Below are 138,539 nucleotides of genomic sequence, written 5' to 3'. Positions count from 1 at the left end.
GTGGCTCTGGGGTCACACACGTGTCCTTTGGGCACCCTGTGAGTGACACGCGTGTCCCTCGGTCACCTCCAGGTCACATGAGTGTCCCCTGGGTCACACACATGTCCCTGGGTCAGCTCCAGGTCACACACACGTGTCCTTGGGTCACCTCTGGGTCACCCATGTGTCACATTCCGAGTCACACGTGTGTCTTTGGGGTGCCCCAGAGGGTCACACGTGTCCCCTGGGTCACCTCTGGGTCACACATGTGTCCCTGGGTCACCCCTGGAGGGTCACACCCAGGTCCTTGGGTCACACAGATGTCACTGGCTCAACCCAGAGGTCACACATGTGTCACTGGGTCACCTCTGGGGTGTCACACCCAGGTCCCTGGGTCACACAGGTGTCACTGGGTCACCCTTGAGGGGGTCACACACATGTCCTGGGTCACCCTGCAGGTCACACAGGTGTCACTGGGTCACCCCTAGGGTATCACAGCTGTGTCCCTGGGTCGCACCCAGGTCCCTGTGTCACACATGTGGCCCTGGCTCACCCCTGGAGGGTCACACACGTGTCCCTGGCTGTCCCCGCCATGTCCCCAATAACACGCATGCCTTTGCCTTTGCCTGTGTGTCTCTGCCCCCGGACGCAGCCAAGCAGAAGCAGAAGTCGGTGAGTAGCGCCGGGGAGGGGGCATGGAGGGAGGCTCCCCCCGCTTGCAGCCCCCCCAGAACACCCCAGAGCCACGGCCGGGGGTGCCCCGTGTCCCCTCCTGGCCCGGTGACCCCCGGCTGTGTCCCCAGACCGAGCACGTGCCCCCGTACGACGTGGTGCCCTCCATGCGCCCCATCATCCTCGTGGGGCCCTCCCTGAAGGGCTACGAGGTGAGCAGGGGGTGGGGGGCACTCAGGGGGCTCGGGGGGACCCCAGGCCTGCATTGTCCCTCTGTCCCTGCTGTCCCTGTGTCCCTCCCCAGGTGACAGACATGATGCAGAAGGCGCTGTTCGACTTCCTGAAGCATCGCTTCGATGGCCGGTGAGGGGGGCACGGGACCCCTGAACCCCTGAGGGGACCCCAAAATCCATTCCTGAACCCATAGAGGGACCCCTGAACCCATAGAGGGACCCTGAACCCCTGAGGGGACCCCTAAATCCATTCCTGAACCCATCGAGGGACCCCTGAACCCGTACAGGGACCCCTGAGGGGACCCCTAAACCCACAGAGGGACCCCAAAATTCCTGAGGCGATCCCTAAATCCACCCCTGAACCCATAGAGGGACCCCTAAACCCATAGAGGGACCCCTTAATCCACCCCTGAGCCCATAGAGGGACCCCTGAAGGGACCCCTAAACCCATAGAGGGACCCCTGAGCCCCTGAGGGGAACCCTGAATCTGTGTGGGGGCACCTAAACCCATAGAGGGACCCCTAAACCCATAGAGGGACCCCTAAATCCATGTGGATGTCCCTAAATCCATAGAGGAACCCCTAAACCCATAGAGGGACCTCTAATCCCATAAAGGAACCCCTAAATCCATGTGGGGAACTCTAAACCCATAGTGGAACCCCTAAATCCACAAGGGGACCCCTAAACCCATAGAGAAGCCGGGTGTGGGGTGACAGCAGGGGGTGACAGTGGGGTCTGGGGGTGACACTGGGATCCCAGGGGTGGCTGTGGGGTGTCCATGGGATCCCAGGGGTGGCTGTGGGGTGTCATTGGTGTCCTGGGGGTGGCTGTGGGGTGTCAATGGGATCCCAGGGCTGGTCGTGGGGTGTCACTGGGATCCCAGGAGTGGCTGTGGGGTGACCGTGGCTGCGGGGTGTCCCCTCTGTGTCCCCAGGATCTCCATCACGCGGGTCACAGCCGACATCTCCCTGGCCAAGCGCTCCGTGCTCAACAACCCCAGCAAGCACACCATCATCGAGCGCTCCAGCACCCGCTCCAGCCTGGGTACCGCCCCCCCGGGACCCCAAAACACTTTGGACACCCTGAAACAGCCCCCGGACACCCTGAAACAGCCCCCGGACACCCCAAACACCTCCCGGGCCCCCAAAGTCCCCACAGGACCCCCCCCAAGCCTCCATCTGTATCACCCCAACCCAGCCCTGGGGGCTCATCCCACTCCTGGGGTGGGGGTGACTGACCCTGTGCTCCTCCTCATCATCATCATCATCATCCTCCTCTGCATCCTCATCTCCTCCTCCCCATCCTCCTCCCCATCCTCCTCCCCATCCTCCTCCCCATCCTCCTCCCCATCCTCCTCCCCATCCTCCTCCTCTTCCTCCTCTTCCTCCTCTTCCTCCTCTTCCTCCTCTTCCTCCTCTTCCTCCTCTTCCTCCTCTTCCTCCTCTTCCTCCTCTTCCTCCTCTTCCTCCTCTTCCTCCTCTTCCTCCTCTTCCTCCTCCTCCCCATCCTCCCCATCCTCCCCATCCTCCTCCTCACTCCTCCTCCTCCTCCTTTTTCCTCCTCATCTTCTTCCTCCTCCACATCCTCCTCCTCATCCTCATCACTCCTCCCTCCTCCTCCTCCTTCTTCCTCCTCATCTTCCTCCTCCCCCTTCCTCCTCCTCCTCCTCCATCATCTCTGTTGTGTTTTCTGTTCCCGTTTCTCTTTTCTCTGGGTTCCTCCTCCCCTCCGCGCTGCCTCCTTCCTCCCCTGCTCCTGATACAGATGTCTTGGGTACGTACAGGGACACCCCCCCGTCCCCCACCCCGGTGGCCTCAGGGACACAACCTGGGCATTGGGGACACCTTGGTGGCACCTGTGTCACCCCCTCTGGGTGTGTGTGTGTGGTTTGGGCTGGGGGCTGTGTTGGTGCCACCTCCCTGCTGTGGTGGCCCCGTGGTGACACCGAGGTGGCCGAGCCTCAGGACAGGCCCTGTCCTGCTGCTGTCCCCATCCTGTGGCACCTGGGAGGTGGCCTGGCAAAAAAATTAGATTCTGCAGAGAAATATTAATATATATATCTGTATTGAGTATATATATAGATATGTGTATATATATATAGAGATGTGTATTTATATATATATTTATATGTATATTTTTATATATTTATATATTGGATATATAGATATTAATATATATCTATTAGTATATATAAAAATATGCATATATATGTACATATATATTTATGTTTATTTATATATTGTATCTATTTATAGGTTTATATATACTGGATATATAGATGTCAATATATAGATATATATAGACATATATATAGGTTTTATCTATATATAGGTTTTATCTATATATAGATCTATATTGAATATCTATCTATATATATATTGAATATAGATATATAGAGATTATATAGATATATCTATCTATAATTAATATATAGATATATATATAGATAGATTTTATCTATATAAAGATCTATACTGAATATATCCATGTATATATATTGAATATATGTCAGTATATTGTCAGTATCTAATATATAAATAGATTGCTATTGATATGTAGATATATATCTGTATGTATTTTTAGTGAATATAAATATATATCTATATTGAATTGTATATATCTATATTGAATTATTTATCAACACATAGATATATATGGATATATAGATAGATATTTTATATATAGGTATATGTAGATATATAATTAATATATTAATATATATGAATATATATCTATATATATTGATATATACTGATAGATATATATCTATATATAGATATATATTGAATATTTATGAATATATGGTGTATATATATCAATATACACCAATATATAAATATATAGTTATATATTTGTATATATATTCTTATATATATTTTATATGAATATACATCTATATGAATATATATAGGTATAAATATGAATATATGTATATATATTCTATATACCTTTAAAGATAGATAGAATATATATATTTTAATGAAAGATTCCTTATATTAGAACCCACGAGGGGTAATTCTAATTTATTACCTTTAAGGCTTTTGCAGCAAAAACTGATAGGCCAAGAAACAGTTATAGCGTATTGTAATTAAGAAATTGTTAAGAAATTAGGAAACAGTTAATAAATTTCCTCAATATTAGGAAATACTTAATGAATTTCCTAAATATTAGGAAATACTTAATGAACAGCTAATTAAATTAGCTTCTAAATGTGCTAACCTGACTTATAATGCCTTTATTGTCCTGCCCTTCACACGAGACTGAAAATAAAAGTTTTAAAACGCCTCTAAGTCAGAACAAACCTTAACCCAGCACCTCCCCACGTGTCCCTGCCCTCCCTCACTGTCCCTTGTCCCCTCCCAGCCGAGGTGCAGAGTGAGACCGAGCGGATTTTCGAGCTGGCCCGGACGCTGCAGTTGGTGGCCCTGGACGCCGACACCATCAACCACCCTGCCCAGCTGGCCAAGACCTCGCTGGCCCCCATCATCGTCTACATCAAAATCACCTCCCCCAAGGTGGGTGTGGGCCCTGGGGGGGCACTGCCAGCCCCTCCCTGGGGACACCGGGCACTGCCAGCCCCTCCCTGCCACGCTGGGGACGCCTGGCAGTGTCCCCACGGCCACCCCGTGCTGTCCCCTCCTGCCAGGTGCTGCAGAGGCTGGTGAAGTCCAGGGGGAAGTCCCAGGCCAAGCACCTCAACGTGCAGATGGTGGCCTCGGACAAGCTGGCACAGTGCCCACCTGTGAGTGTGCCCTGCTCACCGTGGTGCCACTCAGACTGACCCCACCCTGCCCTGCCCTGCCCACCCCCTGCCCGACACCTGCCCACCTTGTCCCATTGTCCCTGCCCTGTCCCATTGTCCTCACTCTGTCCCATTGTGCCCTCCCCCGTCCCATTGTCCTCACCCTGCCCCATAAGGCTCCACCCTGTCCCACAGGTTCTGCCCCATATCCAGGTACCCTTCCCTGTCCCATTGTCCCCACCCTGTCCCATTGTCCCCACTCTGTCCCATAAGGCTCCACCCTGTCCCATTGTCCCCTCCCTGTCCCATTGGCTCTGTCCCATTGTCCCCACCGTGTCCCATTGTCCCTGCCCCGTCCCATAGGCTCTGCCCCACATCCAGCTGCTCCTCCCTGTCCCATTGTCCCCATCCTGTCCCATAAGGCTCCATCCACCCTGTCCCATTATTCCCACCCCATATCCACCTGTCCCTCCCTGTCCCATAGGCTCTGCCCCATGTCCAAGTACCCCTCCTTGTCCCACTGTCCCCACCCTGTCCCATAGGCACATCCAACTGCTCCTCCCCTTCCTATTGTCCCCTCCCTGTCCCATTGTCCCCACCCTGTCCCATAAGGCTCCACCCTGTCCCATAAATTCTGCCCCACATCCAGGTACCCCTCCCAATCCCATTGTCCCCTCTCTGTCCCATTGTCCCCACCTTGTCCCACAGGTTCTGCCCCATGTCCAGCTACCCCACCCTGCCCCATTGTCCCTACCCTGCCCCACAGGCTCTGCCTCATTGTCCCCGCCCTGTCCCATAGGCTCTACCCCATATCCAGCTGCACCTCCCTCTCTCATTGTCCCCACCCTGTCCCATAAGGCTCCACCCTGTCCCATGGGTTCTGCCCCACATCCAGGTACCCCTCCCTATCCCACTGTCCCTGCCCTGTCCCATAGGCTCTGCCCCATGTCCAAGTACCCCTCCTTGTCCCACTGTCCCCTCCCTATCCCACTGTCCCCTCCCTGTCCCACTGTCCCTGCCCTGTCCCATAGGCTCTGTCCCATTGTCCCCACCCTGTCCCATATCCAGCTGCCCCTCCCTGTCTCATTCTCCCCACCCTGTCCCATAAGGCTCCACCCTGTCACATAGGTTCTGCCCCACATCCAGGTACCCCTTCCTATCCCACTGTCCCCTCCCTGTCCCACTGTCCCCTCCCTGTCCCATAGGCTCTGCCCCATGTCCAAGTACCCCTCCCTATCCCACTGTCCCCTCCCTGTCCCACTGTCCCCGCCCTGCCCCATAGGCTCTGTCCCATTGTCCCCGCCCCGCCCCATGTCCCCGCCCCGCCCCAGCTCGCACGGCTCCCTCCCGCAGGAGATGTTCGACATCGTTCTGGACGAGAACCAGCTGGAGGAGGCGTGCGAGCACCTGGCCGAGTACCTGGAGGCCTATTGGAAAGCCACGCACCCGCCCAGCAGCAACCCCCCGAACCCGCTGCTGAGCCGCACCATGGCCACGGCCGCGCTGGCCGCCAGCCCCGCGCCCGTCTCCAACCTCCAGGTACAGGTGCTCACCTCCCTGCGCAGGAACCTCAACCTCTGGGGCCGCCAGGCCACCCCCAGCCCCCCCGGAGCCCCCCTGGAGGAGCACGCGCTGTGAGGTGGCGGCGGGGACATCGGGGACGTTGGGGACGTCGGGGCGCGGGACAGCGGGGACAGCCCACAGGCATCGGGAGATCCCTGGGGTTGGGGACAGCCTGGGGAGAGACGGCCCCCCACACAGGTGTGGGGTTGTCCCTGAGGTCACCTGGGATCAGGGTGACTCCATGGGACTATGGTCCTCCCCAGGTGTGGGATTGTCCCTGGTCCTGGGATCAGGGTCACCTCAGGGGAATGTGGCCCCCCACAACTGTGGGACCGTCCCTGGGGTCACCTGTCCTGGGATCAGGGGAATGTGGCCCCCCACAACTGTGGGATTGTCCCTGGGGTCACCTGTCCTAGGATCAGGCTCTGCACTCTGGGATTGGGGCCATCCCTGGGTTTAGGGTCATCCCATGGGACTGCGATCCCAAAGTGTGGGGTCACCCGCCCTGGGGACCCTGGGATCAGGGCAGCCCATGGGTTTGGGGTCGCCATGGGGAGGCAGAGCCCCCCAGGAGTGGGACCAGCCCTGGGATTGTTCCTTTGGGAACCTGTGCCCCCCCCCCCCAGGGGTACTGCAGGGACTGTTCTGGGATCGGGGTCACCCCAGGGAGCTGCTCCCGTTCCTGGATTGGAGCCATCCTGGGGATCTCTCCCTGCCTGGGATTGCTGCCAGCCCCACATTTGGGGTCTCCTGGGAATCTGTGCCTCCTCCTGGAGCTGCCCTGGAGATTGGGAATCCCCAGGACCTGCCCCCTTCAAGACCCACCCTGTGCCTTCCTGGGGCTGCCAGGACCCCATTCCCACACCTCTGGGGAAGCCGTGGTGGGGGTGCGAGTTTGGGGGTGTCCTGGGTGGGTTGGGTGGGGGGCACAGCCCCATCCCACTGTGCTGAGCCCCCCCTGGGGCTGGGACAGAGAGGGGACACGTGTCCTGTGTTGTGTGTCGCTAAATCTCCCAGCCAGCCTGACTTGCTGGTGCTCCATCCCCCTCCCCCGTGCTGCTCCCCCTCCCCATTCCCGGCCCCGCTGCCACCGTGTCACCCCCCAGAGGCTGCCAGGAGCGTGTGTCCCCCACTAACCCCCACTAACAGCCCCCGGAGTGTCCCCAGCCCGTCCATCCCCGCATGGTGTGCTCGCTTCTCGCACCCAGGCTCCGCACCCGGAGGGGGAGCACGGCCGCCCCCGGCAGGGCCCGGGGGACTCGGGGGGCCGCGGCCAGGGCAGGGTCCCCCCGCCGCCCTCCCGCCCGGGCCCCCGCAGCCTGGCCCGCCAGGACACCTTCGACACGGAGGCTCCGGGCAGCCGGGACTCGGAGCCCGGCGATTCCTGCTGCATGGACATCGAGATGGATCCCGTCGAGGAGGAGCCGCCGGGCATCCCCGGGGCCGGCCCGCAGCCCCCGCCCGGCTCCTGGGACGGGGCCGAGCCCGGGCTGCGGGGCCGAGCCAAGGGCCAGGAGCCCCTGGGCCAGAGCGATGGAGAGGGCTGGGGCCGGGACGTTTACATGCGTTAGGATGAGGGGGTGCGGGCAGCGCTGGTTTTGGGGTGCGGGCCAGCCCCGCTGGTTGCCTTTGTGCCCCCCCTTTGTGCCCGGCCAGCCGTGCCCTGGGGGTCTCCCCCTGCCGCAGCCCCCCAGCATCTCCGGCAGGGACAGCAAGTGACCAAAGGGGACCCGGCGTGTCCCCGTGCCCCGGGGTGGGGGCCGTGCCCCCCTCCCCAGCCCTGCCCCCCGCTTCTCCATGGTGCTCTCGGCTGCGGGGTCCCCGGAGCTGGCCGTGGCCGTGGGGGGGTCCCCGCCAGCTGCCCCCCAGCCCGGCCGTGCCTGGCACTGCCCCCCAGCCCCCTGCCCTGCCGGGGGGTGCATGCGTGTGTGTGCAGGGCTCTGGGGGCTCCCCCGCTGCGCCCCCCGAGATGGGGGGCAGGGGGGGGGCGGTCTCTGCATGTGTTTGCCTTGGAGGGGCTCTGCCTGAATTGGGGGGTGGGGGGTGAATCTGAGCCAGTTTTGGGGGTCTAACCTGTGCTAACAGCTGCCCAGCCCTGGCCTGCCAGGGGGGGGTCCCGCTGTCCTGGCACTGCCAGGCTCCGGCCCCCCCCCCCCCTTTCCCCAGCCCCCCCCTGCCTTCCCGTCCCACCACGCTCGCCCTGTCCAGCCGTGTCCGTCTGTCCGTCTGTCTGTGAGCCTCTGTCCGTCCCCGCACCCCGGGGCATTGCCTTGTCCTGTGCCCGCCCCGGGGCGTCCCCTGTGCCCCCCCCAGCTCTGCGGGGTGACCACACCAGGGTGGCCTGGGGACACCCCCAGGTCCAGCCCTCACCGCGGGACGGGGCTTGTCCCACTTCTGGGGCAGCCCCTTGCCCCCCCCCCCCATTCCTGGGGGTCCCCGGGGTCACTGCCTTACCCAGACCACCAGCCCGGGTCGGGGGGCTTGGGGGCACCCAGCTCTGCCGCTGCCAAGCCGCCACCCACGTGTGCCTCAGTTTCCCCCTTTTTTTCGGGGGGGGGACTCGGTGTCACTGCCTGCCAAGTGCTTTGAGCCCCCCCTGCCCCAAAAACCCGGGCGGTGGGGCCTCCCCGGCCCCCCTCCCCCGCGGGGCAGAGGGACGTCCCGTAATTTATGTCACTCCACAAACTTTTAATTTAAAAGACCCGACAAAAAATTGTATTTTATTTATTTATTCTCGTTGGCGTGTGCGTGTGTGTGTGTGTGTGTGTGTGTGTGTGTGTGTGTTGGGGGTCTCCCCCGCTCGCTTGGTTCTTTGTAATAAACATTTCGGTGAGACCTGCCCCCCCTGCCTGAGCCTGCTGGGGCCTGGGGGGACGCGAGGGGACATGAGGGGACACAGGGGGACACGGGGGGGCCGCGGTCACCGCGGCTGGACCGGGCACAGCTCAGCTCTGCGGTGATCCCCGCACTGAGGATGGAGCCGGGACCTGCCCGGCTCTGAGGAAGAGGAAGGGGCGAGGATCCAACGCGGGGGTCGGGGGGCTCCAGTCCCCCCCCTCCCCACCGGGGATGGGTTTATCGGCGCTGGGCCGGCTCGGGACACGCTGTGGTCGCGATATTTACAGGTAATAAATTACACGGCGGGCGCTCAGGGCTGCCGGCACCGCCACTCGCTCTTCTCCGGCCGGTACTCGAACGCTCTCCTGCGGACAGAGCACACGGCGACATCGGTGACACCTCAGCCCTGGCTGTACCCAGGTGTCCCCCACGCCCCCCGCCCGGCCCGGCACGCCCCGTACTCACTCTCTGGAGGGCACCGAGGGTCGGCACACCAGCCCGGCTTGGCAGGGGCACACCTGGTTGATGCTGAAGGCGAGACCCCCGGGCGGGACGTGGCAGCTCTGAGCCAGTGCCAGGCGCCGCTGGCACACCCGCTCCCCGTGCTGGCGGGCGCAGCAGCCGCCGGGCCCGCACTCCTCGTCCCGCTGGCACCGCGCTCCTGGTGGCACAGAAAGCGACATTAGGGGCACCCGCAGCACCCCCTGGTTTATTGGCACCGCTCCAGCACCGCATCCCCCCCAGGCTCGCAGAGCGTGTGCCCCCCATGCCAGCCCCCACTCACCGTCCTGCCCGGGGGGCGCGGGCTGCTGGCACTTGCCGAACATGCAGACGAGCCCGGGGGCGCAGTGAGGGTCGTGGCGGCAGTAGTGGCCCTCGGGCCGCGTGGGCAGGCACAGCCCGAAGTGCTCGTCACAGAAGTGCCCGTGGGCGCAGGGGGTGGCGGGGCTGCACGGGTTCACCTGCGGAGGGGGGGACACGGCACATCAGGGGGGGGGTCACGCCTCATCCCTGACCCCGAAACAGGCTGGGAACGGCGCAAAACCCCGTCTGTTCAAGGTGTGGGGTGATTTTGGGACGCCGAGGGCTCTGCCAGCCTGGGGGGCTCCATCCGCAGCGCTTCCAGGATTTTTATCTCGGGAAAAGAAAACCCGGCGGCCGGGCACGGGGGCAATACGGGGCGCGAACCCCTACAAAAGTCCTGCTCCAGGTGAGGCTCGAACTCACAACCTCGGCATCGCTCGTGTACCGCCCTATAAGTACCGCGCGCTGACCGATTGCGCCACTGGAGCGCCCCACGCCGCTCGCTGCCACCGCGCCCCCTGGCGGCCCCCGCGCCGCACCCCCGGGTGCCCCCCGGATGGAGATGGACACCCCCGGACGGAGATGGACCCCCCTGTGTGACCCCCCGGATGGAGATGGACACCCCTGTGTGCCCCCCGGATGGAGATGGACACCCCCGTGTGACCCCTGGATGGAGATGGACACCCCCGGATGGAGATGGACACCCCCCGGGTGCCCCCCAGATGGAGATGGACACCCCCGTGTGACCCCTGGATGGAGATGGACACCCCCGTGTGACCCCTGGATGGAGATGGACACCCCCCGTGTGCCCCCCGGATGGAGACGGACATCCCCGGATGGAGATGGACCCCATCGGGTGACCCCTGGATGGACATAGACCCCCCGTGTCCACTCCTGGCTTCAAGCAGACCCCCCGTGTGCCCCCCCGGATGGAGATGGACACCCCGTGTCCACTCCTGACTGAACATGGGCACCCCGTGTCCACTCCTGGCTGGACATGGACCCCCCCGTGTCCCCCCCTGGTTGCCCACGGCCGCCGTGTCCCCGTCCCCGGCAGAACCCTGTGGGGTCACCGCGGGTGACACTCGCTGCAGACCCGTCCCCTGCTCCCACCCCGGCTGCAAATTCCGCACCTGCCCCGTGCCCCCTCTGTGCCCACCCTGCTGCAAATTCTGGCTCCGAACCACCCTGAGCCCAGCCTGGCTGTAAATTCTGCCCTCACCCACCCCTGTGCCCATCCTGCTGCCACCCCGGCTACAAACCCAGCTCTGCGCCCACCCTGGCTACAAACCCACTCCTGTGCCCACCCTGCTGCCACCCCGGGTACAAACCCAGCTCTGTGCCCACCCTAAGCCCACCCTGCTGCAAATTCTGGCTCCAAAGCACCCTCGTACTCCTGAGCCCACCCTGAGCCCAGCCTGGCTGTAAATTCTGCCCTCACCCACCCCTGTGCCCATCCTGCTCCCAACCCGGCTGCAAACCCAGCCCTGTGCCCACCCTGGCTGCAAACCCAGCCCTGTGCCCACCCTGGCTGTCCCCTGCTGTCCCCTGCTGTCCCCAGGACCCCTCCCCCGGCTGTCCCCCCCCATTCCTCACCTCCTCCAGCTCCGTCCCGGGGTTCCTGCCCAGGGCGGCAGCATCGGGCGGGTTTTGGGGCAGGGAGAACATCCATGCCCAGAGGTGCCCGGCGGCGGGTGGCAGGAGCCAGGCGACGAGGCAGAGGACGGCCGGGGATGTCACCATGGTGCTGGCGGTGGCGGTGCCAGCCGGGCCGGCCCGCGGGGTTTTTGTAGCCACGGGCGAGCTGGCACCCCGCTGCTAAAAGTGTTTGCCCAGCTAATGGGGTGGGAGGAGGCAATCAGGGGTTAAGGGATTTCCATAATTGCCAGCCTTCCCCTCGGGGGGGGCACCGGCCCCACAGCAAACAGCCCCCCCCGGGGCAGTCTGGCTCCGGCGCCAGCCCTGGGCACAGCCTGGGGTGCCCTGTGTGCCCCCATAGCGCCGGGGGGGCAGTTTGGGGCGCAGTTTGGGGTGCCCTGTGTGTCCTCATAGCTCGGGGTGGGGGCAATTTGGGGCGCAGTTTGGGTTTCCCTGTGTGCCCCCATAGCTCGGGGGGGCAGTTTGGGGCGCAGTTTGGGGTGCCCTGTGTGCCCCCATAGCTCGGGGTGGGGGCAATTTGGGGCGCAGTTTGGGTTTCCCTGTGTGCCCCCATAGCTCGGGGGGGCAGTTTGGGGCGCAGTTTGGGGTGCCCTGTGTGCCCCCATAGCCCCGGGGGCAATTTGGGGCGCTGTTTGGGGTGCCCTGTGTGCCCCCATAGCCCCGGGGGCAATTTGGGGGGCTGTTTGGGGTGCCCTGTGTGTCCCCATAGCTCGGGGTGGGGGCAATTTGGGGCGCAGTTTGGGGTTCCCTGTGTGCCCCCGCAGCGCGGGGTTATGATTTCAGGTACATTTTGGGGTGCCCTGTGTGCCCCCCACAATCGGGGTGGTGATTTTGGGGTGCAGTTTGGGGCATCCCGTGTGCCCCCCCCCCACCTCGCAATGAGGATTTTGGGGGCCATTTGTGGTGTCCTGTGTGCTCCCACAGCTCGGGGTGGTGATTTTGGGGTGTCCCGTGTGCCCCCACGGCTCTCAATGATGATTTTGGGGACAGTTTGGGGTGTCCTTTGTCCCCACACCTCGGGGTGATGATTTCGGGTGCATTTTGGGGTGCCTTGTGTGCCCCCATAGCTCGGAATAAAGATTTGGGGCACAGTTTGGGGTGCCCTATGTGTCCCCACAGTCGGGGTGATGATTTGGGGTGCCCCGTGTGCCCCCACAATCGGGGTGGTGATTTTGGGTGTTATTTGGGGTTCTCTGTGTGCCCCCACAGTCGGGGTGATGATTTGGGGCACAGTTTGGGATTCCCTATGTCCCCCCACACCTCGGGATGGTGATTTTGGGGGCAGTTTGGGGTGTCCCGTGTCCCCCCATAGCTCAGAATGATTTGGGGTGCAGTTTGGGGCGCCCCCCACATCTCAGGAGGGGGGTGAGTGCCCTCTGGGGTGCTTTGCGTCCCCTCCAGCCCCTCAGATCCCCCACCCCATATCTCGGGGATCCCCCCGCAGCTCGGGGGGCTGACTGGTACATTTTGGGGTACCCCCTGCCCCTAACCCCACAATTCCCTGGTTTTTTTCCCCCTTTCCCAGCACGGGCACAGCAGGAACGAGAGGGAAAATCGGAGTGCAAAGCCTGAGACCCCCAAAACGGGCAGAGAGGCGGGCACAGGGCTGGCACCAGCCCCGTGTTTGGGTGTCCCCTGCGGACACGGGGGTGACGGGATTGGCACCTTCGCCGACGCCGCCGCGAATGGGCCGCGAGCCCGGCCCTTATCGCCCGGCCCTTATCGCAGCCGGGGCCACCCCCGAGCCCCCGAGCGCGCCCCCCAGGCGGTGTCACCTCCGTGTCCCCCAGGCGGTGTCACCTCCGTGTCCCCACACACGCGGGGGGCTCAGCGCCCGCGCTCCCCCAGAGCCCTGCAATGCGCTCCGGGTGCCCCCAGGGGCAGTTTGGGGTGCCCTGGGTGCCCCCACACCTCGGGGTGATGATTTTGGGGTGTCCTGTGTGCCCCCACACCTCGGGGTGATGATTTTGGGGTGTCCTGTGTGCCCCCACACCTCGGGGTGATGATTTTGGGGTGCCCTGTGTGCCCCCACAGCTCGGGGTGATGATTTTGGGGTCCCCTGTGTGCTCCCACACCGTGGAATGATGATTTTGGGGTGCCCTGTGTGCCCCCACAGCTCGGGGTGATGATTTTGGGGTGTCCTGGGTGCCCCCACACCTCGGGGTGATGATTTTGGGGTGTCCTGTGTGCCCCCACACCTCGGGGTGATGATTTTGGGGTGTCCTGTGTGCCCCCACACCTCGGGGTGATGATTTTGGGGTGCCCTGTGTGCCCCCACAGCTCGGGGTGATGATTTTGGGGTCCCCTGTGTGCTCCCACACCGTGGAATGATGATTTTGGGGTGCCCTGTGTGCCCCCACAGCTCGGGGTGATGATTTTGGGGTGTCCTGGGTGCCCCCACACCGTGGAATGATGATTTTGGGGTGTCCTGTGTGCCCCCACACCTCGGGGTGATGATTTTGGGGTGTCCTGTGTGCCCCCACACCGTGGAATGATGATTTTGGGGTGCCCTGTGTGCCCCCACACCATGGAATGATGATTTTGGGGTGTCCTGTGTGCCCCCACACCTCGGGGTGATGATTTTGGGGTGTCCTGTGTGCCCCCACAGCTCGGAATGATGATTTTGGGGTCCCCTGGGTGCCCCCACACCGTGGGGTGATGATTTTGGGGTGTCCTGTGTGCCCCCACACCATAGAATGATGATTTTGGGGTGTCCTGTGTGCCCCCACACCATGGAATGATGATTTTGGGGTGCCCTGTGTGCCCCAACAGCTCGGGGTGATGATTTTGGGGTGTCCTGTGTGCTCCCACACCATGGAATGATGATTTTGGGGTGCCCTGTGTGCCCCCACACCTCGGGGTGATGATTTTGGGGTGTCCTGTGTGCCCCCACACCTCGGGGTGATGATTTTGGGGTGTCCTGTGTGCCCCCACACCTCGGGGTGATGATTTTGGGGTGCCCTGTGTGCCCCCACAGCTCGGGGTGATGATTTTGGGGTCCCCTGTGTGCTCCCACACCGTGGAATGATGATTTTGGGGTGCCCTGTGTGCCCCCACAGCTCGGGGTGATGATTTTGGGGTGTCCTGGGTGCCCCCACACCGTGGAATGATGATTTTGGGGTGTCCTGTGTGCCCCCACACCTCGGGGTGATGATTTTGGGGTGTCCTGTGTGCCCCCACACCGTGGAATGATGATTTTGGGGTGCCCTGTGTGCCCCCACACCATGGAATGATGATTTTGGGGTGTCCTGTGTGCCCCCACACCTCGGGGTGATGATTTTGGGGTGTCCTGTGTGCCCCCACAGCTCGGAATGATGATTTTGGGGTCCCCTGGGTGCCCCCACACCGTGGGGTGATGATTTTGGGGTGTCCTGTGTGCCCCCACACCATAGAATGATGATTTTGGGGTGTCCTGTGTGCCCCCACACCATGGAATGATGATTTTGGGGTGCCCTGTGTGCCCCAACAGCTCGGGGTGATGATTTTGGGGTGTCCTGTGTGCTCCCACACCATGGAATGATGATTTTGGGGTGCCCTGTGTGCCCCCACACCTTGGGGTGATGATTTTGGGGTGTCCTGTGTGCCCCCACAGCTCGGAATGATGATTTTGGGGTGCCCTGGGTGCCCCCACACCGTGGGGTGATGATTTTGGGGTGTCCTGTGTGCCCCCACACCTCGGGGTGATGATTTTGGGGTGTCCTGTGTGCCCCCACAGCTCGGAATGATGATTTTGGGGACGGTTTGGGTTTCTCTGTGCCCCCATAGGTCGGAATGATGATTTTGGGGTGCAGTTTGGGGTTCTCTGTGTGCCCCCACAGCTCAGGGTGACAATTTGGGGTGTCCTTTGCGCCCCCACACAACGGAATGATGATTTTGGGTGCGATTTGGGGTTCTCTGTGCCCCCACAGCTTGGAATGATGATTTTGGGGTTCTCTGTGTGCCCCCACAGCTCAGGGTGGGAGTTTGGGGTTCTGTGTGTGCCCCAAGACTCAGGGTGGTGATTTGGGGTTCTGTGTGTGCCCCCAAGACTCAGGGTGGGAGTTTGGGGTTCTCTGTGTGCCCCAAGACTCAGGGTGGCGATTTGGGGTTCTCTGTGTGTCCCCACAGCTCAGGGTGGTGATTTGGGGTGCCCTGTGTGCCCCCACAGCTCAGGGTGGTGATTTGGGGTGCCCTGTGTCCCCTCGCACCCCGAGGTGCCGATTTGCAGACCCCCCCCCCCCATGTTCACCCTTCCCGAGCCATTCCCGCTCTCTCCGTGCCTCAGTTTCCCCTCCTGTGCATCGGGACACTCTGGGGGTGACACATCCACAATGGGGTGACCCCAAATTTTCCTCCCGGTGCTCGGGGACCGGCGGGGCAGCCCGCACCCCCCCCCCCCCCCCCCACAATCCTCCCCGCGTGTTTGCCCAGCGGATTTGGGAGCAAATATTGACCCCGCTCCGGGACACCATTACTGTCCCCATCCGTCCCCCGCTGCGCGACATGTCGCGATAATCCCCCCCCAGCGCCACCACGGGGGTCCCGGACGGCGGCTCTGCCCCCCCAAAACACCCGTCTGGCAGTTCGGGGGGTCCCACGCACCCCCAGATTCCTGGAGGGGCTGGAGGTGCCGGGTGAGCGCTCGGGGGTGCCCCGGGGGTTTTGGGGTTTTGGGGTTTGGGGGTTGGGGTTTTGGGATTTTGGGTTTTGGGGGTTTGGGGGTTTGGAGGTTTGGGGTTTTGGGGTTTTGGGTTTGAGGGTTTGGGGGTTGGGGGTTTGGGGGTTTGGGATTGAGGTTTTGGGAGTTTGGGGTGTTTGGGGTTTTGGGGTCTTGGGTTTGAGGGTTTGGGGTTTTGGGGTTTTGGGGTTTTGGGGTTTGAGGGTTGGGGTTTTGGGGGTTTGGGGTTTTGGGGGTATGGGGTTTTGGGGTTTTGGGGTGTTTGGGGTTTTGGGGTTTTGGGTTTGAGGGTTTGGGGGTTGGGGGTTTGGAGTTTTGGGGTTTGGGGTTTTGGGGTTTTTGGGGTTTGGGGTTTGGGTTTTTGGGGTTTTGCGGTTTTGGGTTTTTGGGGTTTGGGGTTTGGGGGGTGTAGGGGGCTGTGTCCGGGGCAGGACGTGGGGGTGTGGGGCCAGTAGGGTGGGGGTGTCAGTGTGGGGGTGTCAGTGTGGAGGTGTCAGTGTGGGGGTGTCAGTGTGGGGGTGTCAGTGTGGGGGTGTCCCTGAGTGGGGGGCTCAGCCCAGAGCCCCCCCGCAGCCCAAAGCGGGGTCACCCCAGCGCTGCTCGCAGTGGGGACAGTCCAGGGCACCCCAAATTTCTCTTCAGTGTCCCAAATCGGCCCTCAAACCCCCAAAAGCGTCCGTGAGTGGGGGTGTCCCTGGGGGATGCCCGTGGGGGGACTCTGGAGGTGGGGGGTGTATCTGTGGGTGGGAGGGGGTGTCCGTGTTTGGGGGGTGTCAGGGATTGGGGGTGTCAGGGATTGGGGGTGCCCGTGTTTTGGGGGGTGTTCGGGGGTGGAGGTGTCTGAGGTTGGGGCTGTCGAGGATTTGGGGTGTCGGGGATTGAGGGGTGTCTGGAAATGGGAGTGTCTGGGATTAGGGGTGTCGGGGATTGAGGGGTGGTCGTGTTTGTGGGGTGGGGGTTTCTTTGGGAGGGGTGTGTCTGTGACTGGGGGGTGTCCGTGTTTGTGGGGTATCTTATTTTGGGGGTGTCAGGGATTGAGGGGTGTCCATTACTGAGGGGTGCCCGTGGGTGGGGGTGTCCATCCTTGTGGGGTGTCTTGGATTGGGGCCGTCCATGATTGAGGGGTGTCCGTGGTTGAGGGGTGTGAGTGGTTAAAGGGTGTGGTGTTTGTGGGGTGTCCGTGATTCGGGGGTGTCAGCGGGTGTGTGTTTGTGTGGCTGGGGGTGTCCGTGACCAGGGGGTATCCATGGCTGAGGGATGTCCATGTTTGTGGGGTGCCTTGTTTTGGGGGTGTCCATGGGTGTGGGGTGTCTTGGATTCAGGGGTGTCCGTGTTTGTGGGGTATCTGTGGGTGGGGGATACCCCTGTTTTGGGGGTGTCTTGGGTCGGTGACAGCGCCGGTTTTGGGGGTGTCTTGGGTCGGTGACAGCCCTGTTTTTGGGGGTACCTTGGCTTAGTGACAGTGCTATGGCCGGCGGCGGGCCAGGTTCCGCAGCGGGGGTATAGCTCAGTGGTAGAGCATTTGACTGCAGATCAAGAGGTCCCCGGTTCAAATCCGGGTGCCCCCTTGTTTTCCTCACTTTATTGAGGGTTCCCCACTCTGCTTTTCTCACCCCTTTTATTTGCCCCCCAAACACCCCAGCAGCGAGGGGATGGAGGAACATTCCCGAAGCGCCTGAGCGCACGAGGGTCCTGCTGCCGGTTCTGGCACCATCCCTTCCTTTCCTTTCCCTTTTCCCTTCCCATCCCAGCCCTTCCCAATTCCATCCCCACCCCCGGGCCCGCCCCCGGCCCCGCCCGGCTCCGGCTCCGGCTCCGGCTCCGCTCGGTGCGCGGCTCCCGGGGGTCCCGGCCCATGGCGGGGCGCTGAGCCCCCCGACCCCCACCATGCTCTGGGGGGGCTTCCTCCTGCTCTGCCTGCTCCAAGGGGCGCTGGGCGCAGGTACGGGGGCTTGGGGGGGCTGGGGGTGCAGGGGGGTCCCGGCCGTGCCCTGGGGGTCTCTCCGGGGGTCTGTGTGTCCTCCCTCTGCTGTGCTTTGGGGGTGTCTCCGTGCCCGCGGGTGGGGGTCCCGCTCCCCTCCCGCCCCAAATGGAGGTGCCCGGACCCCCCATCTGTGCTGGGCAGCGCTGGGATAGAGCGGGGAGGGGGCTGTCCCCGCTGCTGGGGGGGTCCCCACGCAGGATTCCCCCCTCCCCTCCCCGCCGTGGCACGGCTGGCGCTGTCCTGGCTGGGGCTGAGATTTTGGGGAGCCTTCGGGGGTGGGGGGGGGGGGTCTCTGCTCTCTGGGACACCCCACCCCTGCCCGCACTGTCCCCCCTGTGCCGCCCAGGGATGGCCAATGTGACCCCCCGGCACAGAACCCCCCTCTGCCCCTACGGCCAGCCCAGCCCCGCTCCCCCCGTGCCTCAGTTTCCCCTCCCGGAGACCTGGCAGCAGAACCCAGCCCCGGGAGCTCATTAGGCAGCAATTAGCAATTAATTCCCATGGGGTGGCGGTGGGACCCCGCTCCCCCGGGCTGGGGGGGCTGTGCCGTGTCCCCGTTTGGGGACAGACGTCCCGGCTGTGTCCCCGCCGTGGGCAAGCTGCTGTCCCCACCGCCCCCGCCCGCGCCGCGCTGCCAGAACCCTCCTGATTGTCGGCAGATTTGGTCCCAAATGCCTTTTTTATCCTCCCCCCCCCCACTCCCCAGCCGTGTTTCCGGCCTCCGCGGGGCTGGGGAGATGCGTGCAGGGCGGGATGGAGGCGGATTTTGGCTCCTTGGGACCTGCCCTGACACCCGGCGCCCGTCCCAGCCTGGGATGCTTGGGGACATCGAGGGCACGGCCACGCTGGTGCCACACTAGTGTCGCACTGGTGTCGCACTGGTGTCACACTGGTGCCACACTGGTGCCACACTGGTGTCACACTACCCTCGCTGAGGTCGCGCTGGTGCCTGGGGAGCTGCCACTGCCATTTGCGGGTGCTGTCCCCTCCTGGCCGCCGTCGCTGTCACCTGTCCCTGTCCCTGCCGCCACCCCGGCCCCTTCCCCGCCTCTCCATCCCTTCTCACGGAGGCTCAGCCCCCTCAAACTCGTGTCACAGCCTTGCTGGGGGACCCGACTGCCCCCGGGGGTGCCACTGACCCCTCCCCGTGTGTCCCCAGGACGCCCCCCCGGCAGCGAGGGACGGAGCGCCCGGGACGCGGCCGAGGGGACCCGCATCAGCCAGGACCTGGGGGGCGGCAGCCTGGCCATCGACACCCTGCCCGCCAACGAGACCCGCATCGTGGTGAGTGTCCCCGCGTCCATGCCCGGACCCCCGCCCGGATCCCTGCCCCGGATCCCGCCCGGATCCGCTCCAGAGCTGTCCCCAGTGCGGCTCCGGTTCCACTGTGGGGATGCATCGCACATCCCACAGGGGATAATTACACCCCAGAGAGGATAATTACACCCAGAGTGGGTAATTACAGCCTCGGGATCGCCCGGACCCGCTCCCGATCCCGACCCGGACCCGCTCCCGATCCCCTCCCACCCCCAGAGCTGTCCCCAGTCTGGTCCCAGTTCCGTGTGGGGCTGGATCCCACATCCCACAGGGGATAATTACACTCCAGAGAGGATAATTACACCCATAGGGGATTATTACAGCCCCGGGATCGTCCCGACCCCCGCCCGGATCTGTGCCCCGACCCCCGACCCGGACCTGCTCCGGACCCCAGAGCTGTCCCCAGTCCGGCTCCAGTTCCGTGTGGGGCTGGACCCCACATCCCACACACAGGGGATAATTACACCCCAGAGTGGATAATTACACCCACAGGGGATTATTACAGCCCCGGGATCGCCCCGACCCCCGCCCGGATCCCTGCCCCGGCCCCGGCCCGGATCTGTGCTCCGGACCCGCTCTCGTCCCCAGAGCTGTCCCCAGTCCAGTTCCAGTTTTGCTGTGGGGCTGGATCCCACATCCCACAGGGGCTAATTACACCCCAGGGTGGCTAATTACACCCCAGGGTGGCTAATTACAGCGCCGGGATCCCTCCCAGCCCTGCCCGTGCTTCGCGGTGCGGGTGACACGCGGGGACAGCGCCGCTGTCCCCTGGTGTCGAGGGGGGTCCTCTGTTCAGTGTCACCTTGTGGGACACCTCCCCCGGCTCTCCCGGCCTAATTAGCCGCCCTCAATTAGCTCCGGGTTATTTGTGGCAGCCGCGGGAGTTCCCTGTGCTCTCAGAGGGGGGTGGGAGGGGTTTTTGGAGGACGGTGACACGTCCCGCTGGTTTTGGTGGCGCTCAGGGGACAAAGTGGCTTCTTTCACTCTGCTCCAGCTCATCCTTCAGGGATGGAGAGCAACCATGAAAAATCCCAGTGTGGAAATGTTCAAAAATACCCCCAAACCACCAGTGACGTTTTGGAGATGCTGGGGAACCACAGGGAGGGTGTGATGGTGCTTGAGGAGGGAAAAGCAGCAATTTCCTGGGAAATTTTTGGGATCTGCCCATGGATTGGGGCCACGGACAAGGTCACAGGTGCATCTCGCACTGTGCAAGGCCTGGAAGGGTTTTTCTCCTGTCTCCTCCCAAAATACCCCAAGTTTGGGGGTATTTGAATAATATTGAGTGATAAAATAAATAATAAAATCCCACCAAACTTGGGGCATTTTATTATTTATTCCATTATTTAATATTATTGAAATTTTATTATTTAATAAACAATTTTTTCCACTTTTCTCCAAAAAACATTTTCTCCCAAACCAATTAAAAAAACACCAAACAATTAAACCTACTTTCTAGAAAAACCCTCCAAAAATTCTCTTCCACATTTACCCTAAACCAAACCAAATACATTATCCCGGATTTTCCCTGGGTTTTTCATGGGTCTATCCCAGATTTTTTTTTTGGGTTTGTCCTGGATTTATCCTAGGTTTTTCCTGGGTTTATCCCGGATTTTTCCAGGATTTTTCCCAGATTTTTTCTTTATTTATCCCAGTTTTTCCCTGGATTTATCCCAGGTTTTTCCCTGGATTTATCCCAGATTTTTTCTGTATTTATCCCAAATTTTCCCTGGATTTATCCCAGGTTTTTCCCTGGATTTATCCCTCATTTTTTTCTGGATTTATCCCAGATTTTTTCTGTATTTATCCTGGATTTTTCCTGGATTTATCCCAGATTTTTCCTGGATTTATCCCAGGTTTTCCCCTGGATTTTCCCTGGGTTTTTCATGGGTTTCTCCCAGATTTTTCCTGGATTTATCCCTACTTTTCCACACTGGATTTATCCTGAATTTATCCCAGATTTATCCATGCTATCCTGGATTTTTCCCGGATTTTTCCCGGATTTTCCCTGGATTTACCCCTGCTTGGTGTCGGGCGCCCTCCCACCCCAGGGGTCACCCGGTGCCACCCTGTCCCCGTGTCCCCTGTCCCCGCAGGAGGACAACCACAGCTATTACGTGTCGCGCTTCTACGGCCCGGGGGACGCGCGGCGCCGCGGGCTCTGGGTGGACCTGGCGGCCGCCAACGGGAGCCACGTCAGGGTGCACGGGATCCTCTCCAACACGCACCGGCAGGCCTCGGTGAGCCCCGGGTGCCCCTGGGTGTCCCCTGGGTGTCCCCGTGAGCCCCCCACCGTCCCCGTGTCCCCTGGGTGAGCCCCGGGTGTCCCTGTGTCCCCTGGGTAAGCCCCGGGTGTCCCCTGTCCCCTGGGTGAGCCCCCCACTGTCCTCGTGTCCCCTCAGTGAGCCCCAGGTGTCCCCGTGTCCCCTCCGTCAGCCCCAGGTGCCCCCTGTCCCCTGGGTGAGCCCTGCGCTGTCCCCAAGTCCCCACACCCAGCGGGGGTGGCCCAGGGAGCCCCATGCTGTCCCCGTGTCCCCTGGGTGAGCCTTGGCTGTCCCTGTGTCCCCTCGGTCAGCCCTGGGTGTCCCTGTGTCCCCTGGGTGAGCCCTGCACTGTCCCCGTGTCCCCACACCCAGCAGGGTTGGCCCAGGGAGCTCCAGGTGTCCCCTGGGTGAGCCCTGGGTGTCCCTGTGTCCCCACACCCAGCAGGGTTGGCCCAGGGAGCCCCGGGTGTCCCCGTGTCCCCTGGGTAAGCCCCGGGTGTCCCCGTGTCCCCAGGGGCACTGGGGGGCCCTGTGACAGGTTTGGGAAGTTTCAGAGTTTAGGAAATGTTTGGGGCCTCCTGCTCATCCCAGGGACGAAGGAACCTGCAGGGTCCCTCTCTCTCCCCATCCCTCTCTCCTGTTCCTCCTCTCCCATCCCTCTCTCTCCCTCCCCTCTCTCCCCGTTCCCAGAGTTTTCCCAAGGGATGATTGTGTCTCTCCCTGGCTCCATCCCACAGAGGATTGTCCTGTCCTTTGACTTCCCCTTCTACGGCCACCTCCTGCGGCAGGTCACCATCGCCACCGGCGGTGAGCGGGGCCAGACACGGGACCCATGGGATGGGATCCATGGGATGGACAGGATGGGATCCACGGGATGGGATCCATGGGATGGGATGGTCAGGATGGGATCCATGGGATCAATGGGATGGTATTCATGGGATGGACAGGATAGGATGGGTGGGATCCACAGAATGGGATGGGATGGGATCCATGGGATGGGTTCCATGGGATGGAATCCATGGGATGGGATCTATGGGATCCATGGGATGGGATGGGATGGGATCCATGGGACAGGATCCATGGGATGGGATGGACAGGATGGGATGGGATCAATGGGATCCATGGGATGGGATCCACGGGACAGGATCCATGGGATGGACAGGATTGGATAGGAAGGGATGGGACAGGATGGGATGGACAGGATGGGATGGGATCCGAGGAATCCATGGGATGGGATCCACGGGATGGGATGGGATCCACGGGACGGGATCGATGGGATGGGATGGGGTCCATGGGATTGGATGGGATCCATGGGACGGGATCGATGGGATGGGATGGGGTCCATGGGATTGGATGGACGGGACTGGACAGGATGGGCTGCAATGTGATGCCCACAGTGGGGCCTGGACATGGCTCTGGTGCTGGCTCTACCCTCATGCCCCATCCCTGAGCCCCAGGGAGCTCAGAGATCGGGGTCCAGGCCTTCCAACCCCTCCCTGCACCCCAAATCTCCTCGGGGAGTCAGCAGCTGCTGCTCCTGGAGGACACAGCAGGGTCAGAGGGGAAATCCAGAGGGGCATAAAAAGGGATGGGTGAGGCAGGAAGGAGGGAGGTGAGCTTCATCCTCTGCCCGCTCAGGTTTTATCTTCACGGGGGACGTCATCCACCGCATGCTCACGGCCACCCAGTACATCGCGCCCCTCATGGCCAACTTCAACCCCAGCTACTCCCGAAATTCCACCGTGCAGTACCTGGACAACGGTGAGAGCAGCTCCCCCTGCTCCTCCCTCAGCCAGGTGGGCTGGAGACCCTCCTGTGTCAGCTCTGCTCAGCCCAGCTCTGTCACCTGTGACCGTGTTCACAGGGGTCTGAGGATGAGGGAAGAGACGAGGACCTGACTCCATGTTTCAGAAGGCTTGATTTATTATTTTATGTTATATATTCTATTAAAACTATACTAAAAGAATAGAAGAAAAGATTTCATCAGAAGGCTGGCTAAGAATAGCATAGGAAAGAATGATAACAAAGGTTTGTGGCTTAGACACTCTGTCTGAGCCAGCTGGGCTGTGATTGGCCATTAATTAGAAACAACCAACATGGGCCAATCCCAGATGCACCTGTTGCATTCCACAGCAGCAGATAACCATGGTTTACATTATGTTCTTGAGGCCTCTCGGCTTCTCAAGAGGAAAAATCTTGAAGAAAAGATTTTTCATAAAAGATGTCTGTGACAATCACCCCTGAGGCAGGAACGGATCAGGAGATCCCTCTCTCCCCATCCCTCTCTCTCCCCATCCCTCTCTCTCCCCATCCCGTTTTGCTCTGCTCCCAGTGGTTGCTGCAGGTTGGGTGGTGGAGGTTGGACGGAGCAGGGGCAGAGGGAAGGACTGAGCAGCTGTGGTCGCCCCCAGGGACGGTGTTTGTGGTGCAGTGGGACAAGGTTTACCTGCAGGGCAAGGAGGACGTGGGCAGCTTCACCTTCCAGGCCGCCCTGCACAGCAGCGGGAGGATCGTCTTCGGCTACAAGGAGGTGAGGGGACGGGGCAGGAGGGTCCCTGTGGGGCTGGGAGTGGGCTTGGACATCCCTGGGACGTGTCCCACCCTGTGTCCCACCCTGTGTCCCACCCTGTGTCCCACCCTGTGTCCCGGGCAGATCCCGGTGCCAGTCCTGCAGATCAGCGCCAGCCAGCACCCGGTGAAGGCCGGGCTCTCCGACGCCTTCATGGTGCTCAACCCTTCTCCTGACGTGCCTGGTGAGTCCCTGGGGCAGCTGATCCCACAGGGAGAGGGCTGGGGCCCTCATCTTGGGGGATCTCGGGGTGGGAGGATGCCCTGCTTGGATTCCCAGCGAGTGTGAGGAGGGCTGTGGGGTTTGCCTGCCCCTCGTGTTCCCTGTGACCCTTTTTGGGGTCTCTTTTTGGGGTCTCTTTTTGGGGTCTCTTTTAGGGATCTCTTTTTGGGATCCCCTTTTGGGATCCCCTTTTGGGATCCCCCTTTGGGACCTCTCCTGGGATCTCTTTTTTGGGATCTCTTTTTGGCATCCCCTTCTGGGATCCCTTTCTGCGATCCCTTTATGGGATCCCTTTTTGGAATCCCTTTCTGGGATCCCTTTCTGGATCCCCTTTTTGGGGTGCATCTCCCCATGGCTTCATGCTTAGGCTGGAGCTTTGCCCAGTCCACAACCTCCAGGAGCTTTTCCCTGATTCCCAGCGGATGAGGAAGAGGAGGGAAATCCAATCCTTCCTCAATTCCAAAGGGGTGAGGCAGGAGGAGATTTCTGGGGGGAAGCGGCTGCAGGAGCCCTGGGAGCTCGGGGTGGTGCCTTGAGAAGGCTGAGCTGGAACTGAGGCCAGAATTACAGAATAAAGCAGGGATTCATTCAAAGCATCTCCTCCATGGATCCACCTTGGGCAGCACAAGAGCCCAGCCAGGGCTGCACCCAAAATGAACCAAAACGGTCACAAAACGAACCCAAAATGAACCAAAACAGTCACAAAACGAACCCAAATGGTCCCAAAATGCACGACCACTCACGAGGTCTCACTTTTATAAGCTCTGCTCCATTTGCATCTTGCAGTTCATTGTCCCATTCCAGCTCCAGCCCCTGCAGTCCCATCCTTGTTTTTCTCTCTCCAGCCCACGGTGTTTGTGCTCTTGGGCTGAGATTTGGATCATTTGTCCTTGGTGCCCAGCTGGAGCAGGAATTGTTTTGTCTCCCTGCTCTGTGCACAGAGCTCACCATCCCCTAATAGAAGCCCAGAGCCACCCACTAAAGCAGCACAGAACCTAAAAATTATAAAAACTAAAACCTGAGGCATCAGGGGGAGTGAGTCAGAGCCCAGTGATGTTTGTTTGGAGCTGTTTGGGAGCAGCTCAGGGCTGGAGCCCGGCCTGGGCTGGGATGGGATGGGATGGGATGGGATGGGATGGGCAGGGCGGGCTCCGAGCCCCTCCTGTGCCCTGGCACCTCCCAGCCTGTTGGATGAAGTTTTTTTCTGACCCAGAGATGGGACAACTGAGAGGGATTTAAAAAACTTTTATTCTGTTTTCACTCTGGTGTGAAGGGTGAGACAATACAGATGTCATCATTAACTCCATCACAATCCTAATTATAACACGTTATAAGTGGCTTTTTGGCTTTTTTTCAGTTTTCCCCTTAATGGACAGGTGACACAAACCCCAACCCATCCTCACTCCTGGCAGCTTTTGAGAATTTCCTACAAATTCCTACAAATCCCAGCCCAGCCCTCCTACAAGGGCACAACCCCACACCTGGGGCCCCCTTTGCCTTTCAGCAGCTTCCCCAGAGCCCGGCCCAGCCCTGGGCAGGGGGGTTTAAGCCTTGCAGGGGTTTTAAGCCCGGTTTAAAGCCCAGGCTCTGTCGCAGAGTCCCGGCGCCGCACGATCTATGAGTACCACCGTGTGGAGCTGGACACCAGCAGGATCAGCAGCCTGTCCGCTGTGGAGTTCACCCCGCTGCCCAGTGAGTGCCCCAAACGCCACCCACAAACCCCAGCAGCCTCTGAACTCCAGCCTGAGGAGGCGGCCCAGGCAGGGCTGGGGGTGCTTCGGGGTGATGTCGCCCATCTCCCGGGGTTTGGGGTCCGGGGGGTCGTGGAGGGAGGGGGTGATGGCAGCAGGGAGCAGCTCAGCACCACCCTGGGGTTCCTGGGGAGGTGCTCACCCCATCCTGGGGTCTCCAGCCCATCCTGGGGTCCCTGGGGAGCAGCTCAGCCCCATCCTGGAGTCCCCAGCTCAGCCTGTCCTGGGGTCTCCAGCCCATCCTGGGGTTCCTGGGGAGGTGCTCAGCCCATCCTGGGGTCTCCAGCCCATCCTAAGGTCCCCAGGCATCAGCTCACCCCATCCTAGGGTCCCCGGGGAGGAGCTCAGCCCCACCCTGGGGTCTCCAGCTCAGCCTGTCCTGGGGTCTCCAGCCCATCCTGGGGTTCCTGGGTGCAGCTCAGCCCATCCTGGGGTCCCCAGCTCAGCCTGGGGTTCCTGGGGTGCAGCTCAGCCCATCCTGGGGTCCCTGGAGTCCCCAGCTCCACCCATCCTGGGGTCTCCAGCCCATCCTAAGGTCCCCAGGCATCAGCTCACCCCATCCTGGGGTCCCTGAGGTGCAGCTCAGCCCCACCCTGGGGTCTCCAGCCCATCCTGGGGTCCCTGGGGAGGAGCTCACCCCATTCTGGAGTCCCCAGCTCAGCCTGTCCTGGGGTCTCCAGCCCATCCTGTCCTGGGGTCTCCAGCCCATCCTGGGGCCCCCAGGGAGCAGCTGGCCCTGTCCTGAGCGATTCTTGGGAAATTTGTGTTTCTCTTTGTGGCCAGGGAGCTGCCCCAGCCTGGCTGGAGCCTCTCCCCTCTCTCCTCTCTCTGTTTTTTGCAGCCTGCCTGCAGCACCAGAGCTGTGAAACGTGCCTGAGCTCAGAACTGACCTTCAACTGCAGCTGGTGCCACGTCCTGCAGAGGTGCTGCCGCCATCCCCTCCCCTGCCTGCTGCCCCGTGCCCTTTCCATCCTTTTTTGGGGGATAATTTCTCCTTTTTTTTGTTGTTTTTCGGGTGCTGAGGTGCTGCTCTTGGCCCCACAGTTGTGCTTCAGCCGTGACCTGATCTCCAATTCCAAGCCACTCCAAGGCTGCATTTCCTGGGGTTTTTTTTACTCCTGGAACAAGCTGGGACCTGAGGCAGGGACTCAGATTTTTGTCAGGGAGCTTAAAAATGAGGGAAATTTGTCCTGACTTGGGCTGGGATCAGTGGGAGTGCAGGGCAGGGAGCGTTGGGGACACTCCTCAGTTGTGGGCCAGCCCCTGCCCGTCAGGAATGGGGCCAGCAAAGCCCCATTTGTGTGGGGGTGGAATTTTCTGATTTTTTGGGGTTGGCTGGAGGACGTGGAGCCGTCCCTGCTCTCCTCCAGCTCGGGCAGGGCTGTGCAGAGCGGATTTAATGAGATTGAGCCGCGGGCTTTATTGAGAGCTGGTGGCAGGGGAGGGGACCCAGTAACACAGATCCTGTGCCGTGCAAACCCCGCTCTGCTGAGGGCACCTGCCACCCCCTGCCTGTCCCCTGAGCCACCCCAAAGCAGCTCTGGGCTCCCTGTGACACCCCCGAGCAGGGTGGTGGCACTTGGCAGCCACGGTGGCTCCGTGGCAAGGGGACATTCTTGTCCTGGTGTGGCTTTGGTGACAAAACTGGAGCCTGGGTTCGCTTTGGGCTGAGCTTTGCTCAAACCTTTCCTTGTCCCCGGTTCCAGGCTTTGGCAAAGGGGATTTTGCCAGATCCCGGAATGGTTTGGGCTGGAAGAGACCCCAGAGTCCCTCCAGGGCCACCAGGGCCACCAGGGCCACCTCCCCCTGTGCCAGGGTGCGCCAGGGGCCCTGCCAGGGACCCAGGGGCAGCCGCGGCCGCTCCGGGAACCCCATCCCAGCCCTTTCCCTCTTCCTTTAACCCTTTCCCACCTCCTTTAACCCTTTCCACCCTCTTTAACCCTTTCCACAATCTTTAACCCTTTCCACCCTCTTTAACCCTTTCTCACCATCCTTTAACCCTTTCTCACCATCCTTTAACCCTTTCCCTCTTCCTTTAACCCTTTCCACCCTCTTTAACCCTTTCCCACTTCCTTTAACACTTTCTCACCCTCCTCTAACCCTTTTTCATCCTGTTTAACCCTTTTTCACCCCTTTAACCCTTTCTCACCCTCCTTTGACTCTTTCTCACCCTCTTTAACCCTTTTCCATCCTCTTTAACCCTTTCTCACCCTCTTTAACCCCTTTTCACCCTCATGTAACCCTTTCTCACCCTCTTTAACCCTATTTCACCCTCTTTGATCCTTTTCCACCCTCCTTTAACCCCTTTTCACCCTTTAAAACCCTTTTCCACCCCCTTTAACCCCTATTTCAGCCCCTTTAACCCCTTTTCACCCTCTTTAACCCTTTCTCACCCTCTTTAACCATTTTCCACCCTCTTTAACCCCTTTTCACCCTCTTTAACCCCTTTTCCACCCCTTTTAACCCCTATTTCACCCCCTTTAACCCCCTTTCACCTCCTTTAACCCTTTCTCACCCTCTTTAACCCTTTCTCACCCTTTTAAACCCTTTTCCACCTCCTTTAACCCCTATTTCACCCCCTTTAAGCCCTTTCCACCCTCCTTTAACCCCTTTTCACCCTCTTTAACCCTTTTTCATCCTTTTAACCCCTATTTCACCCCCTTTAACCCCTTTCCACCCTCCTTTAACCCTTTCTCACCCAGCTGCTGTTGCTGGGGTTCACTCCTGTCCCCCCTGGCTGCCAGCCCCACATCCCCGGGGACAGCTCAGCTTCCCAGTGGGAATCCCAGGGGGCAGGAATGTTCTGGAAATGCAGAGCTGGAGCAGGAGGGTCACCCCTGTCACGCCTGGCTTCCAGAAAATGAGAGGAAAATGGTTCTGTTTCTCCAAAGCATCCAGATCTGGTCCTGCAGATCCCCCCCAAAGAGCTCCAGCCTTGGAGCTGAGATCCCAACCTCGTGATTCCAACCCCAGCTCCCTCCTAAATAGCAAAATCTATATTTTTATTTATTTATTTATTTTTTTTAACCTCTTCTGAGCCCATAATTGTGACAGGAACTGGACCCGAAGCAAAGATCTCAGACGTTTCTTTGTGCTTTCTCCTTTCCCTGGTGGTGGGCAAATGGATTTTTGCAGGGATTTGTTTGGGGTTTGAGCCTTTCCAAAGGTCAGAGCTGGGCTCCATCCCCTGTTCCTGCAGGGAATTCTCGGGCTGGTGTTTGCCTGATGTCATCTGGAGCTCCTGCAGTGTTTTTCCTGTGCAGATGTTGCTGGAAGGAGCCCAGGGAACCTCGTGGGTCTCACAGCCTTGCCCTGGCACCGAGTCCGGGGAGTGGAAACTCAAACTCAGCCCAGGCCTCTCTCCTCATTTCCCCTCTCCTTTTCTCCTCATTTCCCCTCTTCTTTTCTCCTCATTTCCCCTCTCCTTTTCTCCTCATTTCCCTCTCCTTTTCTCCTCATTTCCCTCTCCTTTTCTCCTCATTTCCCTCTCCTTTTCTCCTCATTTCCCTCTCCTTTTCTCCTCATTTCCCTCTCCTTTTCTCCTCATTTTCCCTCTCCTTTTCTCCTCATTTTCCCTCTCCTTTCCCCTGATTTTCCCTCTCCTTTTCTCCTCATTTCCCCTCTCATTTTCTCCCCATTTCCCTCTCCTTTCTTCTCATTTCTCTCTCCTTCTCTTCCAACTTCCCCTCTCCTTTTCTCCTTATTTCCCCTCTCCTTTTCTCCTCATTTCCCTCTTCTTTTCTCCTGGTTTCCCCTCTAATTTTTCCTGATTTTTCCCTCTCCTTTTCTCCCCATTTCCTCTCTCCTTTCCCCTGATTTTCCCCCTCTTTTCTCCTCATTTCCCCACTCCCTTTCCCTGTTTTTCCTCTCCTTTTCTCCTCATTTCCCTCTCCTTTTCTCCCAATTTCCCCTCTCCTTTTCTCCTGATTTTTCCCTCTCATTTTCCCCTTATTTCCTTCTCCTTTTCCCCTGATTTTCCCTCTCTTTTCTCCTCATTCCCCCCTCCCTTTCCCTGTTTTTCCTCTCCTTTTCTCCTCATTTCCCCTCTCCTTTTCTCCTGAATTTCCTCTCCTTTCCCCCTCATTTTCCTCTCATTTTCTCCTGTTTCCCCCTCTCTTTTCTCCCCATTTCCCTCTCCTTTCTCCTCATTTCTCTCTCCTTATCTTTCAATTTCCCCTCTCCTTTTTTCCTGATTTTCCTCTCCTTTTGGCTATCAGTTTTAGCCACACCATGCTGTAAATGCCTTCAAGATAATAATCTAAAATTACCCCTTGTGGCTCCTACTACAATGCAACTAATAATATAATATAATATAATATAATATAATATAATATAATATAATATAATATAATATAATATAATATAATATAATATAATATAATATAATATAATATAATATAATATAATATAATATAATATAATATAATATAATATATTTTTATACTTTATTTATATATATATAATATTTTATGATATAAAATTGTTCTATTTCTCCAAAGTATCCAGTTTTCCTTTCCAGGCCACCTTTCAAAACTTGTTTCTAATTTCATTTTTCTCTCAACAATGTCTGCCCTATTCAATATAATTTCTAAATCAACATTTCTCATCTCAAAGTTTATATATAAATGTACATTCTGGGAACCTTTTGTTGAGTTTTAAACATTTCCCATTTCCCATTTCCCACGACCTGGCCCTGGATAATCCTGATTTTCCCCACAGGTGCTCCAGTGGCTTCGACCGGTACCGGGAGGAGTGGCTGAGCTACGGCTGCGGCCAGGTGGGCACAGAGAGTCCCAGTCCCAGTAAATCCCAGTCCCAGTAAATCCCAATCCCAGTAAATCCCAGTCCCAGTCCCAAAAAATTCCAGTCCCAATCCCAAAAAATCCCAATAAATCCCAGTCCCAGTCCCAATAAATCCCAATAAATCCCAGTCCCAATCCTAACCCAAATCCCAAAAAATCCCAGTCCCAAAAAATCCCAGTCCCAAAAAATTCCAGTCCCAATAAATCCCAATCCCAATCCCAAAAAATCCCAATAAATCCCAGTCCCAATCCTAGTCCCAGTCCCAAAAAATCCCCGTCCCAATAAATCCCAATAAATCCCAGTCCCAAAAAATCCCAGTCCAAATAAATCCCAATAAATCCCAGTCCCAGTCCCAATAAATCCCAATAAATCCCAGTCCCAAAAAATCCCAGTCCAAATAAATCCCAATAAATCCCAGTCCCAGTCCCAATAAATCCCAATAAATTCCAGTCCCAAAAAATCCCAGTCCAAATAAATCCCAATAAATCCCAGTCCCAGTCCCAATAAATCCCAATAAGTCCCAGTCCCAATAAATCCCAATAAATCCCAGTCCCAGTCCCAGCCCCAATCCCAATAAATCCCAGTCCCAGTCCCAATAAATCCCAGTCCCAAAAAATCCCAGTCCCAATCCCAGTCCCAGTCCCAAAAAATCCCAGTCCCAATCCCAATAAATCCGAATAAATCCCAGTCCCAATAAATCCCAATGAATCCCAGTCCCAATCCTAGCCCCAATCCTAGCCCCAATCCCAATAAATCCCAGTCACAGTCCCAATGAATCCCAGTCCCAATCCCAGTCCCAGTCCCAATCCCAGTCCCAATCCCAATCAATCCAAATAAATCCAAATCCCAGTCCCAGTCCCAATCAATCCCAATCCCAATCAATCCCAATCCCAATCAATCTCATTCCCAGTCCCTTCCTGAGGGCAGGGAATGGGGTTGAGCCACATGAAATCCATGGCCCAGCTCAATAAATGGCTGTGTGACCCACGGTGCTCTGGATTGGGCTGAGCATCCCTCAGGGTTTCCCTTTATTCCTTTAAGACATCCCTTGGGATTTCCCCTTCTTCCCTTTAGATATCCCTTGGGACTTCCCTTTGGATTTCCCTTTTTCCCCTTTAGATAACCCTGTATTCCCTTCAGATACCCCTTTATTCCCTTTGGATATCCCTTTGGATATCCCTTTATTCCCTTTAGATATTCCCCTGTAGCTCATTCTTTATTATCCTTAAATATCCCTTTATTCCCTTTACATCCCTTTATTCCCTTTACATCCCTTTATTTTTCCTTTATTCCCATTTTCCCCTTTATTCCTATTATTCTCTTTATTGCCCTTTCCCTCCATTATTCCCTTTATTCCCGTTATTCCCAAATTTCCCATTATTCCCATTTTTAATTTTAATCCCATTTTTTCCTTTATTCCAATTTTCCCCCATTTTCCCCCATTTTCCCCCATTTTCCCCCATTTTCCCCCATTTTCCCCTTATTCCCATTTTTCCTTTTAGTCCTGTTATTCCCAATTTTCCTTTATTCCCATTTTTCTCTTTTCCCACATTTTCCCCTTATTCCCATTATTCCCATTTTTCCTTTTAGTCCCGTTACTCCCATTTTCCCTTTATTCCCATTTTTCCCTTATTCCCATTATTCCCATTTTCCCTTTATTCCCGTTATTCCCCCTCCTCCTGGAGCGTGACTCTTACTCACTGCAGGCAGGAAGGAACGAGCCCTGTTTGTGTCCCTGGGAGCAAAAAATCACAAGGATCAGCTCTGACCAAACATCTGCTTCTGCTTTGGCCTTTTCTCTTTTTTTTCCCCCCTTTCTTCTTTTTTTTTTTTAATTTATTTTGTTCCTTATTTTTGTTTGCTTTTTGTGGCTTTTGTTTGCTTCCTTCGATTTTGATGGGGGTTTTTTATTTGGGTTTTTTTGTATTGTTTTTCTCTGGTTTGGTTTGGGGGTTTTTTTGGTGGGTTGGTTTTTTGTTTTGGTTTTTTTTTTTTTTTTTTTTTGGTGGGTTTTTTTTGGGGTGATTTTTTAGTGATTTTATTCGACTTTTCTACTGAAAATTCAGCTTTATTTCACCAGACCCTTTGAGGTCACTGGACCCACATGGAGTCACCCCGAGGTGCATGAAGGATTTATCCCAGGACTTGTCCCCAGGACCTGTCCCAGGATTTGTCCCAGGATTTGTCCCAGGATTTGTCACTTGTCCTGCTGAAATCCTTCCCAAATTTTCCTCCCCTTCTCCTCCCTCTGGGTCACTTCTGTGTTTTAACTTCAGTGTTTGACCCCCCAGAGCCCTCCTGGAATTCCCGCTGGGCAAAACCAGCTCCAAATTCTCCTTTTAACCCAAATTCTCCTTTTTTCCCCCCCCAGTCGGATGAAAGGACCTGTGAGGATCTGGCGGAGGGCGGCCGCTACTCGGCGCCCCCGGGCAGCTCCGTGTCCGTGTCACCCGGCGCTGTCACCTCCCCCACGGCCTCGCTCTTCCTCGACAGCCTCACCACCGAAGGTGGGTCCTGGACAGGTGACCCCGGCCCTGGACAGGTGACCCCAGCCCTGAGAGTGTCCCTGGAGAGGTGACCCTGGCCCTGGGGATGTCCCTAGATGGGTGACCCTGCACAACTGAGCCCTAGGAAGGGGATCCCTGAACCCTGGGGTGTCCCTGGACAGGTGACCCCAGCCCTGGGAAGGGGATCCCCATCCTTGATCCCAATCCCTGGACAGGTGACCCCGGCTCTGGGGGTGTCCCTGGACAGGTGACCCTGGCCCTGAGAGTGTCCCTGGATGGGTGACCCCAGCCCTGAGGGTGTCCCTGGACAGGTGACCCTGGACCTGGGGGTGTCCCTGGACAGGTGACCCCACCCCTGGAAGTGTCCCTGGACAGGTGACCCTGCACAACTGAGCCCTGGGAAGGGGATCCCTGAACCCTGAGAGTGTCCCTGGACAGGTGACCCTGGCCCTGAGAGTGTCCCTGGATGGGTGACCCCAGCCCTGAGCCCTGGGAAGGGGATCCCTGAACCCTGGGGGTGTCCCTGGATGGGTGACCCCACCCCTGAGAGTGTCCCTGGACAGGTGACCCTGCACAACTGAGCCCTGGACAGGTGATCCCCATCCTTGATCCCAATCCCTGGAGAGGTGACCCCGGCCTTGGGGGTGTTTCTGGACAGGTGACCCCACATCCCTGAGCCCTGGGAAGGGGATCCCTGAGCTCTGGACAGGTGATCCCCCATCCCTGATCCCAGTCCCTGAATGGATGATCCCCCATCCATGATCCTATTCCCTGTGACAGGTAATCCCATACTTGATCCTGACCCCTGGACAGGTGCCCACCCATCCCTACTCCCTGGGACAAGTGATCCCCACGGCCCTGAACCCAATCCCCAGACAGGTGACTCCCTGATCCTGACCCCTGGACAGGTCTTTCACCTCCTCAAAAAGCAAATCCAAATGCCAGTAAACACCAGATGGGTTTTGGAGCAGAATCCTGGAACGGTTTGGGTGGGAAGAGACCTTAAATCCCATCCAGTCCCACGGGCAGGGACACCTCCCACCATCCCAGGTGCTCCAAACCCCAATGTCCAGCCTGGCCTTGGACAGGGATCCAGGAGCAGCCACAGCTGCTCTGGGAATTCCACCCCAGCCCCTCCCCACCCAAAATCTTCCCCAAATCCCCAAATCCCAAGTCCATTTCTCCTCCTGGATCTGTGAAGTTCTGCAGTCCCAGGAGGATTTGGGTTGGAAGGGACCTCACAGCTCATCCCATCCCCAGGGCAGGGACCCCTCCCACCATCCCAGGGCGCCCAAACCCCGTCCTTGGGGAGGGATGAGAACAGGAGATGATGGCAAGGGCAGCCAAGAGGTGACACCCGGGGCAGTGAGGCACGCTGGGAAGAGTTTGGGGGTTTTTCCAGCTTTTTTTACTCATTTTGTGAAGGTCAGCGAGCAACCAAGCCCTGGTGGGGAGAATCCTTGGGATCCTAAAGGGGTCAATCCCAGAGAGAGGGGTTGGGATTTCACTGGTGCCAGGAGTCTCAGCCTGGAATTCCCGCGGTGATCGCTCATTTCTCGGGATTGCTGCTCCACAAAAAGCCCCGATCTCCCCTGGAGACCCCCGGGATCCAAAGCTCCATAATCCCATTAACGCGGGGCCGGCTCCGCCGATCCTGGCGCAGGTAGCGCCGCAGTTTGGCTGCTTAATAGTCCCTAACGCAAAGTGCTAATTAGGATAAATAGAAAGGAGCGCTGGTAATTGTCCTTCAGCGCCGGGAAGGAGCTGGGTGGGGGAACGAGCTCCTGCCTGGCAGGGCTGACTTTGAAAGGAGCAATTAAAGGCAGGGAGGGAGGGAGGGGAGGGTTGGAACTCCGCCACGAGATTGTTTTCCAGCCCATCGCTGGTTCTTGGAAAAAAGGAGCAAGAGGCTCTGTGTGACACAGAGCATGAAGTTAATTTGTGATCTTGGAAGGGAGCAAACGGCAGCTGCAGCGGGAGGAGAGTGGGGAAGAGCAGAGGAGCAGCTCCACCAGAGAGGGGAGCTGGCCCTCGGCGTCCTGTCCAACCAGCCCGGATGCCTGGATCTGTGTCTTCTCCAACCAGCCCTGTTCCCTGGATCCGTGTCCTGTCCAACCAGCCCAGATCCCTGGATCTGTGTCTTCTCCAACCAGCCCTGTTCCCTGGATCTGTGTCTTCTCCAACCAGCCCTGTTCCCTGGATCTGTGTCTTCTCCCACCAGCCCTGTTCCCTGGATCCGTGTCCTGTCCAACCAGCCCAGATCCCTGGATCTGTGTCTTCTCCCACCAGCCCTGTTCCCTGGATCTGTGTCCTGTCCAACCAGCCCTGTTCCCTGGATCTGTGTCTTCTCCAACCAGCCCTGTTCCCTGGATCCGTGTCCTGTCCAACCAGCCCAGATCCCTGGATCTGTGTCTTCTCCCACCAGCCCTGTTCCCTGGATCTGTGTCCTGTCCAACCAGCCCTGTTCCCTGGATCTGTGTCTTCTCCCACCAGCCCTGTTCCCTGGATCCGTGTCCTGTCCAACCAGCCCCGTTCCCTGGATCCGTGTCCTGTCCAACCAGCCCTGTTCCCTGGATCTGCGTCTTCTCCCACCAGCCCTGTTCCCTGGATCTGTGTCCTGTCCAACCAGCCCAGATCCCTGGATCTGTTTCTTCTCCAACCAGCCCTGTTCCCTGGATCCGTGTCTTCTCTCACCAGCCCTGTTCCCTGGATCCGTGTCCTGTCCAACCAGGCAGGATCCCCGGATCCACATCCTTTCCCAGATCCCTGGATCCACCTCCTCACTATCCCAGATCCCTGGATCTGTGTCTTCTCCAACCAGTCCAGATCGCTGGATCCGTGTCCTCCCCACCGTCCTGCTCTCCTGGATCTGTGTCCTTCCCAGCCTGTCAGGTTCTGTGGATCCACATCCTTCACCAGCCCAGATCCCAGATCCCTGTGTCCTTCCAGTCAGCCCAGATTGGTGGATCTGCATCTGTCCCACCATCCCAGATCCCTGGATCCGTGTCCTCCCCAGCCAGCCCCGTTTTTTTTGGATCCACATCCTCCCCAGCCCTTCCAGCCCCCTGGTTCTGCTCCTGGATCAGGGTTTGGAATCCAAGCCAAGCCCTGGGAATTCTGGATCAGGGTTTGGAATCCAAGCCAAGCCCTGGGAATTCTGGATCAGGGTTTGGAGGCCAAGCCAAACCTTGGGAATTCTGGATCAGGGTTTGGAATCCAAGCCAAGCCCTGGGAATTCTGGATCAGGATTTGGAGGCCAAGCCCTGGGAATTCTGTATCAGGATTTGGAAGCCAAGCCAAACCTTGGGAATTCTGGATCAGGGTTTGGAATCCAAGCCAAGCCCTGGGAATTCTGGATTGGGATTTGGAGGCCAAGCCCTGGGAATTCTGGATCGGGGTTTGGAATCCAAGCCAAGCCCTGGGAATTCTGGATCGGGGTTTCTGGTGAGAGCGATCATGTGGAGCCTGTTGAGGGACAAAGCCTTGTCTGGTGGATCCTGGTCCTTCCAGAATGAGCCAAGGAATGGAAGGGGGTTTTGAGCATCCTGTGTGTTTATATGGGATTTGGGAAGTGGATTTTGAGCATCCTGTGTGTTTATTTGGGATTTGGGAAGTGGATTTTGAGCACCCTGTGGGTTTTTTTGGGATTTGGGAAGTGGATTTTGAGCATCCTGTGGGTTTATTTGGGATTTGGGAAGTGGATTTGAGCATCCTGTGGGTTTATTTGGGATTTGGGAAGTGGATTTTGAGCATCCTGTGGGTTTATTTGGGATTTGGGAAGTGGATTTTGAGCATCCTGTGGGTTTTTTTGGGTGCAGATTCCACAGGCTGAGCAGGGACAGCCAGTGTTGGATCAAAGCTCCCACGGGGAGCAGAACAACCCCTCGACCCCTTCCTGGGGACATTTGTGCCCCAGGTGCCACCTCAGAGAAGGAAACCCACACCCTGCTCAGCCCCCAGCCTTTTCCTGGTGCTTCCCTTTCCCACAGAGATTTAAAACTGCCCAGGAATCCCATCCTGGGGGGAGGAATTGGGTGGCAAACACGAGGATATCACTGAAAGCTGATTTTCTGTTTTGCTGTGTTTTCTCCTTTCAGATGACACCAAACTCAACCAGTTTGCAGGAGGAGAGGGTAAGGAAGGCCTTTATCCCTCTCCCTGCTCCAGGGGAACTCAGAATTCCCTGGGTTTGGGTACACGGGGCTGTGGGGAGCACAGGGACCCCAGAGTGATCAATTCCTGTTGTCCTCACCCCAAATAGTGCAGGTCGAGCCAGTGAAAAAAGCTGGGAATGCTGTTTTATCCCAATGAGAGTTTTTTTAATTGTCTGAATTATTTTATTATTTTTTGGTTTAATTATATTTTTATTATATTTTATTGTTATTGATTTATGTGGTTTTGATTTAGGGGGTTTTGTTACTAATTATTATATTATTATTATATTATATAACATATAATATATATTATTATAGTAATTATTATATTATTATTTTATTATTTATTATTTTTATTACTATGGGTTTTTTATTTATTAGTGAAAATAGTTATAGCATTTAAAGGGTTTTTTTTACTTAGTATAGGGCTTTTTTTAAAACTTATTTTTTTGGTAATATTTTGTGATTTGGATAAGGAATAGAACAAATACTTGAATAAATTTAATAGTGTATTTTTTAATTTGTAAATTTTAAAAATTTGTCATTTTAAATTTTTAATTTTGTAAATGTTAGTAAATTTTAATTTTGTAAATTTTACTAATTTTTAATTTTAAATTTTATAAATATTTTTAAATTTTAAATTTTATACATTTTAAGAAATTTTTAATTTTAAGATTTATACATAATTTTGTATTTTAAATTTTGAATTTTATAAACGTTAAGGATTTTTAAATTTTAAATGTTGTACATAGTTTTAGATTTTAAATTTTGTAAATATTTTTAAATTTTAATTTTTGTAAATATTTTTATATTTTAAATTTTAAATTTTGTAAATTAAAACAAAATTAATGTAACAATTTTCTGAAAGCCTCCTGACCTTTGCTATTTCCCCCCAGGGAGCAGCCTGCCCTCTCGGGGCGCGGGTGCCCCGATCCCCACGGGCACCGTGGTGGGCATCGTGGTGGCCGTGCTGGTGCTGGCTGGGGCCATCCTGGCCGGGATCTACATCAGCGGCCACCCCACGTCCAGCGCCGCCCTCTTCTTCATCGAGGTGAGCCAGCAGCTCAGCCCTGCCCGGGGAGTCATCCCATCCTCCTCATCCTCCCCCTCTCCTGGGTCTGGGTCCTCCTCAGCCAGTGCAGATCCCTCAGTCTGTGATCCTGGATCTGTGTCCTCTCCACCACCTCAGATCCCTGGATCTGTGTCCTCTCCACCATCTCAGATCCCTGGATTTGCATCCTCTCCACCACCCCAGATCCCTGGATCTGTGTCCTTCCCCTGTCTCAGATCCCGTGATCCTGGATCTGTGTCCTCTCCACTGTCTCAGATCCCTGGATCCACATCCTCCCCACCCAAGATCCCTGGATCTGTGTCTTTCCCCCATCCCAGATCCCTGGATCCGTGATCTTGGATCTGTGTCCTCTCCACCACCCCAGATCCCTCGATCTGTGCCCTTTCCCTATCTCAGATCCCTGGATCCACATCCTCCCCATCTCAGATCCCGTGATCCATGTCCCTCCCACCATCTCAGATCCCTGGATCTGTGATCCTGGATCCTGGATCTGTGTCCTTCCCCATCTCAGATCCCTGGATGCACATCCTCCCCACCATCTCAGATCCCTGGATCTGTGTCCTTCCCCTGTCTCAAATCCCTGGATCTGTGATCGTGGATCCTGGATCTGTGTCCTCTCCACCGTCTCAGATCCCTGGATCCATGATCCTGGATCTGTGTCCTTCCCCATCTCAGATCTCTGGATCTGTGTCCTCTCCACCACCTCAGATCCCTGGATCTGTATCTTTTCCCCCATCTCAGATCCCTGGATCCATTTCCTTCCCATCCAGTGAGATCCATGCATTCCTAAGAATCCTTTTGAAGCATGAAACAACATTTTAAAATTCACTTTTATCACTGAAAATGCTCACACTGACAGTGCCCTTTGTGCCCAGGACTCTTTCCCCCCCATTATTTTCCCCCCCATTATTTTTCCCCCCATTATTTTTCCCCCCATTATTTTTCCCCCCATTATTTTTCCCCCCATTATTTTCCCCCCTCATTTTTCCCCCCTCATTTTCCCCCCATCATTTTCCCCCCATCATTTTCCCCCCATCATTCTCCCCCCATCATTCTCCCCCATCTTTCTCCCCCATTATTTTCCCCCATTTTCCCTCCATTTCCCCCCATTTTTGCCATTTCCCCCCATTATTTTTGCCATCATTTTTGCCATCATTTTCCCCATCATTTTCCCCATCATTTTCCCCCATCATTTTCCCCCATCATTTTCCCCCATCATTTTCCCCCATCATTTTCCCCCATCATTTTCCCCCATTATTTTCCCCCATTATTTTCCCCATTTCCCCCATTTTCCCAGCAGGAATTGGGGCTCGGGGCCCTGTCCCAGCTGCTCACCTGTCCCTGTTTCTGTCCCCAGCGGCGGCCGCACCGCTGGCCCGCCATGAAATTCCGGAACCACGGCAACCACGGCTCGTACGCCGAGGTGGAGGCGGCCAGCCAGGAAAAGGAGGGGTTTGTGGAGGCCGAGCAGTGCTGAGCGCTTCTCCGGGGGAATCCATCCCGAGGGATCTTGAGGGATCCATCCCAAGGAATCCATACCAAGGAATCCTGACAAATCCTGAGGGATCCATCCTGAGGAATCCCAAGGAATTCATCCTGACGAATCCCAAGGAATCCATCCTGAGGAATCCTGACAAATCCTGAGGGATCCATCCTGAGGAATCCCAAGGAATTCATCCTGACGAATCCTGACAAATCCCAAGGAATCCATCCCGAGGAATCCTGACAAATGCTGAGGAATCCATCGCAAGGAACCCTGACAAATCCTGAGGAATCCATCCCGAGGAATCCTGAGGAATCCATCCAGGGGAATCCATCCCAAGGAATCCTGAGGAATCCCAAGGAATCCATCCTGAAGAATCCTGAGGAATCCATCCTAAGGAATGCCGAGGGATCCATCTCGAGGAATCCTGACAAATCCTGAGGAATCCATCCTGAGGAATCCCAGGGAATCCATCCCAAGGCATCCTGACAAATCCAGAGGAATCCACCCTGAGGAACCCCAAGGAATCCATCCCAAGAAAACTCAAGGAATCCTGAGGAATCCATCCCGAGGAATGCCAAGGAATCCATCCCAAGGAATCTTGACAAATCCCAAGGAATCCATCCCAATGAATCCCAAGAAATCCATCCAGAGGAATCCATCCCAAAGAATCCTGAGGAATCCACCCCAAGGAATTCTGAGGAATCCTTCTCAAGGAATCCTGAGGAATCCATCCCAAGGAATCCCGAGCCTCCCGTGTCCCAAAGTGCTGGAATCACTTAATTATTTTGCTAAATTGTTAATTGTGGCCCTTGGCCCTGAAGGAGACAGAGATAAGGGGAAATAAATCTGAAATTCTGCCAAAATTCATCTTCTGATGGCCAGTGGGAACAGAGAGGGATTTAGGGACAAAACTCTGGGATAAATCCTGGGCTAAATCCAGGATCCAGATCCGTGAGGAGTGCCTGGACATCACAGGAAACCTCAGAATCACCCCCTTAACCACACCACTTTTAGGTTTTTTCTAATTTTGCTTCCATTTCCCCCTGTCTGGGCCGAGCCCCTGGCTTTGGATGGATATTGGGACCCCCTGACCCCAAGGGAGGCTTTGACTCGGGACCTCTCAGCGTTTTCTCCTCCTCCTGTGCCACCAAAATTCAGCATTCACCTGCAAAATAATCCCTAAACTGAAGGACAAAACAAAACCAGAATCCCAAATCCAGCAGGAGGTAAATTTTCATTCCCCCACCACAAAATGCTGTTGCATTATGGATTTTTTTCCCCCCCTTAATTTTTAATTTTCTCCTGCTCCTCAGCTATTTATTCTGATAATCAAATTTTGGGTGTATTTTATCCCCTGGCTGGCTCAGCTGTCACTGCTGGTGATTAGTGCCACAGGCAGGGTCTGTCTAATTAATATTTTCCTTCTCATCTGCTGAATTTATGGAACAATTACAGATAAATATGGATGTTTGGTGGCACTCAGACCCCAAATTCGACTTTCTTGCAGCCCCTGGGGAGTTTTTTTGCTGCATTTTATGATATAAAACCACCAAAATGCTCAAGCTGAGTCGTGATCATGCCCCAGACTTGGAAGTTTTATTCCCAAATCAACAATTTCCCTAAAAATTGGTTCTTTCCCCAGAGTGGGGAGGAAAAGGGAATTTATCACCCATTTTTTTACTCCAAATCTGATCTCCTTTGTCACGGTGATGAGTTAATGTGGGTTTTTCTTGGAATTTCACTTTTTTCCGATGGTTAGATTTTGAATTATTAATTCCCATAGTTTTAGGCCTGGTTTTCCCTGTTTTTCTGCACATGGGAACAGCAAGATTTTGGGTTCTTCTCTTCCCCCGCAGCCCCTGGAACTGCTGGGAAACATCCAAGAGTTCTGAAATGCCACAGATTTAAAGAAAAACAGATTTTTAAAGAGCAAGAATTGTACTCGTCCCTGGGGTTTGTGCTGCAGTTGGGATTTTGGGAGAAAATCCGGATTTAGGGAAGGATTCAGGTGAGAAATCCTTCAAATATTAAAAAAAAAACCACTTCAAGGTCATTCATAACCTGAGACCTCTGGGCATAATTTCTCATCCAGGGATCCTTTTTTTTTTTTAAATATGTTTATTCCCATTAGAAAAATAAATAATGAATCTATTTTTTCCCATTTTCCCTTTCACCCTGTTCATCCCTCTTTTCCTTCAGGCTGGGAGAAGCTGTGCTAACAGTGCAAACAGGTAGGAGTTAATTTAATTTAATCAGGATTAAAGAATTCTCCCATCCTGGTGCCTTTTTCTATTTCTCTTGAGCGGAGAAGCAGCAGATCTGCAATCAGAGATAGAAATATTCCACTTTTATATCAATATTCCAATTTGTTTACAATAAAATCCATTCATATACACACACATAAACCACCGATTTTAATAGAAGGTAAAGAACAGTTTTAAAATCTGTCAAAAAAAAAAGATTTCCTCACCAAACAACACCCCCCAAAATAGGGGAAAAATCACCTCAGCCATGCAAATAAACACAGATTTTTACCCTGGAAATGCAACCCCAGGTCCAAAGCAGCATCTTGAGCCATAATTAACAGCCCTGACAGCAAGGAGGGAGCAGATTGCTCCAGCAGGGCCCGTGGGTGGAGGAATAAAACCTCAAATAGATGCTCTGAATCTGCATTTTCCAGGCAGAGCTCAGCTCTGGGTGCGAGTGGGAGCAGGGAATTTGGGTATTAAATGGATTTATTGTGCCTCACTCAGCAGGGAGGGATGGGAATGGTTCCATTTCTTGCAAAGAACCTGGGAATTTGCTGGGGTTTTTGGGGGGGGGTATTTGCAGGGAAAAGGTGTTTTTAAGGCAGGGTGGAATCACCTGGAGCTGCTTTTTCCCCTGCCAAAAGGCAGGAATGGGATGAGGAGAGGGCAGAATCCCAGGGTGGGATAATTACCACCACAATCCCCCCAAAAAATAGATTTAAAGGAGCAGGAAACTCCTGCACATTTCCCTTCAGCTGCCACCAGAGTATCCTGAAATCACATTTGTCTCCCCGCACAATTTTCCTGATGAGGAAAAACCAAATTCTGAACATTTTTCATTTATTTTTCCTCCATTTCCCCTTTATTTTTCTCCCCTTTCCTCTTTTTTCACCCAGCAAATCCCATTGTGTAGCAAGTGGGTCAGGCCAGGCTGGAATTTTTCCCCATTTCCAGGAAAACTCAGCCTAAATTTTTCCCTCCTCGATTTCAGCCATCAAACATTGACAGGAGCTTTTGCTAAATTTTTAAAAAAGCTGACAAAACCTCCAGCATGTGCTGGCAGAACTCATGTAAACCCTTTTTGGTTTTTTTTTTTTTCCCTGCAAAGAGATGACATCACTGAGGAAAAAGGAGGAAAAAAACCTTTGAAATTTGCTTTTTTTAAGGGCTGCAAGGAGCAGGTTTGGAAGGATAATTGTGGGTTTGGTGCTCTGTGAGGAGCTGCAGGCAGGTTCCTTCCTGGTGCTGCCCTTGAGGGTTTTTTCCATGGTTCCTCCTGCTTGATGGAGGATTTTTAACTCCTCCAACTGAGGAGGGGACTTCCAGAATAAAGAGAAAACTCAGAATAAAGAGAAAACCCCAGAATTCCAGAATAATGAGAAACCCCAGAATTCCAAAATAATGGGAAAACACAGAATTCCAGAATAATAAGAAAAACCAGAATTCCAGAGTAAAGAGAAAATCCAGAATAAAGAGAAAACCCAGAATTCCAGAATAAAGAGAAAACCCCAGAATTCCAGAATAATGATAAACCCCAGAATTCCAGAATAATGAGAAAACCCCAGAATCCCAGAATAATGAGAAAACCCCAGAATTCCAGAATAATAAGAAAAAACAGAATTCCAGAATTAAGAGAAAACCCAGAATTCCAGAATAATGAGAAAACAGAGAATTCCAGGATAATGAGAAAACCCAGAATTCCAGAATAATGAGAAAACAGAGAATTCCAGAATAATAAGAAAAAACAGAATTCCAGAATTAAGAGAAAAATCCAGAATTCCAGAATGATGAGAAAACAGAGAATTCCAGAATAATGAGAAAACAGAGAATTCCAGAATAATAAGAAAAACCAGAATTCCAGAATAATAAGAAAAACCAGAATTCCAGAGTAAAGAGAAAACCCAGAATAAAGAGAAAATCCAGAATTCCAGAATAATGAGAAAACCCTGAATTCCAGAATAATGAGAAAAAACAGAATTCCAGAATAAAGAGAAAACCCAGAATTAAGAGAAAATCCAGAATTCCAGAATAATGAGAAAAAACCAGAATTCCAGAATAATTTCCAAAAAGTGAGGATTTCTGAGCTCCTTCACCTTTCCCAGCTGGAGCAGGTGGGGAAAACTCAGAACATCCATGAGAAAATGAGGATCTGAGGTGGCTCCTGGAAGGGTCCGACAGGAAAAGAGGCACAAGTTTGGGTGGCATCCATGAAAAACAGAGAATTTGGCACTGGGAATTTGGGATTTCTCGGCAAGGGAGCAGCAGGAGTGGAACCTTCATGACCTGGAAGGGTTTGGAGCAGTGGGAATGGAGCTGGGAAGGGTTTGGAGCACTGGGAATGGAGCTGGGAAGGGTTTGGGGCACCTGGAATGGATCTGGGGAGGGTTTGGAGGAGCAGGAATGGATCTGGGAAGGGTTTGGAGCAGTGGGAATGGAGCTGGGGAGGATTTGGAGGAGCAGGAATGGATCTGGGAAGGGTTTGGAGGAGCAGGAATGGAGCTGGGAAGGGTTTGGGGCAGTGGGAATGGAGCTGGGAAGGGTTTGGAGGAGCAGGAATGGATCTGGGAAGGGTTTGGAGGAGCAGCAGGAATGAGGCCATCAGTGAGTGCTGGACATCAGCGCTGGTTTGACCCGGATTTGTTGATTTAAAGCTCTTTTCCAGCCTGAACAATTGCATGATTCAACAATTCCACGATTCCAACCCAAAAGCTTGAAGCAATTATCACATTAATTCAGATATTTTTTTGCTTTTTTGACATTTCCATAGCACAGACCTGGCTGTTTTCCCTCCTTCACCAGCAAGCAACTTTTGGAAGAATTTAATCCCTACCAAAACCAGGATTTCCTGGGTGTTTTTTCCAAGGAAAAACCTTTTCCAGGGAAGCTGAGAAGATCATCAAGCAGAGCTTCCCGTGGCTCCAGTGGGTGATTATCCTGTGCTGTGCTGACAGCTTCCCATCTGTTTGGGGCTGGATGCTGCATCTTAAAAAGCGGGAGAAAGGAAAAGCAGCGATTCCAGCAGGAGGAGACGGGCTTGGGATGCTCATGGATTATCAGGAATAAACTGGTTTTGTGGGGTTGGTTTCTGTTTGTGTGCAGAGCTGGAATTTCCAGGAATACACTGATTTTTGGGGGGGCTGAGCTCAGTTTATGTGCAGAGCTGGAATTCTCAGGAACTCATGGATTTCTTTTGGAGCGCTGGTCTCTGGGCAGAGTTGAAATTCTGAGGAATACATTGATTTTTTGGGGTTGGCCTCTCTGTGCAGGGCTCAAATTGTCAGGAACCCTCTGATTTTTTGGGACTGATCTCTGGGTAGAGCTGGAATTGTCAGGAACCCTCTGATTTTTGGGACTGATCTCTTTGTAGAGGTGGATTTGTCAGGAATACACTGATTTTTGGGACTGATCTCTTTGTAGAGCTGGAATGGTCAGGAATGCACTGATTTTTGGGACTGATCTCTTTGTAGAGCTGGAATGGTCAGGAATACACTGATTTTTGGGACTGATCTCTGGGTAGAGCTGGAATTGTCAGGAATACACTGATTTTTGGGACTGATCTCTGGGTAGAGCTGGAATTGTCAGGAATACACTGATTTTTGGGACTGATCTCTTTGTAGAGCTGGAAGTGTCCAAGGCCACGTTGGACACTGGGGCTTGGAGCCACCTGGGGTGGTGGGAGGTGTCCAGTGAAATCCCAACCCCTCTCTCTGGGATTGATCCCTTTAGGATCCCAAGGATTCTCCCCACCAGGGCTTGGTTGCTCGCTGAGCTTCACAAATGAAGCTGGAAAAACCCCAAAAAAAGCTGGAAAAACCCCCCAAAAAAAGCTGGAAAACCCCCAAAACTCTTCCCAGCGTGCCTCACTGCCCCGGGTGTCACCTCTTGGCTGCCCTTGCCATCATCTCCTGTTCTCATCCCTCCCCAAGGACGGGGTTTGGGCGCCCTGGGATGGTGGGAGGGGTCCCTGCCCTGGGGATGGGATGAGCTGTGAGGTCCCTTCCAACCCAAATCCTCCTGGGACTGCAGAACTTCACAGATCCAGGAGGAGAAATGGACTTGGGATTTGGGGATTTGGGGAAGATTTTGGGTGGGGAGGGGCTGGGGTGGAATTCCCAGAGCAGCTGTGGCTGCTCCTGGATCCCTGTCCAAGGCCAGGCTGGACATTGGGGTTTGGAGCACCTGGGATGGTGGGAGGTGTCCCTGCCCGTGGGAATGGATGGGATTTAAGGTCCCTTCCAACCCAAATCCTTCTGAAATTCCAGAACTTTACAGATCCGGGGATTGCAGATGGAGAAATGGACTCGGGAGGGGATTTTGGGAAGATTTTGGGTGGGATGGAATTCCCAGAGCAGCTGTGGCTGCCCCTGGATCCCTGGAAGTGGCCAAGGCCAGGCTGGATGGGGTTTGGGGTGGTGGGAGCTGTCCCTGCCCGTGGCACTGGATGGGATTTGGGATCCTTTCCAACCCAAACCATTCCAGGATTTTAGGATTTAACCCCTCTCACCCCTCCCAGCAGTGGCAGCTGCACCAAAAATGGGAATTTCCAGCAGAATTCCAGCAGAATTCTGAGCTGCTCCCGGGGATGGATGACACCAAGGAGGCTCCAAACCTCAGAGTTTGGGACAATTTGGTTTTGTGCCTTTTCCCCTCAGCCCAGCTCGCAAACCCTGACTGGATTAAAAAGGAGCAAACCAAACACCAGGTAATGCTGTCACCCTATTAATGCAATTAACCCCTCCTGTTAATTACCCCAATCACTGCAGTGCTTGTGTAGGTCCAGCTCTGGGTGTTAAACACGGGGTGAAAACTCAGGAAATCCTTAAAATTCTCTCAGGATACTCCAGGGCAATAAATAAATAAACAAATAATAAAAAGAAATACAATAATAACAATAAATATATAATAATAAAAATGCCAAAAAGATATAATAATAAAATAAATAATAATAAATATAGAACAATGAAACAAATAGATATAATAATAAAATAAAATAAAATAAAAATAAAATAAAATAAAATAAAATAAAAAATAAAATAAAATTTAAAAAAAAATAAAATAAAATAAAATAGCAACCCAAATAATTAAATAAACATCTCTGTTTATTTGATTTCCCCCCCCAATGGAATTTCGGGTAATTTCTAGAAATTGCAGAATTTCTAGAGATTTCTATCATTGTAAATAAGGAATCTGGAATTTTCTGGGGTTTTTTTTGGGGTGGAATGTAAGGGTGCAATGAACCCAATAGGATTTATGGACGTGGGATGCAATTCCAGGGAAATATTCAGGCCAATCCAAGATTAAATCCAATTTCAGGGAAATATGAAGTCAAATTTCCTCCTCCCAGGAGGGAAAAAACCCCAGGAACAGCCTCACTTGAGGCTCTGCTGCTCTGCTCCAAAGCACATTATTTTTGTACATTTATCTAATTTAACTTTTCAGCACAAATGTTGCAGTCATGGTGATGTCATCATCTTGTTAATTTAAGGAGCTGTTCTCAGACTGTGCCATTTGAGGCTGATTTTTGCTTTGTTTCTATTTCAGCTTCTCTGGAGAGAGTTCTTTTAATAAAATTACAAGGGGGAAAACAAAGGAAAATTAAAAAAAAAACAAGCCAAGAAGGAGAACAAACCTTGGAGAACAAAATAAAAATACTTTGGGCAAAAAAAAAAAAAATACTGGGGAAAAAAATAAAAATACTGGGGAAAAATTAAAATACTGGAGAGAAAATTAAAAATACTGAGGAAAAAATAAAAATACTGGGGAAAAATTAAAATACTGGAGAGAAAATTAAAAATACTGAGGAAAAATTAAAAATACTGGGGAAAAATAAAGATACTGGGGGAAAAATAAAGATACTGGGGGAAAAATAAAAAATACTGGGGAAAAAATAAAAAATACTGGGCAGAAATTCCTTCAGAGCAGCTGCAGGCCTCTGCTGCCATCGTATGGGAGCTGCCTTTGGAGCAGCTAGAAAGGAAAATTCTCCCAGGAGCTCCAGCTGCTGTCCTGGGAGAGCTCTGCAGTTACTCTGAGTCAGCTGCTCCTGAAGCAGAATCGATAAAAAAAATTGATAAAAAATGAAATTTTAGAGTTGTTTTAAACGCAGTCTGAGGCAGGAATGATCTGGCAGAGGAACCTCAAGGTGGATTTCCTGAGATGATGTGGCTGCACAGGGTAACCAAGCTGTGCAGGGACCAGGGCTCCTTCTAAGGGGACAATTCCACAGTCCTGGAACAGTTTGGGTGGAAGGGACCTTAAAGGTCCTTCCATTCCAGCCCTGCCACCATCCCAGGCTGCTCCAAACCCTGTCCAAGGTGGCCTTGGGCACTGCCAGGGATCCAGGGGCAGCCACAGCTGCTCTGGGAAGGGCGAGAATTGGACATGAGGGTTGGACATGAAGGCTGAAGATGAAGGTTGAAGATGAAGGTTGGAGATGAAGGATGGAGATGAAGGCTGGAAATGAAAGTTGGATATGAGGGATGGAGATGAAGGTTGGAGATGAATGTTGGAGATGAAGGTTGAAGATGAGGGATGGAGATGAAAGTTGAAGATGAGGGATGGAGATGAAGGTTGAAGATGAAGGTTGAAGATGAAGGATGGAGATGAAGGTTGAAAATGAAGGTTGGAGATGAAGGTTGAAGATGAAGGTTGAAGATGAGGGATGGAGATGAAGGTTGAAAATGAAGGTTGGAGATGAAGGTTGAAGATGAAGGTTGAAGATGAAGGTTGAAGATGAAGGTTGGAGATGAAGGTTGAAGATGAAGGTTGGAGATGAGGGATGGAGATGAAGGTTGGAGATGGGTTTGATGGCCTTGGGCTCAGGCAGAACCACTGTTCTGCAAGGTGCGGGGTTTTAGGTGACAGGCTGGGTTCCAGGTACCTACAGAGAAACCCAGAGCCCTGCAGGTGCCTTGGGCTCCCATCCCAGAGTGACACTGCTGTGGGATCACACCTGAGATACCCCAAGACCCAGTGACACCCCAGAACCCAGTGATACCCCAAAACCCGGTGACACCCAACACACCTGTGAAACCCCAAAACCCAGTGACACATAACACACCTGTGATACCCCAAAACCCAGTGACACCCAACACACCTGTGGAACCCCAAAACCCAGTGACACCCAACACACCTGTGATACCCCAAAACCCAGTCACACCCAACACACCTGTGGGACCCCATCCCTGTGGAACCCCACATCCATGGTACCCCACACCTGTGCACCCCACCCCTGCTGTACCCCACATCCAAGGTACCCCACACCTGTGCGACCCCCTCCCTGTGGAACTCCACGTCCAAGGTACCCCATCCCTGCCGTACCCCACATCCAAGGTACCCCACACCTGTGGAATTCCACGTCCAAGGTACCCCATCCCTGCCATACCCCACAACCAAGGTACCCCACACCTGTGACACCTCTTCCCTGCCCTACCCCACACCTGTGGCACCCCACACACCTGAGCCTCCCCGCCCCGGGACACGCCCACACCTACCCCACCCCACCCCACCCCACCCCACCCCACCCCACCCCGTGAGGCCGGGCCAGCCCCGAGGCCACCAGGTCACCCCTGGAACCCCCGATGTCCCCGCGCTCGGCCGGGCCCTCCCGCCAAAGCACATCAGCTCCCTCATTGATTATTCATTAAGGGGGCGTGGCCGAACAGGCGACGCATTCTTCCCGTTATGGTGAGGCGGGGGCGTGGTTATATTTAAATATTCATTAGGAGGGCGGGGACAGCGCGGGCGGGAAAAGCCACGCGCGAGCCGCTCTCGCCCCGCCCCCTTCCCCCCCACTCCCCCGCGCGCCGAGAGGGGCCGCGGGCAAAAAGGCGGGAAAAATCGTTATTAGCCAAAATTCGCATAAATTCACCCAAAAAAGGGCAAAAAGTTGCCAATAACACGAACGAAGCACCGCTGGAGAGGCGCGCTGTTGTTGTTCGTGATCGTTTCCTCCTTCCAACGTCTCTGTGGCCACGTTGGCAGCTATCAAATCGAAACTTGCCGTGTTGGTTTTTAAATATTTGCCAACATTTCTTCCCAAACACAGCTGTGCTGCCTGTACACACCCGCCTCTGCTCCTAGGACCATAACCCCTTTTAACCCCAATAGGTTGCAACATTTGACTGAAATAAGGCTTTGAAGAGTTGAATTTAAATAATAATAATTTAAAAAATGGAGGTTTAAGGTTTCTTTCCCCCTCGGGGACACGGGGTTCGGTGACCCCCACACCCCCATCCCCTGCTGCTCCCTCAGAGCTTGCTGTGGGCGCCCGGCCGGGGGTGTTTGTGGAGAGGGGGTTTCCGTGAGGTAAAAAAACAGCTGATAAAGTGTTTTGTGTGAGTATCATCAACTGTGAGACATCCTCTGTTAATTTTCTGTAGGTTTTGGGGTGCAGATTCCCCATTTCAGCCCTTTAGCCACAAAGTTTGGTAGCTTGGGGGAGAGGGGTCATGGCAGAGGACACAGCCTGGCCCATCCTTTGGCCTAAAGGTCATAGCCCATCCAAATCTGACCCAAAACCACAGGCAAAAAGCCAAAAATAATCCAAAATAACAAAATTCATCAAATATTGAAGCTTGAGGAGCAAATCCAGGCTGAAGTGAGGGAAAAAGGGACCATTCTTAGTGTTTTCCTCCTCTGTTGGGAGCCAGTCCCCTCACACCACAACCTGGCCACCATCAACAAGGCCAGGAACCCTCAGCTCTGCTTTATACTCACATTATTCTCCAGTTTAGGAGGTTTTGGGACCAATTTACACCATCAGTCTTACACAGAGCCTTTATTGTAAATAAAACCACTCTTTTCAAACAAAAATTTTCAGTGTAGGTTAAGGGTAACAAGGTAACTCCATGGGTGCACTCAGTGCTCTAAGGTTTGTCATCCCCCATTTCAGCTTCTACTTGAAAATTATTATTTTATTTACTTTTATTTTCTTCCACTCTATTTTATTTCTTTTTTATACCACAAAAGACAGGAGAAAATCAGGAAAAACAAATGAAAACCCCCATGGGGTTAATATTCAAAGCCATTGGTTTTATGCTCCTGGTGATCAGGAAGGGAAAGGGAAACATCCCAAACCAATCTCCAGAGTAAACACCTTTTTTGCAATAAATGTTTGCCAAATGCTAACACAGGGCTCCGAGAAATATCAGGGCTAAATTGCATCCATTAGCAGGAGTTTAGCAACTGCTTAAGGAGCAACATGGGTGGAAGTTGATGCTTTCTGCCTTGTAAACAAATTAGTTTATAGCCACAAATAAGATGACCCTTCTTAGCTAATATTATGAGTTTAGCTTGTTAAATATTTAACGTTTACCTTTCAATTTCCAGTGTGGATTAAGCAGTTCTCCAAACACTGGTGTCCCAGCAGCAGATGGAGATGCACAGCCCATTGCCCCGCTCTGGCTCAACTCCCTAAGAAATAAAAAAAACTCACATTCAGTCAAAGAGGAAGCAAACGGGAGCTTTCAGAAAAGGCTTTAAAAGTGGCTGTTTGCACTCGTTTTTATTTACACTAATTTTATCTAGCTCTGTTCCGCATTAAAACAGTGATAATCGATTTAACTTTGACCAGATTGGACAGAAACAGACAAATATTAGACAAATCCTTGCCAAATACCTCGCTGGTGGCAAAATTTTTTCCTTCCACAACTGGAGAGCCAAGGTAAGATTAAAAAAAAAAAAATCACTGAAAGATCCCACAAATCCCCCCAGCTCCGGGCAGAAAGGAGAGTGGGAAGAGAAGAAAGTATTTTAGGATTGCAACTTTATTTCTAAAGCCTGGATCAGAAATCTGCACCAGATTTGGCCAAGTTTAGTGGTGCCTGGTCATAAAGAGGGAATGGGTTGATTTTTATGTGGCACACAAGGAATTTATATGGAATCCACAATTCTGTGTGAAAAAAATCCTTGCATTTAAAATATAAGATTTTTTTAATATCATTTTATTTATGGATGATTTTTCTTCAAGGTGTTTTATCAACTTTCCCTCCTAAAATCCTAGACCCACTAATTTTAGCAGCAGTCACATTTCCTCCCAAGCTCTGTGAAAGTTTTCTGCCGCTTTAGCAAGCCAGAAATATCCCACAGCTAAATTAAAAACGTTCCAAATGACATTAAAAATCCCTTAAATATCCAATTCCCAGTCTCCCCAGATCCAAAATTCCCAAAATTCCCCCATTTCTCTGCACAAACAGAGCCCCCATTGTGGTCATTTCCCCTCCGTGGGATATCAGAGTCTGGCTGGAGCTGTTTGATAATAAACAGGGAGGATGTTTGGAGTTTGTTGTCTGGCATTTTGTACATTTTTAATCCCGGGAACAATGGGGGCCGTTCTCAGGGAGAATTTTTCCTGGAATCACCCCCAGCACTTGGCAGTGCCCACAGAGCCTCAGCTGCTGGAATCAGGGACCAGGGTGAAAAATCTCTGCTAGAACAGAAATTCAAGGCACAGCAATGCCCAGTGTTGCCTGAATTGTGAAGTGTGGCTGTTCTAGACACTCAAAACCCAGGAGGTGAAGCAAATAATCTGATTTATTGATGCTTTCCGAGCTCATTGCAGCTCCTCATGATTTTGGAAAAACACTGACATTTTCTCGGGGCAACGCTGCATAATTTATTTTTGTATCATATTGTATCATAATTTATTTTTGTATCATTATTTTTGTCCATAATTCTTTTTACATTATATATTTTTATACATGAGATTAAATTAAGCCTTGCACCAACTCGGTGCTGCAGGAAACGAAGGGTTTGAAGCATCATTTTGGTGCTTTTAATCTTTGCTTTGGCCCTGCACAATCAGGAATTATCACTCTAAAGGAACAGGGATGATCCTTTCAATAACAGCCCTGGAATTTTGGGGTTCTGTTGAATAATTAGTGTGACAAATCAAAGTGATGTTGTTAATTACTGTAGCTTGTAGCCTCACATGGAATTCCCCAAAAATTCCCTTCCAGAGCTGTTTCCTTCACTTTCTGTGCCCTCAGTGCTTTTGTCTCTTCCTCACCCCAAAATCAGCTGAACCCTCCATTTCCCCAGAAAATATTTACATTTCAGCACAATAAATTTTTATTATAAATGATTATGAAGCATGATGATATATTTAATATTAGTTATAATCTTAAATGTAAATTTACTTATTATTCATATACTAAATATTATATTAAATATTATTATACTATTCTATACTGTAGTATACTATAGAATAGTATAATGATATATATAATATAATATATTTTTATATATATTATATAATATATATTTTATATACATTATATAATATATATTATAAATATATATTATATTGTAAACAATATATATTATATAATATATATTTTATATACATTATATAATATATAGTCTATTATAAACATATATTATATTGTAAACAATATTCCATAATAATTATATTATAGAATATATAAAATTATTTATTTATTTTATATATTTATTATTCTTATTATATATTATAATAACTATAAATTATTATTAATAATAAAATTAATTAATGATAACGATAACGATAACGATAATAATAATAATAGTAGTAATAATAATAGTAGTAATAATAATAATAATAATAATTATTATTATTATTATTATTATTATTATTATTATTATTACGATTACTATTACTATTATTATATTATATTTATATATATTATTATATATAATAGTAATAGTAATAGTAATAGTAATAATTATTATATTATATTTATATATATTTTTATATATTATATTATATTATATTATATTATATTATATTATATTATATTATATTATATTATATTATATTATATTATATTATATTATATTATATTATATTATATTATATTATATTATATATATTATTATATATAATAGTAATAGTAATAATTAGTAATAATTATTATATTATATTTATATATATTTTATAGATATTATATTATATTATATAATAATAATAATAATAATAATAATAATAATAATAATAATAATAATAATAATAATAATAATAATAATAATAATAATAATAATAATAATTATTATTATTATTATTATTATTATTATTATTATTATTATTATTATTATTATTATTATTATTATTATTATTTAGAACACATTCTTTATGTACTCAAAGTTATTTAGCAAATTGCTTTCACTGAATCCAAGCAGTTTATCCCACACACACGCACACTCCAAGGGAGTCATTTCCTCCTTCTGGGAGCCTTTTCCTCCTCAGAAAATCAGACTTGGATCTATTTTTGGTTGTTTTTCTCCAGGTTCGGTGCATGGGAGCGCGGGGACAATGACCTCGAGCGCGGGGAGCGGCAGCGCCTCGGTGCCCAGGCAGAGGCAGAGGCGGAGCCGCCGCCGCTCCGGCCCCAGCCCGGGCAGGGATTCCCCAGCTCTGTCAGCGCTGGGGGATTTCCAAAGCCTTCCCTTGGAGATCTTCCAAATGGTGCTGAATTATCTCTCAGGTGAGGGCCTGAGCAGAAACAGCAATATCTGCAAATTGCCGTGTATATATTTGATTTATTATTTTAAATATTGTCACTTTTAAGTAGTTAAAATAATTTTATAGGACTTCAACTCTGAATTTTCACCTTTTTAAGGATTGAAAAAGAACAACTGACCAAAACTGCAATGAGATTTGACCAATATATATTTAACAACCTATTTGAACTTAGTGACAATCTTACCAGGTATTTTAGGTCCAGCAGCTGTTGCCCAGTGCTAAGCACCACTCTTCAAGAAAGAAGTGGGACAAGTGAGGAGGCTGTGGACAGAACACCAAATAGAAACATAAGAAAATATATTATATAGGAAAAAACTGAAGAAAATGGTGTTGCTCACCTAATAGAAAAAACCCAACCCAAACCTACAGGATTACTTTTTTAATGGCTCAGATTTATAGGTTTGAATGACAGTGAGAAAGAATATTGTGAAAAATCAGGAAGTAGCATATAACTCTGTGTTGGTCTTCCCATCTCTGGAGATCTTTAAAGAACAAGTTAGATAATCTTGAGATGAGATGAAAAAACAGATGAGAATTTTTGCAGTCCATCAAGTTATTTAGTTCCCTCTGCTTAAAGAAATTTTGTAGTGTATAATAGAATTATCTGTACTATGAGGAGCAGGGGTGGTGGAATAAGGTCAGCACAAGGTTTTATCCCCAACCCCTTAGATTCTACTCCCTAAACTTGTGACTAAGGGCTTTTCTTTCCTTTAAGAGTTGTTTGGAGCTGACAGCAAATATGAAAATTTGCCTATCAAATATGAAAATTACTCCTTAGATCTGGCAGTTTCTAATTACTCCACTTTGCTGGCCAAGCAGACCAACATGAATCAATTTAATTTATAAACCTCATCCCTTGCCCTTGCAGAAGGAGACACTGACTGCTTTTTTGCAGCCAGAAGGAGCCATTGACCGGCGAGCAGCATTTTTCCCGTGCTGAGGGGATTTAGGAGCGTCCTGGGCTTTGTTTTTGCAGTGAAGGACATCAGCATGCTGAGCATGGTGTCCAAAACCATCAGCGGCCGCCTCATTCATTACATCTCCACCTCCTCCGGGAGCCGCCGGCTGCTGCTGCAGGATTTCCACCAGGAGCTCCCTGCCAGGAGAGAGGGAGCCTCCATCCTGGAGCACTACAGAGCTCTAGGTGAGAGCAAAACTGCTCCCAACAGTGTGGGTTAATAGGAGAATGCTGAGGGTGTGGTCAAAAAAAAAATAAAAATAATAAAGGAGCAAAAGGATCCCTTCCAGCACTGAGGAATTGCCTGGAATTCTTCCAGAATTTCTGAGTTACGGAAAAAATTCCTGGGTGTTCCTGCCTCTTCTGGGTGTCCCAAAATTACTGATTTAGGAAAAAAAAATTCTGTGTGTCCTGCCTCTTCTGGGTGTCCCAAAATTACTGATTTAGGGAAAAAAAATCCTGTGTTTCCTGCCTCTTCTGGGTGTCCCAAAATTACTGATTTAGGAAAAAAAATTCCTATGTTTCCTGCCTCTTCTGGGTGTCCCCAAATTTTTGTTTTATGGAAAAAAATATCCTGTGTGTTCTGCCTCTTCTGGGTGTCCCAACATTTCTGATTTGTGGAAAAAAAAAATCCTGTGTTTCCTGCCTCTTCTGGGTGTCCCAAAATTACTGATTTAGGAAAAAAAAATCCTGTGTTTCCTGCCTCTTCTGGGTGTCCCAAATTTTTGTTTTATGGAAAAAAAAATCCTGTGTTTCCTGCCTCTCCTGGGCATCCCAAAGTTTCTGATTTATGGGAAAAAACCCTGTGTGTCCCCACTTCTCGGGGTGTCCCAAAATTTCTGACTTATGGAAAAAAATTCCTGTTTCCTGCCTCTTCTGGGTGTCTCAAAATTTCTGATTTATGGGAAAAAAATCCTGTGTTTTCCTGTCTCTTCTGGGCATCCCAAAGTTTCTGATTTATGGGAAAAAGCCTGTGTGTCCCCCCTTCTCTGGGTGTCCCAAAATGACTGATTTTTGGATAAAATTCTGTGTGTCCTGCCTCTTCTGGGTGTCCCAAAATTTCTGGTTTATGGAAAAAAATGTGCATGTCCCCTCTTCTCTGGGTGTCCCAACATTTCTGATTTATGGAAAAAAAATCCTGTTTTTCCTGCCTCTTCTGGGCATCCCAAAGCCTCTGAGTTCGGGAAAAAACCCTGCTTGTCCTGCCTTCTCTGGGTGTCCCAAAATTTGTGAGTTATGGGAAAAAAATCCTGGTTTTCCTGCCTCTTCTGGGCATCCCAAAGTTTCTGATTTATGGGAAAAAACCTGTGTGTCCCCCCTTCTCTGGGTGTCCCAAAATGACTGATTTTTGGATAAAATTCTGTGTGTCCTGCCTCTTCTGGGTGTCCCAAAATTACTGATTTAGGGAAAAAAAATTCCTGTGTTTCCTGCCTCTTCTGGGTGTCCCAAAATTTCTGATTTATGGGAAAAAAATCCTGGTTTTCCTGTCTCTTCTGGGCATCCCAAAGTTTCTGATTTATGGAAAAAAGCCTGTGTGTCCCCCCTCTCTGGGCATCCCAAAATTACTGATTTAGGGAAAAAAAATCCTGTTTTTCCTGCCTCTTCTGGGTGTCCCAAAGCCTCCGAGTTAGGGAAAAACCCTGCTTGTGGTGCCTTCTCTGGGTGTCCCAAAATTTTTGTTTTATGGAAAAAAATCCTGTTTTTCCTGCCTCTTCTGGGCATCCCAAAATGTCTGATTTTTGGGAAAAATCCTGTTTTTCCTGCCTCTTCTGGGTGTCCCAAGCCCCTGGGTCAGCTGCTCCTCAGGGAGTGCTGTCCAAACCTGACCTAGTCCATAAAAATGGATTTGGCTGAGCTTTGGGGCAGATCTGAGGCTGATGAATAAATGAGGGCTGGCTGCAGGAATGCTGCCACCTCTGAGCCAGGCAAGAGTCACTTCAGAACCACAGCAAATCCACTTTCTGACCTTGGGGAAAAAAAAATAAAATTGAGTTTGTAGGATTTTTTTTTTTTTCCAAATCTGGAGAAAATTTTTATTTTTTTATTTTGTTTCTTTCCCCTGGGAAATTCCAAGCTTTTCAGAGGATGCCTTGATTAATTAACAAGCAGTATATATATATTTTATTCTGGTGAAAGGCTTTGAGTGCAAGCTGTTAACCCAGTTTCTGTCAGGAGTGTAGAAGAAATTCTGCTCAACAACCAGCTGTTCCTCAGGATAATGAGCTCCAGACTCTGACATCCCAAAAAGGAGAATAAATTTCCTTCTCTGCTGTGTTTTACATGAAGGAATTTCAAGCTTTGCCTATAAGTGCAGCTAGTTATGTCTATAACTAGCCTATAGTTATATATAGACAAGTTTTATATATATATATATTTTTTTTTTTTTTATTTACAGATATAAAACTAAAATATTTATTTTTTTATTTTTATATATTTAAATATAATGATTTTTCCTCCCTGAGAATTGGGGCTTTTCCTCTCTGAACTCTTGGGCTTTTTCCTCCCTCGAAATTGGGCTTTTTCCTCCCTGAAAATTTTGGCTTTTTCCTTCCTGAAAATTTGGTTTTTTTCTCCCTGAAAATTTTGGCTTTTCCTCGCTGAATACTGGGGCTTTTTCTCCCTGAATATTGGGGTCTTTCCTCCTTGAAAACTGGGCTTTTTCTCCCTGAAAATTGGGGCTTTTCCTCCCTGAAAAGTGGGCTTTTTTCTCCCTGAAAATTGGGCATTTTCCTCGCTGAATATTGGGGTCTTTCCTCCCTGAAAATTTGGGCTTTTCCTCCTTGAAAATTGGGCTTTTCCTCCCTGAACTTTGAGGTTTTTCCTCCCTAAAAATTGAGGCTTTTCCTCCCTGAAAATTTGGGATTTTGCCCCCTCTAAATTGGGCTTTTTCCTCTCTGAAAATTTGGCTTCTTCCTCCCTGAATATTGGGGCTTTTCCTCCCTGAAAATTGGGGATTTCCCCCCTCAAAACTGGGCTTTTTCCTCCCTGAAAACTGGGGCTTTTCCTCCCTGAAAATTTTGGCTTTTCCTCCCTGACCTTTGGGCTTTTTCCTCCCTGAAATGGGAGTTTTCCTCCCTGAAAATTGGGGTTTTTCCTCCCTGAAAATTTGGCTTCTTCTTCCCTGAATATTGGGGTTTTTCCTCCCTGAAAATTTGGCTTTTCCTCCCTAAAAATTGAGGCTTTTCCTCCCTGAAAATTTTGGCTTTTCCTCCTTGAAAATTTTGGTTTTTCCTCCCTGAAATTTTGGGATTTCCCCCCCTCATAATTGGGCTTTTCCCTCCCTGAAAATTGGGCTTTTCCTCCCTGAAAATTTGGGATTTTCCCCCCTCAAAATTGGGCTTTTTCCTCCCTGAAAATTGGGGTTTCCTCTCCCTGAAAATTGCCTTTTTTCTCCATGAAAACTTGTTTTTTCCCCCCTGAAAACTTGCCTATAACCGCAGCCCCAACCTGTGACTGCTTGAACAATCCCAATGTCCAGATTTTGAAGAGCCACCTGGAGTCCCACATCTCTCCCCACAGCAGCTTTTTCTCTGTGCCCACATTTATTTCATTTTTTTTCCTGAGGATGCTCCAGCAGTGTCTGGGCACCCCCAGAGCTGTTTTTGTTGCCCCAGGGCTGCTGCTCAAGAGGTGCACCCTGCTGCTGCCCACCAGGGACAGGCTCAAGTATGTGCACAAGGTGCTCTCAGGGGTAAGTCTGTTGCCAAATTTTAATTTTTTTTGGCCTTTTCTTTTATATCCCTTTCATAAAACTCTTGTTATTAAATTCTATTAAATTTTCTTGTATTAATTTTTAAATGAAAACTCGTTATTTAAAAAAAAAAGTAAAATTTTATTTAAACTTTTTATGTTATTAATTTAAATATTAATTTAATATTAATAATGATATTATCTTTAGTTTTATATTATTATTTTAGTTTTTATTATATAATATTATTATTTTTATGTAAATATTTTATTATATTCTATAAATATTATAAATTTATTATTTTTATTATATTATTTAATATAATATTATTATTTAATTTTATTATTATAATAAATATTTTCTTTATATTCTTTATAGAACTCTAAGTATTCTTAGCATGCATGCTTGTAATTCCTTAAATCTGATAACTCAGCTTAGTCCTGGTATTGGGTTAGGCCAGGAGACCAAACATCCTAAAGGCTGGAAAACCCTAAACTATCTTGGGAAAGCAAGGCCCTGGCTAGAACACATCCTGCAAATTAGAGATTTGGCCCATCCAGGGGGAATTCCATGGATTATCCACGAGATATCCATGAATTATTTGCTCCATCCAAGGGGGAATTCCACGGATTATCCACAGGATACCCACAGATTATTTGGCCCATCCAAGGGGGAATTCCATAGATTATCCATGAGATATCCATGAATTATTTGGTCCATCCAAAGGGGAATTCCTTGGATTATCCATGAGATATCCACAGATTATTTGGTCCATCCAGGGGAAATTCCATGGATTATCCATGAGATATCCATGAATTATTTGCTCCATCCAAGGGGGAATTCCATGGATTATCCATGAGATATCCATGGATTATTTGCTCCATCCAAGGGGGAATTCCTTGGATTATCCATGAGATATCCATGGATTATTTGGCCCATCCAGGGGAAATTCCATGGATTATCCATGAGATATCCATGGATTATTTGCTCCATCCAAAGGGGAATTCCATGGATTATCCGTGAGATATCCATGAATTATTTGCTCCATCCAAGGGGAATTCCATGGATTATCCACAGGATATCCATGAATTATTGCTCCATCCAAAGGGGAATTCCGTGGATTATCCATGAGATACCCATGGATTATTTGGCCCATCCAAGGGGGAATTCCATGGATTATCCACGAGATATCCATGAATTATTTGCTCCATCCAAGGGGGAATTCCATGGATTATCCATGAGATATCCATGAATTATTTGCTCCATCCAAGGGGAATTCCATGGATTAACCATGAGATATCCACAGATTATTTGCTCCATCCAGAGGGGAATTCCATGGATTATCCATGAGATACCCATGGATTATTTGCTGCATCCAAGGGGGAACTCCATGGATTATGCATGAGATATCCATGGATTATTTGCTCCATCCAGGGGGAAATTCATGGAATTTTAGGGAAAATTGGGGTTTCCTCCCTGAAAATTGGGGCTTTTGCTCCCTGAAAATTGGGTTTTTTCCTCCCTGAAAATTGGGTTTTTTCCTCCCTGAAAATTGGCTTTTTCCTCCCTGAAAATGGGAGTTTGGCTCCCTGAAAATTGGGTTTTTTCCTCCTTGAAATTGGGGGTTTGGTTCCCTGAAAATTGGGGTTTTTCTCCCTGAAATGGGAGTTTTGCTCCCTGAAAATTGGGGGTTTCCTCCCTGAAAATGGGAGTTTGGCTCCCTGAAAATGTGAGTTTGGCTCCCTGAAAATTGGGTTTTTTCCTCCTTGAAATTGGGGGTTTCCTCCCTGAAAACTGGGGCTTTTCCTTCCTGAAAATGGGGCTTTTTCCTCCCTGAAAATTGGGGTTTTTCTTCCCCAAACCCTTTTGCACACCCCCACTTTTGACTCCAACCCCTAAAGCAGCTGCCATAACCCATTCCAACAACTCATTCCCACAACATTCCCCTCACTCCCAAAACCAGGGAATCCTTCTGCACCTCTCTGAATTGAGAATTTCCAATCACTGCAATTAAAAATTGGCTAATTAGGACCAACCCACTGCTGTTTGCACTTGCAGGTTTCCTGTTTCAAGCTGAATGGTTGTGCCAGTCCCCTGCACTGCCTGGGGCTGCAGTGCTATGGGGTTTTCTTACAGGTACAGTATCCCCATGCACACAAGGCAAGTAAAATTAATTTTAAAAAAAGAAAATTCAGGCTTTTTTTTTTCTAAATTAACCTGTGTTTTGCAAGATTTTTTTAAAGTACAAACTGATTTTTTTTTTTGGAGTGGTTTGGGGTGTTTATTCATCCAGTTCTCTGGGTTTTCTTTCTGGTTTTCTTTCAAGTTGCTGAGGATTTCTTGGCCTGGATTTCACTCCCAGCCAGTCTGGGTTTTTTTAAATTAGCAATTTATTCCCTAAGAAAACAGGGGGAAAAGGGAGAATTTTATCCCACAGCCCCAAATTCACAGGTCAAGAGCAGAAATGCTTTAATTTCCAGGGAAATGGCTCCACACAACAAAGGCCAGAATACTTTCTGTGTGTGGTAGCTTCAAATGGATGTAAACCAAATATAAAAATTAAAATCCTCTCTTAGAAGAGCAGGTGATTATTAGTGCTGGGACATTTTGTAGCAAATCCCTTCCACATCACAGCCACAAATCAGATTTTGGGACACTCTCAGCAGTTTTTGATTTCTGGGAGGCATCAGGCTGATGAATCCCTGCTTTCTAATGCTTCAAATCATGTTAGAAAGTTCATTTTCTGGCCAATTTTAGTACAAATCCTTAAGCACCTGATGAATCTCTGCTTTCTAATGCTTCACATCATGTTAGAAAGTTTATTTTCTGGCCAATTTTAATATCAAATCCTTAAGCACCACCTGATGAATCTCTGCTTTCTAATGCTCCAAATCATGTTAGAAAGTTTCTTTCTAATGCTTCAAATCATGTAATAAAGTTTCTTTTCTGGCCAATTTTAATACAAGTCCTTAAGCACCACCTGATGAATCCCTGCTTTCTAATGCTTCAAATCATGTTAGAAAATTTCTTTTCTGGCCAATTTTAGTATCAAATCCTTAAGCCCCACCCGATGAATCTCTGCTTTCTAATGCTTCAAATCATGTAATAAAGTTTATTTTCTGGCCAATTTTAATATCAAATCCTTAAGCCCCACCCAATGAATCCCTGCTTTCTAATGCTCCAAATCATGTTAGAAAATTTCTTTTCTGGCCAATTCTAGTATCAAATCCTTAAGCACCACCTGATGAATCTCTGCTTTCTAATGCTTCAAATCATGTTAGAAAGTTTCTTTTCTGGCCAATTTTCGTATAAAATCCTTAAGCACCTGATGAATCTCTGTTTTCTAATGCTTCAAATCACGTTATAAAGTTTATTTTCTGGCCAATTTTAGCACAAGTCCTTAAGCACCCCCACTCAGGTATGACCCTTCCCTCCCTCTCCTGAGACTGTGCAGGATAAAATCGCGTTTATCTGCTGGGAGCCCTGGCATTGGGAAGGGAATTTCTCCCCAACCTCCTCGTTTTCAGCCCATTTTCCCTCCCCTGCAGATGCTGACCGCGGGCTGGGATGAGCTCGAGTGCCACCGGGTGTTCAACTTCCTCTGGGAGCTCAGCAATTTAGCCCGGAAGGTGCAGACGGTTGTCAGCAGCAAACCAGGTGACTCCGAGCAGCCAGCAGCCCCAAAATCCCCCAAAAATTGCCCAGCACAGCCCCCAAAAACCCAAAAATGCCAGCCTGGAAATGGCTCTTGGTTGTGGGATTCAGGGTGGTTTTGTCTCCTGACTCTGCTGAGAGTTCTGTGGGCGTCTCCAGCAGTTCTGGGGTTCCCCTGATGGAAATTCCTCCCCAAGAGCAGATGGAAATGCTTTTGTCTCTGAAATGATCTGTCTGGAGAGGTCTGTAGGGATTTTAAATCATCCCTAAATCATCGATCCAAAGCCTCACTTGTGTCTACACATCAATTGTGGGTTTGAGTCTTTCCTACCCTACAGCGATGAAATCGATGGGTGAGGAGTTAGAGATAAAAATGAGGAATAAAATGAAGCAATAAAAAGCGAGGTTTAACATTTCTGAACCCCAGCAGTGATGGGACTAATGCCTATCAAGAGATTCTCCCATTTCTCCCATTCCTCTTGAGAATTTCTCAAGGGAGAAATTGCTTTGTTCCCTTGCTCCTCAGAACAAGGGATTGCTTGGATTGCTTTGATCATTTCTGAGGAACATTCCACCCACACCACCCTTCCTCCCATTGCCAAACCCCAGGAACCAAACCCCAGAGGCTGCACCCACATATCCCACCCCCTGAATTAGGCCAGAACACCCAAACTCGGGAAGCAAGAGACAAAACCCGAATGAAACACGTCCCAAACCCCCTCCTTTCCCTCCCTACGAAGAAGCCGTGCTTTTTGCAGGGATCGGGGCCGGGGAATCGCTGACCCCGGCCGGTTTTGCAGGCAGTGCCCGGCGGCTGGAGCTGCGGATCCGCCTGTTCTGCCGGGGGGTGCTGCTGTCGCCCGGGAGCCGCCGCAGCGACTCCGCCTTTTGGCTCACCCGCATCCTCAAGCCCTGGCCCATGGTGAACCAGGCCCGCCTGCTCTACATCATCTTCGGGCCCGTGTCCTCCCGCGATGGTGAGCAAAGGCTGCGCCCCCGGGAGGAGATCTTCGGGCAGGAAAGGCCCAAAAAATGGGATCGTGTTGGAATCGTGGAGTTGTGGGACGGGCTGGGGTGGAAGGGATGTTAAAGCTCATCCGGTGCCACCCCTGCCATGGGCAGGGACACCTCCCACTGTCCCAAAGCAGCGTGGGGTGCTCCAAACCCTGTCCAGCCTGGCTTGGGACACTTGCAGGGATGGGGCAGCCTGGGCAATCCATTGCAGCCCCTCACCATACATTAAAAAAAAAATCTCTGCTAAGGTGGGCATGTCTTTGTTAAATTTGGTGGAATGCTGTATACAGTACCTGAAATGTTGAATTGTAACACTACTTGGTTTAAGAAAGGTCATTATGGTTTCAGTACTAAACTAGATTTCTTTTCTGTATTACATGACACAGAAAAAATTAGCTTGTGAACTGCAAGGGATAGAAAAGTTGGAGTTTCAAAGCCAAAGGGAAATGCCAAAGAAATGCATAGCTTATATTTTTAAACCATAGATACCTACAGGCTACAATGTGAACTAAGCAGTTCCTAAATCAACTTTTGTTTACCCTCAGAGGATCCTCCCATGAGGAAGGGAGGGAAGGAATTCCTTCCCAAGACCCAGTCTGAACCTGCCCTCTGTCCATCTGAACCCATTGGAACCATTGCATTACCTGGGAAAAAACTGTTCTGCTCAGCCAGGCATCACTAACATACAGGAAATAAATAGATTATACACACAAAACACTCACTAACATACAGGAAATAACTAAATTATACACACAAAACACTCACTAACATACAGGAAATAAATAAATTATACACACAAAACACTCACTAACATACAGGAAATAAATAGATTATACACACAAAACACTCACTAACATACAGGAAATAACTAAATTATACACACAAAACACTCACTAACATACAGGAAATAACTAAATTATACACACAAAACACTCACTAACATTCAGGAAATAACTAAATTATACACACAAAACACTCACTAACATTCAGGAAATAAATAGATTATACACACAAAACACTAACATACAGGAAATAACTAAATTATACACACAAAACACTCACTAACATACAGGAAATAACTAAATTATACACACAAAACACTCACTAACATACAGGAAATAAATAGATTATACACACAAAACACTCACTAACATACAGGAAATAACTAAATTATACACACAAACACACATGTAAGTTACAATTCAATGAAGAAATTAAATTACACCTCTGTTCCTCTCTTCTCCCCTGCTTGAGGAGACTTGACTCAAATCCATCTCAAGCACCCATTTCCCTGAAGGAAAGCACATTTTCTCACTTAATTATTCAACCTGAGTTTCTTTACATTGGACTCACTGTCCCTGCTGAAATGACAGATGGAAAATAATCACAAAGCCTCAATGGTGGCACCTGAATTCCTCTCCTCTGCCTCTGCTGTGAGGCTCAGTTTAGCACCTTCCTTGTTTGAAAACTGTCACTTACCAGCAGTTGTGATTGATATATCACCCAGGACACGTGGTCTGGCAGAAAATGATAGAAGGACCAACAGATGAGACCAGTCTGAAGGGTTTAGCTGATGCAATTAAGCTGCTCTATGGTACAGAAGCTAGAGAATGGACAGCAGATGATGTTATCAGTCTTGTGGATGAGCTGTCAGGTGTGTTTTTGCCTTTTTCATTAATCCCTGGGATTATGGATCCTCACATCCTCCAAACCAGCTGTGTGCTGCAAAATTCCTCTCAGTAGCTGTGGCTTAGCTGGAAAAGTCATCACACTGTGGAGCCAGGCTGGGCTGAGACAAACCCAGTTTGTTTTATACATCCAGGCTGTCTTTCCCCATGGAGAAATCTTTAAAGAACCCATGCAAACCTTTAAAAGTCAAATCTTGCCTCGAATTATTCAGGGAACATTGTCCAAACATGAATTTGCTCAGGCAAAATTCCCCTGAGCATTTTTACCAGCTGCACTGAGAGTTTTGGCTGAGGTTGTGTCCCAGAGTTGGTGTGGAGAGCTCTGACCATGCCTGGTGGGGATTATTGGTGCAATTTCACTGCTCCCTTTCTGCTCAGAGGCTGTTGGACTTTACCCTTTTCTGACCCAGAGATGGGGTAACTGAGAGGTGTTTTAAAAACTTTTTATTCTATTTTAACTTTCATGAGAAGGGTGAGACAATACAGATGTTATAATTCATGCCATCACAATCAGAAGCTATTTCTTAATTACAATACACTATAAATGTTTTTTACCCTATCAGCTTTAGTCACACTATATTGTAAATGTCTTAAAGCTGATTATCTAAAATTACTCCTTGTGGGTCTTGGTACAATACACCTTTCATAGTTCTATTTCTCTAAAATATCTGGTCTTATTTATTTTTTTCTAGTTCCATTTCTCTCTCAACAATATCTATCTTATTTTAGCATTATTAGAGCATTTCTAAGTTAACATTTCTTATCTCAAAGCTCACACCCAAACACACACTATGTAAAGCTTCTGTCAAGGTCTGAGAATTTGCTAGAAATCCATTTCCCACAATGGAAATGGATTTCTAGAAATTTCAGGTGACTGAAATCCTCTCTCCCCCCGCTCTGAAGTGGTTCCCCAGGAGTGGCTGATGGAGAACAACGCTCGCCTGCTGCTCCTCAGTGGGAACAGCATCTGCTTCACCTTCATGGCCAGCAAAGCTGTGAATGGCAGAGCTGTGGAGCTGGCCAGGCTCATGGTCTTCATGGTTCTGGTGAGTACAGCTCAGCCTCTCTGCCCCACATTTGCTGCCTCAGGCTGGAAAATTTTCCCCCCACACTGCAGGGATAAACCCAGCCAGGAGCTGCGTTTCTGATTTTCACTTGGGATGGGAGCTGCTCTCTCCTCCAGGTCCTTGTGCCGTGGAACCAAAACCACCCCATTGCAAGGTGCAAAAAGTCAATTTTAAGGCAAACAGCAGCTGAAAGGAGATTTGAGGCAGACATCCCACCTAGCCCAGTCTGGGGCAGCCCTTGCTCAAGGCCCTTGCTCTGGTCTTTAATTTATGGGATTGAAAACCATTTCTCATCTTTTATTTATACTTTTTTCCTCGTTACCTGTATTTCCTTTTTGCTGTAAGAAAAGCTCTTCCCCCTCTCTGCTCCCTGTCCAGCACATCCCTGAGGAGCAGAAGCACCACCAGCAAAAGGGTCATGTTGGAAGCCAGGGCACAGGGAATATTTCTCTGCCTGTCCTGAGAAGTCCTGAGCCCCAGGAGAACACTGCTTTTAACCTTCACCCATGGAGGAAACTTCCAAGACTTTGGGATGAATTGGAACCTCCTGTGTGTGAAATAGATAGTAGGATAGTTTATCACAGGGTGGAAACCTCAGAGTTTTGAGGTTTTAGTATGGAGGTGGATAGAAGACAGGATGGAGGATTTTGGGCCTTGTCTGATCTTCTCCTTGTTCTTCATCTGCTCCATTTTCTGCAGTGCTGGTGGCACTGAAAGAGCTGCAATGCAGATTCTGCATGAACAGACAAATAATTATTGGTAAAGGTAGAAATAAAATATGTTCTAAGAGTTAATTGGACAAAACAGCTTTAAAAGACCTTGAACCTGTGTGTCTGGTGGCTTTTGGTGCCTTCTCTTTGTACCCTAAGTCTGAGAGAGTAGACAGAGTTCTGAACTCTTGATAAGAGAAAAATAAACAGCAAAGAAGACCCAAAAACCAAAAGTTCCATTCATCTCTCAGTTCTGGCACAGAATTTTTTAGGAGTCTCCCCAGCAGGGAGGTTTTCCACAGGTTCAGAATTCCCTTTGTGCCAGCAAGAACAACCTCTGTGTCCTTCTCACAGCCCCAGATCTTCCAGGCCTTGGCACGAGTGATGCAGAACCAGCGGCGAACGCTAAGATTTGATCTTGCACCATAAAAACTGGGCATGAAACCCTTTTCCTCTGCCCTGCAGGTGTGTGAGAAGGACCTGTACTGCATGGACTGGGCAGTGAGGATGATGCAGAAGGTCTGCAAGGTTTTCAGCACTCCCTGGGAGAGGAACAACTTCCTGCAGTGCCTGGAGAACTTCTTTGCCCGCATGCTCATGGACATGCTGCAGGCAGTGCTGGCTGGTAAGGGCTGGAGAGCACAAAATCACAGATCTCCAGGGTTTCAGAATGCTTTGGGTGGGAAGGGACCTTGGAGTTCATCCAGTGCCACCTCCCACTGTCCCAGGCTGCTCCAAGCCCTGCCCAACCTGGCCTTGGAACTTCCAGGGATGCAGGGGCAGCCCCAGCTGCTCTGGGCAACAAAAATAACCAAGCAAATGTCATAGTTGGGAATTATTATTATTATTATTATTATTATTATTATTATTATTATTATTATTATTATTATTATTATTATTATTATTATTATTATTATTTTCTATATTTTTATTATTATATATAATAATATATAAAATATGATATAATTTGTTATATATTCTTATGCATTTATTTTATATATCATGATTATATTTCTTTAATTGTTATAAATAATAATTTATATTATTATATTACTATATTATTTCTTATATATTTATTTTACTATTATATATGATTATTAATTGATATTGTTGTTGTTATTAACATTACTATTATTAATTTTTAACTTATTTTAAATTACTAAATTGCTAAGGGATTCCTGGTGCCATGGAGGGTGAAACCAACAGTGGTTTAAAATCTGTCCCACCACAAAGCTGGGCCCAAAGTCCCTTTTGGGCTGAGCCTAAAGCTGCACCAGCTGCAGCTGCTGCCTGTGCTCAGCCCTGCTGGAGCCTCAGGGACCATGGTGGAGCTGAGCTGGAGTGAGGAGCACTCACTGAGCTCAGCCTAACCCAGCCCAGCCCAGCCCAGCCCAGCCCAGCCCAGCCCAGCCCAGCTCAGCTCAGCCCAGCCCAGCTCAGCTCAGCCCAGCTCAGCCCGGCCCAGCCCAGCTCAGCTCGGCCCGGCCCGGCTCAGCCCGGCCCGGCCCAGCCCAGCCCAGCCCAGCTCAGCTCAGCCCAGCTCAGCTCAGCCCAGCCCAGCCCAGCCCAGCCCAGCTCAGCCCAGCCCAGCCCAGCTCAGCTCAGCTCAGCCCAGCTCAGCCCAGCCCAGCCCAGCCCAGCCCAGCCCAGCCCAGCTCAGCTCAGCTCAGCCCAGCCCAGCCCAGCCCAGCCCAGCCCAGCCCAGCCCAGCCCAGCCCAGCCCAGCCCAGCTCAGCCTAACCCAGCCCAGCCCAGCCCAGCCCAGCTCAGCCTAACCCAGCCCAGCCCAGCCCAGCCCAGCTCAGCCTAACCCAGCCCAGCCCAGCCCAGCTCAGCTCAGCCTAACCCAGCTCAGCTCAGCCCAGCCCAGCCCAGCCCAGCTCAGCCCAGCTCAGCCCAGCCCAGCCCAGCCCAGCCCAGCTCAGCCCAGCTCAGCTCAGCCCAGCTCAGCTCAGTTCCTTGTCCTGGCTCACAATTGTTCCTGTCTGTCCCAGGACAGGCTGGAAGGAGTCTGGGCTCAGCTCCTCCTGTGCTGCCATGGCTGAGGATAAACCCAGCACAAGCTCAGGCTGAGCTCAGCTCCTCCTGGGCTGAGGATAAACCCAGCACAAAGCTCAGGCTGAGCTCAGCTCCTCCTGGGCTGAGGATAAACCCAGCACAAAGCTCAGGCTGAGCTCAGCTCCTCCTGGGCTGAGGATAAACCCAGCACAAAGCTCAGGCTGAGCTCAGCTCCTCCTGGGCTGAGGATAAACCCAGCACAAAGCTCAGGCTGAGCTCAGCTCCTCCTGGGCTGAGGATAAACCCAGCACAAGGCTCAGGCTGCTGCCTCCCTCTGCTGAGAGCTCTGCCTCAGGGGGATTCACCTCCTGACCTTACCTGGGTGAATTCCTTCATTTCCCTCCTTTTCTGTGCCCTGCCAGGGGAGAGGGATGAGGAGGACAGCAGCTTCCTGAACCTGTTCCACCTGATGAATGCACAGGCCAACTTCCACAAGGAAATCCTCTACCTGGCCATGGGCAGCACCAGCAGCACCTCCTGAGCTCCACGGAGCCCTGCCCTGTTCCTGCTGGATTCCTCTTTCTTTTCCTTTGAACTTTTGCAGAGAAGTCTCAGATTATTTCTGAAATTTCCGTCCCAGTAAGAGCTGGGGTGGCAGAGGTTGGGCCCATCCGTGCCAGGCCAGCTGAGTGAGCTCATGGAGGGCTTGGGGGGTGGAATTCCATCCACTCTGCTCCTCCAGGGAAGAGGGCTGGGAACACAAACTGCATTCTTTTCCCACTGTGTGCATGTTTGCACACACAATAAAAATGACATGGTTTCCATAGCTGATGTGCAGACACCAACTGAAGCTCGTGTTGTCTTAGCCCAGAACCCAAAACATTCTGAGCTCTTAAATTTGTTTTCTCTTGGGAATCTGAGGAGAAAGGGAGGGATGGGATGGGAGGAGCTGCATTTTCCCAGCTTGCCAAGGTCTCTGACTCAGGCTCTGTGACAGAAATGCTCCGTGGTTTGGACATTCAGCTTTAGGGAAAGGTGATTTCTGAAAGCAATTCCAGTGCTTTGATCAACCAAGGCATTTTTTCCTCTCAATCTCCAGGTTTTAGAAAGCAAAAGAAACTTCAAATCTCTCCCCCTGCCCTAGGTTGAAGTGTTCTAGGATTTAGCCAAGTTGAAGACACCCATTAAACACATGAAATTCTAACACTGGTTCATTAAATGGATAAATTTAAATTTAAATATTTAAATGGATAATTTCTTTTAATTTTTAATTTTGTTTGCTGCTCAGAGAAGGCTTTGATTTTCTGCTCTGTTGCCTTCCAGACCAACCCCTGTGATGGCAATGAAAGGCACTCCCACCCTCTGTGCTGTTTGCAGCCTCCAGGTTCCTTTCCCACCCGAATATTCCCTTCCCAAACCTTCCCTCGCACCCATTTCCCCCTTTTAGCTCGGGAATTGTGGGAACAGCTGCAGCGGGACCGATTGATGTCAGCTGTCCCCACCTGCTGCCATCAGCTGCCACCTGGGAGCAGCTCGGCAAAGTTTGAGTGCCCAAATTCCCAAAATTTGTGGAATCCCCAATTGCAGGCAGGATCTGCCTCCGGGCCATCCTCTGGCGGTGGTGCCGGTAGATGGCAGAGGTGAAACCTTCCCAGCTGCTGGAAAACGCTGAGAACATCCCATTTTTCCCCCCCTCTCTGGCTGCTCGAAGGTGGCGTTTTAAGGGCGCTGCAACGCGTGATTTCTGAAGGGAGAGAAATTCCAGGCTCTGCTTTCCACTCTGGGAACCGAACGTGTCCGGAGCGATCCCGAAATGTGAGGAGAAAAAACCCCCTCGATGTAAGAACGGGAAAAAGCCACCAGGAATCTCCAGCCCAGGTCCTTGTCTGTCCCTTTATCCTCAGGAGCCGCTCCCGATGGATAATCCCGGCGGATGGGAGCAGGAAAAGGGAGCAGAGCCCGGCCCTTTGTGTGTCCCCATCCCTGTCCCGGGTCATTCCCGGCCAGGAGCAGCCAGAAATTCCAGCCGGGCACAAGGGGGGCCTTTATGAGAGCTCAGCCAGGGAAAAAGGAAAAGGGAAAAGGGAAAAGGGAAGAGGGAGCTCTTTGATTCCCTGGAGCAGCCGGCGGGGCTGGAATGTCAGCCCGGCGCTGCTCCTGGTGAATTATTGATGGCTTTATTAATTAAAAATTAATTGTCATGAACTGCTCACTCCCAGCGCCTCAGGGAGTGCTTGGAAGGGACATTAAAGCCCATCCAGTGCCAGCCCTGTCCCAGGGTGCTCCAAGCCCCATCCAGGCTGGCCTGGGACACTTCAGGGATGTTAGGTGGAAGTTTTTTGTCACATTTCAATCAAACAGGACTTTCCTTCCCAAAGGAGTGAAGCCCAGTCCCGCTTCCCTGCCCAGTTTGGGGTGAACTGGGAAATGCCACCAGCTTTGCTCCCTCCTTTTCCAGCTCCCCTTGGATCAGCTCAAACGCTGACAGGATCCAGGTCCACACAAACTGGGATGGGGGCACTTGACAAAAGGGTGATTTTCCTTTTGCTGCCAGATTTTAACAGCTGCACTGGAGAGTGGGTAAAAGCCAGGGCCAGGAGCAAATCCCCCGTGCCAGGGTGGCAGGGCTGGGTCCTGCCTGCAGCCTGAGGTGTGTCCCTGCCCTCTGTGCCCCTGTGGCTGCCTGCAAGCCCCTCTCCTGCCCTGGCTCCCTTTTCCCAGCCCTCCCCAGCTGCCAGCACGGAGCTGGGGCCTGCAGGAAGGGATTTCTCTGCAGAGCTGGCAGCTCCGTGAGGCCTGGGAGTCAGAGGAAAGGATCGTTCCTGCTTTCACACTCAGCTGAGTTTCCATTCCTCGCATTCCTCTTTCCTCACTCTGCCCTCATCCCCGCAGATGCCGGCTCCACACGCACGGCCTGAGGGAGGGGAGGTTGTTGAGAACACGATTTGTGCCTGCAGAAATTCCTCCCGGAATATTTCAGCCTACTGATTCCCGGCTATATTTGGTGCTGGAGAGAGGGAGCAGCGTTTCCTCACCTCGGGGGCTCCGTGGGAGGTTCCACCCTGGGCGGCTCCAGGAACGCCCCGGGGTGAAATCCCCAGCCTGGAGTTTCTCTCGGGAGTTTTCCTGGCAGGAAATTGCAGTGTGGAGCATTCAGCTGGCAGCACTGACCACAAAAAGCATTCCCAGGCTCTGAAATTTCTTTTTTCCCCTCTCCTGAAAGTCACAGCTGCCCATTCCAGCATTTCCTGGCCCCTGCTCTCCCTGGATCCTGTTCTCTCACACACTTGTGTGGTGCTTCCAGGGACAGCTGAAGGGGCACAATGTTTTCCCCGTTATGGATATTTCAAGTGTTTATTGCTTAAAAAAATATAAAGCCCTGGGAGATACCAGGAATGTGAAAATTCTGCCTTCTAGGAGGGTGAAACTTTCAGTCATTGCCTGTGAGTGGTGGTGGGAAAGCAGGGATGGATGCAGAGCTTCAAAACAGGACAGGAAAAATCCTCCTGATGACCCAAACACCTCCCCAGGCATCTCCAAGCAGGGGGAAAATGAAGCTCTGAAATGTTCTTTCCATCCCACAGAAATTTCCATTGTGTTAAAAGCTTTCCTTTTCCTATCCAAGGCCTCCTGGAGCTTCCCCAAACAGCAGAGAGGGACTCGAGGGAGCTGTGGGGACCCTTCCCCAGGGACAGCCACTCGTGCTGGGGCACACAGAAGTGCCCTCAGGCTGGATTTCTGATCTCTGGCATTCCCGGGATGCTCTGGATCCCTCTGCCCTCCCAGCGTTTGTCTCTGGAGCCTCGTGTCCCCCGCCCCCATCCCTGCAGTGACACCAGAGCCATTCCCGTGTCATTCCTCTTTATTCCACTCCCTGAACATCGCTCAGCAAAAATAGAAGCCACTCCCTAAAAATTAAACCCAGACGAGCGGCCTCGGACCGAGGGGGCACAAGGGGGGGACAGGACCCTTCCCACCCCCCTGGGGACACCGCGTGCGTCACCGGGAGCATCCCAGGTCCTGCCAGGGTGAAGGACACGGTCCTGGCAGGGTGAAGGACACGGTCCTGGCAGGGTGAAGGACACGGTCCTGGCAGGGGGATTAGCCGGGTCCCGGCAGCGGGACAGCCCCTCCGAGCCCCCTCCCGTGTCCCCCCATTCCCGTTCCTGGCTCCGTGACCGCTCCGTGCTCCGCGCCGGGCTCGCAGAGGTTAACGCTGCTCCAGAAGGCTCCGAGAGACGCGCACCGGGCGGAGGCTGCGGGAGAGAAGGAGAAAGGAGAGGCCGGTGTGAGAGAGCCGGGCCTGGAGCTGCGGGAGAACCGGGGATGGAGCAGCTCCGTGCGGGAGAACAGGGGATGGATGGAGCAGCTCCGTGCGGGAGAACCGGGGATGGATGGAGCAGCTCCGTGCGGGAGAACAGGGGACGGAGCAGCTCCGTGTGACAGAACAGGGGATGGAGCAGCTCCGTGCGGGAGAACAGGGGATGGATGGAGCAGCTCCGTGTGACAGAACAGGGGATGGAGCAGCTCCGTGCGGGAGAACAGGGGAGGGATGGAGCAGCTCCGTGTGACAGAACAGGGGATGGATGGAGCAGCTCCGTGCGGGAGAACAGGGGATGGATGGAGCAGCTCCGTGCGAGAGAACAGGGGAGGGATGGAGCAGCTCCGTGTGACAGAACAGGGGAGGGATGGAGCAGCTCCGTGCGGGAGCAGCCGCCCCCGGCCCCAGGAGGCTCCTTTGGCTCCTGAGGATGACGCAGCCGGGATCCCGCCCGGTTTCTCCCCGAGCTGCTCCATTTCCCCCCGCTCGGAACAAAAGCCACCGGGCCGAGCTGCAGGAGCGGCTTTTCCAATAAACCCGGCAGCAGCTGCGCAGGGCCCGGGGCTGAGCGGCCTGGATTGGAAAATCACCCCGTGTCCCCTCCCAGCCCAGGCGGCCAAATCCAACAGCACCGACCCCTAAAGTGCCCCCTGCCCCCCTCCCGGCACAATCCTCCCCTGAAACTCGCACCTGGAGGGGCTCGGAGCTCACCTGGCCGCCGTTCGGGGGGCGAGGCCGCTGCTCAGCCGCATCCTCGGCGGCGGCGGCTCCTTAGAGCATGTAAATGATGTAGGACAGGACCACCAGGCCGATGATGGCGAAAAACATCAGGATGAAAATGTCCAGCATGGTGAGGGAGGGAGGGAGGGAGAAGGAGGAGGCGGCCGGGGCTGCGGGGCTCCGGGCAGGGCTGCTGGGCAGAGCCGCCCCCGCGTCCTCCCCTCCCCGCTCCGCTCAGGATGCAGAGACGATGCCGGAGCTGATGGAGCCGCTTTTCCTGCGGGAGATCAAGGGATAAACCCCGGCGGGCAGCCGGGCTCAGCCCGGCCCTGGCGCCCGGGGCCGTCTGTCCCCATGGGGGTTGTTCTGTCCCATGGGGGTTATTCTGTCCCCATGAGGGTTGTTCTGTCCCATGGGGGTTGCTGTCCCCTCGGGGGTTATTCTGTCCCCTCGGGGGTTATTCTGTCCCCTCGGGGGTTGTTCTGTCCCCTTGGGGGTTGTTCTGTCCCCTCAGGGGTTGTTCTGTCCCCATGAGGGTTGTTCTGTCCCCATGAGGGTTGTTCTGTCCCATGGGGGTTGCTGTCCCCTCGGGGGTTATTCTGTCCCCTCGGGGGTTATTCTGTCCCCTCGGGGGTTGTTCTGTCCCATGGGGGTTGTTCTGTCCCCTTGGGGGTTGTTCTGTCCCCTCGGGGGTTGTTCTGTCCCATGGGGGTTGTTCTGTCCTCTCAGGGGTTGTTCTGTCCCTGCTCCTTCCTCCCCAAAACGCTTCAGGGGATGCCCACGGGGATGTGCCCCCAACCCCGGCCTTTGGGAAAAGGAGGGAAAAATGAGAAAATGAGCGCGGTCCCCACCCTGAGGTCACCTTGGCTGGTGCTGCTGGGGTGCCCCAGCGCCGCCCTTTGCCTTCCTCGCTTTTTTGAGCTGCTGATCAACACCATCCCTCCCCAGACACCCGCCAGCTGCTTCTTAAACCCCGCTGGAAATCCCACCTGCGTTCCCAGCGCTCCAGGGAAAGCCCTCGGCTGAGGTGGGGCTCCAAAACATCCAAAGGCAGGGGATGAGCCGAGGAGCTGCAGCCCAGGAGGATCCCCAGGTGTGCCCCAAACCCCAGCTCTGGAAGCCTCCCCTTGTCCCAACCAAACAGGAAAAAAGGGCTGGAAAAGCAGCCACAATCAAAGCCAGCACGATCAGCAGGTAAAAATTAAACTTTTATTTTCAATTCTGAGTAAACCAGCAAGAGAATCGATGGTCGGGTTGTTCCATTCCGTGGATTTTCTTTCTTTTGGATAAAAAGGCCAAATAATTTTGTAAATTTTTTTTTTTTTTTCCTGGTGGGTGCTCAACCCAGGAAGGAGGACACAAGGACAAAACCCCAATTAAGCAACAGATCCCGAGGAAAACACGTTCTAAGCTCAGCACTGAGACACAACCAGGGAAGCTGGGATGGACAAGGTCTATTTTACATGTAATGAGAAGCAATTATTCAGCTTTTTAATTGTTCTTCTTCCTTGTAATTTCTTTTTTTTAACTCATTTATTTATTTATTTATTTTAAATACAGGTTTAGGTGCTTTTCAGCTATGAAAAAAAAAAGGCAAAAAAGTGCATAAAGTTGAGAGAAAAGGCAGAAATCAAGCAGTAAGAGGTTTGTTTCCCATGGCGGGGGTGAAAGGAGCATGGGAGGGGAGAATTTAGGGACAATGATTTTGAGGGAGGATTAAAAAAAAGATCTGTATCCCAAAAGGGAATTTCCTGTGTTATTTGGTCCATTAAAAAAGGGTTTATTCACATTGAGGCTCCCTCCCCCATTCCCAGACAAGAACGTGATTAAGAAGAGGATTCAGCAGGGAGAGGAGGCTCCCCCTGCCCTTGTGCTCCCTGTTTTAGCACCAGCCGGGATTCCCAACCCCAGGCAGCCCATCCTGGCTGCTCCTGCCCCTCTGTCACCCCAAATCCCTGTCCCCACCCCACTGCAGCCACAATTCCCTTTTCCCAGCGTGACTCTGCCCCCAGTCCCAGCCCCCGAGGAAGGGAGGTGTCCCCAGCAGGACCAAGGAATGTCTCACTTGCCTGCTTTGGTCCCTTATTCCCGATTTTCCTGTGGAAATAACAAAGGTGGAGCTTCCCCCTGGGAGCCTCCCGGCCCCACAGCGCTCCTGGCAGGGGGACAACCCCACTGTCCCCTGGAACCCCACTGTCCCCAGGTCCTGGCACGGGGACCCTGCAGAGGTTCCTGCTCCTCCCTCCCTGCCCAGTTCCAGTTTAACCCGGCCCTGATCCTCCCCAGGAGCTCTGGAGGAGAAGGGGACAGGGATGTGCTTTGACGTTTTGGTCCATGACGTGATCCCAAAAAGCTGCCACCAGCACTGGGAATGAGAGGTGTGGGCTGGCTGGGGGTGTCACAGCACCAAGGGGACAGTGACCCGGGATGGGCCCACAGGGGTGGCAGCACTCAGCAGCAGCAGGAGGAGGAGAAAAGCAGGAAAATTCTGGGTGCGGGGAAAAGGCTCCCCCAGGGGACCCCCAGAGTGAGCTGGAGCTCCAGGGGGCTGATCCCAGTCTGGGGGGCTCATCCCAGCTCCAGAGGCCTCATCCCAGCTCCAGAGGCCTCATCCCAGCCCAGCCCTCCAGCCAGGACAAGCCCCAGGGCTGCTCCTGCTCCGGAGGGCTCAGGACAGCCCAGCCCGAGGCAGGAGCAGCCAGAGCAGAGAGATTTGGTTGGAGATTTGAGCTCCAAACTTTCCTGCTCTGGGCACTGAAGGGAGTGAGGATTGAGGGCAGCCAGGAGCAGGATGAGCCAGAGCTGCCAGCCCACCCCGAGGCCCCCTTGCTTCCCCCACCCCACAGTGGGAATTTGGTCCTGAATTTGGCCTCTCCCTCCCTTTTCCTGGCACCCCGGTGGCTCCAGAGGCTCCCCTCACCGGGAGGGCAGGACAGGAAGGACAGGGGGACAAACGCCCCGGGAGCTTTGATCCCCACCCCGCAAGCGGAGCCGGAGGGGACACGGGGACGCGGCTCGGAGGGGCGGAGCGGGCGGGGAGGGGACAAGAGCCGCACCCACGGGGAGGGGACACGGGGCAGGGCTCAGATGGCCTCCACGTAGTTGGCCGGGAGCATGCCCGTGTCCCCCGTGCGCTCCACCGTGCCGTACATCCAGCCGTCATCGATCTGCTGCACGTTGATGATGGTGTCCCCGTCCTGGAAGGACACCTCGTCCTCGTCCGCCGCGTTGTAGTCATAGACGGCACGGAAACGCTTCTGTGGGGACACGGGGACATTGTCACAGCCCCAGGGGGCACCGGGGTCATCGTCACAGCGCCGGAGGACACAGGGGTGGGTCATTGTCATAGCCCCAGGGGACATGGGAAAGGCCCAGGGGACAGGGAACAGCCCCAGGGATTATTGTCACAGCCCCAGGGGACACAGGGGACACTGGCACAGCCCCTCCCTGGGGACAGAGGGGTCACAGCCCCTCTCCAGGGACAAGCTGGGAGCTGGATCTGGGCGGGTCTCAGTGCCCAAACCTGAGCATCCAACGCCCTCAAAAACGAGCATCCAAACCCCCCAAAAACGAGCATCCAAAACCCTCAAACTGAGCATCCAACCCCCCAAAACTGAGCATCCAACCCCGCCCAAATCGAGCATCCAAACCCCCCAAAACCGAGCATCCAACCCCCCCAAAACTGAGCATCCAAACCCTCAAACTGAGCATCCAACCCCCCAAAACTGAGCATCCAAACCCTCAAACTGAGCATCCAACCCCCCCAAAACTGAGCATCCAAACCCTCAAACTGAGCATCCAACCCCCCAAAAACGAGCATCCAAACCCTCAAACTGAGCATCCAACCCCCCCAAAACTGAGCATCCAAACCCTCAAACTGAGCATCCAACCCCCCAAAACTGAGCATCCAACCCCGCCCAAACCGAGCATCCAAACCCCCCAAAACCGAGCATCCAACCCCCCCAAAACTGAGCATCCAAACCCTCAAACTGAGCATCCAACCCCTCAAAACTGAGCATCCAACCCCGCCCAAATCGAGCATCCAAACCCCCCAAAACCGAGCATCCAACCCCCCAAAACCGAGCATCCAACCCCCCCAAAAACGAGCATCCAACCCCGCCCAAACCGAGCATCCAAACCCCCCAAAACCGAGCATCCAACACCCCCCAAAACGGCTTCTCCTGGGGCTGAGGGAGCAGAGGGACTCCCAGGGTGGGAATTTGGGGGGGAGCTGAGGGATCCCCAGGGTGGGAACTGGGGGCCTGAGGGAACCCTGGGATCCCCAGGGTGGGGGATTTGGGGTCTGGGCTGAACTCACCCCCCCTCCGGCCGGGGCGTTGCGCTGTGAGGAGGCCGGAGTTGGCTCCTTGTAGCCGTAGGACTGGGATGGAGGCGGCTGCTGCTGCTGGTAAACTGGGGAGGGACAGGGGGTGAACTGGGATGGGGAGGGACAGGGGGTGAACTGGGATGGGGAGGGACAGGGGGTGAACTGGGATGGGGAGGGACAGGGGGTGAACTGGGATGGGGAGGGGATGGGGGGTGAACTGGGATGGGGAGGGAATGGGGATCCTGCACTGGGATTTGGCTGGATCCATGCACTGGGATTTGACTGGATCCTGCACTGAGATTTGGCTGGATCCTGCACTGGGATGTGAAGGGAAGGATGAATTCAGGAACTAGGATGTGGGTGGTTCCATTAACTGGGATTTGGAAGAATCCTGCACTGGGATGTGACTGGATCCATGAACTGGGATATGAGTGGATCCATGAACTGGGATTTGGAGGGAAGGATGGATCCTGCACTGGGATATGAGTGGATCCTACACTGGGGTTTGAGTAGATTCTGCCCTGGGATGTGAGTGGATCCTGCACTGGGGTTTGAAAGGATCCATTAACTGGGATATGAGTGGATCCTGCACTGGGATTTGGAGGGAAGGATGGATCCTGCACTGGGATGTGGGTGGATCCTACACTGGGGTTTGAGTGGATCCATTAACTGGGATATGAGTGTATCCATGAACTGGGATTTGGAAGAATCTTGCACTGGGGTTTGGAGGGAAGGATGGATCCTGCACTGGGTTTTGAGTGGATCCATGCACTGGGGTTTGGAGGGAAGGACGGATCCTGCCCTGGGATGTGAGTGGATCCATGCACTGGGATGTGAGTGGTTCCAGCCCTGGGATGTGAGTGGATCCATGCACTGGGATGTGAGTGGTTCCAGCCCTGGGATGTGAGTGGATCCTGCCCTGGGATGTGAGTGGATCCTGCACTGGGATTTGGAGGGAAGGACGGATCCTGCACTGGGATTTGGCTGGATCCATGCACTGGGATGTGAGTGGTTCCAGCCCTGGGATGTGAGTGGATCCATGCACTGGGGTTTGGAGGGAAGGACGGATCCTGCCCTGGGATTTTGGGATGCGGGGGATGCTGAGGAGCCCCGGGGCTGTGCCCACCCCACCTGTGGCTCCGGGCTGGCCGTGCTGCTGCTGCTGCTCTGCTCTCCGGTAGGCGCCGCTCTCCGGGGAATTCCGGCGCTCCGGCTCCGAGCCCTCGCTGGGGCTGGGCCCCATCCGGCTCCGCTCGAACTCCTCGTGGTACTTGATCTGCAGGGAGGGGGGCACAGCTGAGAGCTCGGCCCTGCTGCAGCAGCTGCTCCAGGGAAAAGGGGCTGGGACAGGGAAATGGCCTCGGGGCAGGTTTGGATTGGAAATGAGGGAGAATTCCTTCAGAAAAGGGAGTCACCGTCCCTGGAAGGGTTGAAAGCCCATGGGCTGCTGGTTAATGCTGGACTCGATGGCTTTTCCAGCCTGAAGGATTCTGGATCCTTCCCCTCATCCCAGCTCAGCTCTTTTTGCCACCCCAGCAAACCCCAGAGGCTCCTTCCCCACTCCCCCTCTGCTCAGAGCAGTTCCAGGCACACACGGGACAGGACAGGACAGGAGGAGCTTTCTGTGCCCTGTGGGTGGGGTGAGGAACTGAGAGGAATTGTTTCAGGATGAGATTGAGCCCCAGATGCACCTCCCAAACCAGGGGAACACGGAGCAAAATCCCCTTTGGGAATTCTGGTGTGCAACTCCCAATGCCAGAGGGACACAGGAGGGAAGGGTTAACCCAACCACGGGGGTGTGAGGGTAAAAATTACCAATTAACTCCTTGCTGCTAATGAGTGCATTCCCACCGGGAAGCAGCTGGAGCTTGGGAATGTTCCCTGGTTAAACAGTGATGGACTGGAGGGCACTGGGAGCTGGGCATGGCTGGAGCAGAGAGAACCCCAGGGCAGCCCTGGGAGGCTGGGACAGCCCAGGGACAGACAAGGGATAAAAGGCAGCACCAGGAAGAGCCTTGGGAACAATCAGGATCAGCCCCAGGGACAGCCCTAGGACAGATCTGGGAACAGGGACAGCCCTCAGGATGGGCTCAGGAACAGGAACAGCCCCAAAACAGCCTCAGGAACAGCTCCAGGACAGGTTCAGGAGCAGGGACAGCCCCAGGAACAAGGACAGGAGCAGGAACAGCCCCAAAAACAGCCCCAGGAGCAGAAACAGCCCCCAGGACAGTTTGAGGATCAGGAACAACCCCCCAGGAGCAGCTCCAGGATGGGCTCAGGAACAGCCCCAGGAAGAACCCCAGGAGGAGAAACAGCCCCAGGAGCAAGAACAGCCCCAGGATGGGCTCAGGAGCAGCCCCAGGATGGGCTCAGGAGCAGCCCCAGGATGGGCTCAGGAGCAGCCCCAGGATGGGCTCAGGAGCAGCCCCAGGATGGGTCAGGAGCAGCCCCAGGATGGGTCAGGAGCAGCCCCAGGAGCAGTCCCAGCCCCAGGATGGGCTCAGGCCATGCCCCAGGAGCAGGAGCAGCCCCAGGAGCAGCCCCAGCCCCAGGATGGGCTCAGGCCATGCCCCAGCCCCATTCCCAGGGGGGTTTTCCCCACCTGTCCCCACCCCGAGGCCGTTTTGGGGCAGGGCCGGGCTGGCCCCACCTCCCCTGGCCCTGGGGACAGCGCTGGTGGCTGCGGCTCCCTAAGTGGGTCACGGCCACCCGGGCTGGCAGCCAGGCACGGGAAGCTGCTGGAAACGCTGGCAGAGGGTGAGGGGCAGGGCAGGGCCACCGGGGCTGGGCCCAGGGCAGCTCTGTGCTGTCATTTCATGTCCCCAAACCCAGCCCCGGTGAAGCTGCCGGCTCAGAGCTGCCCCAGGGAGAATCTTCCAGCTTGGATCCCACTCCCTGCCTGGGGTTTGGTGAACCCATCACACCCTGGGGATGCACAAATGGGAGCAGAAAAAGGGGGAATAAAAATCCCACTGGGTTTTTGTGTGAGCTCCTGCCATGGGCACCATCTCCCTGCATTGCAAACCCCTTCCCTTCTCCTGGGACCATCTCCCTGAGCATTCCTGAGCCTCCCCTGTCCATCCCTGAGCACCCCAGAGCATCCCTGTCCATCCCTGTCTATCCCTACCCATCCCTGAGCCTCCCAGTCCATCCCTGAGCCTCCCTGAACATCCCAGAGCCTTCCTGAACATCCCAGAGCCTCCCTGAGCATTCCTGTCCATCCCTGAGCACCTCAGAGCATTCCTGACCATCCCTGTCTATCCCTACCCATCCCTGAGTATCCCTGAGCCTCCCTGTCTATCCCAGAGCTTCCCTGAGCATTCCTGAACGTCCCTGTCCATCCTTGAGCATTCCTGAACATCCCTGAGCACCTCAGAGCATTCCTGTCCATCCCAGAGCCTCCCTGAGCATTCCTGTCTATCCCTGAGCATCCCTGTAAGAGATTTGATCATTTTGATACCCTTGGCAAAAGCAAATGGAGCTTTGCAAATCAGACCCGGCTTGCAGGAATATTAAATCAGACAGGTTTACCAGGAAACCTCATTAAGCCCTGCAAGCAAGAGATGTTGTTACATGCATCAGTTTGTGTGTGTGATTTTAACCTAATCACTGTAGTAAACATTACTAGTCTCCCTAAAATGACTAATAAGTAATTAATGGTCTCCCTAAAATTATTATTAAGTAATTAGTAGTGTCCCTAAAATTACTATTAAGTAGTGAATAGTCTCCCTAAAATGACTATTAAATAATGAATAGTGTCCCTAGAACTACTATGAAATTTCCCTGGAATTACTATGAAATCTCCCTAAAATTACTATGAAATAATGAATACTCTCCCTAAAATTACTATGAAATCTCCTTAAAATTACTATTAAATAATGAATATTCTCCCTAAAATTACTATGAAATCTCCCTAAAATTACTATGAAATCTCCCTAAAATTACTATGAAATAATGAATACTCTCCCTAAAATTACTATGAAATCTCCCTAAAATTACTATTAAGTCTCCCTAAAATTACTATTAAATAATGAATAGTCTCCCTAAAATTACTATGAAATCTCCCTAAAATTGCTATGAAATCTCCCTAAAATTGCTATGAAGTAATGAATAGTCTCCCTAAAATTACTATGAAATTTCCCTAAAATAATAGTAATTTTAGAGAAATTTCATAGTAATTTTATGGAGACTTTAGAGTAAAGTCTCCCTAAAATTACTATTAAATAATGAATAGTCTCCCTAAAATTACTATTAAATAATGAATAGTCTCCCTAAAATTACTATGAAATCTCCCTAAAATTACTATTAAGTCTCCCTAAAATTACTATTAAATAATGAATAGTCTCCCTAAAATTACTATGAAATCTCCCTAAAATTGCTATGAAATCTCCCTAAAAATCACTATTAATGCCTAATTACTATACCCATTTATACCCCCCGATAAAATCGGACTCTGATCACTGAACCGCTCCTTCCTCTCCTCCTCACAGAGGCAGATTCGTGCCGGGGCTGCAGGAACCGCTGACCCCGGGGCTGTTTGCAGCAGCTGCGCCCTCCCCGCTGCCCCTGCAGGTCACAGCGGTGTCACAGCGGTGTCACAGCGGTGTCACAGCGGGGACGAGAGGCCACTCACGTTGCTGATCTGATCCTGAGTCTTCTTGATCCTCTGCAGCTCCGGGGTGTCGGCCACCACGCTGAAACCCTTCCCTTTGTTCTTCTCGAACTCCTCCTTGTAGCGGATCTGGGGGCGGCAGGAAAGCGAAGGGGTTTGAGCAGGGGGGAGAGCAGGGACAGGGCACAGCCCCAGGCTGACACCCAGGGCTGCAGCTCCTGCCAGGGCTCCTGCCTCGCCCAGGGGCACCCCTGAGCATCCTTGAGCATCCCTGAGCACTCCTGAGCATCCCTGAGCACTCCTGAGCATTCCTGAGCCTCCCAATGCATCCCTGAGCCTCCCAAAGCATCCCTCAACATCCCTGAGCAACCCTGTCCATCCTTGAGCATCCCAGGGCATCCCTGAGCACTCCTGAGCCTCCCAATGCATCCCTGAGCATCCCTCAACATCCCTGAGCCTCCCAGTGCATCCCTGAGCAACCCAGTGCATCCCTGAGCACTCCTGAGCATCCCAATGCATCCCTGAGCAACCCAGTGCATCCTTCAGCATCCCAGTGCATCCCTCAACATCTCTGAGCATCCCTCAACATCCCTGAGCCTCCCAATGCATCCCTGAGCAAACCAGTGCATCCCTGACCATTCCTGAGCCTCTCAATGCATCCCTGAGCAACCCTGTCCATCCTTGAGCATCCCCATGCATCCCTGCACATCCCTGAGCATCCCTCAACATTCCTGAGCTTCCTTGAGCATCCCCAGTGAATCCCAGCACCTCTCTGAGCCTCCCAGAGCATCCCTGAACATCCCTGAACATCCCAGTGCACCCCTGAGCATCCCCAGTGAATCTCTGCTCATCCCTGTTCATCCCTGAGCCTCCCAGTGCATCTCTGAGCATCTCCAGAGAATCTCTGCACATCCCCGTGCATCCCTGAACATTCCTGAGCATCCCTGAGCCTCCCAGTGCATCCCTGAATATTCCTGAGCCTCCTTGAGCATCCCTGAACATTCCTGAGCATCCCTCAATATCCCCAGTGAATCTCTGCAGATCCCTGAGCATCCCTGTTCATTCTTGAGCCTCCCAGTGCATTCCTGAACATCCCCAGTGAATTCCTGAGCATTCCTGGAACATTCCTGAGCATCCCTGAGGCTCCCTGAACATTCCTAAACATCTCTGAGCCTCCCTTAACATCTCTAAACATCCCTGAGCCTCCCTCAACATCCCTGAGAATTCCAGGCAGGAAAAACAAGGAATCACTGAGGAAGAAGCCAATCCCAAGGGAGGGCAGATCCTCTGATAAATCCTGTGGTTTTACCCTCCTAAATCCCACCCTGCTCCATCTCCTTTGGTTTTTCACCCTGCTGATGTTCAGGACACAAGAATTCAGCCCTAAAAAACCACCTGGCAGCATCCCCATGATGATGATGAGAATAATTTAACAAATTAATGAACCCCACAATTAATTTTCCTGTGGGGAGCTGCTCCCTCCATGCCATGACTCCGAGTGCATCCATGAGTTATCAAAGGGAGCCAGAAAAAAAAAAAACCCTTCAAAAAACCCTTCACACATCAAACACTAAAAACCCTTCACGCATCAAATCCTCCCCTTTTTGCCACCAGCACCGAGGTGACAGTGCTTCCAGAGGGGCTGGCACAGCAGGACAGGAGTGGCACTGCCACCCCCACATGGGACCCTGGGGCAGGAAGGGCTGTGCCCAAACTCCCCCCAGGAAAAGCTCAGAAAAGGAGCCCCAGGATGGGAACCTGCAATTTCCCTGCCACACGTGGGCTGGGAGAAGCAGCCTGTGGGCACCAGGGTGGCACTTTGGGGACACTTTTGGCCTGACAGGACATCATTATCCAGCAGCTTCCCGTGAGCGGAACGGGAGGCGCCTCCTGGGGACACAAATAGAGGGGACGGAGGAGTGACAGGGAACTGCTGTGGCCTGGCCCTGCCACCCCCCTGTCCCTGGCACCCATCCCTGCAGCTCATTGTCCTCGTCACCCCATCCTGTTCAATCCCCCCTTGCAGGTGCCCAGGATCCCATCCCTGCAGGTGCCCAGCACACTGTCCCATTATTGTCATCCCATCCCTGTGGGTGGTGAGCGCCCCATCCCTGTCACCCCCACCCAGCTCCTCGTCCTTGTCACCCTACCCCATAAGCTCTGATATCCCAAACCTCTGATATCCCCCCATTTGTTATTCCAAACCTCCTACATCCCAAACCTCCTGCATCCCCTCCCTCCTGGCTCCCAAACCTCTGATATCCCTCCATTCATTATCCCAAACCTCCTACATCCCAAACCTCTGATATCCCACTCCTCCTACATCCCAAATTTCTGATATCCCACTCCTGCTGCATCCCAAACCTCCTGTATCCCACCCTTCCTGTATCCCACCCCTCCCAGCCCCTCTGCAGGGTCTCTCCCCTCCCACCCAGAGCTGTTCCCTGCCCAGCACCCACAGAATCCCCTCTGCAGCTCATCCTGCTGGGAATGTGACCCTGAGGAGCCCCTGGCCCTGCCCTGCAGGAGGCTCTTCCACTCCTGAGCCACCCCAGCTCCATCCCAGCACCCCATCCCTGTCACCCCCACCCCATCCCTGTCACCCCCACCCCATCCCAGCACCCCATCCCTGTCACCCCCACCCCATCCCTGTCACCCCATCCCTGTCATGCCCACCCCACCCCATCCCTGCAGGTGCCCAGTGTCCCATCCCTGTCACCCCAGTGTCCCCGAGCCTGGCAGGCCCCAGGAGCTGGGCACAGCTGGCACAGGGCACATGGCACAGGGGCTGAGCTGTGGTCACCAACCCATGGAACAAGAGCCCCCCCCCCCTTCAGGGCCGTGCCCCACCCAGCGTGAGGGGCTGCGAGTCCCCCCCAGGCTCAGGAGAGCCCAGGCAGAGCTCAACCCCCTCCCCTGGCTCTGCTTCCATCAACAACAACCCAGGGAGAGCCTGGAGACCCCAGAGCTGCAGCAGCAGCTCCGTGGTTGCCATGGAAAAGCCACGGTGTCCCCTTGTCCCTGTCACCCCCCGTCCCTGTCATCGCTGCGTGCACACAAATCCAGCCCCAGGCTGGGCTCAGCTCGGAGCCTGAGCCAGGGCTGGGGGAAAAGCTGAGCTTTGGGGACAAAAGCTGAGCTTTGGGGACCCCATGGTGGCCCTGGTCCTGCAGGTGAGGCTCCCCCATCCTCCCGGAGGAATTCCCAAGGATTCAGCTCCTGACACTCTCAGGCTAATGGGAAGAGAAGGAAGAAGGTCACAGCATCCTTCAGAGCACAGCAGGCAGGGATCTGATCCCAGTCCCAAAAAAAATGACTGGAAACAGCAGGGAGAATCTCAGAAAACAGCAGGGAAAAAAATCCAGAAAACAGTAGAGAAAAAAATCCCGAAAAACAGCAGGGGAAATCCCAGAAAACAGCAGGGGAAAAAATCCCAGGAAACAGCAGGGAGAATCTCAGAAAACAGCAGGGAAAAAAATCCAGAAAACAGTAGAGAAAAAAATCCCGAAAAACAGCAGGGGAAATCCCAGAAAACAGCAGGGGAAAAAATCCCAGGAAACAGCAGGGGAAAAAATCCCAGGAAACAGCAGGGAGAATCTCAGAAAACAGCAGGGAAAAAAATCCCAAAAAACAGCAGGGGAAATCCCAGAAGACAGCAGGGAAAAAAATTCCCAGAAAACAGCAGGGAAAAAATCCCAGGAAAGTGCAGGGAAAAAATCCCAGAAAATAGCAAGGGAAAAATCCCAGAAACCAGCAGGGAAAATCCCTGCCCAGGAGAGGCAGCAGGCCTTGCTGCCAGCACCCTGGGCTGTCCTAGGGCCCCTTTTCCAAGGAAAAAAGGGAATTGGGAGCAGGAATGGCAGGGCAGCTGCCCATGGAGCTCTCCTGGCAGACAGGGTTGCCTCTGGATGGGATTTTTTCCAGCACAGTGAGCTCGGCTCGTGAGCAGGGCTGACATCAAAGCTCACAGCACGGCTCAGGGGAGGCTCCAGCACAGCCAGAGCCCAGGGAAACGTGGAATTGTCACAGCTGGAAAAGCTCTGTGAGCTCAGAGTCCAAGCATGCCCCAGTTCACCATTAACCCACGTCCCCAGTCTGGATTTGGGACATTCCCAGGGATGGTGACCCCAGCACTGCCCCTTGCAATGCCTGACAACCCTTCCAGTGAATGGCTTTTCCCTGATTTCCACCCCAAACCTTCCCTGGAACAAGGTGAGGCTATTTCCTCTCACCCTGACAATTTGGGGAAAAGCCTGACCCCCACCTGGCTCCTTCCAGGGATTTTTAGGGATTTTGGGAAGGACCCTCCCTGATCCTCCTTTTCCAGAGGCTGAGCCCCTTCCCCATCTCCCTCAGCCTCTCCTGGTGCTCCAGCCCCTTCCCCAGGCAGGGTCACATCTCCCTCCACACCCATTCCTGCACTTCCAGCAGTTTTCCTACAAAACTGAAGCTCCCATCCCTTTTCCCAGAGTTCTGGGGCAGAAGGAAATCCGGGATCACCACAGGGACAATCCCTGGGCCCACACCCAGCAGGGAATGGCTGAGCCAGGGCCACCTGCAGGGGACAAAGCCTGGCCAGCAGCCTGTCCCACAGGCTCTGCCCTTCCCAGAAAAACCAGGAACTCATGGAAGGGGTTTGGAAATGGATTTGTAGGAAATTTGTGAAGTTTGACAGAAGGTTTACAAAGTTTGTAGCTTATTTGAGATAAGCTTATTTCTTATTTGAGATAAGAAATGTTGACTTGGGAATGTTATGGAATAGGATGGATATTGTTGAGAGAGGAATGAAATTAGAAGTAAGTTTTAAAGGAGGTTTTTTAAAATAAGACTATAGATACTTTGGAGAAGTAGAATTATGAAAGGTGTATTGCAGTAGGACTTAGGAGGGAGGGGTTTGGGAAGCAGCCAGAGAATCATGGAATTGTCAATCATGGAATTCCAATTGACTTGGAGTTGCCAATTCCAAGGCTGGAAGGGCCCCTCTGGAGAGGGAATGCAGAGAAATCCCAAACCATGGAACCCTCAGAGACAGAAATGCAATGGGAAAGGTCAGGGTGGGCTTTTCCCATGGGAAATTTGGGAATTTGAGAGGCACCCAGAGAAATCCCAAACCATGGAACCCTCAGAGACAGAAATGCAATGGGAAAGGTCAGTGTGGGTTTTCCCCATGGGAATTTGGGGAGCACACAGAAAACAATGGAATTTTCAGGGCTGGAAGGGCCCCTCTGGAAATCCTGCCCAGCATTAATTCAGGAACCTGCAGAAGTCAGACACGGAGGGAACTCCCAAAACACAGAACCCTCAGAGACAAAAATGCAATGGGGAAGGTCAGGATGAGCTTTTCCATGGGAATTTGGGGGGCACACAGAAAATCATGGAATTGTCAGGGCTGGAAGGGCCCCTCTGGAGAGGGAACGCAGAGAAATCCCAAACCATGGAACCCTCAGAGACAGAAACAGAACAGGGAAAGGTCAGGGTGGGTTTTCCCCATGGGGAATTTGGGAATTTGAGGGGCACCCAGAGAAATCCCAAAACACAGAACCCTCAGAGACAGAAACACAACAGAGAAAGGTCAGGGTGGGCTTTTCCCATGGGAATTTTGGGAATTTTCAGGGCTCACCTGGCTCTGGAGCTCACTCTGCTGCTTTAGGCGCAGGTTCTCGGGCGTGTCTGCCACCATGGTGAAGGATTGCTTGGGGTAGTGTCTGCAGAGGGAAGGAAAGGGTTAATGTCACTGTCCCCTGCCCCTGTTAATGCCACAGTCCCCTGTCCCCACCTGCCCAGGTGTTCAGGCACAGCAGAGCAACTCCCACCATGGAACTGTGGAGTCTTTCAGGCTGGAAAAGCCCTCCAGGATCATCGAGCCCAAACCTGTGTCCCCCCAAACCTGCGTCCCCAAGGGCCACACCCAGGTGTTGTGACCATTCCAGGGGTTTTGTCCCACTCCCAAGGAGCCAGAGCTGGTCCCAGCTATGGAGCTTCACCCCCAGGCCCTGCATGCTGGTCCCACAGCTCTGCCTGGAGCAAGAGGAGCATTCCCAGCCTGGCAGAGCCCTCCATGCCCCAGGATTCCCAGGAAAAGCCCTGGGAGGAAACCTGACCTGGAGCAGATCTGGAAGATCCCAGATCATGAATTCCCCCTGGGAATCCCAGAGCATTCCCAGCCCTGTGAGGAGTGCCAGCCCAAACCCTTCCTGGAATTCTGGAAGATCCCAGATCATGAATTCCCCCTGGGAATCCCAGAGCATTCCCAGCCCTGTGAGGTGATTCCCAGCACCTCTGCCCGGGTTTTTTACAAACCCTGAGGGTTCTCCCTGTGGCTCAGCAGTGTTTTTTACTGATATTCCCAATGTGAGCACCCCAGTATCCCCCAAGAAAGGCACGGACGGGGACACGGCCCAGCCAAGGGCAGAGGCTCCTCTGGAACCAGAGCAGCTCAGCCAGAGCCCAGAGCATCCACAGAATTCACAGAATAACAAAATTACAGGGCTGGAAGAAACCTCCAAGATCATCGAGCCCAACCCAGCCCCAACACCTCAACCCTGGCACCCAGAGCCAACCCAGCCTTGTTTAAACACCTCAGGGCAGTGCCCACCTCCCTGGCAGCACATTCCAGTGCCCACTCTCTCTTTCTGTGAAGGATTTTTTCCTCATGCCCAGCCTAAACTCCCCCTGGCACAGCTGGAGGCTGTGTCCTCTTGTCCTGGTGTCACTGCTGAGCCCTCCAGAGGAAATGACCTCGTGGGAATGGTGTGAGCACAAAGAACAGAACAGAATGACCAGGCTGGAAGAGACCTCCAAGATCATCGAGTCCAACCCAGCCCCAACACCTCAATAAACCCTGGCACCCAGAGCCACATCCAGGCTTTGTTAAACACCCCCAGGGATGGTGACCCTACCACCTCCCCGGGCAGAACATTCCAGAACTTTATCACCTTTCTGGAAAAAACCTTTTCCCTGATATCCAACCTAAATTTCCCTTGGTGCAGCTCCAGGCTGTGTGCTCTGGTTGTGTCAGATCCTGGAGACAGAGCCCAGCCCCAGCTGAGCCCAGGCACCTTTCAGGAGCTGTGAGAGTGAGGGGGGCAGCCCTGAGTCTCCTTTTCTCCAGGCTGAGCACCCCCAGCTCCCTCAGGTGTTGCTCACAGGGTTTGTGCTCCAGACCCCTCACCAGCCTCGTTGCCTCCTCTGGACATGCTCCAGCCCCTCCTAAATTGGGGGGTGGCCTCACCAGTGACAAATCCAGGGGAACAATGACCCCCCCTGCTCCTGCTGGCCCCACCATCCCTGATCCATCTCCGCCCTTCCAGCCGGGATCTCCCATTGCCATGGCAACTGCATCCTGCCCCGGGCACTGATAACAGGGAGGAGACCAGGCCCCAGCAGGCACGCTGGCCAGGAGGGCTGGGAAAGGCAGAAATCCATCCCTGTGCAGCTCAGGAGAACGGGAAAACCGCGGGAGGAGGAGGAGGGAATTAAAAACAACCTGGAAAACAACAACAAGCAGCCAGGCTGGAGTGAATGCAGAGCTGTGTCCTGCTCCAGCCCAGCCTGGGGGAGCAGCAGACAGCCAGGGATGAAGCTGGGATTAGGTTTCCTTTGGATTTTGAGGAAATCTCACAAGGATTTGAGGCAGCTTTTGCTCAGCCCTGAGGAAGCAGGCAGCAGGGATCTGTCTGCTAGGACAGCAACAGACGGCCAGGGGGGACTGGGTGGGGAACCTTGGGGTGTCTCCTCACTGCTGGCATCCCTCCATCCCTTTATCCATCCCTCCATCCATCCCTCCCATCCCTCATCTCCCTGCCTGCAGTCTGCACACGATTCCCTGCTGGAATTGCTGTCCCATGGATCCCAGGCACACACAGGGATGGAGGAGCTGCTCCCTGCAGGGGATGGAGCAGGAAAACCCTCCCTGAGCTCACCAGGAGCCCAGGTGGAAACCTAAGGAAAAGCCACCTCTGGATGCAGCTGGAAAAGTCAGGGGAGACTCCTCAGGGGCTGCAGCTCCTCACAAGAGGAGTGGAGAGGCAGCTTTGATCTCTGGGACAGGGACAGGACAAGGGAAGGGCTGGAGCTGTGCCTGGGAGGTTCAAGCTGGATTTTGGGAAAGGTTCCCAGCTGCCCAGGGAATGGGCATGGCCCTGAGGCTGCCAGAGCTCCAGGAGGGTTTGGACAACGCTCTCGGGGACAAGGGGGGGATTTTGGGGTGTCTGTGCAGGGCCTGGGGTTGGATGGATGATCCCTGTGAGCTCCAGGAATGTTTGGACAACACCCTGAAACAGGCTGGGATTGTGGGGCTGTCTGGGGTCAGCCTCATGACCCTTGGGGGTCCCTTAAACTCAGGATATTCCAGCATTCCACAGAGAACAGCGCAGGGCATGGCAGGGACCCCAAACACAACCTCAGAGGCAGCATCCCACAGCAGGAGGGACCCCTTTCCACCCTCAAAACCCCCAAAAAAACCCCAAAAAAACCCCCAAAATTCCACAAAACCCCGTCTCCCACTGCCAGCAGCCCAGAGCAGGCAGCTTTTGTGGCGCTGCTAAATCAGGTCAGAGGAATCTCCCCGGGCTCAGCTCCCGTCTGGCGCCGGCATTAGGGGCGGGCTGAGGCTGAGCCCGGCAATTCCCGGGGATGGAAATTCATCCCCCTGAGCATGGAGATTCCCAGGGGATGGAAATTCACCCCCCCTGAGCATGGAGATTCCCAGGGGATGGAAATTCATCCCCATGAGCCCGGAGATTCCCAGGGGATGGAAATTCATCCCTCTGGGAGAAGGAAGAGGCTGAGCCTGGCAGTTCCTGGGGGATGAAAATTCATCCCTCCTGCTTCAGGAGCCCAGCAATTCCCAGGGGATGGAAGTTCATACCTCCTGATAATTCCCAGGGGATGGAAGTTCATCCCTCTGGAAGAAGGAGAGGGCTGAGCCCAGCAATTCCCAGGGGATGGAAGTTCATCCCTCTGAGCATGATGGGATTTGGGAGCCCTAGGAGCAGACCCTGCATCCCCAACCCCGAGTCTGATCCCAAAAAAAACCCCCATGGATGATGTGAGTGTTTGGAAAAACCTCGGGAGCTCTGAGTGTTGCTTATATTGAGGCTTTAAAGCAGATTTTGGCATCCAGGAGCAGCCCTGGATGCAAACACTCCCTTGTCCCTGCAGCTCCCAGGGGTGACAGCCACCCCCCAGCTGGCTCAGGGATTTGGGAACGATTTGGGGAGGATTCAGCAGAGGAGAGTTAAACAAAGGAAGCAATTGGCTGTGCTCTGCCAGGAGGCTCCGAGGTCACATCCTGCCTTTCAAAGGGCTGGGGACGAGCTTAAAAAATAAACTGAGCCTTTGTCAGCACCAAAATCAGCCCCAGGCTGCAGAGATCCCAGCGGGAATGGGCACAGGGGAGGGCTGGGATCCTCCCAGGGTGGCTGGGCCAGCTGCTCCCACAGAGCCCAGCACCTCTGTGGAGGACAGGATTTCCCCAGGATTTGTCCCAGTGTCCTGGCTGGCACCAGGAGAGGCCAATCCCACGGCCAGGCCAATGCCAGGGCTGGTTTGGGGCCAGCAATGGGAACGGGGATTTGCTCACCAGCTCTGGGTGCAGCAGGATCCATCCCATATCCCCAATCTCACCCCCAATTTCCAGCAGGGGAACAACCCCAATCCCAAATCCAGGAGGTGGAACAGCAGATCCCTGTGATCCAGCAGGGAACAACCCCAATCCCAAATCCAGGAACACCTGATCCAGCACAGAAACAACCCCAATCCCAAATCCAGGGGCAGGAAGAGCAGATCCCTGTGATCCAGCAGGGAACAACCCCAATCCCAAATCCAGAAGCAGCAGCACATCCCTGGGATCCAGCAGGGAAACAAGCCCAATCCCAGATCCAGGAGCAGCAAATCCCTCTGATCCAGCAGGGAAGGAATCCCAATCCCAAATCCAGGAGCAGGAACAGCAGATCCCACTGATCCAGCACAGAAACAAGCCCAATCCCAGATCCAGGAACAGCAGCAGATCCCTGTGATCCAGCAGGGAACAACCCCAATCCCTAATCCAGGAATAGCAGCAGATCCCTCTGATCCCAATCCCAGCCCCAGGAACAGCAGATCCCTGTGATCCAGCAGGGGAACAACCCCAATCCCCGATCCCTCAGCTTCAGCACAGCAAGTTTAATATTTAAAAAAAAATATAAAATATATGTAATATATATATAATAAAGATACAAAATATTTTTATATATTGATAAAATATATATTTAATATAAAATCTCTAAAAAATGTGTGTTTGGGAGCAGCTGGAGCTGGAACTCCAGCCTTGCCTGTCTCCTGTATCCAACTTTTCCCCACTTTTCATCTGGGAAGTCTCAGACTTCCCTGGATTTTCCCTTCTCCCAACTTTTAGCTCCAAGTGCTCAGGCCAAGAGCCCAGCCCAGCCCTGAATGTCACTTCCAGTGAGCCACCAGTCCCTGCCAGTGCCCAGCTGGGGACAGGGAGGGGACAGGGAGGGGGGTGGGGACCATCCCATCTGCCACCCAGCCATTCCCAAAGATTTCTGCTGGATTTCTGGCTGGGGGAACGGCAGGACTGGAGGAAGCCCAGCCCTCTTCCTCCTGCTCTCCCAGAAGAAAGAAACTCAGGAATTTGGCAGGGGGCCACGGGCTCGAACAGAGAGGACCCTGTTTGGAAAAGCAGCCTCTTCCCTGCCAGGATAAACGTTGCTTTTCCACCCCCTTCTCCTGGATCAGAGGACCTTTTCCCCCCAAATCCAGGAAATTTGGGAAGGCTGAGCTCCTCCTGCGATGTCCCCAGCCAGGCACAGCTCTCCTGGAGTTTCTGCTGTCCCAGGATACTCCTGGGAGCAGCTGAGAAAGAGCCAACCCCAAATCCAAGCCTGGAATTTTCTCTTTTTTTCCCCCACATCCCAAGCCACTGGAAAATCCTCCAGCAACTTCCAGCTGCTCCCTTTGCTTTCAGACAAGGAAAATGGGGAGAAGAAAGGATTTTGGGGGGGCAGTTTCTGTGCTCAGTGCTGGGCTGGGAAGGGTTAAAGCAGCAGCGGCATCAAAGGGAGCCCCCAGAGGAGAGGGGGGTGAGAACCCGAGGTTGCGCAGACTCCTTGGAATGTCAGGAATTTCCCATTATTATCCCACTTCCCTGGCAGGGAGAGCACGAGAACAGGACCCTAAGCCTGGGGATGGGCAAATCCCACAGGGCCAGGGGGAGAAATTTTGGGTCAGGACACTCAGAACAGCTCGGGGGGCTCAGCTCTGCCAGGGCAGACCCTCCCCACCCCAAAATCATCACCCCCTCAAAGGCAGAGCCCACCTGCCTCAGTGCACACATCTTCCCCAAAAAAACCTCAAAATTTCCTGCTTTTCCCCCAAAAACTGGAGCTCCAACAGTGCTGTTCCCCCACAAATAAATCAATTTATTTTCAGCCAGTTATTTGCATTGTCACCCCGGTGAGACCCCCAAGAAATGCCATTCCCTGCTCAAATTGGAATTTAATAAATTTCCTCTCAGCCCAGCTGAACTCTTGGATTTTGGACAAGCCACAGCCACCCCCAGCACCCAACCCCAGCAAAAAAAAAAAAAAAAAACAAAAAAACAACAAACCACCTAAAAAACCCCCACGGAAATGGGAGGGTCTGGCCAAGCTCTGCTCTCACCACTTCTCCTTTCCGTGTAACTCAGAAGAGTAAATTTAAAGAGCAAAAGTAAAAACTTTAAGAGTAAAAATCAGGAATATTGGGAAGAAATTCCCCCCTGTGAGGGTCTTTCACAGGTTGTTCCATCCCTGAAGTGTCCCAGGCCAGGCTGGATGGATTTGGGGCACCCTGGGATGGTGAAAAGTCTCCCTGCCCATGGGGCTGGATGGGATTTAAGGTCCCTTCCCACCCAAATCACCCTGGAATTCCCTGACTCCTATAGGGATCTTGTCAGGATCAGCATTTTTAAAGCACCCTGTGATCAGACCCCCCCTAATCCAGCATTTAGGAATTAATTACATTAATTATATTCTCTAATTTTCCTTCTAACAACTGCCAGTGCATAAAGAGCAGCTAAAAAAATCGGATTTTCAAGCTGCCTTTTAGATATTAGAAGCATTTTGGGTCCACAGGGTCCTTCTGGAGAAGGGGGGAAAAAAAAAAAAGGTTGGAAGGGAACATCCAGTGCTCAGGAACAGGTGGAAAGGGCCAGGAAAGAAAGGGCCCAGAGGAGAAACAAAAATAAAAAAAAAAAGGAAAGAAGAGGAAAAAAAAAGGCCCAGAGGAAAAGGAGAGGGAAAAGGGTTCAAGGAAAAAAAAAAAGAGGCTCAGGACAAAAAAAAGGACCCAGAAAAAAAAAAAAAAAGACCCAGAAAAAAAAGGCCCAGACAAAAAAAAAAAAAAAAAAAGGAAAAAAAAAGGGCCCTGAGCTCTTGCTCCGCCCTGCCCTGCCTCCATCCCCTACACCAAGGCTTTCACCTCCCAGGTTTATTTACCTTGGGATTCTTTCCCTGCCAGGAAATTCAGGTGGCTGCACCCAGCCCAGCCTGGCCTGGCCTGGTGAGCCCTGCACAGAGGGAATTTCAGGGCCTGTTCCCTTCACAGAGGGAATTTCTGGAGAAATTGCAGAATTTCTGGAATTCCTGCTCCTGGAGAGCTCAGGATGCCCTACAGAGCCCATGCCAGGGTGAGGAGTGGAGTTTGAGAGAGGAATATCCAGGAGATCCCACAGGAGACCCCACAGAAGGGTGCCCCACACAGGAGAGACTCCCACAGCACAGGAGATCCCCAAAGGAGGATCCCCCACAAAATCCCACAGCAGACTCCACAGGAGGCCCCAAAGGAGGATCCCACAGGAGATCCCCACACAGGAGAGACCCCATGAGGGTCCCACGCAGGAGGAGGCCCCACAGGAGAGACCCCCACAGCACAGGAGGATCCTCAATGGATCCCACAGGAGGATCCCCACAACAGGGCCCCACACAGGAGATCCCACACAGAAGGAGACCCACACAGGAGGGTCTCACGCAGCACAGGAGACCCCTCATAGCACAAGAGGATCCCCCACAGGAGAGACCCCCACAGGAGAGTCCCCCACCACAGAATCCCCCCAGTGGGCCCCACATGGGAGAGACCCCCACAGGAAGGGCCCACACAGCACAGGAGGCCCCCAGTGGACCCCACACAGGAGATCCCACACCAGAGGGTCCCTCACACAGGAGGAGATCCCACACAGCACAGGAGACCTTCAGTGGACCCCACAGGAGATCCCACAGCAGGAGATCCCATGGAAGGTCCCACAGCACAGGAGACCCCCACAGCAAAGGAGGATCCCCACAGGAGACACCCCCATAGGAGGGGCCCACACAGGAGGGTCCTGACAACAGGGCCCCACACAGGAGGATCCCCAGAGCACAGGAGACCCCCATGGGAGGATCCCCACAGGAAAGACCCCCACAGCACAGGAGACCCCCAACAGACCCCACAGGAGGGTCCCCACAACAGGAGATCCCATGGGAGGATCCTCACAGGAGGGTCCCCCACAGAAGGGGACCCCCATACAGGAAGGTCCCACAGGAGAGACCCCACATGGCAGGAGACCCACAGAAGGTCCCACAGCACAGGAGACCCCCAGTGGATCCCACAGGAGGATCCCACATAGGAGGGTCCCACAGGAGAGACCCCACAGGAGACCTCACAGCAGGAATCCCCCCAGAAAATCCCACAGCAGGATCACACCCAGGAGAGTATCCCAGCAGGGATCAGCCCCAGAAAACCCCACAGGATCCCCACAGGGGAGACCCCCACAGCACAGGAGACCCTCAGTGGACTCCACAGGAGGCCCCCACACATCGGGGTTCCACACAGATCTCTCACAGAAGGGGACCCCCACACAGGAGGGTCCCACAGGAGAGACCCCACACAGCAGGAGAGCCACAGAAGGTCCCACAGCACAGGAGGAGATCCCACACAGGAGGATCCCCCCCTACAGCACAGGAGACCCCCAGTGGACCCCACAGGAGATCCCACATAGGAGGGTCCCACAGGAGAGACCCCCCAGGAGATCCCACAGCAGGAATCCCCCCAGAAAATCCCACAGCAGGAGATCCCCACAGGAGATCCCCACAGGAGGATCCCACACAGGAGAGTCCCCACAGGAGGGATCCCCCCAGAAACCCCCCCAGGACCCCCTCAGCAGGCACTCACGCGTTGCAGTAGGGCTTCTTCTCGTAGCCCTTGTAGTTCTTCATGTTCAGGGTCATCTTGCAGGTCTCGCAGTGGAAACATGATTTGTGCCAGAACTGCAACACAAAAAACCCCAACCATCAGCACCAGGGATCCCAAAACCCCGCTGGAACCCCACAGTTCCCACCCAGCATGGCAGCAGTGCCACCTGTGACCCCAGGAAAACCAAATTTTCCTTCTAGGAATTGCCAGTGCATAAGGAGCAGCTACAAAAATGGGATTTCCAAGCTCTTTTTTAAATATTAAGAAATATTCTGGCTCCACAGAGCTTGGGACCAGCCAGGAAAGGGGAGCACAACTCAGGATCCTTCTGGATAAGGGGAAAAAAAAAAGGTTGGTTAAATGAGCACAGGGATTATCCTGGTTAATTTAGGATAAAATTCCATCTCTCCTGATCTTCCCAAGTGCCAGGGGAGGTTTTTTTCCTTCCATAAAACCAGGAATTCATGGATAGGAAAAGCTCCTTCTGCAAGTGACACCTCAGCAGAGGGAACAGCTGTGTTTGGAGGTTCAAAGCTGCTGCTTTGGGTTTATTTTTTTATTTTATTTTATTGCTGTTCTCTGCTCAGTGCCAGCCAGAAGAGCAGGTCAGGTGAGGCTGCACGAGCCAAGCAGGAAAAGGTTCTCATGGGAAGCAGACACAGACCCACAAGAAAGACACAATCCCAAAAAAAGCCAGACCCTGACCCCACAGCCTGGGCTGTGACAAACCCTAAAGGAGAATTTTAAGGTTCTTTTTTAGGGCTGCTCCTAAAGAAATTATTCCCACCTGGCTCTGAGCTGGGCCCAGGCTGGGAGGAGCCTGAGGACAGCTCAGAGCTGGAGTTAAAGGTTGGATTTGATGATCTGGGAGTAAAATTATTCTGATTTTGTGATTCGGAGCTCACACAGACTGAGTTCAAAGTCCTGCCAGAGTCCGGACTCCTCTTTTCCACGGGGATTTGTGGGGTCTGGTGGGAATTCCCAGGGCCCAGAGAGGAATGGGAATTTCCTCCTGGAGCAGGGAAAAAGGGAAAGCACAGCCTGGAGCAAAACCTTCACCCCTGACAGCCGGTCCTGCCCTAGGGCCACCCCCCAAAAAAATCAGGGAAAACTCCACCAAAAGCCCAATTAGCAGCTCCAAGCCCTAATTAGAGCACAGGCAAGTGTCCTTTAACTCTCAGCCATCACACCCAGAGTGCCCAGCTGCTGCTTTTTGCTGGGATTTCCACTTGAAACCCTGCAAGGAGCCGATCCCCCTCTCCAAGGCCAGCCTGGATCTGTGTCCCCGCAGGGACCAAGCCCTGCTGTCACCTGCCCAGGTGCCACACCCCGTGCACAAACACTGCCAGGCTCTGGGGACGTGACTCAGCCCTGGAGAGGACAATCCTCCTCCTTTTCATTGCTCTCAGACACTGATTTGTTCCTCCCCTCTGCTCACAGCAGTTCCTCCAGCTGCAGGGGTTTTGCTCCTCCATCCTCTCCCAGGGTGGTTTTGCCCCTTTCCCAGTTTTTTGGGCTCCTGTAGGATGGATCAGCAGCTGGATCCTGAGTTTTTGGGGCTGTTCTGGGGGGTGAAGGGCCCTTTGCAAGCCCTTCCCAAGCAGGAGCTGCCAGGGATGGCACCGTGGACCTGCAGGGAGGCAGCACAACCCCAGAGCCCTCTCCTTAAGGAATGTCCCAGCTCCCAGGAGGATCTGGCACAGCCAGCAGATCCCTGGGGTCCAGCAGAGGAAAAACCCCAATCCCAAATGCAGGAACAGCAGCAGATCTCTCTGATCTCAATCCTAAATGCAGGAACAGCAGCAGATCTCTCTGATCCCAATCCCAGCTCCAGGAACAGCAGCAGATCTCTCTGATCCCAATCCCAAATCCAGGAACAGCAGCAGATCCCTCTGATACCAATCCCAAATCCAGGAACAGCAAACCCCTCTGATCCAGCAGGGGAACAACCCCAATCCCAGCTCCAGGAATAGCAGCAGATCTCTCTGATCCCAATCCCACCCCTCAGCAGGACCACGCTCCCAGGCAGGCTCTGCTCCCATCCCAGAGCATTCCCAGCACATTCCTGCCCCAGTTCCCACCAGGAATTGCTCAGCAGGGCCATTCCCAGCCTGAGGCTCCTCCCAAGGGATCTGGGAAGAGATTTGGGATCTGGGATCCTTTGGGAAGCGTCCATGGAGCATTTTTCCCCGTCCCCAGCCTCGCTGCCACCGCTCCCTGGCTCACAAATGGAGTGGAATTAATGCTGGATCCACAAAATCTGAGGCAGCACTAAAAGGAGGCTGGAGCAGGGCTGGACACAGGGGAGCAGGAGTTATTTCAGCTTCCAGGAACGTTCCGCTCGCTGTGGAAAGAGGACAGGATCCAAATGGGGTTTGAAGGGAGGATGAACTCCCTGTGCTTCCCAGTCCTGAGCCTGGAGGGGATCCCAGGTGACCCAACATCCCACAGGCTGGACAGGATTTTAGCTCTAAGTTTTGGAAACTCTTCTGACCAACATAACCTCAGTGGAAAATCACAGATTTAAAGGAAAACAGCCCTAAAACTTTCCAGGTTATCCAGGTGAGTGGGACAGAAGTAATCCATGCTGGGGAAATAAAGGATTCTTTAAGATTTATAATAATGGAGTGGTTTGGGATGGAAGGGAACTTCAAACTTATCCAGTGCCACCCCTGCCATGGCAGGGACACCTCCCACTGTCCCAGGGTGCTCCAAGCCCTGTCCAGCCTGGCCTTGGGCACTTCCAGGGATCCAGGGGCAGCCCCAGCTGCTTCTCTTTTCCCACCAGGCAAAGCCTTTGCAACACACCTGGGGCAAACCCCATAACATGGGAGCAAACCCCACAACACAGGGGGGGCAAACCCCACACACACCCTGGGGAGCAAACCCCACAACACAGGGGGGGCAAACCCCACAACACACCCTGGGGAGCAAATCCCACAACACAGGGGGGGCAAACCCCACAACACACCCTGGGGAGCAAATCCCACAACCGTGGGTGGGGCAAACCCCATAACATGGGAGCAAACCCCACACACACCCTGGGGAGCAAATCCCACACCTGGGGGACAAACCCCATAACACAGGGGGGGCAAACCCCACAGACACCCTGGGGAGCAAACCCCATAACATGGGAGCAAACCCTACAGACACCCTGAGGACAAGCCCCACAACACGGGGGGCCCCAGGATTTGAGGATAACCCCCAGAGGAACCCCCTGGGCTGGAGGAGACGAGCCCAGGGTGAGGCTCAGCTCAGGGCAAGCCCAGCCCAGCCCTCGGGTGTCACTTCCCCTGCGGAAGCCAGAGCCAGCAGTGGCACTGTCCCCGTGGGGGCAGGGACAGCGATGTCCCCAAAGCCACCTGGGGCACGCCAGGGCGCTGGGGAGGTGGTGATGCACCTGGGTTTTCCATAAATCCCAAAGGGAAGCGGGGTTTCCCTGGTTCTGGAAGGAAAAGCACATCCTAGACACACCAAGGTTGGGGCTGTGCCCTCCTGCTGCCAGCACAGCCCAGCTGCCCTTCGGACTCTGCCTGGGAAAACCGGGACAGGAAAGGGACAGGGACACGAGAGGGGACAGGGACACGAGGGGCTGGGAAAAGCAGGGACAGAGAGAGGAACTCCAAACAGGGATAGAGGCAACTCTAAAAGCTGGGAAATGCAGGGACAGAAAAATTCCAAGGGCCAGGAAAAGCCAGGACAGAGGAACTCCAAGGGTCAGGAAAATCAGGAATAGAGGAATTCCAAAGGCTGGGAAAAGCAGGGACAGAGGAGCTCCAAGGGCCAGGAAAGGCAAGAATAGAGGAATTCCAAGCAGGGACAGAGGCACTCCAAGGGTCAGAAAAAGCAGGACTAGAAGAACTCCAAGGCCTTGGGAAAAGCAGGGATAGAGGAAAATTAAGGAAGAGAGAGGTACTCCAAGGGCCAGGGAAAGGAGGGACAGAGGAATTCCAAGGGCTGGGAAAAGCAGGAATAGAGGAACTCCAAGGCCTGGGAAAAGCATAAATAGAGGAATTCCAAGGGCCAGGGAAAGCAAGAACAGAGGAATTCCAAGGGCCAGGGAAAGCAGGAATAGAGGGACTCCAAGGGTCAGGAAAAGCAGGAATAGAGGGACTCCAAGGGCCAGAGGAATTCCAAGGGTCAGGAAAAGGAAGGATAGAGGAATTCCAAGGGTCAGGAAAAGCAGGGACAGAGAGAGGAACTCCAAGGGCTGGGAAAAGCAAGGATAGAGGAACTCCAAGCAGGAATAGAGGAATTCCAGGGCCAGGAAAAGCAGGAATAGAGGAATTCCAAGGGCCAGGAAAAGCAGGGACAGAGAGAGGAACTCCAAGGGCTGGGAAAAGCAAGGATAGAGGAACTCCAAGCAGGAATAGAGGAATTCCAAGGGCCAGGAAAAGCAGGGACAGAGGAATTCCAAGCGGGGACAGGGAAAAAGCAGGGACAGAGGAACTCCAAGGGTCAGGAAGAGCAGGGATACAGGAATTCCAAGGGTCAGGAAAAGCAGGGATACAGGAATTCCAAGCAGGGCCAGAGGCACTCCAAGGCCTGCCCAGGATTTTATGGGAACTGGGGCAGCGTTCCGGGAAAAGGGCAGCCGGAGGCGCTCCGGGGCGGGGTGAGCCGCACCACGAACCGGCCGAGCCCCGGCTCCTCGGAAGAGGAAGTGGGTGAGGAGCCCGAGGAGGACAAGATGGTGACTGCAGGCTCCTGCCGGCTCCCCACGGCTGGATCAGAGCCTCCCCTGGAGCTCACAGCTGGATCAGAGCCTCCCCTGGAGCTCAGGGAGCCCCGGCTCATCCCCTTCCCTGCCGGCAATCCTGGGATCCCCCTTCCCTCCCGGTCAGCCTCAATCCTGACATTCCCCCTTCCCTTCCAGTTGTCCCCAACCCCCCTTCCCTTCCAAATATCCAGAATCCCCAAATCTTTCCAAATACCCCCAAATCTCAGCACTCCTTTTCCCTTCCAGTTACCCCCAATCCCAGCACCCCTTTCCCCTTCCTGTCAGCCCCAACCCCAACACTCCCCCTCCTTCCCAATATCCACAATCCCCAAATCTTTCCAAATATCCCCAATCTCAGCACTCCTTTTCCCTTCCAAATATCCACAATCCCCAAATCTTTCCAAATATCCCCAGCCCCAGCACTCCTTTTCCCTTCCAGTTATCCCCAAACCCTTCCCTTCTAAATATCCACAACCCCCAAACCCCTTTCCCTTCCAAATTTTCACAACCCCCAAACCCCTTTCCAAATATCCACAAATCCCAAACCCCTTTTCCCTTCCAAATATCCACAAATCCCAAACCCCTTTTCTCTTCTAAATATCCACAACCCCAAACCCCTTTCCCTACCAAATATCTACAATACCAAAACCCCTTTTCCTTTCCAAATATTTACAGCCCCCAAACCCTTTTCCCTACCAAAATATCCACAAATGCCAAACCCCCCTTCCCTTCCAGTTATCCCCCAGCCCCTTCTCCCTTCCTATTGTCCCCGGTCCCAACACCCAGCAGCTCCTGGAGGCTCCCAGGGCCCAGAGTCACTCACAGCCCCAAATCCCAGGATTCAGGGGTGATAGTTCAGCTCCCAGCCATTCTCGGCCTCAGGAAGAAGCATCATCCCTTAAAAATGCGAGCAACAGGGTCTGCCGGAGCTCAGGAATGCCGCTGGAGAGCGGAGTGTTCTTCCCAGTTACTTTTTTTAGTCCCTAAACTGGTTGTCCCAGAAGCCTGGGAGAGGAGGGGGAGGAGAGTAAAGGAAATCCCATGGGAAGAGCAGAGGGAATGGAGCCCCACCATCACCTTCCTCACCTCCAGCTTCCACCAGAGCTTGGGTTTTGAGAGGAAAATACTCCAAAAAAAATATTCCAGGTTAAGGGAGGCAGCCCCAGAGTGAAGGAATGGGATTTTGGAACAGGGAAGTAGCAACTGGGATGGAAGATTTGGAAAAAAAAAAAAAAAAAAAAAAAAAAAAAGAGAGAAAAAAAAAAGGGAAAAAAGCTCGATAATGGAAACCAGATGAGGTTCCCGGCTTCAGGGAAGCGTTAACTGTTGCTTTCCTTGGGCCTCCACACGGCTGTGCCGCCTTTGAATGGGAGATATTCCAATAAATAGAAATATTTGCTATGGAAGGAAGAGCTGGGGATGCTGCCGGAGCCCCCAGCGCAAAGAGCCCCGTCCCCGTCCCCTCCCCCTGGGGACCCTCGGGACACCGAGGGCTCCAGGGACCCCCGGGACACGGCGGGGGAACGTGGGAGTATCCCCGGGAAACTGGGGTGGGAAGGACCCAGATCCCCTGGGGTCCCTCCACGAGGGGATCCAATGTAGAAATCCCCCGAGAAAAGCGGGGTTTGGAGTGGGAACCGTGGAAATGTTGCCGGGAATAGGGCGGGGGGAGAGCCGCGTCCATAAGGAAGTGCCACCCGCGGGTGGGGGGGAGGCAGGAACCCAACCAGAGACCCCCCAAAACAACGAGATCCCGTGGAAACCCCCCCCGGGAATGGGGGTGAGGGGGAAAAAACTATCCCATGCAGAGGCGATCCTATGGGAAAAGCCCCAAATCCTTGTCCCGGTCCCCACGTGCCACCGTACGGAGCTCACCTTATCCAAGCAGTTCACCTTCTCCGTGGGATACACGATCTTCCCGCAGCGCGCACAGTTGGGGTTCATGGCGGAACACTCGCGTGGAGGAAGGGGGAAAGAAAAATTAAAAAAAAAAAAAAAAAAAATCACTCCCACCCTCCTCCTCCGCCGCCTTCTTCTTCTTCCACTGAGCCGCCGCCCGCGATGTCGCGACTTTAAATAGTCGGGAAGGGGAGGAGGCGGTGGGAAAAAGGAAAGGGGAGGGACCGCGGGGGCGGGGCGCGCACCTACGTAACGCGCGTGCGAGCGCGGTGTACACCCCCAAGGAAGCAGCGCCGAGTTGAAACACCCCTAAAAAGGGCTAAAAACGGCGTAAAAACCACAAGAAATTCGCATTGACGCGACGAGATTCGAACCGGGGAACCTTCAGGTTCGCGGCGCCGGTAGAGGCGGTTCCTGGCAAGAGCACGGGGCGCAGGGGGGTATAGCTCAGTGGTAGAGCATTTGACTGCAGATCAAGAGGTCCCTGGTTCAAATCCGGGTGCCCCCTCAGGGAATGCTTTTAGTATTTTTACCTATTATTTCGTTTTTTTGTTGGTATTTCCGGGGGATGGGGGGGGTTTTGAGGCAGGCAGATCATATTTGCACGCACACTCAGCTTTCGCTCCACGTACAGAACGGCGTGGAGAGTGCACTAAAGTGTCGCTCAGCCGCGCTTGTTGGCCAGTGGGGGTATAGCTCAGTGGTAGAGCATTTGACTGCAGATCAAGAGGTCCCCGGTTCAAATCCGGGTGCCCCCTTGTTTTGCTTTATTTTTTTTCTTAATTTCTCCCATGATCCCAAGTATTCTCGCCCAAATTATCCCTGGTCGCTCTTTCCGTCCCCGCCGGCCGCTCCTGGTGCTCCCGGTGCTCCCGGTACCGGTGAGGGTGTCGCGGTTCCCGCCGCCGCTAGGGGGCGCCACGCGCCGAGCGAGGCGGGGCGGGCGCGTCACGTGACATCCGCCGCCTCTTCCGCCGCCAAGATGTCGAAGCGAGGTGAGGCGGGCGCCGCTCTCCGCCACTATCCGGCTCCATCCGCCGCCATCCGGCGTCCCCGTAGCCGCCCCGGCGCAGCGGGGACCCGGGGAGAGGCGCCTGAGCCCGGGTGGGAGCGGATATCGCGGGCGATGGCGCCGTCGCCCTCCCCGTGAGGCCGCGGCCGCTCCGTGAGGCGGTACCGGGCTCTTAACGCTCTTCTCGACCCGCAGGACGCGGAGGTTCGTCCGGGGCCAAGTTCCGCATCTCGCTGGGTCTCCCGGTGGGGGCCGTGATCAACTGCGCCGACAACACCGGTGAGTGCGGGGCTGGGACCGCGGGGCGGCGGGAGGGACGGCCCGGGAACCGGGGGAGGCCCTCGGGAAAGGCCCCCTCAGTAATCCCAGGGTGAGGTGTTCAGTGAGTTCCCAAACCTCCGTTTTCCTTCTGGAATGTCTGGCTGGGCCCGTGGTAGTGGCAGCGCTGTGGGGTGTCCCTGCAGTGGGACACGTCCCCGGTGTCCCGGGATAAGGGCGGTGCTGCTCCCCGGTATCTCCCCGGTATCCCGGGATAACGGCGGCGCCGCTCTCCGCAGGGGCCAAGAACCTCTACATCATCTCCGTGAAGGGCATCAAGGGCCGCCTGAACCGCCTGCCGGCGGCCGGCGTGGGTGACATGGTGATGGCCACGGTGAAGAAGGGCAAGCCGGAGCTGAGGAAGAAGGGTGAGTGGCACCATTGGCGTCCCGAATTGTCGCGGGAATCGGGGACAGATCCCCGCAGAGTCCCCGAGTCACCCCCCGCCCCCCCTTCTCTAAAGCACTCGTTGGGTCCGTGCCGTGGCTCAGGGAGTTGTCGTGGAAGGGCAGAGCAAAGGCGCCGCTTTTGGGTGAAGTGGCAGCTGCTGGTGCTGTTGATTTCAATCAGCGGTGGGACACAGGGTTTGGGAATCCTGGAATGGGCTGGGTGGGAAGGGACCTTCAATCCCACTTTCACTGCCCCAGGTGGCTCCAAGGCCTGGCTTTGGACACTTCCAGGGGTCCAGGGGCAGCCACAGCTGCTCTGGGTAACCTGTGCCAGGGAGGAATTCCTTCCCTAAATCCCCTCCTGAGCCCAGCTGTCCATCAGTAAAAGGAGAGTGATGTCACATGGATCCATAAAATTAAAAGTTTTGGAATGATTCGGTTGGGAAGGAACCTTAAATCTCATCCAGGTCCACCTCCTGCCATAGGTTTGCTCCTACTCCAGAGGAGTTTTTGCTGGATATTGTTTGTAAATTAATAATTTACTTCAAAATAAAGGTGCAAAAGTGGGAAAATCCTGGATTTTCCAAGTGTAGATGTAGCTGCAAGTATTTAATGATCAGTTTTAAGGAGACTGCTGACTATAAAGTGTAACTTTTTTTAGTAAAACACCACAAATATGAGGTGCTAAACAACACCCACCCTGAGTCTGGGTTTGATTCCTGTGGGATCTGTGTGGAATGTGTGTTTTTCCTGAGGGCTGTGACGCTTTTTCCTCCCAGTGCATCCAGCAGTGGTGATCAGGCAGCGGAAATCCTACAGGAGAAAAGATGGGGTGTTCCTGTACTTCGAGGACAACGCAGGAGTGATTGTAAATAACAAAGGGGAAATGAAAGGTGAGCCTGGCAATTGTGTCCCATGGGGAAAAAAAGGGAAAAAGGACTCAAGATTCCCCTCAGAGAGCGGGATTTTGGCTGGGAAATGCTGCCCTGAACCATCTGTGAGCTCTAAATCACAGAATTCCAGAATGGTTTGGTTGGAAGGGAGCTCAGAGCTCATCCCAGGGACATCTCCCACTATCCCAGGGTGCTCCAGCCTGGCCTTGGACACTTCCAGGGGCAGCCACAGCTTCTCTGGGAGTTGCATCTCAGGGATCAGGTGAGCCTCAGTGACCCTGGGGTGTTGTCCCTGTTTTCCAGGCTCAGCCATCACAGGCCCCGTGGCCAAGGAATGTGCAGATCTGTGGCCCAGGATCGCCTCCAACGCCGGGAGCATCGCCTGATCCCCATCCTGCCCCTGGCCAGGGACACAAAATAAACTCCTTGTACCAACTCCGTGGTGTTTTCATTCCAAACAGGAGCGGGGTTGTGCTGGGAGGTGATTTTATGGAGCTCCAGCTGGAAAATGGGATTGGGGGATTGAAATTCTGGTTTTCAGGCAGGTTCCTGAAGAATCCCTGGAGTGGTTTAAATTTTAGTGTGAGGGGAGCTGGGAGGGGTCTTTGTGCTGGAGCTCCCAGAATTGGAGAATTCCCAGAATTTTCTTCCAGAATGGGCAATTTAGCTGTTCAGAGTGAAACAGTGCCTGAGGCTGAGCTGCAGGACAGAGGGAGCTGAGGGATGTCCCTCGGCTGGGGACATGGGGAGGCTCTGCTGTCACCTGGGGAGTGGCTGGAGCTGAGGCCTCGGTGCCAACTGCACCTGGAGAGCCTGGGCTGAGCCCGGGGTCAGCTGGGAACCTTCAGGAACAGAGTGGGAAGGGAAGAGCTTGGGCTGTTTGTGGTGGTCCTGGAGCAAAAGGAGGAATGGTTTGGGTGGGAGCTGGGATTTCCTGGCCCAAAGAATGGGGGAACCTCATCCCTGAGCCCACAGGTGACAGTGGGGTGGCTTTGGGACTCTGGTTTGGGGGCCCCAGTGCATAGAATGCCTGTCCTGGCCCCGAATCATGGGGCTGGAAAAGGGGGCAATTCCCACCTCCAGCTGGCACTGAGCTGTTCCCTGCTGCACTTCTGGAGATTCCTGATGATTCTGGGTCATTCCCGATGATTTTGTGCCATTCCCGACATTCCCGTGCCACCCATGATGTTCCTGTGCTGCTCCCGGTGCCTTTTGTGCCATTCCCGACGTTCCTGTGCCATTCCCGACATTCCTGTGCCATCCCTGATTCCTTTTGTACCACTCCCAACGTTTCTGTGCCATTCCTGATATTCCTGTGCAGTTCCTAATACCTTTTGTGCCATTCCCGATAATTTTGTACCATTCCCGATGTTCCTGTGCCATCCCTGATTCCTTTTGTGCCATTCCCAATGTTCCTGTGCCATCCCTGATTCCTTTTGTGCCATTCCCGATGTTCCTGTGCCATCCCCGATTCCTTTCGTGCTATTCCCTATGCCTTTTGTGACATTCCTGACATTCCTGTGCCACTCCCGATCATTTTGTGCCACTCCTGATGATTCTGTGCCATCCCTGATTCCTTTTGTGCCACTCCAAACGTTTCTGTGCCATTCCCGATGTTCCTGTGCCGCTCCCGATGCCTTTTGTGCCATTCCTGATGATTTTGTACCATTCCTTATGCCTCCTCTGCCATTCCCGATAATTTTGTGCCATTCCCGATGTTCCTGTGCCATTCCCGATGATTTTGTGCCACTCCAAACGTTTCTGTGCCATTCCCGATGTTCCTGTGCTGCTCCCGATGCCTTTTGTGCCATTCCTTATGCCTTTTGTGCTATTCCCTATCATTTTGTGCCATTCCCGATGTTCCTGTGCCATTCCCGATGCCTTTTTTGCCACTCCCGGCATTTCCGCGCCGCGGTCACAGCGGGAAGGCAGCGACACCTCCTGGATTCGGCAGCACCGTCCCAGGGAAGGCTGCACAAATCCCCGCTTTGGGCGGGGTTTTTAAACCTCTCTGACCACTCCTGGATATTCCTGGATATTCCTGGCTGTCCCAGAGCCAGGTGCAGGCAGCAGGAGCAAACCTGGCCAATGATTTGCACATGCCGGGGGTCACTGCCTCTGTTCTCCACGGGGTTTTGGAGCAGGTGAGCACACGTGGATCATTGCCTGGAGCCCTGGAAGGGCCCAGCACTGCTCTGGGGGTGATCCAAGCACCCCAAACCTGCAGCTGGAGGGGGTTTCTGTCTTCCCAAGCAGTGACCGTCATCCAGAGGTGCAGGTGATGTGTCAGGTTTTAATTTTTATATTTTTTTTTAGGTTCTGTGCTGCTTTAGTGTGCGGGTCTGGGCTTCATATTAGGGGATGGTGAGCTCTGGGCACAGAGCAGGGAGACAAAACAATTCCTGCTCCAGCTGGGGACCAAGGACAAATGATCCAAATCTCAGCCCAAGAGCACAAAAACCGTGGGCTGGAGAGAGAAAAACAAGAAGGAGGGGCTGGAATTGGACAATGAACTCCAATATGCAAATGGAGTAAAACTTATAAAAGTGAGAGAACCCATGACCAGTGGGGCATTTTGTGACCATTTTGGTTCCTTTTGGGTTCATTCTGTGACCCTCATTTTGAGTTCATTTTGTGACCATTTTGGTTCACTTGGGGTGCAGCCCTGGCTGGGCTCTTGTGCTGCCCAAGGTGGATCCATGGAGGAGATCCTTTGAATAAATCCCTTTATTCTGCTTTATTCTAATCCCTTTATTCTGCTTTATTCTGGCCTCAGTTCTAGCTGAGCCTTCTCAAGGCATCACAGGGACCTGCTCCATGTAAGGAACCACCCCAAATAAAACCCCAATAAATCTGCTCTTGTGGGTCAGTTTTAACGTTCCTGCTTTTTGAAGGATTTCTCCACGGCTTCCAGAGTTGGATGAAACATTTTGGGGGGGATTTTTGGTGTTGCAGTAATTCCTGAGCCAGGCTGGGCACACCCTGAGACCAAACAGAGCCTGTGGTGACATTTTGAAGTCAGTGCTGGAAATGTTCCTCTCCTTTGGCCACGTTTGGGGCTTTTTAGAGGGAATCAGGTGGGAATTCAGTACCTGCCTTAGCAGGAGCGTGGTGAGAGCCCTGGTGCGAGGGCAGTGAGGGAGGGCTGGGTGTGCCAGGCAGGGCTGGGAGCGGCTGGCGGGTGACAGCCATCCCTGGAATGTGACAGAGCCACATCGGTGACCACAAGGAGCCTCACCTGGCCACAAGCAGCCTCACCTGGCTCTGCTGCCCAGGTGGGGGTATAGCTCAGGGGTAGAGCATTTGACTGCAGATCAAGAGGTCCCCGGTTCAAATCCGGGTGCCCCCTCCCTTTTATGTCTTTTTATCCCCAAAAATGTGGTCGGGAGCCCGGAATTCCCAGGTTTTCCCCCCCAAGCTGTGTGCAGGCCCCGTGCTGATTCCCAGCAGAGCAGCGGCAGGGGGAGTTGGTGAGGAGAGGGAGGAGGATTTTGGGAGGATGTGGATTTTGTCCTGGGATTAATTAGCAGAACTTTGTTGGGATCAGGAGCAGGGAATTCCTGCTGGGAATGCCCATGGGAAGCAGGGGGTGTAGCTCGGGGGGAGAGGAGAGCATTTGCAGAGCAAGAGTTCCCTGATTCACCTCCAGGTGCCTCCTCTTTTCTCCTCCTTTTCCTCTTCCACCAGCCTTCCTTCTGCCCAAATCCTTCAGGGGAAGGTTGGGAAGCTGCTGTGGGATGTGGGAGATTGTGCTGGGCAGGGAATGTGGGGTGGGAGCACCAAGGCCTGGAAAAGCAAAGGGGGTGTGCACTGGGTGACGGACCACGCACAGGAACTCCTCAGGGGAAATCTGGGCCTGCCTGAGCCTCCCCTGGGCTGAATTCTCTGTATGGAGAAATTCTGGGAATTACGGGGAAAACTGAACTTGGATCCGGGCTGGAATCCGGAATGGGGGAAAACCGGGATTGGATCCGGGCTGGAATCTGGAATGGGGGAAAACCGGGACTGGATCCGGGCTGGAATCTGGAATGGGGTAAAACCGGGATTGGATCCGGGCTGGAATCTGGAATGGGGTAAAACCGGGATTGGATCCGGGCTGGAATCTGGAATGGGGTAAAACCGGGATTGGATCCGGGCTGGAATCTGGAATGGGGGAAAACCGGGACTGGATCCGGGCTGGAATCTGGAATGGGGGAAAACCGGGACTGGATCCGGGCTGGAATCCGGAATGGGGTAAAACCGGGACTGGATCCGGGCTGGAATCCGGAATGGGGGAAAACCGGGATTGGATCTGGGATTTGGAATCTGGAAGGGGGGAAACTGGGAATCTTAAAATAAGTCCTTAACATACCCTCAAAAGTCCTAAAAAAAGCCCCAAGAAGACCTTAAAAAACCCTAAATAATTCTAAAATGAAGTTAAAAAAGCCCTTGAAGTACCCTGAAAAAAAAATCTTTTAAAAGCCCTGAAAAACTCCTAATGGTATCCTAAACATTCCCAGAAAACTCCTAAATTCCAGAAAATTCCTAAAAAACTCCTACAGAAAACCCCTAAGATATCCTTTAAAAGCCCTGATCAAAACCTAAAAAAAACCAGTTCAGCCTCCAAACCCTTCCTGTCACTCTCTAGCCCACAGAGGGCATCATCCCTACCTTTTTGCAGGGGGTCTTGTCCTACTGGAAGGATTTTGGGGCTGTTCCACCATTAGGGTCATTGCCTCACCTGCTGGAAGGGATTTGGGGCTGTCCCACCATTAGGGTCATTGCCTCACCTGCTGGAAGGGATTTGGGGCTGTCCCACCATTAGGGTCATTGCCTGCACCTGCTGGAAGAGATTTTGGGGCTGTCCCACCATTAGGGTCATTGCCTCACCTGCTGGAAGGGATTTTGGGGCTGTCCCACCATTAGGGTCATTGCCGGCACCTGCTGGAAGGGATTTTGGGGTTGTCCCACCATTAGGGTCATTGCCTCACCTGCTGGAAGGGATTTTGGGGCTGTCCCACCATTAGGGTCATTGCCTGCACCTGCTGGAAGGGCTGGGGAGGAGTGAAGGGCAGGCGAAGGGTGGAAATGTGAGTACAGTAAAGGGGTGAAAGGGGAGACATGGTAGAAGAGGAGTGAGGGGAGGAGGTGAGGGTTAGGAGAGGGAAGCCCATATCTAGGGTGCCAAAGCAGCAGCAAAAAACCCCTTTGGTTCCCCTGGTAGTGTAAAGTGGCTCCTGCAAACAGACATCAGGACCCTGGCCTGGTGAGTTTTCTCTGCCAGGGAAAAGGGCTGAGGTTGGTGTTTGGGGGTCTGTGGCCGGCTGGCTCCTGAAATTCCGCAGTGCTCAGGATGCTTCCAGACCCAAGCTGGCACCAGTGCCAGCTCAGGCTGCTTTGACTGTGCTAAGTGGCCACATCTCCTGACTCATGACAGAGCCCAGTTTCAAGTCCCACACCCAGGGATCCATCCCCTGATGGGCAGCATAAAACAATGTTCCCAGCTGCTGTCCCCAAGAGCTGTAGCCTGTGTGACCTGTGCTCCCTTCTCCCATCACAGCTCTGTTTTGCTGGTGCCTGGCTTGGTACTCCTTGTCTTGCACAGGAGACTGGACTGGACTGCAAACACTTGCTAACAGTGGCTATAGGCAACTTTATTTCCACAACTAAATCAATTTCAGCATTTGTGTGCATGCAGAGGAGGAAGATGGGCAGGAGAGGGGACACCTTTGACCCTGAGGCTGCCTTTGGATCAGCAGGCACTGGCCCAGTGTGAAGTGGTCATGGTCCACTGCAGCCTGCACTGGATCTTGTTCATCCTGCTGCTTCTGTCCTGTTCCCCACGAGGCTCTGCAGCATCTGGTGCACCTGGGTTAAGAATTGCTGCAGAATCTCGTACGGATGCGGAGTGGGCAAGAGAGGTTGTGTTGGCATTGGCTCCTCAGAGGAATTTGAGGTCCAGGCTACCTCTGGCATGGCAGCTGCAGTTGGCTGATGAGTGCTGGCTGTAGTAGAGCAGCCTGCCTCTGTGGGTGTTGGCGCTGGCTCCTCAGAAGGGGTTGAGCTGAAGGTTGGCTCTGGCGTTGGAGTCTCTGTTTCAGCTGGCTGCGGACACAGAGTGGGAGTAGAGCAGCCTGATTCTGTGGGTGTTGGCTCTGGCTGCTCAAGAGGGGTTGAGATGCAGGGTGACTCAGTGGCTGTTGCAGGTGGGCACACGCCCATCTGGATCAGGATCCAGTTGTAGAAGTACTGAGTGGAGGTGTAGACTCCCAGCTGTTTGGCTTTTTTCGCACAGCCTTTTCCCCAGCTGGTCACTCCAACCAGCCAGAAGTAGCTGGCACGGTTATCTTTGCACACCAGAGGCCCTCCACTGTCACCCTGCAACACAGGAAGGAGGATTAGGGTGCTGTTGGGTGGCTGCTCTTATAAGAGCCTAAATGAGGGATGCAGGACTTGAGGTGGCTCTTCAAAATGCAGTTTATTGCATACAAAATGCAGTTTATTCCATCCAAGAGGTTACAGCAATCCAGGGTCATGGGTGACAGAGCTGTGCCCACAGCTGTCAGCTCCAGCTGCAGGCAGGCCTGGAGACCCTTTGGTTTTGGTTACACTGCATTCCATACTTTTCTTTTGGTTACAATGCATTATTTACTTTGCTGAGCACCTTAATACAGTAGAACCAATCTATACCTTAACTATTATCTATAGCCCATCATAACTACTGTAATTCCCATATTCATGGTACTGTTCTCCAATCACTCAAAGTCAGTACATCACAGTTTAAGCCAGAAGTTGTTTTTCAGTTTTCGTGCAGTGGAAAATTCTGAGACCTTTTTTCTTCTTGCAGCTTTGCTGACTTGTTTGCCTGTGCTCTCTTTGTGCTTGGTAAAAACATCTTCTTGTTTGGGGTGGGTTTATCCTTTGCTTTAATTCATAAAAGCCCCTTCTAACCAACACACCCTTTGCCTCCTTGGTTATCCAGTGAGACTGGCTCAGCAATTCTTTTCTTCTCTATCAAAACTTGCTTCCATCTCTATTCCTTCATCAGACTCTACATTCCCAAATCTTTCTGCTAAGCATCTGTGAGACTTTCCTTGTCAAACTTTCACCCTTCCCAACATGCTCTCAGCACCAGAGGCTTGCTTTTCTCTTGCAGCCCCTGCCCCAGCTGTGTTCATGGCACAAAAAGGCTCTGCTCAGGTGCTGGTGTCTCCAGAACTCCAGGAGTCTCCAGAACCTCAGCTGGGATCAGGGTGGGTGTGTGTGAAGGCCCCTCTTGTGTCTGCACAGTGATCCTGGATGGGCAGAGCATGGATAATCCAGGATCTGCACCTCTGTGCTGCTGAGAGCACTGGATGGGCTCTCTGGGTGGAGGGGCAGGCCTGGGGAACACGAGCCCTTGGCAAGGAAACTCCAGCAGAGGAGGAAAAGTGATTTTCCAGGCACAGCCCATGGTGTCAGGTACCTTTAGTGCTGGGGGCTGGCACCCAGTGCTGGTGTTCAGGAACACAATCACAGAATGATTCTGTGCAGGTGCTTTTATGGAGAGCTCTGGGTGCCAGGGGTACAGACCCAAATCTGACCTGCCACGGGTTTGGGATGAACGTGTTTTATATTCTATCATTATATAACTACATCTTAATTATTAAACTTACATTGTTCTATTGATATTACAAAATCACAATGCAATGTTCTATTACATCGTTCTATACAGTGATTTCATCCAAGCATGGGTTTCTTGTGATCCTCCTCAAACCCTTGAACATAGTTTCTCATGATTAAACAATAATTATATCTAATTACTAAGCAATCATCACATCTAACAATTATATAATTTATCATACACTGACTACACAGGTGCAGTTTCACATGATCTAGCAAATACAAGGCCTAACATTAACATTTTTCTTTAACATTTTCCTAAGCTTTAACATTTTCCCAGGGCCTACTAAGCCTAGCTTTCTTTCTAACTCTGAATTTTCTGTGGTTTTAAAATCTTTTACTATCACTGTGTAAAATGCCAATCGCTTGTTTTTAGAAATTTAAAAGTTTAATAGTAATAAAATGGTTACAAAAACAGGAATATAATTAGAGTAATAAAAATTTGAACAATTGAGATTAGGACAATACGAGACAATTAAAAAAAAAGTGTTACAGACAGTCCGGGTACCTCTTTCTGGGCAAAGTAAGTCCAAAAAAGGACCCATGTTAACAGAGGATTAAAAGCTTAAAAGCAATAACCTGTTGTGTATTCATACACCTCATACATGATGCATAAATTATATTAAAACACAGGATTCTGTCTGGTCATCATCAACTTCCTCCTCTGAATCCTAAGGTGTCTTCAGTGTTGAGTGAGGCAGGAAGAAGTTCGTTTCTTCTGATAATGGAGCAATAAATCCTCTTTCTTTGAAAGATTTAGGTGTGCTGTGGCTGCTATCTGGTGTGAGTACCTCATTCCTCTCTTAAAAAATATCCCACATACACAGTTTCTATTTTAACATTATGTCATAACCTAAAACTATAATTAACACGCTACTTGAGAAAATTAATACAGCATCACTTTCTAACACAACACATATAATATTTTAATATTTGCCAAAAGCCAATCATAAAATACACATTTTTCACACATATTCATACACCTCACATGATGCATAAATTCTATTAAAATACAGGATTCTGTCTGGTCAGTGTCAACTTCTTCCTCTGAATCCTGACAGCGTCTTCAGAGCTGAGCAAGGCAGGAAGAAGTTTGTTTCTTCTGATAATGGAGCAATAAATCCTCTTTCTTTGAAAGATTCAGGTGTCCTGTGGCTGCTATCTGGTGTGAGTACCTCATTCCTCTCTTAAAAAAAATATCCCACACACACAGTTTCTATTTTACCATTATGTCATAACCTAAAACTATAATTAATACGCTACTTGAGAAAATTAATACAGCAATATATAATTTATACAAAAAGTTAATACAGCTTTCTAACATAACACATATAATATTCATTTTAATATTTGCGAAAATCATAAAATACGCATTTTTCACCAACAAAAATGTGAAGTCCTACCTGGCAGGTGTCCATGGCACCCCGGGGGTAGCCAGCACACAGGTTGTGGGTGTGGATGGCCCCAGCGTACCAGCGGCTGCTGTTGACCAGCCGGACATCCAGGAGCCGGACCTTGGCTTCCTGCAGGACATCACTGGCACCCTGAGCTGGGAGCACAGCAAGGAATGAGCACCCAGCAGCTCCCTGCCACCTCCACGCCCCTGTCTGGGGTGAACTCATTCCCCTTTGGCGCTGGCTGGGGGCTGTACACCATGTACAAATGTACACAATATACAAATGTACACAATGTACAAATGTACACAATGTACACCATGTACAAATGTACACAATATACAAATGTACACAATGTACAAATGTACACAATGTACACAATGTGCAAATGTACACAATGTACACAATGTACACAATGTGCAAATGTACACAATGCACACAATGCACACAATGTACACAATGTACAAATGTACACAATGCACACAATGCACACAATGTACACAATGTACAAATGTACACAATGTACACCATGTACAAATGTACACAATGTGCAAATGTACACAATGTACACCATGTACAAATGTACACAATGTACAAATGTACACAATGTGCAAATGTACACAATGTACACCATGTACAAATGTACACAATGTACAAATGTACACAATGTGCAAATGTACACCATGTACAAATGTACACAATGTACACCATGTACAAATGTACACAATGTACAAATGTACACAATGTACACCATGTACAAATGCACACAATGTACACAATGTACAAATGTACACAATGTACACCATGTACAAATGTACACAATGTACACAATGTACAAATGTACACAATGTACAAATGTACACAATGTACACATGTACAAATGTACACAATATGCAAATGTACACAATGTACACATGTACAAATGTACACAATATGCAAATGTACACCATGTACAAATGCGCACAATGTACACAATGTACACCATGTACACCATGTACAAATGTACACAATGTGCAAATGTACACAATGTGCAAATGTACACAATGTACAAATGTACACAATGTACACCATGTACAAATGTACACCATGTACAAATGTACACAATGTACACCATGTACAAATGTACACCATGTACAAATGTACACAATGTACACATGTACAAATGTACACAATATGCAAATGTACACAATGTACACATGTACAAATGTACACAATATGCAAATGTACACAATGTACAAATGCGCACAATGTACACAATGTACACCATGTACAAATGTACCCAACGTACAAATGCACACAATGTACAAATGCGCACAAGGTACAAATGTGCACAAGGTACAAATGTGCACAATGCACACAATGTACAAATGTACACAATGTACAAATGCACACAATGTACACCATGTACACAATGTACAAATGTACACCATGTACACCATGTACAAATCACGAACGGGCCGGGGCTGCTGTGGAACGTGCCTGGAGCTGTTTGATTTTCCAGCATCAGTCTCAATACATGGTTATGACAATGGGAAGATGCCAGCAGCTCACATCTCAGGCAGCAGACCAAGACCTTAATGTTACAACTCACTTTATAAGTGTTTTGACTGATCACACAAAGCAAAAGCATATTGACAGTAGTTCTATCCAACCACTATAAGCACAGGTACCTCTGGTTAAAACAATGCTTGCTTATTTCAAATACAATACCTGCTTGTAAGCCTTAAAACACAATGCACAGAGCTCCATTATTAAGCTTCAAACTTCTTAATATCTTGCTAGATAAACTTTTCTGTAGCTTAGAGAGTTATTCTAGACAAGCGTTAATACACAGATCATTGTTCTATTCATCCTTGCTTTTCTACAGTTTAAATAATTTTTCTGCTGACCTATCTCATGGCTGCTGCTTAGTTCTACTCACAGTTTTGCTGTATCTGAGGCCTGCCTTTTGCAGTTTTCCCAAAACCCTCTAATTTTGTGGATTCCCACACCCAGGGCTTGGCTTTTCCTCTGGAACAGCTGTTGAAGGGCTGTACCCTATAGGAATGTGCCCCATGTTGATGGAGTGACAAAACTATCCTTTGTCTCCTTAAAAAGGAAATAAGTTTCTCTCAGAAACTTCTCCCAGAAGTTTCTCTCCTCAATTAGGTGAAAAAGACACCTCATAGGACCTGGGGGACTTCACCTCAAACTTAAGGATGGCCAATTGGACAGGAGCCAAAAAATCCTGCCTGAGCAATTTACTAGAAAAAGAAGAGAACAAAGAAACTAATGGCTTTTGTGAGGTGTTTTACCAGGAGCAAGGACCTATTGCACCTGGCTCGGTTTTTCTCTATAAAGAGTTTTGTTATTTTGCCTTTTATTAAACCTTTTTGTTTCCAACACTGCAACAGAAGCCATCCTGCTGATTTTATGCCTCCAAAGGTAGCTGAGCTATCTTGGGTGTGAAATAAATCTCCAAGAGCTTATGAGACCTGGTGTAGGAAAGGCATCTTGTGCTGTTCTTGTGAGCCAGCAAAGGCTTCCTGAAGATAAGGAAAGCCCTGTATCTCCCTGAGGAAGACACCAAGGCTGTCACCAAGGAGAAGTGATGAAGGATAGAAAGTTAAGAGATACAGACTTTGGCTGGCTCACAGAATGACGTGGCTCCTTGTTCACCTACTGAGGACTTTGTTTCTTTCTTATGACCAATGGGCAGTGAATGTGTCTGTTAAGTAAATGTAAATATCTTGAAAAACGATAAAAGCAACATATTGCTATAATCAATCCCTCTTACACACCTTTCTGATGGGGGTCTTGGTGTCACGCTCTATAGCAACAACCTGGCTTAAGGAGAATCACATTTCACTGCCCTTTCTGCCCTTGGGGAGCAGGCCAGGCACTCCTCTCCAGAGGCATACATCCTACAGCCTGACTTGGGTCTCTGCTGTCAGGAAGCCCAGCCCATTCCTCCAGTATGCCCAGCTCACCCTCAGGTCCCTTTTTGGGAGCTCACCTTTAGCACTGGCAGAACTCCAGCCAGCAATGTAGCAGGTTTTCAGCTCCGACACCGTGAGCGAGGCGTTGGGCACGCAGGCGAGCTGCACGTAGTCGCTGCACTCCACGGGCTGGTCCAGCTCCAGCAGGGCAATGTCATTCTGCTGGGAGTCAGCCGTGTACTCCTGGTGGGCCAGCAGCCTCTTGACGTGGCGCACCTGAGCCTCGGGGCCCAGGTGGCTCAGCTGGGTGGCCCCGATCAGCACGCGCCACTTGGTGACGTTCCTGCAGGGCAGAGACGGGGCTGAGAGGGAGCAGAGCCGGGTGCTGGTGGTGCCTTGGGATTTGAGCTTTGGTGTTTTCCATCTGTGACCGTGCTCGCAGGGGTCTTAGGATGAGGGAAGAGACGAGGATCTGACTCCATGTTTCAGAAGGCTTGATTTATGATTTTATGATATGTATTATATTAAAACTATACCAAAAGAATAGAAGGAAGGATTTTGTGGGAATCCACAAAATTAGGGGGTTTTGGGAAAGCTGCAAGATGCAAGCTTCAGATACACCAGAACTGTGAGTAGAGCTAAAACAGCAGACCAAAAAACTTCATTTTCCAACTCACTTTATAAGCTTCTTGACCAATCACACAAAGCAAAAGCACATTGACAGTAGTTCTATCCAATCACCATAAGCGCATGTGCCTTTAGTTAAAACAATGCTTGCTTATTTCGAATACAATACCTGCTTGTAAGCCTTAAAACACAACGCACAGATCTCCATTATTAAGCTTTAACTTTCTTAATATCTTGCTAGATAAACTTTCTGCAGCTTAGAGAGCTATTCAGACAAGCGTTAATACACAGACCATTGTTCATTTTGCTCTTGCTTTTCTACAGTTTAAATAATTTTTCTGCTGACTTATCTCATGGCTGTTGCTTTAGCTCTACTCACAATTCTGCTGTATCTGAGGCTTGCATCTTTCAGCTTTCCCAAAACCCTCTAATTTTGTGGATTCCCACAATTCCCCCTCTCTGTTCACTCAAAAAGAAACCTTCATAATCGTGTCATTTATTACTTGCATTTCATAGGAATGATAACAAAGGCTTGTGTCTCAGACAGAGAGTCCGAGCCAGCTGACTGTGATTGGCCATTAATTAGAAACAACCACATGAGCCAATCCCAGATGCACCTGTTGCATTCCACAGCAGCAGATAACCATTGTTTGCATTTTGTTCCTGAGGCCTCTCAGCTTCTCAGGAGGAAAAATCCTAAGGAAAGGATTTTTCATAAAAGATGTCTGTGACATTCATCTATTTGTAATCCTGCATGTAATAGATGATGTGTGTAAATTCGTGCTGAGGCTGCAGTAATCTCACCTGATGAAAACCCTGGCATACCAAAGGAGAGTTCTGGTGTTAGGAAAATTAATCCACAAACACCAGAGGTTTATGTCCAAAAAGGAGACAGAGGAGTCCTTTTGCTTTATTCCAATAAATGGAGAGGCCATAGGGCATTCCCCTGGAATCTCTCAAGTTTTTGGAGGATGCAGCCTCCTTTTTATCCCAATTTCCCTTCTCTCTTTCCCCATTGGCTGAGGTACTTGAGAAGTACGGACTCCCCAGTATGCCTGATACCAAAGATTTCCCTCTAATGTATAACCCTCCCTTTTAAATTTTAATTCTTATGAAATTTGGGGTTTTTCTTCCCCATTAGCTGAGGTACTTGAGAGGTATAGACTTCCCGATACGCTTGATACCAAAGATTTCCCTCTAATGTATAATATAATGGGGGGACTTTGTCTGCCCAAAAAAAAAGTACCTGAAGGCCCTTCAATAAATAGAACCACTTTTTATCCCTTGTCTGGCCTGTTTTTAGGTAGTCCCAAAGGGCATCACTGTGGTAGCTCAGCACTTTCCTGCCTTCTGAGCAGGGAAGGAGTGTGACTGCCCTAGCATGCCTTAGGCTCCAGGAATGCCACTCTGGAGGCTCCTGGGCAGCAGTGGCACCAGCCCAACCTTCTGATGGGCTCTGCAGTGCCAAGGCACTGGGCACACTGCAAGGAAACAGCAGGGGAGCAGGATGTGGTGCTGCGGGCTGGGCAACTCTTTGTGTGCTGAGGACACCCTAATTCCTTCCTTGCTCCTTGTTGCGTTGTGATTTCAGGGTTTACCTCGGAACCTTGGGTCCCTTCCCTGATCATTCCCTGCCAGGTGTGTCAGTCACCTCTCCTTCCCCCTCCCAGCACTGTCTGTCAGTCCTGGCATTCCAGAAGGGCCTCGAGTGATTGGGCAGATCCAAAGGATGCCCTCTACCCCTGGGGGGCATTGGGCCATCCAGGTGTCCTTTGTCCCTTGAGATCTCCTCTCCTGTCCCTGCTTGGTGCCTCCCTGCCCCTTCCCTGCCCCTCTCCCCGGGGTTAAAGGAGCAGCAACCACAGGATCAGGGAGTTCTGTTGGAGCTGGTGCTGCATTCAGAGGCCTGAGGGCCAGAATAAAGCTCTGGATCCAAACCCTCCATCAGAACCGACTCCTTTCCTTCACCATGGCCTGAAAGCTTCTCCACAGAGGGAAACCCAAGGAGCAGCCCCTGTTATGGGGGGAAGCTCCATCCCAGCACCACCAGAGCTCCTGCAGGCCTGGACTTGTTTCCATACACCCAACTGCAACATCCATCCAGCCAAAAGTGTCTGTGGGTGAAACACCACACACCCAGCCAGCCAAAAGTGTCTGTGGGGTGAAAACACCGCAGAGCTGCTATTTGGTTCAGCACCAAGGGCCAGACAAGCTCAGGCACGTCCTGTCCAGCAATATTGGTAATTATTCCAATATCTCCTCCTTACCTGGCCTGGAGGAAGCAGTGGGCTGCTGTGAGGACCCACTGTGGGCTGATGAGGGACCCTCCACACGTGTGGCCGCTGCCATCTTTCCTGGGGTCCTGGATGCTGACAATCCAGGGCCAGGCCCCCGGCAGGGCGCCTGTGCCAGCCATGATTCTGTAGTCAGCAGCTATGGAGTTGTAGTCAGAAGCCACGGGCCGCTGCCCACAGGTCCCTCTGGAAGGACAAAGTCATTAGAGTGATCAAGTTCTGGAATGTTCTGCCCGAGGAGGTGATGGAGTCACTGTCCCTGGGTGTGTTTAACACAAGCCTGGATGTGGCTCTGGGTACCAGGGTTTGGTTGAGGTGTCAGGGAATGGGTTGGACTCGATGGTCTTGAAGGTCTCTTCCAATCCTGTGATTTCCCCCAGCTCTACTGGGTGCCATCCCTGGGTGTTTAACAAAGCCTGGATGTGGCTCTGGGTGCCAGGGTTTATTGAGGTGTTGGGGCTGGGTTGGACTCGGTGATGTTGGAGGTCTCTTCCAGCCTGGTCATTCTGTTCTGTTCTTTGTGCTCACACCATTCCCACGAGGTCATTTCCTCTGGAGGGCTCAGCAGTGACACCAGGACAAGAGGACACAGCCTCCAGCTGTGCCAGGGGGAGTTTAGGCTGGGCATGAGGAAAAAATCCTTCACAGAAAGAGAGAGTGGGCACTGGAATGTGCTGCCAGGGAGGTGGGCACTGCCCTGAGGTGTTTAAACAAGGCTGGGTTGGCTCTGGGTGCCAGGGTTGAGGTGTTTGGGCTGGGTTGGACTTGATGATCTTGAAGGTCTTTTCCAATCTGGTCATTCTGTGAATTCTGGGAAATTTGGGACTGGGGAGATGGTGGAGTCACCATCCCTGGGTGTGTTTAACAAAGCCTGGATGTGGCTCTGGGTGCCAGAGTTTGGTTGAGGTGTCAGGGAATGAACTCAATGATCTTGAAGGTCTCTTCCAACCCAAAATTCTGTGAATTTTGTGTTATTCTGTGATTACTGCCCTGCCCAGCAGCTGCTGCTGCTCTTGTTGGCTCCTTCTGCCCCCTCCCACATGGGGTTTGGGGTGTGACAATGAGGGACAAGCCCCCTCCCAGAGCCTGGGGCCATACCTGCAGTTGTCCCAGGTGCCATGTGCAGGTGTGTACACAGCCAGGAGGATGAGGAGGTACAGCAGGCTCATCACTGCCAGCTGAAAGAAACAAAATCTTGTCTCTTCCAGGGCAGCCTCTGAGCCAAGTGCCCGCAGCAGCTGCACTGCCCCTGGCACCTGCAGCCCTGGGGCTGATGTCACAGACTGGGTGGTTCCAGGTTCTGGGCATGGTGGCCTCAGAGGGCAGGGAAAGGCCACAGCCTCAGAGAAACACAAGATGGTTTGGGCTGGGAGGGACCTCGAAGGTTGCGCAAGGAAAAAGGGGTCCCGTGCCTGCAAAATGACATCATGGGCAGAAAAATCTGGCATGAAGGGAGAGTCCCCCAAAGGCTCCCCCCAGTGGAGCAGAGGGACACCCAGGTTCACCAAAAGGAGCAGAGGGACACCTGGGTTCACCCCAGGGAGCAGAAGGACACCCAGGTTCACCAAAAGGAGAAGAGGGACACTCAGGTTCCTCAAAGAGAGCAGGGGGACACCCAGGTTCCTCAAAGGGAGCAGAGGGACACCCAGGTACCCCAAAAGGAGCAGAGGGACACCCAGGTACCCCAAAAGGAGCAGAGGGACACTCAGGTTGCCCTGAAGGAACAGAGGGACACTCAGGTACCCAAAAAGGAGCAGGGGCACACCCAGGTTCCCCTGAGGGAGCAGAGGGACACTCAGGTACCCCAAAAGGAGCAGAGGGACACCCAGGTTCCCCTGAGGGAGCAGAGGGACACTCAGGTACCCAAAAAGGAGCAGAGGGACACTCAGGTTCCCCTGAAGGAACAGAGGGACACTCAGGTTCTCCCTCTTTTAGGGAGCAATTGGGATCCAAATTCTGTTTTGTTTAAGGCTGTCAGGGCACCTTCCTGGGCACTTACCCTTTGATTTTTATCTAAATCTGCAGTGGTTTTGATGAGGCATCAAAATGAAGTGCAGAAAGCAGATCTTCCTCCCCTAAAACTGCAGCTTCCCCCCAGCTCAGAGGGAGCAGAATAAACCTTTGCTGGGAGCAGTTTTGTTACAGTGCCCATCACCTGGATCCTCTGGAGAAAATCCCAATCCTTGGCCGGCCATATGGATACAACAATCACAATATAACAATTGAGTTTTTTCTGTCATGTACTTCTTTATCTTCTGGTTTCTGCACAATGTCCTTGAGAGCTTTAAATTCTGCATTCCTCGTGTCCCATTTCAGCAATATATCTCTGTCTCTCTTCAGACTTTGTTCATTGAGGCATGTCAAGGTTAGTTTAATAAAACTTTAGAGTGTTGGTAATTTTTCCAGTAATTTTTCCAAACTTTGTTCCCGAGGTTAAAAGTTAATTAAAACTAATTAAAAGTAGTTTTAAGTTTTTAGATTAAAATCTGCCATGCCTTCCTGTGGCAGTGGTCACAAGCGCCATTATTAATGAGAGAACTACACATTTCTTCTTTCTTAGGGATAGCAGCATATGACAAACTTGGGAGAACAGAGGACATCTAAACTATAACAGAACTATACATCACTAAAGCTTTTTTAATATTCACACAATAGTTCTCTTTTCTTGGATCCTGATCTGGGGCGGCTGTGGGGCTTGCAGGGAAAAAGGGCAATTATTGCCTAGATGGAAGTGAATTACTGCCTAATTGCCAAATTAACATAAATGTAAATAGAGTTTGTGGTGGTGCTGTGGTGGTTCTGGCCCCTCCTGCCTGTGCCTCAGACTCTCCCCAGCAGGAGGGTGCTTGGTGGGCCCTGATCTCCAAAAATCCATCCTTGCTTTCACAGCCTTGTGACAGAACTTGAACCCCAGTTCAGGTGGGGGTGATGCCTTTTGGGACTACCTAAACACAGAGGCCAGACACAATTAAGGGAATAAAAAGTGATTCTATTTATTGAAGGGCCTTCAGGTACATTTTGGGCAGGTGAAGTTCCCCCAGGTGCTACACCCAAAAATGGACCATGGGTCATGGATTTTTATATTTTTATAAGTTTGGTCCTTTTGCATATTGGGGGTTACAATTACAGATGCATCTAATGAAGTCATTTACCCCAAGTTTGCTCCCCCCAACTCACTTTTGCTCACATCTCTCATGGCCTGAGGCAGTGAGGTGTCCTTGGAGAGGAATTGTTGTGTCTGACCAGAATGGGAAAGCAGCAGCTCACTCTGTGTATGGAGTTTAGAGTTATACAGGAAAGAATTGCAGGATTATAAATAGAGGAAAAATACAAAAAGCTAAAATCTGAAGGCATCAGGGGTGGATAGCAGCCTCCTTGGAGCACGAGGAGCACCAACTGCTGCTCAGAGGCTGCTCAGAACACCAGAGCACGGCCCAAAACCACATGGATCAAATGCAGCGGGAACAAAACTGCCTCCAGCTGTCCTGAGTGGGAATCTGGCTAAAGCTGTGTCTGATCCAACCCAGCCTAACCAAGCCTGGAGGAAGGAGCCAATGTGAAGCTGCTAAAAAGCTGCCCAGGAGAGGCAGCAGCTGCGTGGGGGCCTGGCAGCCAAGTTCACCCAGCTCAGGCTCTGCAGGGCCCCTTTGGTGGGGCTGGCCCAGGTCAGCCTGGGGGTGCCTTGGGGGCTGATAAAATTCTCTGCGTTGTGTTTGCCCAATTATCCCATCATAAAACACCAAACAATATTTGAGGTAGCAGCAATTTTATTTGAATAGTTTAGAAAATATATATTGACAATATAATTTGATTAAAATAAGGGATGATTTGGTTCCAACAATAGCACATAAGCAAAAGATAACCGTGGGGTACGGAGTGCAGGGCTCTGGTCCCCTGCCACCTCACGTACGAGCTTGCCAAGTGAAGATTCCTCCCTTTTATGCCCTGTGTCAATGCCATCTCCTCCCATTTTCAATTCATCACACTTCCACCTCCGCCCTCATCACCACCTTTACCGTGCATGCTCCACCACTCAGTTTGGTGGTCGCACAAGTCTTTAGGGGCTGTTTTTGATGAAGGCCTCTCCTCTTCTTCAGTGTCCTTCAACTCACCCTTGGGTTACACATGCACACCAAGCCAGTACAATGGAAGCCAAGACTAACATAATATTATATTTAAGCATCAAAGTGTTGTGTTTGCCCAATTATCCCATCATAAAAAAAACCCAAACAATATTTGAGGTAGCAGCAATTTTAATTGAATAGTTTAGAAAATACATATTGACAATATAGTTTGATTAAAAATAAGGGATGATTTGGTTCCAACAATGGCACATAAGCAAAAGATAACCGTGGGGTACGGAGTGCAGGGCTCTGGTCCCCTGCCACCTCACGTACGAGCTTGCCAAGTGAAGATTCCCCCCTTTTATGCCCTGTGTCAATGCCATCTCCTCCCATTTTCGATTCATCACACTTCTACCTCTGCCCTCATCACCACCTTTACCACGCATGCTCCACCACTCAGTTTGGTGGTCGCACAAGTCTTTGGGGGTTGTTTTTGATGAAGGCCTCTCCTCTTCTTCAATGTCCTTCAGCTCACCCTTGGGTTACACATGCACAGCAAGCCAGTACAATGTAAGCCAAAATGAACTTATTACTACATTTAAGCATCAAAGCAATAAATCTCTTATAACTGGCATTTTCCTGGGACCCAACCAGATTTTCCTTTCTTTCTGTTAATTTTTAGTAACTGTTATCTCTTGGTTTTTCCTGCCTTGAACATCTGCAGGAAGGGGGGGGGTGTGGAACCCCTCCTCTCCCTTTCTTTCTTGGCATTACACCTTTTAACTGGTTTATTATTTCCAAATATTAATTACTGTATCCACATTGATTACTGTTTCAATTTTGTCAGCACGAATCATACCTATTTACCACAACTGGAAATGACCTTGTGAGGGCCTTGGGTGTTTTCCCAGTGGAACAGAAATCCCCAGTGACCTGGCCAGGCAGGGCTGTGACCAGGCTTGTGCCAGCTCTGGCAGCCCTGTGCTCGTTCAGCTCTGTGGTTTGGGGAAGGAGTGGCAGCTCCTTCCAATGAACCCCTCTCCACCAGCAGCACAGGGGAGTCCCAGCGGCTTCCACCATGAGAGGAGCCAGGTGGGTTCCTGTGTGTCCAGACATCTTTTTATGAGAATCCTTTCCTTAGGATTTTTTCCTCCTGAGAAGCTGAGAGGCCTCAGGGACAAAATGTAACCAATGGTTATCTGCTGCTGTGGAATGCACCAGGTGCATCTGGGATTGGGCTCATGTGGTTGTTTCTAATTAATTCTAATTAATGGCCAATCACAGCCCAGCTGGCTTGGACACAGAGCCCGAGCCACAAACCTTTGTTATTCATTCCTTTCTATTCTTAGCTTAGCCAGCCTTCTGAGGAGAACCCCTTCTTCTATTCTTTTAGTATAGTTTTAATGTAATATAGATCATAAAATAATAAATCAAGCCTTCTGAAACATGGAGTCAGATCTCCATCTCTTCCTTCAACATAAGACCCCTGTGAACACCACCACACCCGTGCCCGTGTGGCCCCAAGGGGACACATCCCTGTGTGGCCCTGTGTCACAGAGGGGCTGAGATGTGGCACCTCTGCAGTGATTGTGACCTCACCTGCCCAATGCTGGGTGTCCTGAAGGCAGGCTGATGGAAGAGCTGGCCTGCAGGATAACTCAGCTTCTTCCTCTGCTACTCATGTGCCTGCCTTTTAAACAAATTTATTGTTTACTGTCCTCCTCAACTTTCATCCTCTCTAAGGTAATTATGATTTGACTCTTGAGATAGATCACAGGGGAAGGAGATATGGGATAAAAGTCTGGGCTGGTTTGTACCTTGTAGGCTGCCCAGACACAGGCCAGGCTAGAGCTCTTCTCTGCTGATTCTCTTTAGCCTGGCATAGGCAAGTAGGGGATGATTATAGTCTGAGGGGCTGGCTCAGCCCAGAGTGGCACAAAGCCCACCCTGGCTGCTGCAGAGGGAGTGAGACAGAAAAAGGAGAGCAGCAAAGGCAGGAGTTAAATTGTAGTTAAATTAGTGGCTGAAATCTGGCCACTCCTGCAGAGGAGGTGGGAAAAGCCAGAGAGCTCTGCTCTTGATGCTGTGGCAGAGAAGGGAACGTGCCCTGGAGCACTCCAGAGGGACCTCTGAGCCTCCTGTGGGGCTCTGCCACTGAACCCAAAGGTGTGAGTTCAGCTGGTACAGGCACCACTGAAATTCTGGATGGCAAATGCTGTTCTATTGGTTGTATTTATTTGGAGTTTTTGTACTTTTAGTGATCTACAGTAATTTCTTTGCAATCAGGTGATGGGATTGACACAGATCTCTCTATTCTGGAACATGTCCTGATGTCCTTGGTCATCCAGAGCTTTGCCCTCTGTTCTTGAGAGAGGCAATGGCCGCAACAAGGAACGATTTCTGTGAGTAACAGCTTCACTGGCAGGTTTGGACTTGGTGAATCCCCATAGACAATGGATGTGCCTGGTGGTCAGATCCCAGAATGATGAGCTCACGACCCAGTGTGAGCTCTGGGATGTTTCCTGAGAGCAGCCAGACTGACCCAGGTGTTTGTGATTAGTCACAAAACACCTTTTGTCTCCCCTTTATTACTATGTACAAGACTTTGAAACATCATTGCTCATGGAGAGCTCTGACATCCTTGAGTTACCTTTTGTGTTCAGTTTCTTGTTTTCTATAAGTTACAATCAGGGAAAGATTGACCTCATAATCCAATCTACAACTCTGGTGAGAAAGGAAGGCACCTTGGGGCCCAGAAATTGGAGTTGGGGTTTGCTGGACTCTTGGCAAAGAGAGCAGGGCTGTGGGATTGTTCCTCACTCAGGGTCACCAAATGTGGTGGTGTTCTCAGGAGTCCCAGGACGAGGGAAGAGATGAGAATCTTGACTCCATGTTTCAGAAGGCTGATTTATTATTATATGAAACATATTATATTAAAAGAAAATGATATACTAAAACTACACTAAAAGAATAGAAGAAAGGATTTAATCAGAAGGCTAGCAAGGAATAGAAAAGAATAATAATAAAATCTTGTGACTGCTCACAGTCTAAACACAGGTGGCTGTCACTGGTCATCAAGTAAAAACAATTTCACATGCTGGGTAAACAATTCTCCAAATCCCATTCCAAAGCAGCAAAACATGGGGAAGCTGAAGCTTCCCAGCTTCTCAGGAGAAAAGATCCTAATGAAAGGATTTTTCAGAAAATATGTCAGTGACACTGGGGAGCAGAGTTTTCCAAAGCAGTAAATTCAAAGGCAGTGCTAGGCTTCCTGGTACTGAGCTGAAGCTTCAAGCTGCTTGTCCTGACTGCTTGTGTGGAGAGCTCAAAGTTTAAATATGCTTTTGTTCCTCATCTCACCTCTTTCCAAAATGGAATTTCTCTGCAGTGATTGCTGAGGGAATAGCTCCTCCAAAAAGGATCCTCTTTCCACCAGAGAAGATCTGCATGGTCTGGCAGCAGAGGCAGCGTGCTGGGGCTGGGCTCTTCAACGTGGGCAACACCTGCTTCCTCAACTCTGTGCTGCAGTGCTTGACCTACACCCCGCCACTGGCCAACTACCTGCTGTCCCGAGAGCACAGCCGGGCCTGTGAGTGCCGGGGGAACACCTCCCTGAAATCTGCCAGGCAAACCCCAGAGAGCCCCAGAACCTGGAGTGAGATTTAGGGAGAATGTGGCGGTACCAGCTGTGGGTTTCTCCGGGTCTGGGTTGAAGGCACTTGAGACAGTAATTCGTGTTCAGACTCAGGTGTTTATTTTTTCTTATCAGTAAAACAGTCTCACTGCTGTGAGTTGGGCAGCTTTTCATTAGAAGGCACAAAATGGCCAACAATCTCTGGTTACAAGGTCTTTTAAGACTAAACTGTCCAATTAAGACCCAACACCTCGATTATTTTCCCTTTTAACCCAATAAATGATCCCAATGTAGACTCTTCTGCCCAATTACAAAATGCCACCCAAACCCATGAAGAAGAAGGAAGAAGAAGCATGAAGAAGAAACCCAGGACAACACCCTGTGCCCTCCATCTTGCTTCCATCCACAACACACTAAAAATCCCAAAACCTCAATTTCTCACCAAGTGATACACCCACACTGCTCTCTATAATCTGTTTCACACTTCTGTGGGTTCCAGTCTATCTCAAAGTCTGGGAAACTTTCTCCATGAGTGAGGGTCAAAGTCAGTGCTCCTCTGGGGGTCAGGGCACCCCAGAGCAGGCAGAGAAACAATTCCTGGGTGCCCTGGGTTTGCACAGGAGAACAGCAGCCCTTGGTCAACCCCATGAGTTTACGTTCTTTGAGCACTCAAGCCTAGAAGCCACTTGTCCTACCATGCTGCCTTACCCTTCATGAAAACACCTCTTTATAGCTCCAAGTCTTAATTCCTGCAAGATAAACCCTCCTGGCTCACTGCACAGAAAACTGTCAGTTTAGCAGCCCTCTTAAGAACATTTTCTAAAATGCCTTGGGATCACTGGAATAAAATCCCTCTTTCTAAAATGCCCTGGTGGGGTGTTTGTGAGGTCCCCAGGACGAGGTGAGAGATGAGAATTTGACTCCATGTTTCTCAGAAGGCTGATATTATATTATATTACATTACATTATATTATATATAATATTATATTTTATTTCTATACTAAAACTATACCATAGAAAGAGAAAGGATCCATCAGAAAGCTGGAAAGGAATGTATAATAAAAACCCATGACTGACCAGAACCCCGACACAGCTGTACCATGATTGGTCATTAATTAAAAACCATTCACATGCTGGGTAAACAATTCTCCAAATCACATTCCAAAGCAGCAAAACAAGGAGAAGCTGAAGCTTCCCAGGAGAAAAAATCCTGGTGAAGGGATTTTCCATAAAATATCATGGTGACACCCTGGGATCACTGGAGTGGGAGTGGAAGAGGGGGAGTATCCCACTGCTGTGGATACTTTGCTAACCCCAGGACCTTCCCTGTGTCCCTCTTCAGGTCACCAGCAAGGTTTCTGCATGATGTGCATCATGGAAGCTCACGTGAACAAGGTCCTGCACTCCCCTGCCAGTGCCATCCTGCCCTTGGCTGTCCTCAAGGTTTTCAGGCGTAAGTCCTGCCAGATACTTTGACAGGTTTCCTTCCCTCCTTGTATGAGAGAACCACAAACTTCTTCTTTCTTAGGCATAGGAGAGCATTTCCAGCCTGGCAGGGAGGAAGATGCCCATGATTTCCTGTGCTGTACTGTCAATGCCATGCAGAGAGCTTGTCTGAGTGCAAGCAATGAGTAAGCTCAAGCAAATCACCCTCACAGCATCCTGAGCCCTTTGGGCTGCTTGATGTGCTCCCAAAAAGGGAAAACCTAAACCCTGGGCTTTCAGGCCAAGCAAAACCCGTGGAGGAGATAATGCTTTGTCTTAACACTTGTTTCCAGCTTGGACCTCTCTTCTCAATCCACTACCATTGTCTATCAAATATTTGGGGGCTTTCTGAGATCCCGAGGTACGTTTGCACAACTGTTACTCTCTTTGGCATTGTCTGTGCCCCTCTGTCTGCCTGTGCCTGGGACTGGTGGGGCAGGTGCAATGTGTAAATGGGCAATGTCAGTCAGCTCACCATTGCTCAAAATTTGGATTTTTCCTTCCAGTCACCTGCTTCAGCTGTGAAGCCATTTCTGACTCCTACGAGGCCTTCCTGGATGTTCCTTTGGATATCAAAGTAAGAGGCTTTGCAGTTCTGCTTCAGGACATCCCAAGGCCCCTGCAGCTTTCCAGAGCCAACACATTTGTCTTAAAAATGTAGACTGTGTACACAGGAGACCTTGGTGGTGGGTGGGAAGGGGAATGGAGAGGCCACAGCACTGATCTCCCTGTAGGTGCTGTTTTTAAGCTGGACAAGCAGCATTATCCCCTCTGCACCCTTGATATATCCTCATCCTTGTTCCCTTTGCCCTCCCACCAACCTGTCTGCCTCCCAGGCTGATGGGCTGCCTTGTCTGCACCGCTGGTGCCCCTGCACAGTGGCATTAGTTGAACTGAGCAGTGGTACAGGGAGGGAGCTCCTGATGGCTCCAGGAGCTGCTGGGACACAGGGAAATGTTCAGCACCACGCTCTGTGCCTGCCTCCTTCTGCACAGGTTCATGGTGGGTCTCTTCAGCATCAGCCACAGGGGTTTTCTTGGGAAATATTTGGGCTGAGGGCATTTCCTGCAGATCAGCGTGCTCATTTCTCACTCCTCCAGGCAGCCTCGTCCCTCACTGCAGCTCTGGAGGAATTTGTGACACCCGAGCACCTGGATGGTGATAATTGCTTTAAATGTGACAAGTAAGATGATTACTGAGAACATATTAGCACAAAATCCTGTCTGAGGGGGCTGCATGTCATTGAGCAGAAGTCATCTTCTCGTGGAGGTTTCCTGCACACAGATGAGATGGAGCTTTTTAAAAACCTGGAAATGAATAGCAAAAGCTGTGTGAGACAGGAGAGGTTGCCTGGCCACTGTGGTGTTTGTGAGGTCCCCAGGATGAGGGAAGAGATTATATTATATTATATTATATTATATTATATTATATTATATTATATTATATTATATTATATTATATTATATTATATTATATTACATTGCCATATTACATAATTTATATTATATTATACTAATACATTATATTGTAATTATATTTATATATTATATTAATATACAATATTATATGTTTATATTATAATTGTATATTATATTATAATTATATTATAATTATATTATAATTATATGTTATATTATGCTAAAACTATGCTAAAGAAAGAGAAAGGATACATCAGAAGGCTTAACAAGAATGAATAATAAAAACCCGTGACTGACTCCTCAGACTCCAACACAGCTGATGGTGATTGGTCATTAATTCAAAACAATTCACATGGAACCAATCAAAGATGCACCTGTTGGTAAACAATCTCCAGACCACATTCCAAAGCAATCAGATAATTATTGTTCACAATTCTCTCTGAGGCTTCTCAGCTTCCCAGGAGAAGAAATCCTGGGCAAAGAGGATTTTTCAGAAAATATCATGATGGAATGGCCACCGTGGGGGAGGATTTGGGTGTATTTCAGCCCCGGGCTCTGTGCTTGGTTTCAAGGTGTAAGAAGAATGTTGCTGCCTCCAAGAGGTTCACAGTCCATCGTGCACCCAAGATTCTCACGGTGTGCCTGAAAAGGTTTGACTCTTTCACCGGTGGGAAGATCAGCAAGGTGTGTGCACAGCTGGGGGGCAGCTTTCTCTTCCTGGAGCCGATTTCCTGGGGCTTGGCACAAGCCACTCGTGTTGGGTTATGTTAGGAACTCATCCTGTTCCCTTCTGGGGAGAGTGTCACCGTTAGGTTGGACGTGACATACACACACGTGATCGGGGTTTAAGAAGAAAAAAGTTTTTATTTTGCAGCTTTCCAGCTTATGTACTCTTAATAGAGCGTGAATTTAAGTTAATCTTAAATTGAGATTTAATTATACCAAAATAACTTATTATATTCATTGGTGCAAAACAATGAGCATCAATACAATTGGCAAAAGTTTTACAGAAATTTAATAAAACACATATGCACATCTACTTATACACATAGTCTAACTTACAAAAATTTTCATGTATCTTTTCTATATCTGTTTCTATATCTGTTTCTCTGTTTCCATGCTAACAATCTTGTCTTCTTCCTTGCTATAAATACACTCAAAACCACTCAAAATCATCAATTGTTATTTTTTCTATTAACTTTACTTGCAAGCCAGCTGTCAAACCCCTCACAGGAGGGAAGAAGACAGGCAAGCGCTCTTCTCCAAGAGCTGCTTTGGCCAAGAACACTTTCCACCCAAACCATTACATGCTGCTTTATGGAAAACCAGCTGTTCATGAACCCCAAAGATGTATTTCCCACCTCTGGCTCCTTTCAGAAGAGAGAAGAATTCCCTTGGGAAAACAGGCAAGCGCTCTTCTCCAAGAGCTGCTTTGGCTAAGAACAGTTTCCTGCCACCCAAACCATGTTGCTTTATGGAAAACCAGCTGTTCATGAGCCTCAAAGATGTATTTACACAGACATGGCCCCCTCCATAGGAAGGAAGAATTCCCTTGGGAAGACAGGCAAGTGCTCTTCTCCAAGAGCTGCTTTGGCCAAGAACACTTTCCACCCAAACCATTACATGCTGCTTTATGGAAAACCAGCTGTTCATGAACCCCAAAGATGTATTTCCCACCTCTGGCTCCTTTCAGAGGAGAGAAAAATTCCCTTGGGAAGACAGGCAAGCGCTCTTCTCCAAGAGCTGCTTTGGCCAAGAACAGTTTCCTGCCACCCAAACCATGTTGCTTTATGGAAAACCAGCTGTTCATGAGCCTCAAAGATGTATTTACACAGATCTGGCCCCCTCCATAGGAAGGAAGAATTCCCTTGGGAAGACAGGCAAGTGCTCTTCTCCAAGAGCTGCTTTGGCCAAGAACACTTTCCACCCAAACCATTACAGGCTGCTTTATGGAAAACCAGCCGTTCATGAGCCCCAAAGATGCATTTACACACCCGTGGTCCCTGCATGTGGCAGGCTATGCTGCGTCACAGGTCAGGGTCACTTCTGAGCCCTGCTGGTGTCCCTGTAGGTTGTGGAGTACCCCGAGTACCTGGACCTTCGTCCCTACATGTCTCAGGCAGATGGAGAACCCCTCCAGTACTCCTTGTATGCTGTCCTGGTGCACAGTGGTGTCAGCTGCCATGGAGGACACTATTTCTGCTACACAAAGGTGAGCAGCAGCTTCCCTCCTTCCCCAATGGGGAAAATGTGTCCTGGGGGAGATAAACTTTCCAAGGTTTTGGGGCAGAAGGTCTCCTTAGGGGCTGGGCTGGAATTGTATTTGTGTTGCCCCCAGATGAAGGAAGGAAGGAATGATGAATCTGACTCCATGTTCTCAGAAGGCAAATGTATTATTTTATGATGCTATATTATATTAAATAATGCTGTACTAAACTGTACTAAAGAATACAGAAAGGATACAGACAGAAGGCTTAACAAGATAATAATGAAAACTCGTGACTCTCTCCAAAGCCCCAGAACAGCTTGGCCCTGATTGGCCAATGAGTCAAAACAATTCACATGAAACCAATGAAACAGCCACTTATTGGTAAACAATCTCCAAACACATTCCAAAGCAGCAAAACACAGGAGAAGCAAATCAGATAATTATCGTTTTCCTTTTTCTCTGAGGCTTCTCAGTTTCCCAGGAGAAAAATCCCGGGATTTTTCAGAGAATGTGAATGCCACAGACTGGATTTGTTTTGACATACTCTTTGTTTGGTAGTTTTCTGCCTGTGTTTTTGGAGAGAAACCATGCAGAGCTCCTTGCCTATCACCATGATACTTTCTGAAAAATCCCTTGGCCAGGATTTCTTCTCCTGGGAAGCTGAGAGGCCTCAGAAAAGAATGAAAACAATAATTACCTGATTGCTCTGGAATGTGGTCTGGAGATTGTTTACCAACAGGTGCATCTTTGATTGGTTCCATGTGAATTGTTTTGAATCAATGACCAATCACCATCAGCTGTGTTGGAGTCTGAGGAGTCAGTCACGGGTTTTCATTATCATTCTTGTTAAGCCTTCTGATGTATCCTTTCTCTTTCTTTAGTATAGTTTTAGTATATAATTTCTAATAATATAATATAATAATTTCAATTCAGCCTTCTGAGAACATGGAGTCAAATTCTCATCTCTCACCTCATCCTGGGGACCTCACAAACACCACAATTGCCTTTTTTCCTTTTTTCCCAGGCCAGCAATGGGCTGTGGTACGAGATGGATGATGAGTCCGTGGAGCTCCGTTGCATTGACACAGCTCTCAGGCAGCAAGCCTACCTGCTCTTTTATGCCAGGTAATAACCAGCATTCAGATCTGCTCAGAAGATGTTTCCTTTTCCCTGTTTATTGTTTTGCTTCTCATACTCCGGAGTGTTTTTCTCACTGAATGCAATTACTGCCTGCATCATTCAGTGCTGTGAAACCTGTGCTACCCCGTGTCTGTCAACCTGATATTTGTCTGGACTTATGTAGAGAAGAGCAAGAGAACCTAAAGGGGCCTGCCAGGAAAGATGGGGAGGGACTCTTTTGTCAGAGGGTTGGACAGGATGAAGGCTCTCAGTTTTCAGCTTACCAGGGCAGGTTTACATTAAATATTAGGCAGAGATTCTTCAGTGTAAGGGTGGTGAGACAATGGAAGAGGCTGCCCAAAGCAGCTGTGGGTGCCCCATTCCTGGAAATGTTCAAGGCCAGGTTGGACAGGGCTTGGAAAAAAAACTGGTCTATTGCATAACAGAACAAAATGAGCTTTAAGGTCCCTTCCAACCCAAACAAGTCTGTGAATTTATGAAATGGAAGCTGTAGAAGGTACAAAAATGAGGTTTTGCTGGGACAGGAGCAGACTGGGTGGGAAGACTAGCTGAAATCTCCGTTAGTGGTCCTGGTTAAGCCCTCTCTCTGTCATAGAACCTCTCCAAGAAAATCACCCAGAGGAAGCTGCAACAACAGCCCTAAACTGAGATCACTCTTTTTTTCCTCCAGATGCTCTGATCTGAAGATTGGAGAGAGGGCTCCTTCTTCCTCTCTGACACCACCACACGCCCCCTCCTTCCTCAGTCACTGGGCAGCCAGCAGCAAGGAGGTGGCGTCCATTGGCCCACAGGGCCTGCCTGGCAGGGGGAAGGTAACTCTGGGGAGGAGGGTCAGGGCACCAGAGGAGCAGTGGATTTTCTCTAGGATCTCTCTCAGAATCTCTGCTGGTCAGAGATGTGTTAGAAAGTCTCTTTTCCCAGCCCAGCAGTCAAAGAAGGAGTCAGAACTCTTCAGTTCTCATTCTCAAGGTTGTTTATTGTTTCTTATCTATAAAATTCTTTCTCTGACTCGCCAAGGTCCGTTCAGCAGGTCAGACAGAGGCACACTGGTGTTATTTTTTATACTAAAAACTATGTGTACATTATTTACCATAACTTCCCAATACCTATCACCTATGTTAGACAGTGAGCTTCTACTCTAAACCACTTTAAAAATGCCAACATCACCCAGAAGATGGAGGCTAGGAAGAAGAAGGAAAAAAGACAAGGCACGCACAAATTCCTCCATCTTGGGAGCCCCCATTCTAAAAACCTCAAAAATCTATTTTTCACCCTGTGACAAACATTATTATTATATCCCTCCTTCTTGCCTCCTGAACCCCCATTCTAAAAACCCCCAAAAAATCTATTTTTCACCCCATGACAAACTAACTATTATTCTACTTAAACTTTCTTAACTTGTAATTCTTCATATAAAGGCTGGTAATTTTTTTTTTTCCATGGGCTAAATCAAAGGCTCAGGGGTCTTGGGCTCTGTGCCAAAGTCTCTGAGCCTCCCGGGCAGGGGCTCAAGCCCTCCAGGGCAGCCAGAGGCATTTCCTGGGTTCTGACAGATCTCAGCATTTCTGCTTTTTGTCCCCCCACCCTGCAGCTTTCTTCACAGCCACAATGCTGCTTCCTCTCGAACATCCCACCCGGATCCATCCCTTTTGTGCACTTTTGTCCTTTGCAGCCTCCAGAAGAGCCTTTGGGAGGCTCTGAAATGTCCCCTCCCAGAACTTCTGGGGGTTCCCCACTGACTCTGGCCCTTCCAGGAGAGGAGGGCAGGAACTCTCCACGGCTCTCTTTGCAGGACACGGTGCTGGAGGTGGAAGATGCTGGCGGGGAGCAGGCCTGGAGCAGGGCCCCGCTGTGGGACGGGGATGGCCGCAGCTGCTTTGCGGACACCACGGGCTGTGAGCCCTTAGCAGGCAGGAGAACAAACCCTCCCAGTAATGGCCATTCTCCCAGGGATGGTGCAGCTTCAGGGCCTTCCAAGAGGAGCCTGCAGTGGGCTGGTGCCCCCAGGGCTGCTCTGGAGCAAACCCTGCTGAGGCACAGGGAGATGAGCAGATCCGTGCGGGGCGGCTACAACCTCCGCAGCCGCTTTGTGCAGCACGCAGAGCCCTCACCGAGGAGGAGGAGGAAGAGGAGGCAGACAACATATCCTCCATGCCATGACCATGTCCGCAGAGCAGCTCCAGAGCCCTCCAGCACCGGCTTGAGGCAGGCTGCCACACTCAGAGAGCAAACCCCACCGAGGTGGAGGGAGCAGAGGAGATGGGGCTGGGACCGCCGCGGCCGCTCGGCGCAGCGCACACACCACCACCCCTCTCTGGGCGGGAGGAGCAGGGGGAGAACGAGCCCTCCACGCTGTGACAAAGCCCCAGTGGACAACGACAGCAGCCTGAAGAAAGCTGCCATGCTCAGGGCTGCCCAGGAGCCATCCAGAGCCAGGCTGAGAGAGCAGAGAAGATCCCCGCAGCCGGGCTATGATCTCCGCAGCCGCTTTG

The 138,539-nt window shown here is 51.5% G+C and overlaps 7 protein-coding genes, 1 long non-coding RNA gene and 5 other non-coding genes across 14 annotated transcripts in view; 8 read left to right on the top strand and 5 right to left on the bottom strand.

Moving 5' to 3' along the window:
- Positions 1–8,346, top strand: part of CACNB1 (calcium voltage-gated channel auxiliary subunit beta 1) — a 14,117-nt gene extending 5,771 nt beyond the window's left edge. The window contains exons 7-14 of one of the 2 annotated variants that reach the window (XM_066566768.1): positions 632–651; positions 783–863; positions 956–1,014; positions 1,819–1,928; positions 4,248–4,399; positions 4,531–4,626; positions 5,980–6,165; positions 7,398–8,346. In XM_066566768.1, coding sequence (XP_066422865.1) covers positions 632–651; positions 783–863; positions 956–1,014; positions 1,819–1,928; positions 4,248–4,399; positions 4,531–4,626; positions 5,980–6,165; positions 7,398–7,760 — 1,067 coding nt within the window. In that variant the 3' untranslated portion in view covers positions 7,761–8,346. Of the gene's footprint in view, positions 1–631; positions 652–782; positions 864–955; positions 1,015–1,818; positions 1,929–4,247; positions 4,400–4,530; positions 4,627–5,979; positions 6,280–7,397 lie in introns of those variants that run through there. The other variant, XM_066566769.1, reaches the window with a different exon arrangement.
- A 991-nt stretch (positions 8,347–9,337) lies between these two features.
- Positions 9,338–11,574, bottom strand: LOC136567172 (dickkopf-related protein 3-like). The gene is made up of 4 exons (XM_066566671.1): positions 11,428–11,574; positions 9,812–9,989; positions 9,493–9,688; positions 9,338–9,392 (listed from the first exon to the last, which is right to left on the bottom strand). The coding sequence occupies exons 1-4, from the start codon at positions 11,572–11,574 to the stop codon at positions 9,338–9,340; spliced, it is 576 nt and encodes a 191-aa protein (XP_066422768.1).
- On the bottom strand, positions 10,230–10,319 carry TRNAI-UAU (transfer RNA isoleucine (anticodon UAU)). Its single transcript is given in 2 exon segments — positions 10,230–10,265; positions 10,282–10,319. It is a non-coding gene; the product is annotated as a tRNA-Ile (tRNA).
- Positions 11,575–17,643: 6,069 nt separating the features above from the next.
- On the top strand, positions 17,644–17,715 carry TRNAC-GCA (transfer RNA cysteine (anticodon GCA)). Its single transcript has one exon. It is a non-coding gene; the product is annotated as a tRNA-Cys (tRNA).
- A 304-nt stretch (positions 17,716–18,019) lies between these two features.
- PLXDC1 (plexin domain containing 1) lies at positions 18,020–42,212 on the top strand. Its single transcript, XM_066567050.1, has 14 exons — positions 18,020–18,089; positions 19,291–19,415; positions 21,545–21,688; positions 22,450–22,519; positions 23,351–23,473; positions 24,124–24,242; positions 24,366–24,465; positions 26,100–26,195; positions 27,096–27,177; positions 30,974–31,031; positions 33,429–33,564; positions 37,662–37,697; positions 38,615–38,769; positions 40,148–42,212. The coding sequence occupies exons 1-14, from the start codon at positions 18,035–18,037 to the stop codon at positions 40,265–40,267; spliced, it is 1,419 nt and encodes a 472-aa protein (XP_066423147.1). The 5' UTR covers positions 18,020–18,034; the 3' UTR covers positions 40,268–42,212.
- A 12,602-nt stretch (positions 42,213–54,814) lies between these two features.
- FBXO47 (F-box protein 47) lies at positions 54,815–70,342 on the top strand. Its single transcript, XM_066567068.1, has 10 exons — positions 54,815–54,986; positions 56,001–56,168; positions 59,597–59,673; positions 61,729–61,806; positions 63,219–63,327; positions 64,125–64,301; positions 65,846–65,992; positions 66,930–67,072; positions 68,269–68,428; positions 70,224–70,342. The coding sequence occupies exons 1-10, from the start codon at positions 54,815–54,817 to the stop codon at positions 70,340–70,342; spliced, it is 1,350 nt and encodes a 449-aa protein (XP_066423165.1).
- Positions 70,343–73,645: 3,303 nt separating this feature from the next.
- LOC136567267 (uncharacterized) lies at positions 73,646–75,319 on the bottom strand. The gene is made up of 2 exons (XR_010785115.1): positions 74,834–75,319; positions 73,646–74,057 (listed from the first exon to the last, which is right to left on the bottom strand). It is a non-coding gene; the product is annotated as an uncharacterized lncRNA (long non-coding RNA).
- A 718-nt stretch (positions 75,320–76,037) lies between these two features.
- Positions 76,038–104,704, bottom strand: LASP1 (LIM and SH3 protein 1). The gene is made up of 7 exons (XM_066566804.1): positions 104,588–104,704; positions 97,972–98,066; positions 89,402–89,486; positions 83,803–83,910; positions 80,301–80,445; positions 79,161–79,255; positions 76,038–78,099 (listed from the first exon to the last, which is right to left on the bottom strand). Exons 1-7 carry the CDS (start codon positions 104,654–104,656, stop codon positions 77,926–77,928), a joined length of 771 nt encoding a protein of 256 aa, XP_066422901.1. The 5' UTR covers positions 104,657–104,704; the 3' UTR covers positions 76,038–77,925.
- A 343-nt stretch (positions 104,705–105,047) lies between these two features.
- On the top strand, positions 105,048–105,119 carry TRNAC-GCA (transfer RNA cysteine (anticodon GCA)). The gene has a single exon. It is a non-coding gene; the product is annotated as a tRNA-Cys (tRNA).
- A 178-nt stretch (positions 105,120–105,297) lies between these two features.
- TRNAC-GCA (transfer RNA cysteine (anticodon GCA)) lies at positions 105,298–105,369 on the top strand. Its single transcript has one exon. It is a non-coding gene; the product is annotated as a tRNA-Cys (tRNA).
- Positions 105,370–105,557: 188 nt separating this feature from the next.
- On the top strand, positions 105,558–107,659 carry RPL23 (ribosomal protein L23). Its single transcript, XM_066566934.1, has 5 exons — positions 105,558–105,606; positions 105,819–105,902; positions 106,181–106,309; positions 107,110–107,223; positions 107,527–107,659. Exons 1-5 carry the CDS (start codon positions 105,594–105,596, stop codon positions 107,607–107,609), a joined length of 423 nt encoding a protein of 140 aa, XP_066423031.1. The 5' UTR covers positions 105,558–105,593; the 3' UTR covers positions 107,610–107,659.
- Positions 107,660–110,500: 2,841 nt separating this feature from the next.
- Positions 110,501–110,572, top strand: TRNAC-GCA (transfer RNA cysteine (anticodon GCA)). Its single transcript has one exon. It is a non-coding gene; the product is annotated as a tRNA-Cys (tRNA).
- A 2,444-nt stretch (positions 110,573–113,016) lies between these two features.
- Positions 113,017–123,266, bottom strand: LOC136567170 (acrosin-like). The gene is made up of 6 exons (XM_066566670.1): positions 123,196–123,266; positions 122,071–122,283; positions 119,254–119,519; positions 116,268–116,413; positions 113,407–113,580; positions 113,017–113,307 (listed from the first exon to the last, which is right to left on the bottom strand). The coding sequence occupies exons 1-6, from the start codon at positions 123,264–123,266 to the stop codon at positions 113,017–113,019; spliced, it is 1,161 nt and encodes a 386-aa protein (XP_066422767.1).
- Between the last annotated feature and the right edge of the window lie 15,273 nt (positions 123,267–138,539).

This window comes from Molothrus aeneus, chromosome 28 (genome assembly GCF_037042795.1).
Source record: "Molothrus aeneus isolate 106 chromosome 28, BPBGC_Maene_1.0, whole genome shotgun sequence".
Classification (NCBI taxonomy): Eukaryota; Metazoa; Chordata; class Aves; order Passeriformes; family Icteridae; genus Molothrus; species Molothrus aeneus.
Note: the sequence above shows the minus strand (reverse complement) of the source record. Positions and strands in the feature narration are given on the sequence as shown.

Excerpts from the sequence above, each read along its gene's own strand:
- LOC136567170 (XM_066566670.1), bottom strand. The coding sequence starts at position 123,266 with ATGAGCCTGCTGTACCTCCTCATCCTCCTGGCTGTGTACACACCTGCA. Across the intron at positions 119,520-122,070 it reads CACTGCTTCCTCCAGGCCAG|GAACGTCACCAAGTGGCGCG; the intron begins GTAAGGAGGAGA and ends TCTGCCCTGCAG. Across the intron at positions 113,581-116,267 it reads GTGCCATGGACACCTGCCAG|GGTGACAGTGGAGGGCCTCT; the intron begins GTAGGACTTCAC and ends CCTGTGTTGCAG.
- RPL23 (XM_066566934.1), top strand. Across the intron at positions 106,310-107,109 it reads GCCGGAGCTGAGGAAGAAGG|TGCATCCAGCAGTGGTGATC; the intron begins GTGAGTGGCACC and ends TTTTCCTCCCAG. Across the intron at positions 107,224-107,526 it reads TAACAAAGGGGAAATGAAAG|GCTCAGCCATCACAGGCCCC; the intron begins GTGAGCCTGGCA and ends CCTGTTTTCCAG.
- LASP1 (XM_066566804.1), bottom strand. The coding sequence starts at position 104,656 with ATGAACCCCAACTGTGCGCGCTGCGGGAAGATCGTGTATCCCACGGAG. Across the intron at positions 89,487-97,971 it reads AAGAAGCCCTACTGCAACGC|ACACTACCCCAAGCAATCCT; the intron begins GTGAGTGCCTGC and ends TTCCCTCTGCAG. Across the intron at positions 83,911-89,401 it reads AGAGTGAGCTCCAGAGCCAG|ATCCGCTACAAGGAGGAGTT; the intron begins GTGAGCCCTGAA and ends TGCCGCCCCCAG.
- LOC136567172 (XM_066566671.1), bottom strand. The coding sequence starts at position 11,574 with ATGGTGACATCCCCGGCCGTCCTCTGCCTCGTCGCCTGGCTCCTGCCA. Across the intron at positions 9,689-9,811 it reads CGCGCCCCCCGGGCAGGACG|GAGCGCGGTGCCAGCGGGAC; the intron begins GTGAGTGGGGGC and ends CTGTGCCACCAG. Across the intron at positions 9,393-9,492 it reads CCCTCGGTGCCCTCCAGAGA|GAGAGCGTTCGAGTACCGGC; the intron begins GTGAGTACGGGG and ends CTCTGTCCGCAG.
- FBXO47 (XM_066567068.1), top strand. The coding sequence starts at position 54,815 with ATGACCTCGAGCGCGGGGAGCGGCAGCGCCTCGGTGCCCAGGCAGAGG. Across the intron at positions 63,328-64,124 it reads GGTTGTCAGCAGCAAACCAG|GCAGTGCCCGGCGGCTGGAG; the intron begins GTGACTCCGAGC and ends CCGGTTTTGCAG. Across the intron at positions 64,302-65,845 it reads GCCCGTGTCCTCCCGCGATG|GACACGTGGTCTGGCAGAAA; the intron begins GTGAGCAAAGGC and ends TATATCACCCAG.
- PLXDC1 (XM_066567050.1), top strand. The coding sequence starts at position 18,035 with ATGCTCTGGGGGGGCTTCCTCCTGCTCTGCCTGCTCCAAGGGGCGCTG. Across the intron at positions 19,416-21,544 it reads CCAACGAGACCCGCATCGTG|GAGGACAACCACAGCTATTA; the intron begins GTGAGTGTCCCC and ends CTGTCCCCGCAG. Across the intron at positions 24,466-26,099 it reads CCCTTCTCCTGACGTGCCTG|AGTCCCGGCGCCGCACGATC; the intron begins GTGAGTCCCTGG and ends GCTCTGTCGCAG.